We start from the raw sequence: 133,758 nt of genomic DNA on the forward strand, positions 1-133,758 counted from the left end.
GAATTTCTGAAGGTCTAAGTGTCCTGGAGATAACTTTGAAAATCTCCATCCTAATGACTCTAGTGCTGGACAGACAACAGTTCTGTAGCAGATGCTTTCCTGAGACAATAGAAGGCTTGTACCAGGTGAGAAATAAATTGAAGTTTTTTGCTATCATATTAGCTATTTTGCAAAACAATGGCATTTAAGAAAGTAAAGTCCTGAATCAAATTGCAATGAAATATTTCATCTGGATTTTTGCATCTCAGCTTCTGAATATGATGCATTCAATGAGGGAAAAGGAATAGTTGTTTGGTTTTAGCTTCAGCTCAGGACTGAACTCATGTGTGGTGCTATAAGTGGCAAACCTTTCAGTCATTTTATACTTTAGTATCCTGTCAGGAAGATATGGGGTCCTTTTATCTATGAAAAGACTGCTCATGAAAATATATCCTTGACCTCTGTTCCAGGAGATGCCCAGGTCCTGCAAGAATATGATGGCTGTATGTGTCCACACAAGGCAGGAGAGGGCAGATATCTGGAGAAGAAAGTTGCTTCCATTGACAATTGTGGGGAATGAAATAGACTTGGAGATGAAGTGCAACAAGAACAGAATCAAAGAAGGATTATTTGGTCAGACCCTAGGGATAGGATTAGTCTGGACAAATGTTGATGTTTGCAGTGTAGACATCTATAGCTGAGCTGGATATTGTAATTAATCTCCACTGTCACTTGTGTCCAGAGACTGTGAGGAGACTGTAGTGGAGCTGTCTTCAGCGTGGCCATCTGTACTGCAGATGTTGAGCATTACATGAGTTGAATACTGCTGTAATTTAAGCCTCTCTTTGTCAAACTTTGATGCAAGGGCAGAGATATGGCATACAGAATCTCAGAATAACAAAGGACAAAACAACGCACACCATAGTAAGTGAGGCCACCTGGGGAGGTGTAAGAGTGCCATGGACTGAAGTTGATTAAAGATATGCTTTTTAATGAACAGAAAGGAGACCTGCTTGTGTTCCTTGTTTAGCTTAAGGATTTCACTGAGGTGTGTTCATTTTGCTTCTCTTGCTCTTTAAGAGCAGAGCTTTATTAAACTCTCTGACAGGCACGAAAACTGACTAAACAGACCTCAGAAATAATTTCCATCTAGATTCAGCTAGTTTTGGAAAACTCTTATGCTCTTGTACTCTGCTCACAGTAACGTCCTTCTCAGTCTGGGAGGTGACAAAGAGCCAGAATAAAAAATCGAAAGCCATGAACCTGAAAATATTGTGGGCTTTCTATCAGTTGTCCTAAATCAGTATCATCAACAAACTGACTTCCCAGACAATTTTGTTATGTGTCTATTTTGGAAGGGAGAGAAGAGGGTGGGGTGGTGGGGCAAAAAAGGATTCTGTAGAAAGCGTTTTCAGATGCTTGATTTTATGATGCATTTTGAAAATGGAGCATGTGGCAAAACAAACTTCATAATCTCAAAAAAATTGTTTTATAAAGCAGTGTTTTGGGCTTTGGAACAATTATTTTATCTTTTCACATCTCAAAAATTCACATAGTAATTTTTCTTTCCACACACAGCTCTTTTAAATCTTTACGTCATGTCCTTTGAAGTGCATTCTAAATATTTAACCACTTAATTTGAGAAGGAAATGTTTTCTTGGTAGCAAGACATCTGCTTTTCATCATCTTGTAAGCAGCTGATGCTAAAACACAAGGGGAAACATTTCTGTAGAAAGGCTTGCTTGTTCTTATGAAAATACACCCTTTTGATAAATGCATTGGCCACTTGGTTATACGGATTTTGTAGTTATGTTAACCCAAAATTGTTTGAGGTTCAATTCAGCACTGTATCACTCTGTACACAAACTGCAAAACATAAGACTGAAATTTATAGTTAAGTACAAGGGAAAAATGAGTAACACAAAAGGAAAAGAGAATTTGAAAGGATGTTTTTCAGAAGCTAAAGAGAATCACTGAATATTCCTGACAGCCTTTATAGGCTTCTCCACATCAACATGACAAATCCCAATTATAACTTCCTTCCTGAGCAAGAGCTTGTAACTATGCTGTCTTTTTTTTTTTTTCTACAAACAAAAAAAGAGCTTCAGAGAGTGTGGAAACCTGTACAGTCTTAGAAACACACATATTCAGATATGTGGTACTGCTTAAGTCATCTGGCTGTAGGGATTGATGGAATCAGCAAAGTCCCTGATAAAAAATGAAAAGAAAGGAAGTGAAGAAATTCTTCAGAGGTAGGGATAGAACTGATACAGAACCATGAATAAATTTAGTTGTAGAAGGGTTAATCAGCTGTCAAACCACAAGATACTGTTAATACTAGAAATGTATATGTTTAGTTAACGCTGTATTCATATGAGATGCTAACCTCCACTGTGAAATCGCTCCAGAGGAAATTTGCATTACATGGCATTAAAACTAAGTCAGGTCTGCGTGGAGCACTGCATCAGTGCAGTGTAAATGATGAAAGGCACTGGTTCAGCGCTGAAGATGAATGAATAACATCAAATAACAAGGGTTTAAAAACCTTGATGAGAATATTTTCAAAGGAGATATTTACTGTTGTAACTACTTTTCAGAAAACACATTTTATAAGAAGAACATCTCAAAGCAACCTGCTAAAATTTGTTTCTGATTAAGCTCAAAATCAAAGAAGGAAGTTCCCAAATAACAGTGATAGTAATACCACATATATTTTTAAAATACAGTATGTTTGTTTACATCAATAAGTTTTGCAGGAGGAACATGGTTCTTTATTGATAATGTCCATACAGCTGAGGCAATTGTATTTAATTATGAGAAATCACTGGCTCTTTTCCAATAAAACCCTAAAGGAAGATGGAGTTGTTCTGTTTTATGTACGCTAGAAATAGCTTTTCAGACAGAAACTCATGCTGAGTTTGTTGATGTTTTTTTACTTGCTTTAAAAAGGAGAGACTAGGTATGCTCCTTGCACACTCTGCATATATAATGTCCACCTGTATCTGATCACATAGGAGTGGTTTCTGGCTGGATTTAGAATTGGAGATTCTCCTCACGGGAAGAGTGTTTGCCATGGCATGGAAGAAGGAGGTGCTGGTCTGATGGTATGGCTTTTCTTGGGTTTCTTGTTAAAAAATGGTCCCCTCTCTAGGCTGTCACTGAAGACTGGTTTCTAGCAAAGTGCTTGGCATGGCCCTATGCCCGTTGTGAATTGGGAGGTTCACCTCACAGTGTCCATCATTCTTTTGGACCTGTCACAGGCAGTAGGGAAGGAAAGTTCCCACCGGAACAGGAAAGTGAAGAAAGGGATAGCAGATGCAAAAGGCAGAATTAGAAAATCAGGTTTCCCTTCTTAACTCTTCCATTACTTGTGGTAAATAAGCATGAATGAATTTTTCAGTTTTCACGTGTGAAAACAGGATCAATAATACCCTATCATAAGGAAGATGCACTGTAAGGCTTCACCCATTTTTTTTTCTCAGGGCTCAGATTATGCTACTGAGAAGGCAGTCTGAATTCTCAGTTGCTGCTAAGTAGTCACCAAGCAGCTGTACAGGCAGCTCGGAGCCCAGAACTTCCTGAATTTCAGAGGGAACTGTACATTGTGTGCATAGGCACAGGATGGACCTGTTGATAGTCTTAAGTGGCACCAGTGTGGGAAAATACTGTTTTTACCTACATAGACAATGCGGGCAATGTGGCAATGGTCTAAGGAAATAAAGGTTCCCTAGTCTTACAGGATCCCAGTATCCAGGCACAGATGCAGCAGCTTCACAAGGAAAGGCAAAAGTATGATCTGGACAATATCAAATCAGCAACAGTAGCTGCATCAGTGACCTTACCAGCAAAGCTTGGGGATGACTGCTCTGGTGCATAATTCCTCAATAGGTGCGGAAGATCAAGGAAGCTGACAAAAAGCATTTTCTGAAAGACAGTGTGGCTGATTTTCTGGAAGCCAAGCAATTTATGTCAACACAGCTGCAGTGGGCTTATTTTCTGTCACTCCATCCACTTCATATGGATCCAGATGGAAAAGGGCTACAATTGTTGTGTTTAGAAAGTATTGCTGCTTTGGAAGATTGAGCTCACTGATAGTATTTTCACAGAGAAATTACAAAAATCCAGGAATGGTCAGTACAGGTCCCTGACTAACTTTCTTTATTCTTAAATAAAAATATTTGGGTAAGACAAACTGAACACAAATTCGGACAGTGTTAGAAGCATGCCTCACACCTGAGTCACCAGAAAGATTTCCAGCATACCAAAGTTGGACTTCTCAGTTATAAGCAAGGATGAGTTTATTGTCTGAAGAGCACTGAAACTGACACAGAAATAGGTTGGGATGTGTTATGGAAATTGCCAAAATCATGATTGTGGATTATGTTCATCTCTGCCACAAATACTCCAACCCTTCTTCCTGCCAAAATCAGGTGTGCAGCACTTCTGAGATCTTTCATGCCGTACATATCCAAGGATGGTATAATCTAGACCATTTGCTAAATCTATATTTCATAGTTTTTATAGTCAGTGTAGAATACTCTCATCTCCAGGTAAGGGTTTTGAAGATGTAACTGGAGCAAGATCTGATTAAGACCAAAGTCAGGCCAAGTAGTCTGAGCTGATGCCTGGAAGAACTTTTGTTTAATGGGAGAAGCTGGTGGTCCTGCAGGTGGAAGGGAACTGACAGAGTGGAACAACATGAGGTATTCTGAAGTGTTTTCTTCACTGTGAATCTACTTTGTTCTTGTACAGTCCCATCTTTCTCTTTATTTGAAAATCAGAAATTAATTTCACACTTTAATGCTCACTTAGTTCTGTGCTGTAGTGTCTCTCTGTGCAAGGTAGAAGTAATCAAATAAGAAAAAGGCACTTCTTAACTTCCCCTGAGATGGGCCTATTTGTTACCTCCACGCGACTGTGGTCTTCTCAGTGCGTGGAGATAACACTCCAATAGGGTGTTGATATGAGCTGAAGGCAGTGCATACATGTCATGCCTACAAATTAGGTCTGTAATCTAAAAATCAGTATTATTTAAATAATGATAGAAGTCATTTGATCCTGGTCTCGTCCACCATACCACTCCACAATTTTCAGCATAAATTGTGGCTTTTTCTTTGCACTTTAGTGGGATGTATAGGGATACTGAAAATTATAGGACCACATGTTTAATTGTTTGGGGTTTTTTTCCCTTGAGGATATGAATTCTTCTCCGTGATTTGCATTTGAAATGCCAGCGGTCAAAAGATATCTTTTCCTAATGCAGTGGAGGATAAACAACAAAACAGAGCTTGCAAAGGCTGGGCTTTGAAACAAACTGAAAAATTCCTGTTACTCTTGGGACCAGAAGCCCTTACACCAGCCCAGTATGGCGTCAAACCACACTGAAACTCTTTACAGAGAAAGAATGCAGCTGCTGTCAAGCAGAAGAAAGAGAAAATAGGCATATTACATCTGGCATTTTCAAAGTTGGCAAGGACAAGGATGTTTAGTGCTGAATCCAGAAACTACAGTGCACAAACACAACTGTGTTTGGTCAGACCTACATTTTTTTAAGTCCCTATCCCATTTCTAGCAGTGCTGTATGTCAGAATAGGGTCGATATGGCTCACTTCCTGGAATACACTCACCTGAGTGCCAATAAACTTTAAGACTTGCTGAGTTGAAGGTTGTGTCTAGATTGTGATGGTTAACAGACCCCAGATGACCTCGTTGAATAAATGTCTTTCATTGCTCTTGAATGAACCTTTCTTTGATCCCTAGAACATCTTGCAATGCAGTGTTCTACAGAATTATTTTGAGGTATGTGGTAACTTCATTTTTTTGTTTTTATTAAGCTCTATGTTTGGATATTTTATTGAGTGGACCTATTTCTTTTGCTACATAAATTATTGAACAATCATTCCTTAATTCTTCACTTTATTGTTATGGACTTACTAGTGAAGACATTTGCAGTTATCTGTATTTGTAAGTCTCAGATATGACAAGACTAAATTCTACCCTAGGTGGCTCCTGTGCATCTCACTGGACTGCAGAGGATGTGTGCATTACGCAACCCCATAGAGACTGGACTTAGACTTGGAAGCACCTCACATTAGGCATTCAGAGAAGATTTGCATGACTCATATCCTCAGGAACCAACAGCATAGCTATGCTTTTGAATGCCAAATCTTCTGCTTCCCTGAAGTTGTTCTGAGCTGGAGGGGGGAGTTGCTGAGGTAGTAATAGAAAATCACCCTACAGAAGTGTTGAAAAGATGGCCATGTCCCATCATCCCAAGGGCAGAATCAGAACTAGGACACAGATGTCAATTGACACACATGGAAATGGAAATCACATACAAAGAATGGTTTAACACTCACAAGTTATAGGTAGTTCCATCTATATTCACTTCCCACTTACCAATACAGAATAGATTTGCTCCAATTTGCCTCAATTTAAACCTCCCATCTTGTGGTTTAAAGCCAGAAGATACTCCTCAAAAACTTTTCAAACCTGGAAATTTGCAGGAACAAATGTTACTTCCATACATCCAAAGGAGGATGTCACTCCTTTGATCCAGGTAAAAAGTCAGTGACTGGGAGGAATTTGCAACAAAATGAACATTTTCCCCTTCTCCTGCTAAGCAGAAAAAAATATTCTTAACAAGTCCTGTAGGACAGGCTTTCTGGTAGGCACTCTGTGTCCTGCCAATGCCCTTATTTCTAGATGCAGTCTGTGTTGCCTTCTAGTTTCTAGGGAAGACAAACCCTACTGATTTCTAAATTGCTCCTTCCACTTGTGTGCCATGAGAACCACCCTCAAGCCCCTGGTTTTGCTGACAGCCCATTATGTACTTGGCAGCCCTTTTTTCTGCTCTGCTGATCATATGGAGTCATGGAAGTATAAGAATAAGCAGGATAAATTCTACATAGTTTCGCATGCTTGCAGCGAACAGCAATGTATGAACAATCATTTCCACAGCAGCAGCACATTTCCCAGGGGAAACCTGCAAAGTGTGAAAGACTTCCCACTCATCCTGTTATCGATGCCCTTGTATTGATTCCTTCATCAGTGCTGCAGCTCTGAGCTACTTCACATGCAGCACAGAGTTGAATCATACTCTTCAGCTATATTTCTCTGACACAGGGACTGTTTCAGACTGGCAGATTTAAACACTTATGGAAGCTGAAAGAAAGTGAAAAGAAGGAGCTCTGCTCTTTGTTTATCTGGTGTTTATCTCTGTAAAGTAAAGCTATGATCTGAACACTCCCTGTATACAGACTTAGGTCTTGATTTTCTAATGGCATTATTGTGACCTCAGAGCACCCTAGAAAGAGAACAAAAGGCATGTGATTGAGAATGTCTCTTCAGGAACCATGACGTATGTTTAAGTTTGTAACCACTCACTTGTAAACTGTGAAAGCAGCTTGTATATTTGACTCAGGAATTATGGTCTTTTAAATTAGTCAATTCTGTGAGCATATATAATAGCAAGAATGGGGGAGAGCTAACTGTTTCACTGCTGTTGCAGCGGTTCCCTTATGCTTTAAAGCATCAGACTGAATTCTATATAGATCCCCTGCTACTTGTGCTACTGTTTTAATGGCATCTCAAGCATTTTAAGACACAGTACTCATGAATCACAGAGGATTAATTCTTCATAAATTTGGTGAACTGTAGATACACATACCCATTTGTTACAGTTCAAAAACATTAAACTCTCCATTTTCCAAGCCCTGTTTTATTAAGAGAGGACAACACAGAAAGTGAGCACGGGTAAATTTTCAGTAGATCACTTCCCTTCTTAGTACTACTGTTTCCTAGCCAAACCTAGTTTTCCATTTTTGAGTATGTCACTTGTCCTGCTCATGGAGTTTTGAGCCCTATTCTCAGCTTATGCGCCTCTGTACAGCGCCTTTGGCTCAGACCTATCAATTAAGCAGATCCCTGTTGAGGCTGCAGAAACCTCCTAGTGTGATCTTCAGTTCTCAGCAGCAATTCCTGTGCTGGGTGAAAGGGCGGTCAGGTAAAGCTTTCATTTGTTGTAATAACAAACCATGTGTGTGAAAGTCCTGCAGAGGAGCCAGCACTTGGAGTGATTCATAGAGCAGCACTAATTGTACTGGCTACTCACTGATAAGTTGCACCCTTGGTGAGATATTAGCCCATAAATCACTGTGGGGAGGTCATTTATTTGATGTAATCAGTTAGACCTGTCCATTTTGGCAGCCTACCACTTCCTTTCTTTTTTTTTTTTTTTTTGGTCCCTTTTTTAATCTCACCAAAGAGAACAACCACATTATATGTCTTTTCTCATTCCCTTCTCTTTCATGTCTTTTGCCCAGCACCCAGAACTTTCCACTTCACATCTTCTCAAGTTCCGTCTTCCAGTGAGTGAACCTTCCAGTTGTGTCTTTCATCCATGGTCTTCAAAGCCATTTACAAACACACAGAAGTTCAGGCTCTATACCCTTCTGCCTGCCTCATTTTGTAGGTGGAAAAACTAGGATATACATGGCTAAGGAAACAATTTGCCCAAGCTCAGGACACTGGCAGTATTTTATACCACAGTCAGTGATGTGCTGGTAATTTTTACAGACTGGACTACTCTACAGATGCTCTGGATGCCGATTATCGCAGATCTGTAGCAGAGTAAATGTCACAGTTCTTTATGGGTCACCCTGTAGTTATTTGCCTACTCATTGTATTTATTTATATATTGCCCAGAGGCTGGAGAGGAAAAGCTGTTTCATATGTGAGATTTTGCAGTAGCACACAAAGGTAAACACAATTCACTAGATGCAGTTTGAGAGCCAACTCTGAGCCAGGAGGTGCTCTTCCTGGGCTCTTTATACAGGCTGGAAGCAGAGTTTGAGTGTAACCACAGGCATTGCAACCTCTTCTCTGATTTACCTAGTGGCCTAGTTGCCTGTGTTTGAGCCTATCATGACAAGATTTGCTCTGCTCTTCTCCTTCAGATACTATGGGATTATGTCCTGGCCAGTGAAGGCACTGCCTTCCTAGCTCTACTGTCATCATCACAAAGAAACATAAGAGATCATGTTGTGAGTCACTTCCAGCCAGTCATGGAATGGATGCAACAGGAGCAACCTCCCTGAGACCAATGAAGACAAAGTAATAGAGAATTTCTAATACGTAAAAAGCCTGTTGAGAGTCAAGTTGTGGATTATATGACTTCTGATAAGCTACTTCCAAAATGTTTTATATTTTTCTAGTCTTCACTTTCAAACTTTACAGAACATCACTTAAATCTTGCAAAATCATGAGAAAAGGCTCAAAAGGCTCGCATGATTATCACAGGAGCTCAGCAGAGATCCTAAGGAGTTGAAATCCCTAGAGCCGTGGCTACGGAAATTCACTGCGCCACTGATAAATGATTTCCTCTGTGTCAAAACAAGTCTGTCCACCTGACGACCTTGGATTTTCTGTACTTTGAGTAGTACATCTTGTAACCACAATGACCTGATTCAAAACTGGCAAAACTTGAATAACCCCGTAGATGCATCTTGCATTTTCCTATCTGTGATTGTTTCATGCGCTTGGCGTAAGAAATGAACCTAACTCAAGAGAGATTACAAGTCAGAGTTGCAATTTACTGAAAAGATTACAATAAATACAATGATACAGAGAAAAAACAAATTGGTTTTATCCCACAAAAGCAGATGTATAACCCTGCACTCTGGGACAGGAATGGTGTTTGTTAGCCCCTGTGCTGAGCACCACATGGCCTCCCTGGATGCAAAGCAAAAGGAAAAGAAAAATCTGTTGTTCTGGATGATGGGCACAGTTCTGTTGAAGTAATGATTGCAGTCTTATCAGGAGTGGCAGTCGTGGTCCTGATGAAGTTCTAGTCCTCCTCTGGATCCAATGAATGGTACCGGAAGTCCCAAAACCCCAAGATTATATATGCTTAGATTCAGGTGGGAATGCCCAATACCTCCTTCAGGGCGAGGAGTTTCACAATGGGTGATTTAACTCTGTGAGTCATAGGATATTTTTGGAATCTTTGATGCTTTAGGTTGTTGCAGCTGCCTCTTATGCCAGTCCATTGTGGCCCATTAGCAGAGATAACCCCTCAGGCTGGGTGTGAAGGTGCTTTTGTCTCTCTGGAGGGGAGTTATCACAGCTGAGTCATTGGTGTGAAAACAAAAGAACACTCCCCTGCCTCTGCAGGGTTTCTTTAACACCTAGCTTGTAACCTGAGGTGTCAGGTGTGCCCTGGGCAGCTTCTGCAAATCATCCATTTATTAACAGTCCATCAGAAATCACATAGATTGTGTAGAATACACAGTTTTGGTTATACCCACATAGTGATAAACTGGTCCCAGCTGCTGTAACTAGAACATTTCAGATAGGAAAATGAGCAAAATCATAGCAAGAGTGGTTTTTTAGATTATGAGGGCTAAACAAAGATTTTGTTTTGTTAGTTGTTTTTAAATGAAAGCTTCAGTTCTGTGAATAATATAGGACCCCCAAAAGTCAACAGCTGCATGGTCTTCCACTAAATTTCTGCTCAATGAAATTCATGTTTGCCAAGCATCTCAGTTTTTCTAGGCAAAATTATAAGCATTGTCTCCCAACAGAAATTACATGCATTATAATTTTGCATGTAAAATCTTGTCTGTGGAAAAATGGTACTTGTGGATGTAATAATACTTCTGCATATAAAAATGTGTGTGTAGCTAAATATGCACAAAAATTTCATTTAATTAGCTATTTAGTTAGAGTGGTTTCAGTACTAGTTTACTACTGGTAACCGTTTATGTTATTCTGATATTGCACATGAGGACAGTACAACTATTAGTCTATCTATGTTTCTACATAAACAATTATAAATAAGAAATAGAATTTCAATTCTGTTATTAAAAATACCAAGGAAAATAATCTAGTAATTATATTAATTAAAGCTAGTAAGTCACTTTGTTAGCATGGCAAAAAGACTTAGATGAGATAAAAATCAGTCAAACAAATAGAAGATTTATACTTCTAGAGAAACAATTAATGCTTCATAACAAAATGAATAGCAAGGGACCAAACTGAAGGTTTAAACATAAACTGAAAGATAACTAGAAGGAAGATGAATTAAAACCACTATGAATAACCTCAGAGCTGTATCCTCCTTTTTGAAGCACTCTCATGCCACCTTCCCTGCAGTATTGTGGGGTTAGAAACAGCTCCAAGAAAGAGGAAGAGCTCTGGCCGCTGTGAAAGGGTTTTTGAAAATTGTTACAAAACATTGTTTAAAAAAGCAAACAAACAAAAAACCCACCAAACCCCCAAGAAAAGAAGCCAGTTATTGCACGGCCTAATAATGGACAAAGTGAAAAGACACCATGTAACCAGTTTGTCTTGATTACATCAGATCCTGGCCAGACAAATGCTGGCTGTACTGGGAGCCAGGGCCTAAATATCAGGACTTTTCCCCATCAATCTTGATTTGAAACTTCCTCAGTTTATAGCTGGAGTCAGGGAGCTATCTTGAACTATGGTCTTTCAAAATTATTACTCCACTAAATCTGTAAAGGGTACTAATAGGCCTCTATGTGTTGAAAACTTTGGGAGCACATCACTAACTTTGTTTCTAGGGACCTTTTAGCTTTGATTTGCAATGACCAACTGCTTCCAATATATAAGAGTAATCAAAAGCTACTACTGCTGATAATAGTGAGTACCAAGAGCAAGCTGCATAGATGTGCTTTTCTATTACCTGGTCTGATGATAAAAGCTGTGGACAGGAGGTAGTGAAGTTCACATTCACTCTCTGGGACCTTATGTGAATCTAGTTCATGGCATCAACATCACCCCTCAACAAATATTCTTGTTGCACAGACAAAACTTAGTTCTCTCATTGACTCAAGGTGTGGAAAGCTCTACAGGGCGTGATCTTCTCATGATTAGTAAATCTGAGAAAGTCATGCAGAGCAGCAAGCAGATCCTAACACAACCACATTCCATCCACAGCTCGCTCTTCAGGGAACAGTCAAGAAAGTTTATATTCCACTCAATGTTTCTAAGATATCAGGAGAATTTGACCCTAACCTAAGCTTTCAAAAAGTCAAAGAATTCAAAATGAAGGAGAATTCCCTGTTGCTGCGGGAATATGGTTCATCTTGTAACGCATTCTTGTAACATATATCCTCTTCACCATTTAGCACAGAAAGAAAATGTAACATATTGATTAGGCAAATATACTGCAAACAGAAGATCCTGTTCGTGATAGCTTTTTTATTTTTAGAAATGCACAAAGACATCATTTTCTACCCAGATATGCACTGGGAATTCTGTTCACTATTGACATGCCTTTAATAGCTGGCAATAAGCAGAACTACCTTGTAAATTGCCTTCCAATCTTATTGAAATAGCCTGATACAAACTGCACCCTAATTGCTAAATTAGGACTGTGTTCTTCGCTAAGCTAATTTCACTGCTAAATGGGCACGTGGTGTGGCAGTTAAGGGCTTTTTATCAGGTTATTACAATGAGGGATTATATAGTTTCAATGTAATTGAATTTTAATGAGAACAACTCTTAAGCAAATACACCTCCATAAATGATACAGCACTGATGCTATGCTGAGAAGCTGAAGATGACAATTCAGTGGACCCAGCAGGACCTAGGGTCCTCTTTAGCACTTTATTAAAAGCAATGAGTACTCCTTTTATTTAATTTTTTTTTCAAAGATTATTCTTAGCCAGTCTCTGTTCCTGACCCATTTACAGAGTCCAACAGAGATGAAGGAGGTTCCTGCTTTCATTTCCAGTTATCTCAGAACTGCTGAACAGGACTCTCTGCTCTGATAGTCCAACTTGATTGTCGTTCATTCTTTCTTAAATGGACTTAGTAACAAATGCAGCAATTAAGCAATTCACATTCAGCAATCTTGTTGGCCAAAGCAGATAAAGAAAAACATGGAATTGCTTTAGTCTTGTCCATGTGTGATGGGAGTTGGCTGAATTCAGTGCGGGCTAAATTCTAGTGGTGGATTTCTGGTGCTAAAGCTTTCCTGGAGGAGCACTGTAAGACCCCAGCTCCCAAGCGACAAACTCAACTGGGAAAATCATTTTTAAAAAATATACAAGGCTCCAAAAATTTGGCCGCTGAATGTTGGCCATTATGTCACCTCCAGGAGGTTTGACCTGACCTTCCCCCCACAAACACCTGAGCTGGTTCTGACCCAATAATATAATCCAGTACCTCAGAAGCAGTAACTGTTATTTCTGTACATGCCAGTGCAAGAGGTCTGACTTCTCCCAAAGACACAATTTCCTACTGAGGACTGAGGCAGTGGGAAATTACTAAGACAATAGAACTGAAAAATATCAGCCTCAAAGTATGCTCTCATTAAGAATAAACCTCTCTCAGCTCTGACGATTGTTCACTAGGGGTAGGAAAATACACGTGATATTATATAACATCTGTGTTGGGATGTCAAAAAGACACATACAGTTCACTGCCAGAAAAGGAACCCCTAGAAGCCTGGGTTTACAATAGCATTACTTAGCTACTCTGTATTTGTAGTAGATAGGATCAGTGTTGGGCAAGACTAATTTCTGACAAGAAGAAACATTCCTGAAATACTGTGAAACATAATTTGGTAATGCAAATGGACAGACAGATTGGGAAGCTCAAACTTCCCCAAGATGTAAAGTAACTAATGTATTAGGTGAGATGTCAATGTTGGTCAACAGGGATTGCAGCTATTTCCACTTATGAATATGGAAATACACCAAGAAATCCTGCAAAAAAGGAAATTTCTTGATAAGCTCCACAATTATTTTGTTTTAATTGCGGGTAAATGCCACCTCTGATAATGGCATCTGCTGTGTACCTGTGCAATCACAGTACACTGGAATGAGCTAATGACTGCAGAGCAGAAGGCTGGCCTGAAGCCACTGCACGTGTACACCTTAATGAGGGTCTTTTGGGGAAAGAGGGGCATTGAGCAACAGACTTCTGAGACTGTTGAAGCTGTTGGAATGGAGAGGGGATCAGCGTGGGCCCATTTTACCCAAAGGAAGATGCACACACGTTAGGGATGTTTGCTTGGCAACTGCTTGCCTCATGTGCATACAGACATAAAACTGGCTGCAGTGTCATGATATGCTCAGATGCAGAAATATGTCTGATAACAGTTACCATAATGAGCATATTAGACACTGCTCATTACATCCTTGAAAAGCAACCCAGGCCCAGCTCTGTCTGAACCACACTGAATTCAGCATCAAAGTGCTGATATGGAAGAAAATGTGCTGATGGTAGCTTGTTATTGTTTACCTTGGCTGAACGCCAGGTGTCCACCGAGGCTTCACAGATCCCCCTCAAAGGGGAGACAAAAAAAACCCATAAAACCCTGGGGTTTACCAAGAAAGGATGTTTTATATTTACACGGAGAAAAGGGAAAGAACTAATAACACTACAAACACGCAGGCAAAGGAAACTAACAGTAAAATTCTACCTCCCCCAAGAAGTGGTGCCTCAGACAGGCATAGCTGTCTACAGCGCAGCCATTCCGGAAGAAGAAGCACTTTTTGTATTTAAGCTGATGTAACATAGTATGGAATATCTTCCTGTATCTCCCAGGAAAAGGAAATGTTATTTAACTACACAAACCCATTACACAGCTGCTTTTATCTTTACATTTTCTATTACTAGACTACATGCTTGCTGAGAATAAAGGATTAATCCCGTCCTGGCCCATCTGTAACCCTATGGCTCTGGAGGCTCCTCAAAGGATAGCTGTGGAGCACAATGATGAGAGATCCTGAAGAGGAAATAAGAATATTCTTAGGACTGATATAGTGATATGACTACCTCAGGATTACTTCAAACATTAAGACATTTTGAGGCATTTCAAACACGGAGTCATTAAACTAAAGGTGACCCCAAATCACATAGCAGCATCACTTCGTGGTGAGGACACCAGGGAGCCTGAATACTTTCTGTGCTACTGGTGTGTTGTGCACCCTGGAGAAAGTCCTTTCACCTCTCATTGTCCCTCTTCTCTTCCTACTTTACTGTTGAGGCATGTGCTGAAGTTCAAGTTATCTGCTTATGTGACCAAGGTGTGGTGCTATGCTCAGGGTTACAGGGGAATGAGGGCCTTCTGTTCTCCCGGTGTGCTATTTCACATGCCACTTGCTATAAAGTAAAAGTATTTCTAAATCTGCCCAGTCAATCTGTCATTTTACATTCAGATTGTGAAACCTCTGTAGATCCTTAGGAGCCTTCTTAGGCTCCATTTCCACTTCTCCCTTTGCTTTTTATGGTCCTTCATGGTCCACCACCATCCTTGGATCCTTCTCCCAGCTCTGTTAACCTCATCCGCTCTCAATATTTGATACAGTGAGTACTGTATGTGCTAGTGAAGCACTTTCCAGCTTTCTTGGAGGATCAATAACTTTCATTCTTAAATTTCTCGATATAATAGGATGTGTGGCAGCAAGGTAAACATGGTATATCTGATCTGCCTTGAACCTGTTTCTCTTTAGGTTCCCAGTGCCTGATGTCTACTGACTCCTTAAAAATGAACACTGAGTACATGCATAAGCAAGAGGCAAAAACCAACTCAGTAAATGGTGCTGAGCATTTCTCTGGAGCAGAGCTTCCAATCTAGACAATGTTTGCAAGAAGCATCATCATTGCTGTTAGAGAGCTTTTTGGTGGAGTGAATTGCAAATACATTTTCCAGTGTCTAGAAGATATAATCTATAATAAACCTACTATATGGCAGGATTTGAGCCTGAGACCTGTATTCTAAGTCACTACTGCCAAATATTGTTTTAGCATAATATCCTTTCTTTTTGCCAGCTGGACAGTGTAAAGTTTCTACTGATGCAGCGACTAAAAGAGAACACCATGGTGAGATTTACTCTGATTTGCCACAGCCAATTTCATCGGAGAAAGAAATGAATATACAAGGAGACTAAAGTAACTTCTTAACCCCAAGGGTACTCTTTCCAAGAGGAGGAATTAGACATGTTGATTCAAGGCTCTGTGCTAACTTTGTACTTCACTTAGTTTGTTGGTATAACAAGCTGACACTAAAACCAGAGATACAACAAACAGTTAACAATAGCAACACAGCAAAGTCCTGCAGAGCCATTAAGCCTATAAATTCACTTCCCAAAGCATACATACCTCTTGCCTTCTTTCCTGTTCTGCACAAGTGCTACTACATCAAATGTGTTGTCTGTATTATGTTGCTGTAGAAATGAACTTCCTTCTATTTAGATAGTGTATTGGGTTTGTCTGGCCAGGTTTTGGTGGCAGGGGGGGCTACAGGGGTGGCTGCTGTGAGAAGCTGCTGGTAGCTTCCCCCATGTCCAGTGGAGCCAATGCCAGCTGGCTCCAGGATGGACCCACCAAATCTCACCAAGTCTGAGTCAATCAGGAACGATAGTAACACCTTTGTGACAACATATTTAAGAAGGAAAAAAAAGTTGGCAGATGAAAATTGCAACCAGAGAAGAGTGGAGTGAGAACATGTGAACAACTATGCAGACATCAAGGTCGGTAGAGAAGGAGAGAGAGGAGGTGCTCCACGTGCTGGAGCTGAGGTTGCCCTGCAACCTGTGGTGCAGAGCATGGTGAAGCAGGATGTCCTCATTTAGTTCATCAAGGACCATAGTGGTGCAGAGATCCACCTGCAGCTCATGAAGGAGCCCACACTGGAGCAGGTGGATGCTCGAAGGAAGCTGTGACCCCATCGGAGGCCCATGTTGGAGCAGGGTCCTGGCAGAGACCTGCTGACCCATAGAAAGGGGAGCCCACACTAGAGCAGCTTTCCTGGTAGGACTTGTGGCTCTGTATGGAACTGCACACTGGAGCAGCCTATACCTGAAGGACTGTACTTCATTCAAAAGTGACCCATGCTGCAGCAGTTTATGAAGAAACTGTTGCCTGTGGGATGGACTCATGCTGGAGAAGTTTGTACAGGACTGTCTCCCGTGGGAGGGATCCCATGCTGAAGCAGAGGAAGGACTCCTCTCTTGGAGCAGTGGCAGATGAACTAACCATAACCCCCATTCCCTGTCTCCATGCACCACTGGAGGTAGGATGTAGAACCTGGGAAGGAGGGAGAGGTGGGGGGAAGGTGTTTTACTTCTCATTATCCTACTCTGATTCTGTTAATAATAAATTTAATTAATATCCCCACTTTGAGTCTGTTTTGCCCGTAACAGTAATCTCTCCCTGTCTTTATCTCAACTCATGAACCCTTCGTTATATTTTCTCTCCTCTGTCTGGTTGCAGAGGGGAGTGAGAGAGTGGCTTTTGTGGACACCTGGCATCCAGCCAGGATCAACCCACTGCAGACAGTTTGGTTACGCACACGTTTACTCTGGGTGTAAATCTGGATTCTCTCTCCAGCTCAGTTGGAGTTAGAGCTGATTGGTTAAACTGCTGTGCTCATAAGAGGGAGTGGGGAGAGCAGCTGACCCACACAGTGCTGTACAACCTTATTTTTCTCAGTGAACTCAGTCTGTGGGGCTCTACTCCACTCTCATATGTAGACAGGACTGCTAATCAATAGCAGTATCTTTGCTGCACATAACTGCCTATGCTGTTCTTTGACCTTTCCTTGCCTGTGTAAATAAGAATAGACAGATTGACCAGTTGATAGATAATTCATTTAGTGCCAGTTTTTAATCTGTTGTATGTGTCTGGGGACAGATACTACTGAAGAAATAAGGATGGCAAAAACCTTTACTCACTATGTTACCCCCTTGGTAAGTCTCACCCTACAGGTATTTGACATCTTCCAGCTGGTCTAGTGTAGGGTCAATACCACCTATCATTATTTCCCGTCTGTGTGGGCTACATTCAGTTGGTGTGGGTTTATTATTTTTTTTTTATTTTTTTTTCCTTTGACTTGTACTTATTAGAAGATAAACCTAAAACTTCAGTGCTGTCTCCAGCACTGATTTTTAAAGTCCTCTTTGCACAGGGCTACACCATTACTTCTATGAAAGGCAGCAATAGCATGTGAAAGACTGATTTCAGACTAATTGAAAGAAAAAGGAACATGAAATCTTGAAGTTTTAGCCTGAAAGGATGTTTATTTCAAGCATTTCTAAAAGGCTTGGGTTCAAGTCAGTATGAAGGTTCAGCTTAAGGTCAGATATGAAAACCTTTGGTCAGTTCTGAATATTTCACTAAGATAACTTCAGTAGGTCTCTAGTATGTTTAGTATGAATCTGTCTGCATTTTAGCTAGCTAGGTATCTAGATATTTGGGGAATGGGACTAATAGTTGTGAAGATCCCCAGAGGTGGTCCATTTCACTTAAATACATCAGTTTTGGTACCCTGCAGGTCCCTGTCTCAATGAAGAAAAATTGGGCCCTCTGCTAGAGGGTGTCTTCAAGCACCTGTAACATAGCCTGAAGTTAAGTCTCTCTGCAAGGTGGCTGGATACTTCCTCCTTTCGGTACAAAAAGTGAGCCTCAAATGTATTAAAAATCTAACTTTGTGTTGCGAAAAAAACTCAGCCTGTTGATGGTCTTTGAGACATCACTTTCCTGGTCAGGCTACAAATCCTGCTTTATATTAGTACCATTTATCTGGGAACTGAGAGCAAATATGGTCACTGTGGCCAGTAGAGGTGAAGTTACCCTGGGTTTGTTTTAATGTAAGAATGGATGCCTACAGAACTTGGACTTCAAGTGGAATGGGTTTACTTTTGGAGATGGCTCTTTCTCCTCATCAGGAAAGGTGCTCCAAACTGTGAATGTGTTTTGCTTAGTTATCTAAAGTTGGATAGGGTGAACAGTGTTTCTAGCACTTGAATAATTTGAAAAATAGGTGCTGTATAAATGGCTCACACTTTAAGCCTTAATAATTTGAGAGGAAAAGCACAGACCATGTCTTTCTTGAGAACTTTGCCTTCATAAAAGTAAAAATTTGATGATTTGAACCAGTCTTATTTATCATAAAGCATTAGCAAAGTCTTGTGTACTACTGATTATAGGAAGAAAGAAAAGCTATTTCAAACAAGATTCTAAATGACTTCTCATTAAAAAGCAAACAACCTCCTTCTTATTTCTCTTCTCACTTTGTTTTAACATTTTTCACCTGAATCTTCCAAGTATACCCTGCCAAGATAGAAAAAAATCTTCCTAGTAAAGGGAAGAAATAACATGGTGTCTTTCCAGTATTTGGTTCAAGCACCCCAGATGAGCAGCATTAGTAACTAGCCATTAAAACAGACAGCCTGAACTGCTCTCTGGCTGCAACTGAGCAGGGGATGAGCGCTTGAGGTGGAATCATGCAGTGCAAAGAACAGCAATTCTGGCAAAAGCAAAATAAATCTCCAAGTCCCCACTAAATATTGTTTGCATATATAGTAACCATGGTTGACTACCAGGAGGAATAAAACATGTGGAAGACACTGCTCTTAATTGAGGGTACACAGCTTGACTTAGATAATAAAGGAAGATTGTGTAGGGTCTGGAGCAATAAACACCATACTTTAATAAGTAATTTTTTGAAATAACAGAACACAGAGTCATTATAAGGGTCATCTGTTTCTGCTGGCAATCTGTTGTATTCATGACAGTAACCTCGGCCTGTACTTGTTCACATTATGCTAGGAGCTTTTAGAGAGGTTGCTATGGCTTGTGATTACAACACACCTGGAAAGTGGATGCCTGTTAGCAACTCTGCACTTAAAAGGTGTAAAAGGAGTAATTAGGAAGGTAATGTATAGAAGCAGGCAGTTAGATCTGATTTCTCTTGGTCCTCCGTGGGTGACTGATGAGAAGGTGCTTCAGGGGTTCTCTGTAATCTGTTACTTTGTCCAGAGCTGGAAGCTCCTTGTCAACTGAAAAATTCAGAAAGTTCAGTGGAAGTTTGTTGTAATATACTGAGTAGTTCTTGCCTTTTCTTTGACCTAATTTAGGGCTTTTTAATTTTTCATTTTGAGGTTGTCTTGGTGGAATCTAGCTTGAGATCTCTGCTTGTTTCTGAAGTTTCCTATTTTGTCCAGTTAGAATAGAAGGTCTGGTTGCCTTCTTGAGAGGGTGTCCAAGTTCTTTGTAGCTTCTAAGTTTCACAACATGTTGTCAAGTGTACATGTGCTCTCTTTTCATAGCCTTGTCCAGAATTTTTACTATCACCAGTTTGGGGAGAGGGAAGTGAAGGGGTGCTGGCATAATGTGTTGTCTAGGTTCAGAACAGGTCCTGATCTCTTTCACGGAGAAAGGATGACATCTTTTCTCAACGAGGACCCCATTTTTCCTGTTGTCTTTGTGCAAGTTGTCTCTGACATAGGGCTGAGCCTCATGTGTGGAGTGGAAAGAAAGGGAAACTGCTCCTTACCTTAAACTCATACTTGGGGCAAGGTGAATAGCAGATGGCATATGAGCTTAATATCTCCTGCATTTAGATCCTTGCAATTTGAAACACAGAGTGAGTATGTGTGATGAAGGAACAATATTTTGTTCATCCCAGCTTGTCTGGTGAGCAAAATACAAAGTCTGGTCCATTTGCAGAATGGGTACTTTGTTATTTTACACTTTTCTTCTCCAGGCTTACACAAACTGAAACGCCTGAGAGGGAGCATTAAGAGGGGGTGGTAATGGAAAAGCTTTCCCCTATTGTCCTTGACACCTGGGAAGGAGTTTTTGTTTGTTTGGGGGGATTTTTTGTTTGTTTGTTTTTTGTTTTGGTTTTTTTTGAGGCTTAGGAAAGAGAAAAAGTGAGGTGTGGAATTATTTTTTTTTTTTTTTTAAGGGCAATCTAATCCTCTTTTCCTTCCAGCCCTGCTGGTTCTCAATTTGTCCTGAACCTGGAGATGATAATAGAGAGCTTTCACATGCAAATATGTCAATTTACTTTCACAATAGCAAACCACCAGGGTTGAAAGGGAAGCCACTGTTACGCTGACGGTTACATTGTTCCAAAACCACTCTGCTCCTCAAATTCAGGAAAGGAAATCTAAAGGCCATTCAAGTCCCAACTTGAATGATGAAGATTTGCCTCCTCATCTTCTTGATGCTTCTCATCTTTCTCAAATTTTCCTTCGTTGTAAAATCACCTGACATGCTCACCTGGACCATGCTCCATCTGACCATGTTACATCAAACTGGCAGAGCTGAGGATGTTTTTTTTTATGGTTTGAGAAATGCCTTTAACCTTCCCACTCGGTGGTGTCTCTGGAGCAAAGAAATGGAGGACAGGGACATGCATTTATCTGTGTGTCTTCCTTGTGTCATTGACCATAGGGAGATACAGTTCAAGAAGATGGGCAAACTCCAGAACGGAATGCTTACTTTTAGATGTTATTTACAAACTAAATGCAATCCTTTCCCCACACATATGTAAATAGAAGTGGAGGAATGTATTAGAATGCTCTACACAGCCTAAGATAATAAAATCTTGGCATCCTTTCCTGAGAATAATGTTGCTCTCTCATGGGCTTGCAAATATAAGCTAGGAAACAAAAGTACCTATTTTAGACCACTCAGTCTGATACCCTCAGGCAAGCTGAGGTGAAGTGGCACCTTTTTATGATACAATGAAAGCTCACCACAGTACCAAGTCTTGCTTAACTCTAGAAGCAGACTGACAGTATGTATGTGGCAACTAAGCTAGGTACTCCTGCCTGCTAGCATGGAAGTGTTTCTAGCTCTAAGATGTCTTGAACCAAGTCAGCAGGAAGGGTCTGTGTCAGTGATTAACAGGGCTGAAGCAGGCCTGCGCCCATCCTGTCCCCTCCAAGGGTCAAGTGCTCTGGAGGGAGCAAGAATGGAGGAAACAGAAAAAGGAGCTTCTGGGGACTCTACTCTGTCCAGTGTTGCAATGCAAATCCTAAAGCAGACAGTTCTTAATGCTCTTAGAGGGACTTCATATGTTTCAAGCAGATTTATTTATGTGGGGAAACCTCTTGCCCATAGTAAACTTTAGAATTAAGGAAGACACAAGGAAGGATGTTTCCTTTACTGTGACTCTGAAGCCAGTGCTAAAAATAATCTAGACAGTAATAAGCAAAGTACAGTGTCAGTGTTATTTTCCCGAAGTAAGTAATAAGTAATCTCTGATGATCAAGGATTTTACAGAAACACCTGTGGGTATTCATTCTACCTGTACATCAAACATGTCTCTGTGGATGCACCTTGAAGCTGAGGTCAGCAGCCAGCCTTCTTCTGGGAGGTTCGGTTAATATGCCACAAGCACACCAGAGAACCCACGTGGATTTCAGCTGTGGTCTTTTGTTACCGCATCTTGAAAACAACTCTACGCTTTCAAAGTCTTGAGTTAAGCCTTCTGGATTTTTTTTCTCAACAGCTGCAATAGGAGAGCATGTAACCTCTCAGATGAGTGTGTCCCTCTGGGGTCTGCACACTGGAGAATTGTAGAAGGGGGAAAGTAGCTTTTAGCTACCTTTCCTTCCTCTTCCTCATACTTTCTAGTGTCCAAGTAGCTATAGAAAGCAGGAAGTTGTTTTGTTATGTCAAAGCTTGGTGAGCAGGAGTATGACTTGTAATTTTTAAAAAGGCAGCTAGTGAACAGGGGTGGATTACAACAGTGGGAAAAAAATCTGACCTTTATTCACACAGGAATAGACTTATTGTCATCAGTGAATGTCTTGTTTCCTCCTACCTGTAGAGCCTTTTTTTTCCTCCTTTTTGTGAGAGAGAAAATGTTTGAAAGTCAAAGTAGTTTAGAAGGTCATTTCCTGGTGGCCAACTCTGACAGTTTCCAGTCATCTATCAGATAGTTGTGTTTTCCTTTATTACAAATATTTATTTGCAAGTTTCTTTATGCTAAAAATTCTGAGTTGAACGGGCTTTTTTAATGCAGATAACAGTGTATCTCATATCCAGTATGGGAAATGTCCAGTGAAATCTCCAGTATGATAACTGGTTGGTAACTGTTCCTCATATAAGAAAATTCTATTTCTAACAGTTTAAAATACCTTTAAGTCACAAACTTTTTTGAATCCAAACTTTCTGTCCATTTCCCTCTGGCCTGAGAGCCACAAAATGTCTGTAGATTCTTTATTATATTTATAAAGGAACAAGTAGATGTTTGGCCGAGTCTGAATGTAGTATGTGTAAAATTACTGGAGTACTTGATTCTGGAGGATTTCTTCCTTCTTAGTTGGTAGTGATTGTGGAATTTATACAAATTTATTTTTTTTTTAATTTAAAAAGTGTGTTATTAAAAAAAAAAAAGATTAACTGCCAGTAAATTATCAGGAAATGGAGAAGCATGTGCTTCCTGCCACAACTGATTAGTCTACTGGCTGTTTTTTAGCTCACATAGCCTTGTATTCTAATTATATGGACACAGTGTCTGCCATGAAGCATTAGCATCCAGCCCCAAAGTATATATGCAGTGCCATATACTTCATCTGCTGGGTCAGCTGTCAGAAACAAAGATGGCCGAGATCTATGAAATCATCTTGTCCCATTCTCCTGGTTGACATTTCTTTTCTCACCTTTAAGGATTCTGTCCAACCTGCACTTAACAGATTAAGGAAGGGAAAAATGACCTTTCACAGTGTCTGAGGGAACAAGTGCATCTTAATTTGTGGACCATGACCCTGCAGCTATGCAGTTCATAGACAATTTATCAGTGCTGAAAACACTGGAATAATCCTAGAGCAAAGAAAATAGAATATTCCACATAGAATTTGGGAGAGGCAAAGCTTTCCAAATATGAGATGAAATGTGGTGATATTTATTTCAGCCACACATATTGCTGTCATGTTCTACTTTTTTATTCTTTCGAGCTAAATGTAAGAGATTAGGAAAAAAATAATCTATCTTTTTCATTTATACTTGACAAAGGTGATAAATGTGATGGGAAATATTCTAAAAACTCTGCTACTTCCTTTTGGCTGGTAACATTTTCAACTGCACAATTTGTTCCTACTATGCAAAAAAATTAGGAGTCAAGGCAGATCAGACCTGGCCCCTGATCCCCAAGATCTTGACTAGTCAGATGTACCCTGAGTGACCACTGGAGAGAGGAGGCTCACAACTTTCAGCCTTACTTCAAAGCAATATGTGTTTTGCTGTCTATTTATCTTTATACCTCCCTGCTTGGTCTGCAGTTTACACTGAATACCTCTGCGAATCAATATCTGGACGGCCAAAATCAGTAAATTTGACTGTTAAAATTATATAGATTCAAGACCTTCGAGTAACATGTATCAATTTCTGAAGATGAAAATAGAAAAGTTTTACCAATGCCTTTCCCTAAGTGAAAAGTCCATCTGTCATCTTGCATTTCCTTTAGTAGACTGGAAGCTGCAGACAACAGCACTTAACCCTGTGGGTGAGTGAATACTAGAGCTGGGTAAGCAGGCAGCCTGGTGGGGTAGGCAGGGAGTATCAGCGTTGGCAACAGGGATTTGAAGCCTGGGAGATGTATGAGGAAATTTCAAATTTGTGCTGTAGCTTCACCCTGATGGGTAGGACTCGGAGGAAGAATGCGCAGACTGATTTAATCTTTGTGTAATGGGGGTATTCTTCAGTTGCATTTCATTCTACCCCCCTGGCATATCAGTAACAGGTTACCATGAAAGACAGTCTGTTGTGTCCCCAGGTGTGATTGACAGGACATTGGTGTGTGGTGCTGGTGAATTTCTTGACGGATCCAGTTCCCCAAGCTTAGAACAATTCTGCACCTCTCCATTCATGACTTTCATAAGTGAAAGAGATGCTATTTCTTAGAGGGGTTGGGGGGGAGAAACACCAAGGACAACAGCCCATGGCAGTGCTTTACACTTCCAGCATGACCCAGCTGAGCAATATGTCTGAACCATGAAAGTCCTTTTAGCTTCCATTAAAATACTTTAGCTGTGTAATATGCCCGAAACCATCATGAGAGGCTCAAGTGTTGACATTCAACATGTACCTTATGTTTGGAATTAATTACCAGATATAAGCCACACGTTTGCTGAAATGGGATACAAAATAAACTAGGAGCATTAACTCTTATTTCTCAGTGGAAGTGGTCTTCTCTTGAGAGCAGTCTGTAACTCTAGATGCCATGCCCTCCCTTGACATACGTCTTACCAGACTGTAATTTTGATTATCAAAACACATATTTTACCACATAACTACAGTGAGCATCTTTACTTTGAAGGGAACTCAAGTGAAATGTTAGACAAGAGATTTTAATTGTGTCAAACATAGTTCCTAAAAGGGTGCCTAGTCAGGAGGTAAGAACTGGCCACAGATGTAGAAAAACGGGTTTCTGAGAAGGCGTGTTTTCTGCTCCTCCCTTTCATTACATATCAGTTATGGCACCAATCATCAAAGCTCTTAATCCTGTGAAGAATTCTCAGCCAGTTAGTAAAGCAGTGTTCTGAATGTAGGAGTTAGTTTTGATGCTTCCCTCTGTTTCCCAGTTATAAAGTTAGGGTAGTAGAACTTTTTTTCTGTGTCTCTCTGCTCAGTGAATTTACAGGGAGTATGGGTGAACTTAAGGGTATGTGTGTCTCCTGCAGAGGGCCATCAAGCTAACAGTAGTTATAGTTAGTATTTATTCATTAAATGGCAAACTAAGAGAAAGACAACAGACAAGGTTGGGCACCAAAGGGACACCATGTAGTCACATCTCTATTTCTTAAAGATCTGACATCTGGAGGCATGTGATTGTGATTTTCCCACCTTACAGAAACAAATAAACAAACAAAATGCAGTTGCTGTCCAGGCTATAGGAGAGGAAAATTTGAAGTCAAGGCTTGTGTGCTGGCTAAAGGAAGAGAAAGCATAAGTCAAAACGAAATACATTTAGATTTATTTTTAAGTTCTCACTGACTTTAAGTTAGTATTATGATTTCAAAGCAGTTAAGGAGCAGTCATGAATCTTAGGGTCTGGGAGACTGATTATAATAAAAATAAAATGAATTTAAGTTTAAGACCCCCAAAGTTAAATAAACAAACTGAAAGTTTAAAAATAATTACATTTTGCTTCTTGACAGAGGCTGGATTATGCTGGTTTTCTTCAACCTCTCATTTCCCTTTTTAGCTAATCCTGACTACAGGGCTCAGTATCCATCTTCCAAGCTGACACCATTTTGTCAACCAGATAAGACACATAGTGTTTTGGGAGGTAGAGGGGAATTATTCTTGTAAATACACGACCCAATGGTTAAACTATTTTTCCAAAGCAAGCACATTTTGATCCACCTGGTAAACTAGGAAAAAACAGCTACCCAAAACAAATGAAAAAAGCCTACTTTGATTCAAATGCCACTAGTCTCTAGAGCTACTGGCTCTAATGGTAATCTCTCCTGCCTGTAATTTTGGTAACTAGTAAAGCATTAAGGAAAGGAGCTGGAATAAGGTTCAAATAGGTTTTTCACTGCCTTTCAGCTAGAATGAGTGGCTGTGCACTTATTGCAAGCTGGATACTCTTACTCTGGGCATATCAGTTCCGAAGAACAGCTGAAGTTGGTGCAATAAACACAGCAGCCCTTATGGGTCACCTGCTGTGAGTCTTCTCTCTAGGTGTCACAGATCTTTTTCTTTGATATATTCTTACTGATGTCATATTTAACCTCTTGAATGTCTGTAATGACTATTTCTTTGTCATTTATCTGGAGAATATATTCAGCTTCTGTCTTAATTCTGACTGTTAAGAGCCTGATGCCTGGGCTGATCATAGAATCACGGAATGGTTTGGGTCTGAAGGGACCTGTAAAGGTCATACAGTTCCAACACCCTTCCATGGTCAAGGACACCCTTCACTAGACCAGGTTTCTCCAAGTCCTGTCCAGTCTGGCCTTGAGCACTTCCAAGGATAGGGCATCAATTGCTTCACTGGGCAGGCTGTTCTAGAGTCCCATCACCATCATAAATAAGAATTTCTTTCTAATGTCTAATCTAAACCTATCCCTCTTTCAGTTTAAAGCATTGCCCCTTGTCCTATCTCTACATGTCTTTTTAAAAAGTCCCTCCCCAACTCTCTTGTAGCCCCCTTTAGGTACTGGAAGATGCTGTAAAGTCTCCTCAGAGCCTTCTTTTCTCTGGGCTGAACTACCCCAACTCTCTCAACCTGTCTTCACAGGAGAGGTGCTCCAGCTGTCTGAGCATCTTCATGGCTGGTCCCTGGACTCACTCCAGCAAGTCCATGTCTTGTTGTTGGGGGCCCAAGAACTCTACCTTACTTCATTTCTGGCTATTTCTCTTCTATTATCTTCTTCATCCATCACTTAATTTCCTTCCTTGACCTATTAGAGTTTTTATGATATTGGACTCTAATCTTATTCTCTGTTGGCTTATTTTTAATTCTTGGCTTGCAGCTTGTGCTCTGGTTCTTATATAACTTCATGGTTTCCTTTGGTCTTTGTCTCTTTCCATGCTCCACCTTTTTTCTAAATTTAGAAGAGAATATAGAAGCGTTCAATTCTGAAACCTCAGTTGCTTTGCAACTGTATAGATTAGCATTTTCACTTTCCTGCTTTGCTGTGAGTTGTTCTTTTTTTGTGCATCTGAGAATAATCCAGGAGTGTACAGCTTATAGCCCAAATCTTCTGTCAGCTGTGTCAGGAAAACAAAAATGAGGAGGGAATGAAAAATAAAACCCTGGAAGCCTCTGTGGTTGCCTTTATGTTTATTCTGAAGATTTTTAAAGGAAAGAAATAAAGCAGAGATCTCAAGGGTAGATCAGAAAGGCAGTTTTAAATCAGAAAAGGAAATACAGACTTAGTGATACAATCTTCTGCTAAAGGTCTTAGCAGTGTGTCCTAGTTAGGACAGCTGAGATCAGTTCATCATGGTGGGTGTAACCCAAAACTGTATTCTATAGCCTTCCATGTCATTTCCCAGAAACTAGACTATTGTTGTCAATAGACTATTCGCACCCTCTGCCCATAGAGCCTGACTCCTCAGGCTATAAACTAGGTGTTAAGAGGCCTGTGAGATAGGAGGATGTTTCTGTCCTCACACCCTTTGTGGAACTCCCCGCCCTGAGGGGAGCACTGAACATTCCTGCCTGAACTGGAGGATATATAATCTTGGAGTTTTGGAACATTTTTAAACCCACCCACTCGTGGGATCCAGAGGAAGGCTGCATCTCATCGCTCTCAACCAGACTTAGACCACCACTGGACTGCGATCACCAGTTCTGGCCAGACTGCAGCAGCTCTCCCACCAGCAGGTTCTTCCCCTCTCCCTTTACTTTGGACTCAAACGGGGCCCAAGGAACACCACTTTGTTCAGGCCCCAGGGTACTGGGTTATACATTTGGGTTTCTGTGGGTTGAGACCAATTGTTTGTTTGTATTATTGTACTTACTGTATTATTTTAATAAATTGTTATTCTGACTTATAATCTCTCCTTTGAGTTGAGTTCATTCCCCCTGCTGGTTAACTTTTAAACCAGCACACAGTGGCTGGTAGTTTTCTTGGAGAAGGTTGGCTGGATGATAGTCAGATTTGACTAGAGCACTGATTGATCTGTTTCATTCATAATATTTCTGAAGTACTTAAGGGAATTGTATCTAATGTTTAGTCCTTCAGAGATAGTTCAAGTAGCCCTAAAATTAGTCAAATCTACTTAATACCATTGTGAACTATAAATCTAATGAATATTTGTGTGTAATTGCTGTATAATGTGTCTGTTTAAATAATGTGCTTGTCATTTAAGTTTTGACAGTGGGTCTGGGTCTGAATGGTTAGTCAAATCTTCCCACATAAAGGAGTTCGGAATTGGAAGTCTCTAGCTTTTTAGGTTAGTATGAGTGAGTATATTTTTATTTCTAAAAAGCGTCCTGTCAAAAGGTAGTTCACATAGATCTAATTAGACAAGAGCAGGGCCAGAGGTCATTACTTTGAGGACCACACACCAATGGGAGGGAAACATAGTCCTTTGGCATCAAAGCTCTGTATTTTTGTTAACGTATCATTTTGCTTCATAGGAAAAAACTGATATGCAAGTTCCATGTGAGATCTTAAGTGGAGTGTTGGGTATGGATAGTGGTACTTCTTTGGCAAGAGTTGAATTTTTGATATTGGAGGAGCAGAGGTCTAGCACACAGTCAACTTCAGTATGCTGACCCAGCTATTTCTAAGCAGGCAAGTAATTCCAACAGATATATCAATTTAGGAAGCCATCCCTTCCTGAATCTTTCAGGCTTTCTGTTACTGCTTCCCATTTCAGCTAATGAGAGCTCTCCACAACTTATCCACAGCAAGGTCAGTCAGGTTAAGTTACTTCTCGTTTGCCTCAGGAGCAAACTCTGAATAGATGTGTGCACAGTAATAAATTCAATGTGCTAGGGAAAGTTTGCAGGCGCAGAGTTCAGCTGGCAGGGAATGACTTGTAGCCACACTGACATGGGCTCCTGCAGCCTCTGCACATTGCCTGTGCAGGGGCGTATGTTGGGAGTGATCTCTCAGATGCTGAAGGGGCTGATCAAAATTTGGGCTCCATACGTGAAAGAGCTAATTAACATGGGACAACAATGTGCCAGGGACTGTTCCCACAGATCATTAATGAATGATATAACAGTATTCAGCTTGGAAAGGTCAGCTAGATTGTGGAGGGGTTTTTTGCTATAGATGTGCCCCTTAAATGTTATAAACCTTGAGGCTAGCATTCATGGAACAATTTCTATTTATTATGGCATTTAAACAAATGCTTACCCACGTTCACATGCTAAACTCCCACTAAATCCATGGACTTTGAATGAGACTCAGTTACTAATAATTCCCTGAGTGTAACACAAAGTTGATTTACTAAGTATTCTCTCTGCAGCATATGCACATCACAATGGAAATGATTGAAGCAGGACCTTTTGGCACAGTTGTTCTCAGGCCACCATGAATTCCTTTTAAAACTGGTTATTTATCATTAGCATCCTCTTTTCTCACCCTTCCTTACCCCCCTTTACTTTTCCTTTTATTTTGTTTAGTGTTTAGGCTTTGGAACAGGTTGCCAGGGCCAATTAGAAACATGTGGGCAAGTATTTACCTGCCATCCAGAGCTCTTTTATGCCCACTTGGAACAGGCTCACTAGCCAGGAATAGCTGCCACTGCAAGGATACAACGTGAAACAGGTGTTGCTATATGAAGGGGAAAACAATATCTGCTGTAAATAAAACCACATTAAAGATGAATGTTGTTAGACCAGTTATTCTGATCCCCAGGCAGTTTTTACACATCCTTCTGCTGAACTTTACTTTTTGTAGATTTTAGAGATTGAATTAACTTTGTCACCCGGGCTATCCTTAGGGGGAAGATTAAGGTTATTTCCTGCAATATTCTTAAATCCTGTCCACTCTTGTTCTTGGAGAAGTTCAAACTCCCCAAGGGAGCTGAAACACAACCAGATATTTCAATAATAATTGGAGGAATTGCTATGCATGGTTTCATTCACTTACATTGCTGGTGCCTTTGCACAGGGAGCCTGTCATAATGGTAAAATAGATAAAGCTGTCCTGTTTGTGATACAAGTGATGAAGGACTTTGTAATCTGCAGCTCTCCTGATGAGCAGGAGTGCATGAGTCAGCTGATGACCAATTGAGCACTTTTCTACAGAAAGGTTCTTTGCTGCTGGAAACTGTCACGATGTTAGTGGGTTCATTTCAGTGTGATTTCCTGAACAAATGAATGCTTTACTAGAACTGTCACTAAGGAGACATGAAAGATGAAAAATCAAAGGGAACTGGGAATGAGGGAGCAGGGGAAGGAAAAGAAGAAATATCATAGCTGTGTAGAGCTTCTTTCAAATTCTGTACTTTCTCAAACATTAGACCGATTTATGCATGCCGGTTGGACTCAGACCCATATTTAAAATTAATTTTGAAGCTGTTTTGAAAGGCATCTGAAGGTTCTAGTTGCTTGAAATTAGTCAAAATAGAGGCACATTGCTTCTAATTTTACCTTCTAGAGTTTACTGAAGAGGTATTTGTAGACGCAAACACACAGGGATCAGACTGGACCAAAGATCTAGACTTCCTCACTTAAACTGTCCAGGGGACAGTAGTTATCAAAATGCCCATGCTGACTTGAATCATATCATTAGAATATATTCTATTCTAATGGATCAAACAATATTTAAGAAGTAACTTTTATCTCATGTGCACGCACTTGAACTTAGACTGAGTACAGTCTCTGACATGTACTCTTGCTCCTATAGGATCAAATGGGTTCTTTAGAATGAAAGATGAAATTGACAGCACAACATACAGTCCTATTAGCGAAGCAAATAATCTACTGCTTCAAGGTTTCATACTCCATCACCTCAGTGTACGAGAGATTGTGTTTACAGCTGTTTCAGCTGCATTTTGCATCCCTTCATGCAGGTACAACCAGGAATGCAAGTGTTTTGTCACTTGTTGGTGTCACTATTACAGGTCTGTACAAAAAACATCTACCATGCTGCTGCTATATGTGTAGCTATTGTATGTACCTGTACATCATAAGACTAAAATACAGCTCAACATTTGAACTACTGATGCTCCTAAAGCTATGCAGCCTGCCTTGTTGGTCAGATTTACTCTTGGTAGTTTGATGACACAGTTGTAGCTGTCTTTAAGGAAAAAAATAAAGCAAGACATTGGATGTGTGATTTCTCTCTACAAGTGTTATGATTTTTAAGTTTTTCTCCCTTAAAGAACTGCTTTAAATCACATTTTAAAAAACAGTCTCCTGAGTCAGTAGATGGCTCAATAGGATGGTAGTACCACATGGTGGCTTACTGCATAGGGTCAGTAGTTCAAGTGCACCGCAGCTCGTTGTCTAAACACATTAAAGAAAATGCAGTGTGTCTGCTCTGCCAGCCAACTCATAAAATATGCATCCACCTTACCACAGTTGCTAATTGTCTCTCTCCTAGTTGTCAAACTCAGTAGAGAGGCCAAGAGGTGAGGGAGACTATGAAAAATGAATTACTCTCCCTACTTGTAACAATCCCATTAAAGCACATTAGCCAGAAATTAGGTGTGTGTAGAAAAGTGCAATCCGTCACCATTGTTGCCTTTACACCAAGAGCCAATATTGGTCTCTTGATTTGTCAGACTAGTTTGCCTATAGGTGTACTATGTTAAATAAATATAAAGAGACAAGAAGAACTGGGCGTTAATATATCTTCTTTGTATCGCTCCTAATTTATGTATTATGTCCCTCCCGGGCCATTTTTTTCCTAGACTGATAGTCCTTTAGAGAGAAGTTTTGACAGATTTAAGCAAATCTCAGATCCTGTTTGATTTCTGTCTCATGCATTCTTTGCTGCATATTGTCTGTGCTCATCTGCCTCTTTATGACTGCGTCCTGTGAGACTAGGTGAGACTGTTTGAAGCACACGCATCAAATATGAAGCCTTGACTTTTGCTTCACCACTGAGGGTTAAAAACTATTGAATATCTACTAAGCAGCCTTTACTGAATGCTTTCCTCCCAGGGGTAGATGGATTATTCCATTAGTATGCCAGACAGGCTAGGATTTTTTCCTAACCGGACCTCTGCATGCATTTCCGTAATCAAATAGATACAGGCACTGGTTTGGAAGGCAGAGCCTTCAGATCCTGATGTGACTGCTAAGCTAAGCAGAATTGAGCTGACACTGAGATTCCTGAGCTTTCAGTCACAAGCAGGTTTCTGTGGCTTGGCACTGGGGGAAGCAATGAGAAGAATGCAAAAGGTTTGGGGGCACTGGAGGCAGTCAAGTTTCCTGCCTACTGCAGTATGAAACAGCTCAGATGAAGCCGTCTCTGGCAGGAGTTTTGCAGAAAAGAACAGCTTTTTTTCTTCCTGAATGATGAAGAAAAGCAGGAGAATGGGAGTCAAAGTGCTTAATTTCTTTTGTGACTTTTTCCCATTGCCTCGAGTAACTTGAGACAGATCACTTCCCTCCTCTCTATACCTTACTTTCTGAGTCTAGTTGATGCATATTTATAAACATATAGAGCTTTTATGTCAGTTCAGTGATAATCAAGCAGAAAACCACAGATACCAGATCGCTAAGCAAAATGAGATAATTGAATAGTTAGGTATAGAGCACCTATATGTTCAATGTCCTGTCCTGGATATTTCATCTTTTGTCTTAGATGGAAATACAGAATAGATCATGACAGAGACTAGTGAGAAATTTCTGTTTATTCAAAGAATTTTCAAAGAAATGAAAAAGAAGTTATTTATTTCCAAGAAATTAAAACTGCTGCTTATTCCCTCCTCAGATATCAGGACTTCATGCGCTAGGCCCAGATAGAGGGATAAAGATGATTCATTTCAACATAGTTTGTATCCTTATAGTTTGTGAATTTACATTTATGAGAAGAAATAGGAGAAGGAAAGAGGGAGCTGAGACCCATCAGAGCTATGTTTAATCAAAGCAAGAAATGAGTTACAGGAATCAATCTCCTCATGCAAAACATCTGCAACCTATTTTGAATTGACATTTTGACGGGTGACTTTCTGAGTAAAACTATTACAGTGATGCTTCAGGGAAACTGTAGGTGTGGAAAGTAGTTGGGATTCAAGCTCTAAGAATGGAGAGAAAATTGCCCAGAATGTGGGATAGTCTTTAGCACGTCCCATTTCTGTCCTCCCTCACACTGGAGAAAAGGGTCTTCAGGGGACCTATATCCCACCAGTTTAAAAACATCCCAGCTGGAAGTATCTTGGCTTTGCTGTTATTGTGGAAGGATAATCTGGTAAAAAAAAAAAGCTTTTAATTCTCTGCAGTTTATCCTAGGGGAAAGATCAGATGCTGCTTAGCTTTCTGTGTTTATTTAAAGAGTTATGGCAAAATAGTCAGCCTTTTAATTTAACTATGAAATGGCAAATCTATGCTTGCTGAAGGAAGAAAGAAGCTCTGGCATTACTGTTTGCATTCATAATAATGCTTCACCTTATATTTTTTGGCTCTTAACCACTAGAGAGGACCTCCTATGCTGCAGTCTGGTACTGTTCTAGCCAGAAAAGGTGATTTCCTCCACAGATCCTTAGATATAAATTGATGTGTAGAACTTAAAAACTCTGAATAGCATTAGTCTTGGAGAGGCATCTCTGCTTCTTGACAGGCATTGGCAGTGAGGCGGGTGGAAACACCTCTATGTTGTTTTTTTTAATTCAGCCTCCTTTTCCCAATCTAGAAGTGAGCAGTACAGCAAGTGAAACTTAGTGAATCTGCTACACTCTCTGCCAACTGGCAGCAGACTCAGAAGACATGCAATTAGTGAAGTTTCTTCTGAGTCACCTCCTCTGCTCCCACATCCCAACACCTGGTGTCTGTTTTGCAAGTTACTGCAGCCATAAGGCCAGTCTGGGATCATCTGCTGAACTGGGCAGGCTGAGGAGGAGGCAAAGTTTGAAACCAGTAATATTTCGGTATGCCTCCCATCTATACCTGTGCACTCAATCTCCATGATTGTATGGACAGGTGGGTTATCCTGTGCACATGAAAACTTGGCAGCTACATGCCCTGTTGCAGCAACCAAACCGGTAAATCCTTGGACACTTAACACCAGAAAATGCATGTAGCAGAGAAACTCTGTTCAGCCATGCACAATGTGCTGATGACTGTCAACTTGTATTTTCTAAATGTGACAAGTATAGCAGGTTAATAGACTAGAAAGTAAAATAATTTCCTGAAGATATTGCTAAGGAAAATTCTAGTTAATTTTCATCTAATTTCTCCATTAGAATATAGAATTTTTCTGTGATTTGCATGAATTTTTCTGTGATTTGCCTTTTTGGATTCAACAGCAGTCATCAAAAGTTTCCCTTAATTAGCTTTCTAGACCAAATACCTATGCTCTTTGTGTCATTTGCTCGTGTGTTACCTAAGGCTAAGTTACCTTGCCTGAAAAGGATTTGTAAGAGATGGGAAATAAGTAAGAAGAAATGCAAAAAACCCCAAACCTTAAAGTGTTGAATAAGGTAAGGAGAGTAAAATGAAAGGGCACTCAAGAAACTCTTTGCTTATATCTGGCACTGTGTCCATTATCCAGATACTTCACAAATAACACCAAACAAGGAATGGATCAGAAGACGATATTTTCTGTGCTCAGACCAACAAGGACCTGTTTTTACAAGGATGAGTTGTTTGCGGGGAGCTGCCAAATGGCTTGCTGATTCAAATTGGATTAAATGGTTCAAATTCCCATGACTACTGAACCTCCCTTGAAAAACTGAAGGAACCACTTAGAATCCTCTCAAGGGTCGTCCTTGCCCTGAGTCTTTAAATTTGCTTTCAATCCATATCCAGTCTTTTGGTAATATAGGGCAATAAAAAACAATGTGGCTGATGTAAACCATATATGTGGAGAGTTTCAGGTTTTGGAGAAGTGTCTGTGTTTGAATGTGTAAGGTATCTTCTAGTAAGGCCTTGATCCCTTGAAAAAGGGGGTCCACAATTTGAGTTTAGGTGGCATTATGCAGACACTGTGGGGAGTAAGAACCAGAACAGCCCCAGGAGCAGTTCTGCATGGCTATATAAAAAAATTGCTTAGTTAGCAACTGACTGTATCAGGAGAGGGCTGCACACAAACAAAATCAAGTCCATCTTTTGTTTTTTAATATTTTTATCTAGTGTGGTCTCGATTCATACAGAAACAGTTCAGGCACTGATGGTTGTTTTGCTTTTCATTTCCTTGGAGGGTTTTTTTCACTGATTGAGGTTTAATACCACCATATTTCTGCATAAAATGTGCCATAAAAATATTTATATATCAGTACCAACTACATATGCAGTTCAAGTTCATTTTTGATAACTTCTACTGCAAGTAACCTCTAGGCACTGAGCAGTGCCTGCAAGCTATAGCTATCAAACTGGAAGAAATGCACTTGGCTTCACCTCTCATCTCTTATCAAAGCAGTAGGAATTTAAAGGCCATCTTATTACTGTTTTCAAGGTTCAGTAGACATGTAGCAAGAATAAAGATCATTTTTTTTAAAACAATCTAATTCTCCACCTGATTGCTCTTCATGCCTGATTTGTGCACACAGCATAATAACGTTATTAAGGGTAATCAGAACTGCCATTGTTATTCAGGCAAAGAAAGGCTACTGCACTACTGAACAACTCTTCGCATAGGAATCATGTGAAATAATATAGCTCATAGAGCATTCTTATGCTATTACAAATACTGGTGAAAAGCTCGGGTCAAAACTGCTAGGATCTGCTAGAACACAGAATTATTAATTATAAGGTATGGTACATATAGCCATGGGAAACACCTTTATGAGAACTCTGTGCCTTGTGTCAGAATCTAATTTTCCAGTAATTGAAACTGCATGTGCCTGATATATGCCAATATAGGTATTGATTTAATGTGTAAAAGTGAGATGAGATAGCAAAGTAAATCTCTTGGGAATGAAGGACCGTGTGAAAAACTTATAAGTAATGTAATTTACTTGTCATATAGAGCTTTCTCTCTGCATTGATAACACTAGACTGGTATTATCAAAGCAAGGGAGACTAAGAGTAGTATTCAGGCCTCCTTACTACTGGTGTTTTATATGGTAAAGACATTTAAAATTATTTAATTTCGTAGTTCTAAGATTTGTTTTAAGGAAAACTTTTTTTCACACATTCGAATTGTGAAGAGGTTAAAAATCATACCAAATATGTGAGAGGACATATTTTTATGGATGGGCTCAGTCCACCTGTCGTCTGTTGACTTTAAACTTAGAAGTGTTAGACAGGTAACCATAAGAGACTACTCTCCCCATCATTACAATTGTTCAAACCTTTCTGATGGTGAGTTTTGCAGTCTCTGACTGCTACAGCCAAACTCACTCATGCATGCAGTCTTGTTTCCAGATCTTCACAAAGTGAAATAACAGCCCCTAAAACTGCTACCTAGTTTTCAATGCATGGCTTTGCAATGATCCTGCCTCATCCATACTGCATATTCATCAGATCCCAAAGATCTGTCTGGACAAGCAGCTGCCTATCTGAGCATCTGGGGACATTTCATCCCTCCCTGATCTCGCAGCTGAGGTGGGAGTGAGGCAGGGCAAGAAGAGTGCCTTACTGAGATACTGGGTCAAAATGTAGCTGTTTGGCAGCTGACATGCTAAACCCTGCTCTAAGAGTTAACTGCGCACAGCAGAGTATGTTAGCACTGTTAGTCTTACAGAGTTTATATGTGGTAACAGAGGTTGAAATGTAAACCCTGGAAAAACAAATTCATTAACAGTATAATAGTAGATTTGTCATAAATACAATATCTCTTTTAATTGTAAATTCCAAGATCAGAGAAAAGTACATCTCCCCAGTGAGGTACCCACAAGCAATTTGGATCTGTGTGAAAGAGAGTTGGATGAGAGTTATTAGGCTGATTTCATGTTTATTTACTGAAGATAAATGTGGTCACTGTTCATCAGAACAATCTAGAAACTCTCTCTGAAGTGGCAGGGCACAACTGACAGACCACTACATGGTAAGTATGACAGAAATCCTGCCTGATAAGTCTGGACCTTTTTATATGGGCTCCCTGTGTAAGCATTAAAGTCAAGCAAAGAGCAGATAATGCACTGGTCCTGGTACTAGTGCTAGGATGGATTTAAAAAAAAATACTTAAAAGCAAAACAAAAAAATAAGGAACTATTCCTAACAAGCTACACTATCCCTGAAGGAAACAAAAATCAATATGCCCATTAAACAGGCACAAGCTTAGTGGCATTATTAAAGAAAGGAGGAAAAAGAATCCTGAATTTCTTATACTTTGTGATTACTGAATAAGACACCTCATCAGGAAAGTGATGTCTCCACAAGCAGAAAGGCTGCACTGTCATTTCATGGCTGCAGTGCCATGTTTGCTCTCAGCTGGGTCTGATAATTTAGGGCAACACAACTGTCAGATCTCTGTCTTAGTTCAGTTGATGTGTCCTCAGTCATTCCTTCTCTGAGCTCAGGTGAAGTTTTACAAGACTGGGACTGCCACTGGTGGCCCAGGATGTTTCTGCTGGGCTTCTTTTTCTGGCTTTAGGGGCCAAAGTGTCAAGGGCTTGCTGCCATGAAGGGGTTTAAATTTCCTCTTCTCAGGGAATAGGCTAGGGCTCCATGTCAGTTCTCTATGGGCTCTTCAGGTTTCTCTCAAAGCTGAGTGCTTGACACGAGGCCTGGATCATTCAGGTTAAGCCTAAATTTCTCATAAGTCTGCAAGTTTGATTCTCTTAAGTGTTGCAAAAGCTGTACCTTATTGTCAGAGATACAGGCATCGTGCAAGCTCACAGAGTCGTCAGTTGTTTTATGTGTCTGACATATGGCTCTGCTCTTCTGGGGAATGATGTAACCATTCATGTGTTGTATATTTAGAAACATGAAGCACCAACCTAAACAAGGTCTCTACAGTACTATGTGTAGTGTAAACATGGTAAGAAACCTTTTATCCCTGTTTTGGTTACAACATTCGTAGCAAGAGAATAAATGATGGAAGAGGAGGAACAGAAACTAAAAATTACTTGATTTCACACAAAAGGTCTCTTTCCGGCACTACAAATTTTCAAGGTCAGAGACCAATGGGTATTTGCCCTCCACTTCTCATGAGGATGTTGAAGACTAGTTCTCCCCTCAGTCTCCTCCAGGCTGAACAAACAGATTGATTCCACTGAATTTGTTTGTGCATCATTCTGTAAAGATTCACAGCTCTCCTTGGTGTGTTGGAACCAATAGGAAGTTTTCTGGGAGCAGCCTGAGCTCAAATTCCAACTATTTTTTGGGGAAACCATTGTTCAGGCCCATGGTTGTCTTTTCCTATTTTTCCTCTCATCAAGCATAGTATCATTATTCCTCTACTTTCTTCTTCCTGCTCTTCCTTGCCAAAACCTGTCATTAACACCTTAGTCTATCGAAGTGGTAATGCCCAGAGAATTCCTCCCAAGTCCTCAGAAATGGGTTCCAAGCTCTCTCTGCACTGTATTTTTCTTGCTACAGCACAGTTTAGAACCCATTTTTAGTATTTCTGTCCGAAGTAAAGGAGTTGAAGGGTGGAGGTGGATGAATCCATGAAAGTTCAAGAAGAACAAGTTGCAATATGAACCTAATAGGAAACAATAGTTTTGGAGATAATCATGAGGTAGTGTGCTGGGAGTCTAAAGTGATGTGCCCAGTGGGAACAATCTGAGCTTATTTGTTCACGTTCAAACTGTTCTATTTGGACATCAGCTGTCTTCAATGGCAAGCACACCGACTGATTATCTGGTATAAATCTGCATAATTTGCCATCATACATAATGTATTTAATTTACTTCAGGCTAAAACTTTCAATCCATTCACATTAACACATTTTACAAAGAGCACAAGGAGGGCATTCGAACTATATGTGCACATCCCTTCCATACCCCTGAGTTCCTGTGCCTCTGGGTAGCAGCTCTTAGCTGACAGAATGTCCTGGGGATGTGGGGAAGTATTTAGCATACAGCCAAACCATCTGCTGCTGCTGCTTTGCAGTCTGCAGGTAGAATTTTGTTACAGCATTCAATATTTTAACAGCTGGGCTGTATGTGAATGCAGACAGGATTTTAGCAAGAGAATTAGCAGAGCTAGGATGTACCCATCTACAGTCCCATTCAGGATGGGCAAAATACAGAGACTCCCTGAAGTGTGCTAACTAATAGTGCTGTAGAGTAGGATGAAGAAGCCTCCTTGAAAACACACTGGTCACTCTTCATAGCATTCATCATAAGGTATTGATACCTTCTGTAAGCTGACTTTGTCATGAGAAATCGCAGTAACAGTGAAAGCAATGAAAAGTGTGTTTTCTAGGTACAGTATGAGACTCACATCTTTTGTCCAGCTCTGATTTCTGGACTGGTTCTGGTGGTAGATACTGGGAAATATCTCCATTTTAAGATTATCCAGTGTTTGGATCAGTTTTATGGAAGCTGTGGCTTAGATGAATTTTTGCTCTTTTCATGTCTATGATAATTTTGTGTATACTGTTCTGATCATCTCATGTATCTGATATATTTTAGATTTTAGTTTCAAAATGAATCTCTAGACCTACTTACTCATTTATGCTTATTCAGTCTTATGAAAGTATGAGTGAGAAAAAATGCTGTCTTTGGATTAACAGTAGTCATTATATCAGTTAGCAAGAATAGATAATATGTCATAATAGTTATAGATGAAGAATAAAAATCAGTGAGGTCTTCATGACAAGAACAGAGACAAAAAAAATGTGCCTGCCTGCCCACAGAACTTTTTCCCCTTTTAGTAGGAATAAACCAAGACATTTCCAGTAGGACCTTTTGGAGGAGGGAGAAGGAAAAATGGAAATAAAATTTAAAAAAAAGGCAGGAAAAACTCCATGGAGAAAGTATATATATATATATATATATATATACACACACAGAGGCATCTGTGTGTAGTCAATACCAATCAAAGACTAAAGGTGTGCCTGAGCATAAGGAATTCCAAACTCGTATTTGTTTCTCTGCTTGATGCTAGTCTATGGATCTCTTCAATTAGCTGACATGAGTCTATTTTTCAAGCAGGTGGATAGAGGTGTAGGGAGGAAAAACCAAAACCAAAACCTAGAGTTTGTATTTTGACTCTTGTGGGAGGGTGAAAGCACTATTGGAAAAAGTATTCAAACCTACCATAGCTCCAACAGCTCTACTTCAATATGTTTGATATTTCACAATATAAGCCAACTTGGATTTTTATTTGAAATATCTTTCACATACATTTTTTTCACCAATTTCTTATGATCCCCAGTATTTTTCATAGGTGACAGGACATCTGTAAATTCTGATACAGCTATGATGCTGACAATACATAGGATCTAAGAACAGTAAGGTCTGGTCCTATTTTCTGTTGCTGAAAATATGTTGCACTTTGTAATCCACATTCATTAAGTAACTGTTCAAAAAATAAGAGCTAAGAAAAATGTCTAGATCCTCGTTCTAAATCAGTAACTAAAGTTCTGGTATGAGGATTGTCATCAACAAATCCATGTTTAATTCATAGGACCATATAGTACAGAAACCGAGTTCCAAGTTCAATGTCAAGGAAATTGCATTAATTATGGTGAAAATATTGACAGTCACCATGATGGAAGTGTTTTGTAGCCTAATTTTTCAGGTTCAGAAAAGTTAACTTGGCAAATGAATTAGATTTGCCTCAAATGATATACAGATAGGGCAGAAAACTGTAGGAGGAAGAAAAGAATTGAAAGCAGCCTACAGCATAAGCAGGGCCACCAATGTAACATAGCAGACTAGAAAAGGGTAAGAAATTGGAAAGATTGTACCATGATAAACATCTTCTGTAGAGCATGTGTTTTCTTCCCTCTTGAACCATGGTCTGATTTTCAGTTTGGTGTTTTAATTTTTGTTTATTTGGCGTTATTGCTTTGTGTGGACTGTTAGACCATCAAGGATGTGGTAGGACTCGGGAGATATTGGTTGAATTCCTGGTTTTCTTCAAACTTTCAGTGGGAACTTTAGAGTGTGATTCCTGAATGCAATGAAAATGAAATTTCTCTGCTTCATCATGACATTGAGACTAAAATACGTGTAATAGCTTTGGGATGCTCCGGTATGTGGGTGTTGATAACCACATCAGTGACTGTCAGAGAGAACTAGACAAATCTCAGCTACCTCAGTTCACCCCTCCTGAAATTTAACTCAGCTAGCTGATTTTCTGAGTTTTATTACACCATGATGCAATAAGGTAAGAATGGGTCATTTGCCCTCTTTTCCTAATGGATGTTCCTGCCTGATAAATTAATTTACTAGTCATGACTATTATCAGTTTCAACAACTGCTAAAGCAAATGCCTCGTTTCAATCAGTGCAAAATAAAACTGACCTCCCCACCTTTTTACTGGATCTTCTTGGAGATGGAAGGGCAATTTGCATTTTTATATCCTTTTTTTGCAACCCTCTGATTTGAGATCAAGATTATTCATTAGATATAACCTGGCTTGTACTGTCAAATGTCTCTGGTCTAGGATTAAATCCAACAAAGTCATATAAAGAGGAAAAAAACCTGCAAACCCTTAAATAATTTAAACTCATTATTCTACTAATCCCTCCATTCTCCTAGGCTCCCTGGAGGTGTATTAGGAGGTAATTGAAAACACTTTAATACACTCAAAAGACATCTGAGACTAATGTAGGCAGCCCTTGGTAACTCTCTACTTCTTTGGCTGTTTAGTAATGAGGAAGAGCAGCTCAGTAATGGGCAAAAAACCTTCAACAAATTAAAACAAATCAAAACCACCTAGAGATAACAATGTGTGTTTACTGTCAATAAACAGTAAAAAAACTTCACAGTGTCTTCATTATACTGGAGAGTTTGCTAAGCATTAAGAATACATGTAAGATGCAAGAGTGTGGTATCTGATGCCTGATGCAGGGCACTGATACAGGGATGCCCCAGGAGTCCAGTTTCCAGCTCTGTTGCCCTGTGAACAACCCTGTGTGATACCTCTGGGAGTCTGTATGATTTACCTTGTGTGGAAAGCACTGTCACTACCTCTTTACCTAACGTAGCTTTAATTAATTATTGCTTTTAAATTACTCTGAAATCCTTGGAAAATTTGCCATAGAAGTTGAAAGTATTGTTATTGTTCAAAAATTCTACAGTAGGAAAGGTGTTTAATTGTCCATTCTGATAGGTAGTGTATTGGTACAGGATTGAACTATGCCTGTAAAGCACTTGTTTGTATTAAGGATAGCATAAAGCTTAACTTCCCCAAGGAGCATTTAGGGAGGAATTATTTTAGTTTTTACTTCCACTTAATAATGTATTTAACACTTGGTAGCTGTGTTTGGGGATGGGTGTTCTTTAAAGCATCATTGGACACTGTACTGTGTGAAAAGTGTGATTTTCTGGTTGCAGTCAATTTATGATTCAAAGAGATAGCTTCATCCTACCTATAAATTTATTCCCATGGTTGTGCTGCTTCTGCCAATTCACTAATGAAGTCTAATCCAAGATAGTTGAGCTGCTTCTTGTTTTGAAAACAATACTTGAGTAAATAAAGCTTTCCTATTTTTTGTAAAATTCTCAGCCAAGGCACTGAGCAGAACAAGGAGTTGGTGGTGGATTAGAGAGGTTTTGGCTTCTAGATCATGTGTTTTTTACACCTTGCCTTGTCGAGTAGCATTCAAAATACTTGTTCTGATGGAAAGACTAGCTAGTGGCTTACTCAAAAGGAGTGCACTGGTTTTGCCTCAGTCCTGGAACATTAGCGTGGTCAGGATCTGTGGGCTGTCCTGGGAAACCTGCAAGGACTACAAGATTTTTCATGTGCAGGTCTCACTTTTCATCCAAAGGTGGCCAGTTGGTACAGCAGGCCATCTAAGAGCACGGGGTAATTTATCTCCTTATACATCCTTTTATCTTCATCACTAATTAACCATGACAGTTTTGAAACTGTGCCACTTAGTGTTGCATAAGGCAAATAAGCTGAATTATATGCAGTGACAGGCTTAGAAATTTATTTACATTGGGTCTCTCTTGTGTCACTTGTTATTTATAGGTGTTAATACATTAAAATATTACTACATATTAAAGTAGGATTATTATGAGCATTCAAATGACTGAACATCTCTGTGAAATTAAGTGATGCTCCCAATTCATGACTTGGATTGTGGAAAACTGGATTCCCTTATACATGGGAAAGAGAAGTCTATGGAGCTGTTAACCCACTCTGGCCATCACTACTTTCCTGCTTCCATCCAGCTCCATGCCCATTGATTCTCAGTCAGTTTACTTCTGCTTTACCTACATTGTGCCCTGTAGCAAGGGAGCGAAAATGCAAACCTGATAGGAGAGAACTAGTATCCACCTTTGTCAACTATGTGGGCACAAATATCTATAAGGGAAAGATACATAAGATTTAGATGTAGTCTGTGACAAGAAAACAGGGCCCAATAGGTGATTTCCATTGATTTTCCTTAATGATTAATTTCCTTTTATACTCAGTCATAAGACTGCTTACCTGAAACCCTTTGGTGCATTTAGAGCTTCATTCATTCAACTCTTCACTGTAAGGAAGAGTGTATAGCACAGTGTAGGTCCCCTGCACGTGGCAGCTGCAGCCAGCTCTGTGTAACATCTCCAAGGCAATCACAGCAACCTCTTCTGAAAACAATTTAAATAATATTTATTTTGAAATGTTATTTAATAGCTCTTAGATAAGTAAGATATTAGTCTTTGCAATTCACTTACTCTCTGTAAGCTCCCCATCTCCTAATAAAATTACCCGCTATGACAATTAAGGAGCTTTCATGTTGTAAGTGCAGGCTCTCACATAATATAATAGTTTTATTCCTGTTTTGATTTCAATAGCATTAACAAGTTTTATGCCACAGGAGGACCTACCCTCTGCATTGTAATGCCAATGCAGGCAGATCATATTTCTCTACTGCAATTTCAACAACTGTAAAAAAAGAAAGTAATAATAATTATATTGACTTGTGTACCTTGGAGGGATTTTGAGGGGATTAGTAGTGTTTATAATGTGCTCTGAAATTGATGCTCTAAGGGCTATTCGGAAGCTGCCTTCTGACAGCTTGACATATTTTCAGAGAGTAGCAGAGCAACTGTGCTAAGGAATTGAGCAAGCAATCCCATATAAAACATGTAAATAATTGAATTTACGAAAAAAACCTCATCAAAAGCCCCTCTCCTTTTTGTGATGCATTGAGATCCATTTTATGTGTCTAAATACATCCTTCATAGGTCTGGACTTCCATCTGGAATGTACTGGTGAAGAGCTGAGCTATTAGCCTCCCTGATATGCCAGTGCTGGGTACTGTACTGTTGCTATGCACAGTAATGGTAGTGGTGAGACCCTGGCAGGTACTCCTCTGCAGAAAATGGGGGGCCTAATCCAGCTTTTCCTTGCTCTGTGTTAATCTTTGGTAGCATTATGAAGGTGAAGAAAGAGAGTGTCCTTTGCATCAATGTGGCTGAGATATGACCCAGATTCCTAAATTAGCTTTGCAGAGACTAGATAATAATGTAAGTGTCCGTGTTCATGGCTAGTGAGGAACTGCCTTGTCATGACAGGAAGAATGGCAGGGAGGTGAAAATTCATGAATTCTAAACAGTGTACCAGAAGACTGAGTTTACAGTTACCAACAATGAGCTATTCTATGCCATTGTACAGCAGACCACAAAATTCCTCTGTCCCTGTAGTCATGACAGTGTTTAATTTCAAAATTTGCATATAGTTCCCATCAAAGAAATAAAAAGGCTGAAGTTCTACTTTAATTATCTTAAGTTTAGCTGATAACTTGAAGACTGCAGACAGTCATTTGAGACTGAGTTTAAAAAGTCATTTCACTTTCACTACTTTTAAATTTTTTATAATTCTAAAATACAGTCAAAATTGTGGATGCAATATTACTCTGAATTTAAATTTGCAGTAGAAAATAAAAATTAAAAATCAGAGTTTTTTACATTTTGCTTCTAGCTACTCTTGAGTTGAAGCAGCAATTAATATAATACAAATTTATGAAACAGTTCATTGTTGAAATATATAGAATTTAGGCATTGTCACCCCCTCTTTGGCTAAAAATCAATTACTTCAGATCTTTTGTAGGAATTCTATAACCTCAGCTACTCTAACTTCTACTTGGACTAGGCAGACCAGGAACAGAGAGACGTAGTTGGCTGGTGTCAGTCCTTGATTGTGTTGTTTCTTCCTCACACTAAGTTGGCATCTGATGCTGGGGAAAGAAAAATCCTATGTATAAATATATATGTATATGTATGTATGTATGTATGTATAACCTTTTGCTGTAAATATTTGATTTTTTAACTACTTCATTGATTTTTTTAGAGGTACTCCAGAGAAGACTGTCAGACTCTTAAAGTGATAAGTTTCTATTGTGGAGAACTGTGCTGCTCATAGCATTTCTTCTGCAGAAAGAAGCTGGCTAGAAGCCATTGTTTCACAGGCCTTGTGTAGATGTGAGCTGTACTGTAGGGGGTACAGAACAGTGTAGGTGGTCTCTGATAATGGACATTTTGGCAAGATGTGTGAGGTGCTTTATTTATTCAATTAGGGATTATTGCTTTAATAATGTATTCTTATTCCATAACGCCCAAGCTGCAGGATGCCCACAAAGCTACCATGCAAAAGTATTAGCTAGTGCATGGAATAGCTGTAACCTTCTGCTTAGTTTCACGTCCCATGGGGAACACATTATAAGTCAATTCCATATACTGTGTTACTTGCCAAGCAGTTTCTGAATGTGCTTCTGAGACCTGACTAGTATATATGGGAAGCTGAGACCTGGCTGCCTTGGAAGTGGCTTTTTTTATCCCCATCTCCACCAGGATAGTCATGCAGGATGTTCTTTTTGGCTTGTTCAGGAGCTGAAATTTGATGTACCTTGGAACAACAGGTTTTTTTGTCAATACATGACGCTACTTTGGATTTTCACTTGAGCAAAGTCTTGTCTCTTGCCTCCGGGCTGGTCTCTCAGAGACGGTGGTGTTTGGCTGTCCAGGCATATTGCAAAACTCTGTAAGGATTTTACTGAGATTCATGATAAGGTCAGAAAATGCTGTTTTTGTCTTTTGAAGTATATATATAAAAGGCAGATTCTAGTTTTGTGGAAGAATGCCTCAAAATATATGACCAAGTAGGTAAATGAAGATAGAGCTGGGTAAAAGGTATGTACAAACAAATTTATCGGGGAAACTTGAGTGTATTCAACGTTTCTTGAACTTTATAGAAGTTGCCAATGTGTTTTTGTTATTTTTAGTAACTGCTTGTAAATATATGATTCTAATATGATGGCAATAGTAATTAAAAACATAATGGAGACCTTTATTTGTGGACTAAAAGGAACTCTTAAGCTATGATTATTGTTCTGCTATATACAGCTTTTCTGAAAACTGATTGCTCTCTCCAAAATATCAGCGCATTTTAATCTTTTTCTGTCAATGGGACGATTGTATGTGCTACTTAAAATTTATTTGTGTTGTTTGAAATGCAAAAAATTTTCACCATTTTTGTAGTACCATTGTATGGATTTCAAGTCTAAAGGTAAAAGGCACACACCAGTATTATCATTGCATTTTTTGAGAATCAGATCATGCAACTTCTCTCATCCAAAGGGGGCTAAATTAGGAGTAATTAAGAGCATAAATGATGAAAAGCAAAAATTAGATTAATTAATACTGTTTAAAAAACTGAGTCAAGGATTTTATCAATATTTTAAATGAAAGTATTATGGGCATAAAATCCTATGATGCTGAAGTATGTGGTTATGTACTTCAGGAAACAATTGTGCTTTGGCAACAGGAATGGGCCAGATGAGCTTTATTAATAGGTTTTATACAGTAATGATTTAAATATAGAGCATCCCAATTAATTTCTCCTGTTTAGAGTCAAAATAAAAAAAAAAACCAACCTTGCTCACCCCAGTTTTCTACTGTTTATTTATCTTTTAGTTTCAAGTTTATAGCTAGGAAATCATAGTCTTTGATATAAAGCACGAGTTAACAGTGATAGATAGTAGAATTTTTCATTTAACACACAGAAAATCTGGAATCATTATGTGCAACAGCTAGGGTTGGCTGCAAATTAAGAACAAATTTTTGCCTCCATATATGTCCATTCCCTTGCGTTTTCTCATACAGCTGTATAGATGAACATGATGGCAGTGTATTCTCCAAGAATATCTGCCTTTCTTGGGATGTTGTGCCAGATACTATTGGGTACTATGAGTGAAATATCACAGTGAATACACTGACAGATCTAGTTTTTGCTTCAGTGGCATTCATCTCTCAGTAGGGATCACTGGTTCCTGTTTCTGTTGTCTTATTTTGATATTTTTGGATAAATGCCTGGACATTAATACTTAATGCTGGTAGTAATACTATTTGCAAGTGTGTACTGAGATGTTTTACGTTATACAAGGGACTCCTGATGGACAGTACCCAATCTCAGAGCTGTGAATGAATTATCAGTGCAAATGCTATCATAATAATAATATCACTCATGTCCCCTAACTTTGTATAGTATGTGTTAGTTCTGACTTTCCATTGCAAAAGAGTATGTGTATGGGGACTTAGTTTAGGTAGTTGTTTATATGCTTCTCTTCAAAGTGGCATGCACAGACAGATGAATATTAAGATAACTTTCTTAGTTTCGTTAACATTCTCTCCCTGTACTTAATGTGCTGAAAAATCCCAGTGACCCATTGAGAAATCTGGTGCAACAGTACCAGTTCAGTGGACTGAGAGAGCTGCTGCTGATGATCTTGCATTTATATAATGTAAAGTTTAAGGGGTGCAGGTCAGACTAAAATTCACACTAATATTCACACTACATCAAGGGTTTGGAGCTGTTTTTATTCGCTGTCTGTGTCCGTATCAGATTTGAAGTACATCTGGTATAGGTCTGGATCTGACCTTCTGGTTCAGTTTCTTCCAAATGAATCTCATTTGTTTTACCAAACAAGCTCTGTGTACGTGAGCTGTGCATAGCGAATGGGTACACTGAGAAGAGTCATCAAAATGCCCCGAACCCTAATGCTAATATTAATGTAGGTACAGCCTATGATTCCTTTGCTCTCCTACAAGGAGTCTAAACTGACGATAACTGCACACCAGTTTGAGTCTTTTAATTAATTCTCTGTAGATGCTAAAAGGCCAGAGGGATACTTCTGATAATAACCATTCATAACAGCTAAGGTGGTTCTGATCTCTACTGATAATGCAGAGGGAAATAGCTATATTAGATTTTACTACTTCAGTGAGCCATTCAGCCCTCTGTTCAGCCAAGTTCCCAATAAAATAATAATTAAGAAATAAAGGTAAGTTGTTACTACAGTTTTAATTAAAGTTCTGAGCAAATTTCAATGTGCAACTTTGGCTCTCATAACAACAGATCTAGAGTCTAATTACTGTCATACCAGGTGGCCTGATTTACATCTAATTGCTTCCCTTGAGCCTGACAAATGCCTGACTTGGAAAGTCAACTCTGTTTCCAGTAGAATATGATTTTATTTTAGATAAGAAAAGAAGAACAGAAATAAAGGCTGCTTCCCTTGCAGGTACATGCTTACCTAGCTCTCATGCCTTGATTGTGCTCTGAAGCTCTCTACTGGAATTTTGAAGGAAATTGTTAAATATATTCATATATTGGTATCTTTTCAAACTCATTCATTCCAAACTTGTACACAAGTTTTATGGGAAGAGGACCTGGGAAGTTAGTTCAGAAAGAGAATGATATATAGTGCTTAAATTAAGACAGTAGGAAGAGGGAGGATTGCTGATGTTAAATTTAGTACTCGTTCAAAAATATATGTTCATATTTGCTCTCTGGGACAAAACTCAAATATTCTTGATTGAAAGCATAAAAGGAAGGCTTTCAGCAATACATAAATTAGGTACAGTATCTTCTGGGCAACTTTCTTCTGTTAAACAAGCAGTATGGAGCTGTCTTCTGCTTGAACATGTGGAAAGCTTTAATTCACACATTCATATGGGGTTGCAGGGTTATTTTGCAAAAGGGTTTGGACCTGTAGGAAAGGGTGTTAAATCAGAGAAGAAAGCTTTGGCACTGATCAACAGTACATGGAAGCACAAGGATTTGTAAGTGCTGAAGGCAACCACTTATTTTCCCATTTTCTAGAATGTTGAGCTTGTATAAAGAACATTAATTTAGTTTTTGAGAGTGTCAGGAATGATGCATTGTGGGGCTGGACATAAAACACAGTTACATCAAAAGACACAATTACATCAAAAGAAACAAATGCAATGCTTTAAAAAGCTTTGGATCAAGTCCAAGCTCACTGAGTCAGTGGACTTGTACCATAAGATTTTTTGATAATTGATGAATTATTAGACCTCAAATAGGTATATTGTGTGAATGAAAAAAAAAAATCTTACTACTTCACTGACATCTGTTAATATTTTTACTGTGAGGAAAATCAATCTCTTATTTTTTTGGTAGTGCTATTAGTTGGACTTCATAACCTGCTTGGTGTTCTGCTCAAGGAAATGCAATTGTGAACCATTTTTGGTTTGGAATATAGTGAATTTAAGCAGCAAGCTTGATATTAATTTTCAGTGATGGTGTATTTTGAAAGAGGGATTGAATAAAAGAGTAAAAGAGGTCAACTGTAATCTTACAGCTGCCACTAAAATGTGAATATTTAATATTTTTTTACGTTATGGCTAACTAGTAAACAATTATTCCTTAAGATGCAGAGTCTGAGGGCAGAACATGCTTATACCACTTGAAAATCAATGACAATACACTGAGTTCCTGTTAGGCTATGTGAGCACAAATGTCTTTGTAATAAACTTTTCTTCTTCCCAACCACATCTTTTCAGATCAAACACGTGCTTTAAAACTGTTTCTTTTTTAGCTTGGAGGAAGAAAACAGCACATATGCTAAAAATGCAGTGGGAAAAGTAGCTGAATAATTACACAAAGAAAAGGTCTTCTTGGCACTTTCCAAAATTCATTATTCAGGGCATTGTACAGACAAAAGAAAAAAAATAAACACATAACATTGCATTGGAACATATATGTGCATAGACTATGCTCATATGGCCGTGGAAAAGCTTGGATTCACTGGAAAAAAACAATTTGAATCATGTTGTCTCAGAGGACCACCTGGTGAGAGCATTGGGACTGGGAACCAGGACTATTTTGACACCCCAGCCTGGGGGCAGTCCCACACGTCAAGCACCTTCCTGGGACCAGGCTGAGGCTGGACTGGGACTTCAGCCCATGGCTGGGTGTCAGGGTGTGGATCAATGAAGCTGTGTCTGGGCAGGGAAAGCCCTGTCCTAGGAGAAGGGACAGTCCCCACTGAGCACCTCCAGAGGCGCTGCCTTGAGTAGCTCTCCGCAGCAGCATCAGCCCAGTGTGGGCCATAAGCCAAGCAGAGAAACCTCCAGGGAGTGGGGCAAAATTGTTCAAGGCTCTGACACAAAACGATAGAATCACTAAGACTGGAAAAGACTTCCAAGATCCAACCTGTGACCAAACATCACCATGTCAACTAAACCATAGCACTAAGTACCATGTCCAGTGGTTTCTCGAACACTTTCAGGGGCGGTGATTCTACCATCTTCTTGGGTAGTCTGTTCCAATGCTTGACAACCCTTTCCACAAAAAAATTCTTCCTGATGTCCAGTCTGAATCTCTCTTGGTGCTGCTTAAGACTGTGTCCTCTAATTCTCTCACTAGTTGCCTGGGAGAAAAGGCTGACCCCCACCTGGCTACAAACTCCTTTCAGCTAACTGTAGAGTGATAAAGTCTTCCCTGAGCCTCCTTTTTCTCCAGACTAAACAACCCCAGTTCCCTCAGCTGCTCTTCATCAGACTTGTGCTCCAGACTCTTCACCAGCTCCATCGACCTTCTCTGGACTTGTTCCAGCACCTCAGTGTCTTTCTTGTAGAGAGGGGCCCAGAACCGAACACAGGACTCAAGATGCAGCCTCATGTGTACAGGAGGACAGTCACTGCCCTAGTTCTGCTGGCCACACTATTTTTGATACAGACCAGGATGCCATGGGCCTGCTTGATCACCTAGGCACACTGCTGGCTAATGTTCAGCTGGCTATTAACCAGCAGCCCCAGGTCCTTTTCTAATACATTCTCTATTTGTGCTAAAGAGATTTCTAAGTGGACTGTTTGATTCCAGGGCATAGGTAATTTTTTTTTATTTTCCTCTGGTTTTGTAGAAGAGAAAGATAAGCAACCTGTAAAACGAATTAAAAAGAGAGTAAATTAAAATGAATTTTAAACAGAGGATCTTAAGGGCAAAATAAGTGCGGAGGATGACCAAACATTTTATCCCAGTGTTTAGTACAAAGAGGACACAGTGGCAAATTTAGAAAATTCGCTTTGGTCTCTGTGCTGTCATGGTGAACCTCCGGCTTTTGGGTCAGGTTGCATGCTAAAATAGAGATTCTTCAGCACTGAAGTCAGCTGCATCAAAAAAACCTCTTTTTTGTCCTAGAGATGAAACCACCTCTTCCTGTTAGCCTCTTGTCTTGGAGTTAGTTTTGAAAAGTACACACTTCATAGTGTTGCAAAAGTGGAGGGAAAAAACCCACCAAACCCTAGATAGCTGAACTAGCCTCACCACATATGGACTGCCTGAAATATGACCGTTGCTGATGTCAGTGGATGAAAGTGCAGGGCTGGCTGTTCAGGCAGGGAATTAAGTACAGGGTGCTGGATAGGGTACAAGAAATGTGTTCCCATTCTAGCTCTGGATTTTCTGGGAGATGTTCAGCAGGTCACTTGTCTGCCTTCTGGTTTGTATTTTTCAATTGCTAGTGTTGGCTGTTTGACTGGTTAATGCTCATACTCTTGTTTGAATAAGTAATGTATTACTTTATTATCATTGTCTATTGTTATGAATGATTCACTGAATCATATTCATGATAGCTTTTTCCTTTGATTCGTCTCATTTTCATTCCTTTATCTGATTAGAAACTAATTAATATAAACAGATACCTCTTATCTATGCAATAACCCTGAATTCATAAATACTATTGCATCAGTAATGATCCTCCTTAGCAATGAAGTAGATGACTGGGTTTGAAATGCTGAAAGAAATCATAATGCAAACAGAAATGTAGGTTAATATGCTCATTAGCAGGCAATGATTAGAAATACTACTTGCTTGAAAGGAAGACAGGTCCCTGCTTAGGAGTAAATCTGGACACTTCCTTTCAGATGGGAAATTTCAGCTTAGCAGTGGTATAATAACTAGCTAAAAACACCCTTGGCTAATACAAAAATAAGAATGATTGCTTTTTAAGGTTTTATTTTTATGTGTTTTTTTTGTCCCGATGGTAAAATCAGCCCCTAGAGCATCTGCAGTAACTACAGAAGGTTAGAGAGGATCCTTTACCAGGTTTTGAATTGTCTGCACAGACATTTTGATGTTTTTCTTCAGCATTACATGAGAAATCACTTGTCTACATCAGGAACCATATTCTGAGGGCTGAGTAAAAAAGAAGGAAGATTAGGATTAGAAATAATTCCTTGTGGAAATTGAACAGTAAAAATGACCAAAAAAGCCCAAACGAGGAACTAGTGTTCTTTCCTGGGAGAAACTTCTTGAAGGCAGCCATGGCAGTCAATTGCTGACATGAGGACAGTATTTCCAGGCTATCTTACTGTTAGAGATTTTCCAGGACCTTCTAGCTGTCATCAGGCACTAGTAGAAAGCTGACAATTCTCTTAACCTAGAGTATATATATTTTTAGCAGAAAGCAGCTATTGTTATATTACTAGACCTGTCTTGCTGTAAAATACATCACAGACTAACCAGAAATAAAATATTTTCAGGTAAATGCAATATGAAGGAAAAATGGCCTGTGAAGCCCAACACTGTGCTACTGGTGTAGTGTAAAGTGGCTTAGAATGGCAATGTTTCTGTTACTATACGAGATATAAATTTCTAAATGTACTGGTGGCATTTGAGGGCTTTACCTCACACACAGAAAAAGAAATGTTATAACTTTTCAGGCTTATAATTCACCAACAGGAAAATTGTGTTTATTTTTTCTTGGAAGATTATTCCAGGAGATTTCTTCTAAATTTATTGTGTTTGACATTTGGATCAGTATTCATTCTGATTTTTTTTTCTGAGTGTGCATTGCAAGAACATTCCATCCTCTACATTTTTTCATATATTTCTTGTAGGTCATGCTCGTATTGTCATCAGCAGTGCTCTAGACTGGGACTAGAAAAGGTTTTGCTGAGAGGACATTAGAGTTTGTGTCACAGACTTGTGTGCATATGCAAAGACCTTTGAGGTATAGGGGAGTACTGATGTCTTTAGACTTATTGCAAAAGTTTCTATTGTTCAGTTAATTTTTTTTTCTGCTAAGAATATTTTTGTATTATGCCATACCTCAGATCAAGGACCATACCTGCATAAGTGCTTGCATGTATCTATTTGTTCATTATGAATTTAAGAAAACAGTTCTTGTAAGTGAAGGTATCATTTAGATCTAATTTTGTTAAAGGAGATTTATCTATGATGCACACAGATTAATGCTTTCTATAACTTAGAACTTTAGCAGGTATATATGAAGATACCTTCTTACAATCAATGTACTTATCCTGATTTAAACTAGTCTGGGGCTATTCATCTCTTCTAATATCAGCAAGCAATTTTTGGAGACTGTTTATTTTAGCAATGCATTTTCAAGGGTGTGAAGATCTTAATACACACATTTAGTACAGCTTGCTTTTGAATTTATGAGCAAATAAATGAACATGTCATTTAAGGAGACAGTTTACTTTTTCTGAAGAAATGCAGACAGCATAAATAGGAAGTTTTACAGGAGAAGGCTATCAGCAGAATATAGGCCCTGATTCTGATTGGACCAGAAAGAAACTATTCCTAAGATTTCTTCAAGAGATGTCATGAAGAACTGCAGTGAAATTGAAAATGAAAGTCAGCAAGGATGCCCATGGCATTCTCACTGATGACATGGATTTCTTTGAATATCACACTTAACCTCCACATCTAGGCTCTTGTTGAATTCTGTCACGCAAGGTGGCTTAGCAAGGTAACAAATCTGCTATCACTGCTGGACACCATAAACTTAACATGAAAAGAATAAAAGAATTTTCCTGCTGAAGATTACATGCAAATGCTTAATGAGCATTTGACAGTACCTGCTGGGTTAATAAGTAGTGCATGCTGTGTAATTGCAATAACTGTGAATTGTCTAAAGCAAGGCAGAAAAAAAGATTGTCCCTGCCTCCTCATTACTAAATCTAAGATGTGTATAATCCTGGCATATTTTGTATTACTTTAAAAGCATGGGAAATGATAATGGAATTGTTATCACGTTGTTCCCAGGGGCATATATTTTGCACACTAGTTGAACAAAAAAACCAGAGTGTGTAGGCTGCAGAAATCTTGATTTCTGAATAAGATCTACAGGTAGCTAAAGGAAAGGTAGTAAGAATGTGGAGCTCTAGCTTCTAGCTCTGCCACTGATACTTGTATCACTTTGTAAGAGTAATTTCACCAATCTTAACTCTGTTATAGGACCTAGAAATGACCAAGAAAATGCACTAGAATTTTTCTAAGGCCATATGTTTCACTTTCTTTGCTTCAATTTCCCATCAGTGAAATAGAGAGAATTACATACAAAACAAAGCATAGTTCAGAGGTTCTGTTAAATGAAAAATTCAACAGCTGTGTTAATATGGACTGTGTTATTACCTGAGTTCTCATAATATGCTTCAAATTTTACATTCTGATGTAGTGTAATTGGCATGGTCACTGAATTAGAGTAGCATGGTGTCTGAGACAGTGTAAATTATGTTACCAAGAAAAATAAATTTACAGTGGGGAAAACTGGAGAGGAATTGTACTTTACATCAGGGTCTTGCTTTTTCTCTGTCTGTACTTTATGATGTAACTAGCTTTAATTGTCCTTCACAATCTGCTGGGAATACTGGTACATATCTCAGTCAATACTGAAGTTAAACTGATGGCTATTTGTCGCTTCTCATTAAAGCTGCAGAGTTACCACTGCCATCAAAACCACATGTGAGACAGATGTTTGGGGTTTTTTTCATAAAATATCTAGTGTTTTATAGTCCTGGTCAGCCATTAAGTGAATTGCCAGTCTCTGAAGATGTTAGACTTGATTCATACCTCTATATAAATTATTTTCCGCGATTCTGGTTGGTGTGGTGGGAGCTAAATTTAAGCAAAAGTTGCAGTTTTGCCTTTTAATATATTTTTTTTGTGCTCTTCACTATTTATCTTTCATTTTGGGCACTCTGACTTTTCCTGGAAGTTCAGAGGAGAGCAGAGCAAGATGGTCATGGGACACATAAGCTGTCCTAAGCTACTCAGGGAACTCTTACATGACTACTAATATCCTGTACCATGGAGGATCTATGGTTATGGCAGATCTCTTTGGTGATTAACTGATTTGCCATAATTTTTACATCAGTAGAAACTGTTTCCAAACATTGGCTGGTATTCATCTTTATTTACTTCTTGTCTGTACATATTCTCTCCTGATGCAAATAAAAGTGTGCAGAACATCTCCCAGTGCAGCTGAAAATAGATAAAGGCAGTGTGAATGTTTCTTGCTAATTTCTCCAATATATTTAATTCTGGAAGATGTTGAACACATACACACAAGTGGAAAAAATCCTCCCTCCATGTAAAATTAAAAGGACATGAATGATTGCTTTCCAAGATGGTCCACTCTAGACCTTCAGGAATATCTGTCAAATACGGGGATGTTGTTCAGTCTCTCTCATCTGTTGGCACCTTACTCCATCTGTTTATGTTACATATTGTGGCAACTAGAGAATAGCATTTATGTGATATTGACAGCACCTGCGTTTTCCATGAGATTTTCCTTGTGCTGATAGACTGATAAGAAATATTATCTTTTCAATAGATATTTTCCAACTTGATGGTGACTTTGGGGTGGTTCCAGGTGGCAAAAAGCATCTTGTCTGCTGTCCAGAACCACTGCTGTACGACAGTGTAGTAGCCACATAAGGTATCGATTCAGGATGTCAGGAACAGCCTCTGAAGAGCTTTAATGATGCCAAATGCGAGGGTAATTCCTCTTATCAGTAAGATGACAGCTTTCACATGACACCAACCAAACATCAGTGAATCAGCAGGAGAACAGACTTCTGAATGATTGCTCCTAAATGTGTTTTCCTTGGACTTTTCCTTGGGGATTTCCTACCCAGAGACCAACTTCAGCTTGGTTTAGCCTTAAGAGGGATGTGACTATTGTGTGAAATGATAGCAGTGCAGTTTGGAGTATATCTTCTCTCTGGTTTTCAAAGCCACGTTTTAAACAGCTTTTAAGGGAATTGTCATTCCTTTTCACTGGATTTTTATCAGCAGTATTTAACAAAACAAGTATATGCTAGTAGCTTCTAATGGGTCCCAGAGGAAGCTTTAAAGGGGGAACTTTAACCTAGAAAAAAGGTAAAATCCAGGGCAATGTTGAGTCATCACATGTGCTGGGGTTGTTTGACTATTCTGCTTAGTCCAGAAGACATATATGGGAGCCTTTTACTATGTTCCTATGTATTCTATGTAGATATGAGCTTTATTTTTATGTAGATGTATATGAATTATCTCTTATGTCCTGTTCTGCATTGCTCACCAAGTCTCCTTCATTTTTCTTATGTTATGACTCCACCCTTCCCTGTCTCTGTTTCTCTCCCTCCTAGAGCTATTCTCCTTTCTTTGCACAGATTTATTCCTGACAAGTCTGGTTGCATGTGAGACTGGAAAATGTTTTTCAACCTCTTCCTAATACAAGTGGTTGGGCAGTATCTGTTGAAAATGAAATCACATGTAGATGTTAGTTACAACCTATTAGACTCTACATATGATACTACCTGCGATACACCAGAGTCTTGGATAACTCACCTGATATAATAATCTTTAAAAGGAATAAGAATGAATGATTACACAAATAATTTATTGCGTTCCATAATATTGCTTTAATGTGAGATGGAAATTTTCATGCTTAGTGATTGTATAAGTATCACTCTTCCAATACGGGCAGAGACTGAGGTAGAGAATGACGAAAATTTAATAGGAAAAAAATTGACTGTCACCCACATCCTCCCTTTTTAGAACAAGAAATCTAGAAAAAAAAGAAGTTGATTAGTTTTCAGTTTACCTTTTCTTTAACATAACAAACTTCCATTTGAGGTTTAATGGGGACTGTTGTAGCATGCAACAAAAAGTTAGTGGAAGATAAAAGGGCATAGCAAGAAAAAATATTCAAAGTGAATAATTTAAGATCACATCCATAATTGATGGCATTTGGAAAGCTTCCTCTAGTGCTCTAATCATATCTCAAAATGTGCTAATTAGAGCAGTTTGGTACAAAACAGTGTGTGCAGGTGTTGAACAACCTTTTCTGTTCTTTTTTAAGAAATGTAGTGGTAACTGGTTCTCCTGTCATTAGCACTCACATTTAATAAATGTTTCACTATCTAACATATATTTGACAGTTGTAGAGTGTGCACATAACTATTATCTTGTTAGAATAGGTTTGATCAAGAATACAAAACAAAATCAGATATTTTTAGTACAGCAACTTAAGCTCGTAGTAAACAGTGTAGCATCCTATAATGTCCTATGGGGACAAGAAGTTGAAACCAAAAGAAAAAGAAGCACCTTGAAAAGGACAAAGCATCTACATTCATCTACTTGAAATTAATGTTATCTAAAAGTAGTTCTGATACTTCAAAAAAGCTAATCATTTGCTTACTGCTTAGGCTGTATTTAAGTGTTGTCATCTTTTGGCTGAGAAGGATTTTGCTGCTGAGTTCTTCATTTATCTTGGAAATCAATGACAACTGACATCACAGGTCCTTCTCTCTAACCCCTCAGCAAAACTAATCAATATGATGCAGAAAGAAATGAGCTATGCATTCAGGTCTCTGTGTGTATACATTTGGGCATACATTACTGCTCTGCTACATTGAAACAGCAAAATCTGAGAAGATGCTTAGTGCCCAATTTAGTTGGAACGAACGTGACAGCTCTGCATTACTGAAACAGGAGCTGGTTCTTTGGGGCTGCAGTGTTCAACAAGCAGGTGTGAGAACACTGCAAATAGATAAGTCTGAAGAGCATAGGTCGTATTTGAAATTAATGTATAATGACTCTACAGTATTTGTTTTATACAATTATTCTAACACGATGTTTTATTTTATTGAGGTTCTACAAAATTTCACAGAATGAAACAAATAGTTCCATAACCATGTATTATTAATAACTTATTTCTTTTAAAGTTGAGAGCAGAGCTATTCTACTAGATGTTGCAGATTCATTTCAAGATACTTTATTGGAGAGCCTGTGGTCTGAAATATTAATCTTACAAAATCAAAAACATGGGCTTAAACCTAAGATACATCCAATTTTTCAAGAGGTTCAGCAGTACCTACTTCCATTTTTCCCAAGCAGTCACTAGACTTACTGCCATCTATGAATTAGCGTTATTTCTATGCTATGTTCCTGTTCTTACCCATTAGCATTCAACTCTCTTCTGTCTTCTGCAGCTAGATGAATTATTCCCTGAGAACAATTCATTTGACAGTGGAATTTGCCCTTTTTGCATTTGTTATTTCTCCATGAACACATCACAATTTGCATTAATTAGTTTATTATTTGAAATTGTTTGATGAATAGTTTGTTCCAACCCATTTCACTCATGTAGCTAATATTAATTCAAGTGTTTCATCCCAGTGATTTATCATTCAAACTGAGTCCTATTATATCACGTGATGATTGTTCCTGCTCCTGCTCTGGATGACACAACCCGAGTCAATCAAAAAGAGAAATATGGTTCATGAAAAGTTTGCAAAGAAAAGTTTAGTTTTATTCTCTTGCTATTTTCAACAGTTATTTTTATCCCTGAATAAACCATCTACATATTTACTTTCTCAGTTTCAAAACTGAAAAAAGGGGATTTTTGTATTCCCTGTTCAAGGAGATAGAGTAAACGGAATTGGACTTTTATTTTCCCCTATAATAAAACATTTTTTCAGTTGAGGGCAGTTTTTCATGAGAACGTGCTCTTTACAATAAAAATATTTTTGACTGGTCCAAGTTATACATTGTATAAATGATTTCTGCTTTTCCACAAGGTATGATTGACCAATAAAATAATAATTTGCTGTATTAAGTAAAATTCTAATGGTAGTCAACTGTTCTTCTACTGTCTCTATTTTTCTGAGGAAAAAAAATTATACCATCAGGAAAACTGGATATATGTACACAAGAAAGTAAAATAATGTTTCAACATCCACAAGAACGGCCATGAACCCTTTCTTACTGCTCAGTGTGGAATTCTGGTCCCTTGCTCTAAAATTCTAGTGAACTTTGGAGTAGAATCGCCTTATTTCTGCTAAAATAGGCATCATACCTCTGCATAGATCCAATCTGAAAAACATCATCTTAGGGCGCACAAAAAACTATAGTGTTCCATCATGTACTACAGATACATACTACTGCAAAAAAAGCAGAATACTCTAGTAATATTTTGGAAATTAGAATAATGGTGAAATCCTCCATATTGTAATGTTATTCATAAAGGGTGTTGAAAACCAGCAGCTGAGTACTTTTCTTTAAATAAAAGGAAAAGAATGTGTAAAGAACTCCCTTAGATGTGGATTTTTTTTTTTTTTAAACAAATATTGGAAAAAATGGGAATGTTCTAGTGGCTTAGATTAGATATTAGAAAAAGATTTTTCATCCAGAGGGTGAAGCTGGGTGCTGGAACAGGCTCCCCAGGGAAGTGGTCACAGCATCAAGCCTGCCAGAGTTCCTGAAGTGTTTGGATGGCACTCTCAGGCACATGATGTGACTCTTGGAGATGATCCTGTGCAGGACTAAGGGTTGGACTCAATGATTCTTGTGGGTCCCTTTCAACTCAGCATATTCTGTGATTCTGTGAATTCTGTGAATGTATTCTAATTCTAATCACTTAAAGGATTCAGTAAATTTTCATAGGAAGCCATGAAGCATCTACTCATGGAACAATCAAGGAAAGGCAGTGATGGGACATAAATGGAAAAGCAGAAGGCAATGGCAGTATAATTAATGCCATGAGAATGCTTTTAAAGAAGATAGATTCTGTCAAGCATAGTGCCATTTTTGAGATCTCAGATGTGTTCAATGAAAGTATCTCTATGATATAATAAATCCAAGGCATTTTTAGGACAGGTAATATACTGACACAGTGTTCTGATAAGAAAATTACCACTAAACAAAATCAAGAGAGCCCACAGAAGTAGAGTAGGGACTGAGAGTAAATTTATAGTTCAAGTCATAGGACTAATAATTTGCTTCTGAGCAGATGATGCCACTGTTTATTCTTGACATGGTCTAACCTAGGAGGACTGCATTTTTAAATACTATATTTGTATTTCTAGTGACACAGAATTAGTAAATCAATAACAATGGTATATTGCATATGGGAAATAGAAGATGTTTTGGATATTTAGAGAAGTAAAGTGCATGTACTTTGACACAAATGTGTTTGTGTCTTCGTCTTACACAGTTTTATTTCCAGATATGCAGAAAGTGTGTCTTAGAAAACTGGAGCTTCACCCTTGAAATCAATACCTAAAGAGCACTAGAGCAATGAAACAACTGAACATGAGTGGGCAGTCTGATGTAGCTAAGGTTTAATACAACTTCTCTAGAACTGATTGGGAAATATCGTATATGAACAAAGGAGTACTACTTTGTCAGTTGTCATGGCATGAAGAAGGACTAGCATGTTTCTTTCTAGCTGTTTCAATTGTTTAAGTGAGAGTTATAACTGCTGTCATGAGTCACGAATCTCTGGCACTAATGATATGCTTTTTGTTTTGAGTTCTAATAGTCATCCTTCAAAAAAAAATATAAAGGATTAAAAGGGATTGAGAAAAGAATAATAGAAAAATACATTTTTCTAGAGAGAAGCCAAGAAGATTTTATCTGTTTAGTGTATCAGAGAGAAAATTAAGAGATGATTGTGGGAAGAGATAGCTTCTTGTAGGTGGTATTTCTGTCAGAAAGATGAATCCATGAGATTCAGGAGCTGGAAGCTAGACTAAGGTAACAGTGAAACAACTTTCCTCAAGTTATGATGGGTTCTCTGTCACTGACAGCTTCTAAATCAAGTCTCAATGTCTTTATAAAAGATATCTTAATGCTCAAAATAAGATAAAACTCTCTAGAAGTCATTTGCATGAGATTTTTGGCCTACTGTGTAAAGCAGAAGAGGAAAAATATCTCTGTTCTTAAAATATGTCCATGAAACTTTCATTTGTAGTTTACATGTGCTCTTGATATTGAAGTCCTTCAAATATTTTGAGATATGTGTACAAAATGCACTGCTGTTTGTATTACTAGAGGGAATTTGAAGTGAATCTCAGAAAATGATAGATGTGATCATGCCCCTAAGTGCTTTGCCAACAGAGCTCCATGTTCAGCAATTAAGCATCGAGTCTTTCTGGAGCATCAACAAGTCAAAGAACCTGAGTGATGACAGCCGTAATCTAAACAGTTTTATCAGTATATGCAATACTGTCTGAGAACTGTGGACCTCATCGAAGTCTTTTCTTGTTGGCAGTGAGGCGGGAAGCATTGCCTTGCTAATGTAAGTGTGTCTTTATGGTGGATATTTCTGTGCTGAAATGCCACAGTGGGATTTTTTTTTGTATGGATAGGAAAATACAGCTACTTCTGATAGAAGTAATGGCTCAACACTGCATGCTTTATCATAAACCCCTTCAGTTAATACATTTTTATCCTGGTCTGGAGTTTAGCATTTGAGCATCTTTCTGTAATTGCATGTTGCTTTAGTTGAAAATGTGGGTAGAAATCAAGAAGTCCAGAGTCCAAGCAACAGTGTACTTAGGGATGACTTGAAAATACTCAGGAGAAATCTGTTCATGTTCAGAAAAAAGAGAATGGGTGAACCTAGCTGTGACAGCAGGCAGTAGAACTGCTTGCTTCATCTCCTTTTCTCAGCCCTGTCAGAACCAGAAAAAAAAAGGAGGCTAAGGGTGTTACCAGTTAACATTATTTTCTGGAATATTGTTGTACATGTGATATCTCAGCAATGCACCCTGAGGGGTAGTATGAAGTCTAGTTAGGAAATCACCTTGAGTTTGGCTGTTAATCTATGGCATTGGCTTAGCTTTTGTGAAAAAAATGAGCTGGAAAGAAGCAGCAGAATAAGTGGGGTAAAGTGATAAAGTGCAAATACTTCTCATGGCAGAAAAAGACAAAACCTCTACTTTTACTCAGTTTCTGCCTTGACTGTGGTGTCTACAGTTGTGATGTTCTTTTCTTTTCATTGTTCCTTTAATTAAAGGAAACCTCCCTGCCTCTCTGGGGCACATCCCTGAGGAGAGGTTGGTTTTGGATGAGAAGCATATTCTGCTCTTTCATCCTTTTCAAAACCCAGAGTTTATTTTCTTTCTGTTTATCAATCAGCATGAAAAAGTTTTTTTAGCTCTTAGTGCACCAGAAACAAATATGAAAAAAATTACAGAAAGCTTCAGGCAATTTTAGTGTGGGGGAATGCAATGCTGATGTAAAGCTGCAGCAGATGTACAGCTTAATTAGATGTTAATGAATAGAAGATGCATATAACTGAGCAGCTCTGAGGGTGTGGAAGGAAGCAGAAATATGGGGCAGTAAACACTTTGATGTTGCCTGGGTAAAGGTACATTTCAACATTTCTCTGCTTGCTGCTGTTTCTTGTATCCAGACTGTATTTTCCTATCACTGTGTGGCAGCAAATCATTTTGTTTCTTGTTGACACAGTGAGGGAAACTGAAACACAAGCTTTCCTTCCTGCAGCCATGCTTTGAATCGCTTCAGTTCCCCAACTTTAGGGAAGAATTTGCAAACCTGAAGTGGCAGAGATCATGTAGAAAAATTTTTGGCAAATCTTTGGTATCAGAAATGTGAAGAAAATTAAAGGGTTAGCTGGAGAAAATAGAAGGTGCTCCAGACTTGGAAGGAACATGTAAAAAGTACAATCAGAGATGAGAAGGGCACAAAACAAGATGAAGAGACAGGAAGAACAAGAAATTATTTCGGTCAGTGAGATCACAAATCACCTTTGACCATACAGGAAAAGAAAACCAAATACTATCAGCATTGAAACAGCAGAGAGACAAATAATATGGTAATAAAAGGGATGATAACTTTAAACTCTTGCTATGCTGCTTGTTGAGAGGAATAGTTATATTATTCAGTGCATATAAATCTCCTTGGATATATTTTTTGGGGGTAGTTTAATATCTGAAATGAGGCCATTTTCATTGTCTCTCCTCAGTGAGGCATTACAAATCTTATTTATAGATTAAAAGGAGCTATAGGCTCTGCAGTATTCCTAACTAAAGGCCTTTTCTCTCCTGGAGTTTATGCAGCTGATGAAGACCACAGGTCTGATGTATGGTATATCTCTAAACCCCTGTAGAAACCATGTAACCTCCCAAGACCAAGGCAGTGGGAGTAGTCTCCGAGGAGAGGGAGATGGTGAGGACACTAAGCTTTTCTTCATAGAGAACTGAAGTCTGTTTTGGGAGGGTGTGTTCCCTTTTCTCAGATGTGCAATAGGAAGCATTCTGTGCACCCTTCACAGTTTGCGCCACTGGACCTTACTGTTGATGCAGGGATCCAGAGACTAAAGTCCAGTCTTGGATGAGGATTGCAGGCAGAGATGGCTCCTGATCCTTTACTTCTAGGGATGCATGCTGATCATGTAAGAGTATTCTCTGTACATTGATTTCTTTGGAAATATATTCTGATCGAGTTCTGAGTATTTGGACTGATAGAGAGGCAGCTCAGCCTGCCTTTCTGTGTGTCTGCCTGCCTGCCTGCCTCTCCATCTGCCTTTTGATCTATCTACACTTTTTTTAGTCTCCCAATACACAGACAGCCTGTCTCCTCTGCTATACTGGGACTCCCCTTCTTAACAGCCCATTTTTTTGAAGCCAGCATAACTTCAGTATGAAAAAGGAGTTTTATTCCTGATAATAAAATAACATGTTTTGTACTGTACAATGCTTGAATGTCTCTTTGACCCTTTTAAAACCCATTATCTCCAATTCACCTTTCCCTGCCCCTTCCACTGAATTAGCACCTGCCTATGATACTAGTTAATTTTGAAGCAGAGAGTACCTCTACATATTCTGAGGCCAACTTAAAGTCTTTCATGGGGCAGAGGAAAATCCTGGGTCTTTTGTCTGTGTTTGGTGCAAGATATTTATACCTGGTATTGGGCTCAAATAAGCCAGGAGACCTAGGGAGAATCAAGAACTGCCTGGTAAATCAGGGCTGTGTGACACTGCCTGACACTGCAGCACTGACACACACATGTCTTCCTCACTCCTGAGTGCCCATGGTACAGATGCTCATATCCTGCATCTCACAAATACTGACTTGCTGCAAGGCTGGCTCAATGTGGAAGCTGAAGAGCAGTGTCAGATGGTGGAGGGCTGAGGACAAGAGGAAGATGCTGACTTGCAGGCATGAACTGGAGCTACAGAGGATTTTGAGGCACACTGTTTTTTTACTGAAGTAAAAATATCAGTAGGATGCTGTGGTTTTGGACATGACAAATATGTCACAGTAAATACGTTGCAGACAAGAAGAATATAGCTAGTATACTTAGCAAAAATATTCACACAGTGTTCATGTGGTATATGTTATCATGCCTAAACTTGTTCATGTAGAACACCTCAAGAACTATTAATGAGTCAAAAAAAGGTTACTAAAGCCAACATTTCTGTATTACTATCTTCTTCTCTGTAAATGCTACTTCTTTTTTTAAAAAAGTCTCTTATTTGTGCCTGCAAATTGGTATGTTTATTACTAGTTTATTACACATATCAAACACTGCCAGTTCATAGAAATGATCTAGAAAAAATAAGTCCTATGAGGGGCGGGAGAGGGAGCTGGAGTTGTTTAGCCTGGAGAAGAGGAAGCTCGGAGTGACCTAATCACTCTCTATGACTACTTGAAAGGAGATTGCAAGTGGGCATCGGCCTCTTCTCCCAGACAACTAGTGATAGTACACAGAAGGTTTGGGTTGGACATTTGGAGGAATTTTTTCACAGAAAGGGTGATTAGACATTGGAATGGACTGCCCAGGAAGCTGGGGTCACTGTCCCTGAAGGTGTTTTAGAAAAGACTGGACGTGGCACTTAGTGCCATGGTCTAATTGACATGATGGTAATCAGTCAGAGGTTGGGCTCGATGATCTCAGGGGTCTTTTCCAGACTAATTAATTCTGTGACTCTGTGATTCTGTGAAAAGGGCAGGAATTCCAATATATCAGTTACTACCAAACAAGCTGTGTCATTAATGTTTATTAATTCTGCTGATTCTGTTATTATCACTCATTTTTCAAGAGAGTATGGAAAAAAATAATCTGATCTTCTATTTATAGAAGGTAATATGAAACAAAATCACACTATTTAAAATAAAATTTCCCATCTCTTTCATCCCTAGATATTTTATCAGATGTGTAGGCAAGAAACCGAGAGATAAGCATTAAGTTAATTTATTGCTGTATCATTTTTCCTCCTCCTTTCTCTCCAGAATTTACACAGCTGATTCATGCCTAATGGTAAGGTACCTGCATTATTGTCTTATGGGAGAAGCAGAGTGAGAATCGTAGAAGTAATGCATTTTGTCTGTAGGGGCAATAAAATCTATAACAATTTAAAGAATCTGCCAGAGGAAAAGGAATAATCTGGGATCCTTTTAGGAACCTCATATTCAGCCAGGAGCATTTGTGTTCTATTTAAAAATGCAGAAGGAGCATTGATGTCTCGTGTTTGTTCCAGTATTTTGCTAGAGATTTAATGGTCCACAATTCAATTTGAAGTGAAAGTATCCCCCCAAATGACTCTTTATAAAGTCTTTTGGAGACCAAAGTCAATATCTATGGGCCTTTGGAGATACAGCAATTGATTACCTGTCCAAGTCAATGAGCATTAAAACCCAAAGAGATTCAGAAGTGCATTTCACTGTTGCAAAACCTCACCTCTGATACCAGTTATGCACAATAACTGGTCTACACCGAAGTTCAGTATGTAAGTAAAGCAGCTTATTCTGAGACCTAATTGAAGTTTTATAACATCCAGAAAACTAGAAGTTAACACCTTTTGCTTTAGTGCAGGTATGCCTGGATTTATAGCTTGAGTATATGTCTTGGTGCATGATGGACATGAAGTATATCAGATTTTGGAGCTGCTTACTCCTTTGTCTGCTAACACTGTCATCCTTTGTCCCCTTGGCTTGTAGAATAACATGAGCCTGTCTTCTCAAAGCTCTTTTCAACCTTAAGACCTCTGCCAGCAGTATACAATAATCTCTTCATCCCCTCTAAAATGAAGTGAATAGAGCAATTACTTTGTGATTCTCAGAAAGTCAGGAGCTGTTTAAGAGAGCCAACAGTTTGTGACTGAAAAGGAGGGAGAACTGAGTGTCCAGCTGCAGCTGCATATGACAAATAAACTGCGAGTGACAGAAACTGAGACTCAGTAGGGGAAATAGTTGATTCAACCTTTTGGAAAATAAAAGCACTTCTCTGGGGAAATTGCTAACTTCATGAATTTAAGATCTAGGTTTTACAACTTATCCGAAACACATCATTTATCAGCACTGAGTTGGGGGATTGTTGAGATAACTGAAATGGAAGTGGGTAAAATTTTTGTAAATCCAGTGTCATGACTTTAATTTAATTTCATTTTCTGCTGAATTTCATGTCTGAGTTCTGATGATTAAGAAATATTTCACTGGAGGGTAACTCAATAGATCTTTTAATTCTGAACTTTAATTCAGTGTCTACTGTACCTTACCTGAACGTACTCAGCACTCCTGAGAGGCATTTTGACTGACTTTTGCCTATTAAAATCCCTTAAAAGATGGAGATTTCACAGTTGTGGATGACGATATGATAGACATCCCAACCAGATGTTCCTATCATGTTCCCTTCTGTAATTTCATATCTGCAATGTGTATGAACTGTGTGGCACATGCCAATGAATGTCATGCCTACAGAATGTCTTGACCATAAAGTGTGTGAGCTGCACTGTTTCTCAAAATCACACTTGAAAAGTCCTGTGTTTCAGAGAAGTATCAGGCTTCCTGCACAGTCCTGGTACATACTCAACTGCTTCTTATTTCCACTTAGCTCTTAGCAATAATATGCATATACCAGAAACCTCTCTTGTTTCTTGAGAGATTTGGCTAAGTTTTCTTTGTTTCCATAAAGAGGAATGTTGATACAAAGAAATAAGTATTGTAATGGCTATTTTCAATATAAAAACTTAAAATATTCTTGTTTAGTGAGAAAAAAAAACAAAACAACAGGTAACTTTGTAATGCACCAATGTGTGAGTTTGGAAATCTAAAGTGGGTAGTTGAGATCCTGCCCGTCTTTTAATAAAGGTAACAAGGACAGTCTGGGCTATAGGCCAGTCAGCTGGCCTTCAGCCTCCAAAAGGCTGTAGACTATGTCCTAACAGAAGCTGTTTCTAGGCACTTAAAGTTCTAGAAACTAATTTGAAGAAACCAGCATGGATTTACCAGGCTCAAATTTGTGCCTTCTATGATGGAATGACTGATGTTGCAGATGAAGGGAGAGGAGTTTGTTGTTTGCAGAAGGTGTCATTTAGCACAGCTTTCTACACACTGTTCCATAGTATCCTGCTAGCCAAATTGAAGATACATGGACTAAGAGGTGTTCTACAAGGCAGTTGATGAGAAATTATTTAGAAATGCACATGGAATTGTGCATGAAATGCACACGAAAATATTAAACGTGACGTACTGTCTTTCTCACAAGTAGTTACTAATATCTGTCGTTTGCTTTCTGTATACTTATGTGAGAGAAATGTGAATTTAGATGAATAGGGGCTTTGCTTTATTAGAAGAATGCCTTGATTCATAATATAAAAGAGAGTTGAAGAATATATGTTGATTTTATTCTTGAAATACATGATACTCCTATGGGGCTTGTTACATTTCTTGTGTTTACAGAGCTGTTTATTGCTTTTCTGTTTAGTTACTTTTTGATGAGGTAATCAACAAAAGTGTCGTAAGTAGACTTATACTATATCTTGAGATATTAAATACAGCAGCAGTCCAGCTTCAGAAATCACTTTTATGAAGAGAAAATCAAGACAAAGAAGACTTTTTCTTTAATTAAATAAATGAACTTTAAAAATACTGAAAAACAAGCGAGAGGAAAAGAAAATGCAGTGCTTCAGAAACATATTTTGAGTTGTGTTTTTTTTTTCTTCTTGGGTTGCTGTTCCCTATCTTTCCCAAACAGTTAGTACATGAACTCTGTTGTATTCCAGGGTGAATTCTACCTGAAGGTTTTAAGAGCTGAGTCAGCTATTTCATGCTAATTTCTCCAATTTTTTAAAACCAATAAAACTACAATAATCCAGATCCATTTTTGCATCTGTCCTGATTTGGTGAGTAGTTAACTAGTTCTATTAAGTACATATTGAACTTTAAATATATTCATAATCCAACTGATTCATTTTGATTTTTCATATACGTAAAAGAGAGCTAACAGGATTAAATATACTTCTAAATCAGGTGTATCCCATGTTGCAAAGTTTTAAGCTGCTGTTTCAGTTGGGAGAACTTTGGGGATCCCAATGTCCCAGAAATACTTAAAATTGCTGTAGACACATAGATCTGAGTCAGCCTGCTGGAATTTTACTGATTTGACAACAATTGAAGATTTCTACTAGGCAAAGGAAGGATGTCAACCATCTCCAAACTCGTTCATTGTTCATAACTTCTTACAGCTCAATGAGAAATGTATGTTTTATTTTAGTTTTGGTAGTTAATCTATCATAGAGTAAATTTTTTTTTTTTTAGATTAGAAATAATTTCACAAATATTTTTTCTTATTTAGTATTCTGATGTGGAACAGGGAAAGCTCATTATCAAATTGGGCCCTCAGTCTTAAAATCTGACAACATTTATCTTCTCTAGACACGCTCAGAAGTTTTAATATGGAACTATTTTTTTATGCGGGGGGAGATAGCAGGTGGCAGTGAAAATGAAATGAGGTTTACTTAGGAAAACATTTCAAGCACAGAAGAGGAACTTCTGTTGAGAAATAAGAACTTTAACTAATTTTCTAACTACCAAAAGCTAGATGTTTTCCTCTGTTCTGTTCTATTTTGTTTGTTGAGGAAAAGGAATGTTAACTAGTTACCATTGCATTTATGGTTAATCAGCCAAACCTTTGTCTTTGGAAAGCACCTACAGAAAGCAAGATTAACCGATTTCTAAGAGCAAAATAAAAGTATAGATATGAGGCATGATATATCATTGAAATTTCCTGGAGATGTGGGTAGCTGATCAGAGAATTTCACATAACCCTGTTTCCTGAAACTAAATCAAGAAAGTCAATAAAGTTGAATGTAGTAGATGATTTTTGATTTCTGGGGGTAGAAAGGACTCATGAAATAGTTGTCTTTTCCACACGCACATTATTGGTCCTCAACCCAGGAAATAAAAAGATTAACTAAAGAGAAACAACAGAGCCAAGTGTGCTTGCTATGTGACAGCTATGTAAGTGAATGCTTCCACCCAAATACTTTTTCTTTGCTTTGGAAAAAAAAAGTGAGGATTTTGGCTATTTGGGATTTTGGGAAGCCTCATGTCGAAGAAGCATAGCAGCTCTGGCAGAAAGGTGGATTTCTGCAATGGTGAAGGGCTGCACATGTGGCCCTTAGGTATTCTCTAACTTTTTGGTCTTAGGGGCATTTTTGCTTCTGCAGAGACAGTAGGTCTAGTGAGAAGTTGAGTAGACAGCTTAATTTCTATTTTTTCCGTGTAACCTTTTTGGGTTGCACAAGCAACAGAAATGACTGTTGCTCCTGCCATGTTTAAAAGCTCTGAATCTTCATATACGCATCAATCATGAACTGATGAGAAAGAGCCCAAAGGATGAAAGGGGGGTGTTTAGTGTATTTAGTCAATTATATCTTTGTTATTGCTGTCAGCAGACGAGGAAAAGCTGGAAATGCTCAGAAGTGACTTCTTTTTTTTAAAAAAACAATTTAACTTCTTTGAGAGAAATGTATCCTAGCTATTCCTGTGCACCTCAGAAACTTCAGATTTTTTGTCACCACCCATGCCAGTAGAAAGGAACTCTTATTTATCCTTGTTTTACTGATTGAGACACACAAAGTCTAAATGATTTGACTAGTGATGCACAAGAAAATTTGGGATAGAATGTACAGTTAAATCCGGCATCCATATCTCAGACGATCCTGCTTACCTGTAAACAGTTGTTCCTTAGTGAATGGATTAAGAGGTAGAGTTCTGTTTAGAAGCCATAAAGCTGTCAGTTTAAACAAGTTAGTTACATGGACAGAGCTCCATCTGTTTTTGTTTTGTTTTTTTTTAATCCCAGACATTCCAAACTCTAGGAAATAGAATACACATGTATCTCTGCAATTGCATCCACTGATAATGAGGGATACTTTTGCAAAAACATCCAATTCGCTCTATCGTGAGCAGGGATTGTATCTTCTGGTCACAGGACTTGCTCTTCACTACAAACCCTATTTGCTACTGTCATAAATGTGTGACACACAAGAACAGGGTGAGAATGAGCTGAATTTCCTCTCCCTGACCTCCTAACTTAGTCAATGGGATGAAGGTTAATTAAAAGCACTGTCACTTAGACTGAGGTCAATATGTAACAGCTTCTCTAGCTAATGTCAAAGCCACCTGATAAAAACCCCCCATAGACTGGAGAGTCAGTAATCCATGTGTGCTGGGGGTATATTTTACTTCTGGGAGAAGAAAGGGTAGGACCAAAAGGCAATAAGAGAGCTTCTGTGAAACGCAAGTCTGTGACAATGACTGGAAAATGTCTTGTATCTCCCAGCTGAACTGTGGAGTGACTAGTGGGGAGCTGAGATAAGGTTTGATTATGCAGAATCCCAGTTCTCTGAGCACTGGGGTCTTGCTCAAAGAAGCACACAAACATCCCAGTCCTTATTAAAAGCAAGTGTTCAGTAAAGGAAGGTGGCACTTTATAACAAAATGCCAAAGCTAGAAAAAGATGGGGATACTACAACTAATGCAAACTGAAAACCAAACTCTGATAGCTGTTTGCTACAGGGAGAGAACTTCTCATTCGAATCACTGTGGATAATTTTACCTCAACTTGGACCTGTTACTAGTTAAGTAGAACACACTGCCTTCAGTAGAAGGTTAAGTATAAGATTACATCCTGATATGAAGATTATTGCAATGTTATCAGGGTCAGTTTCTACATTAACTCATGCTGTTGGACCATGTTTCCTCAATAGTCAGGCTTCTCCCTCATTGGCTTCACAGCTTTTAACCTCTCCTATTCTTAGCCTTCTTCACAATTCCTACTTAAATATATAACATGTAATTCTGGAAAGCATTTTGAAATATAAAATTAAGCCTAAGTTATGCAAATCAATTAAAATTCAAGACCCCTGTCATTTTGCAAAGCTAGTAATTAAGTAACTAAGGCTTTTTTTTTTTCCTCCCCCCATCTTTGAAACTCTGTGCAAAAGTTTGAATCGATGGGGATCCAGGGGCTTTCAGGCAAATAAAAATTCTTAGGAAGGAGCATTTAATGGAGTTTCCTTCTCTGTCCTCCTCTCACATCCCAGAAGAGACAGAGCCATTCAGAACTGCATTGATCAGCTCTGGAATGAAACAATTTGTGGTAGTTAACTATTCTAGAGCCATAGGGGAGGAATAGTACTCTTTTTCTTGCTGCAGGATGGACTACCTTTCATTCACCTGAGAGAATGAAACCCTGGGAGTTTTATGAAAGCCAAAAATATTTTGCCATGATGACAACTTCTGAAAGAAGAGAAAGTTAAATGTTCTCACAAGCATGTCAAAAAGAGTTTGCATGTCTCCAAGCAGAGTTAAGGAATGATTTTATTGACTTTTTTGTTCTGTGTATGCTTGTTTTCTCATGCTTTTTCTCTGAAGAGATCAATACAGACTTTTAACAAGGTGAACTTTGAACTAGAAATCACAAAATTATTTTCCACAGTATCTCAGAAAGGGAAAAAAAAAAGAAACTCTTACATGTGTAGGGAAATGACAAGCCACAGTTGTCTAAAGCCTTAGGGGTTTGAAGGCTCAGTCTAATTTGCATTTGAAAAATTTTCACAAACATATGGTTAGAGAACTACAAATTATTTAAGATGGCAGGAATGTCAACAGTTATCCACATGACAAGGAAATGGATGCATATCCAGTTGGGACTATAGTCAAGTTGTAAATTCTTCTTAATAAAATCAAGAATTTAACTAAGTTACTGATTCAAGATGGGGCCTAACTTACAGATTTAGTAGCTTTTTCCTTCTCTGTTTCCACAATTTGTTGCTTATTTGAAAATCTGTCTATATTCATATGATGTTCTTTTCATTGTGAAGTCTGAGTGTTTCACAGTAGTGTGTTAGTCTCAGTTCATTCTTCTTGATCTCTGCTCACATCTGCTGAAGCAATCTGCAGTTACATTTTTTCCTTCTATCCTTTGACATTCCCCTAAACATTTTTTTCTCCCTCTGTCAACTCCTCTGTTTAGGATTTTTCTGATCTCACAGTACCTCAGTCCCAGATTCTTTACAGCCATGCACAGGGGTTTTTGCTCATAATATATTGTTAGTCTTTCTGGTCTCTCCTTCATGAGGACAGATATGGGTGTTGACATATTCACTGTAAATTACATCTATTAAAGCTGGGTGTTGGTGGTCTGTCAAATCAACAATTATGTCATGGAAAGAAACTACTGCATTTGAAGGTTTTGGGAGGGCTGTGGCTTTCTGCAATACATATTATAAGCCACCTTTTTATTTTTTTCCTAGCTCTCTTTTTTACCTCTACTTTCTAGGTGTTCATTTACATGGAAATTAAATCAGATTCTGCCTCCTCTCTGTTGGCTGCCTCACAAAAGCAACACTGTCAAATTCATTTGGTAAGCCAATCTGTCCCCTATGTGGTCATGATCAGAACTATTCAGACTTGTTTTTAAGACTGGGAAATGAAAATATGGAATATATTTATTATTTAAAAAAAAATAAATCTTGAAGCTGGTATCTAGTCTTAAACCTCATCTAACTCACATAGATAGAAAACATGTTCCACTGAAAACTTTTTGCACTTTTTATACTGTGTAGTATATACTGTACCAGGTTTAAATGGGAAATATCCATTACTTGATCAATCCATAGGAGGTCTTAATAATATCCAGATCACCTGGGTTCACCTTTGACTTGGCAACAGATTTTCTTTTGTGGCCTTATGTGACTCCCTTACTCTGTCAACTTCTACCCCTCCGCAAGAGGCAGTTTTATTGCCAAAGGTTAACTACTTTCCCAGGACATTAGAAATTAAAAGCACCACTGAAAATGAGGCTTAGAGATATTTCTGTGAGCAGTGACTATCTAATTAGGCAGATAGGTGAAGTTAATAATAATTTGTAGACACACACAATGGCATACTGATACTTTTAGCAATCTCAGTGCCTGTAATCTATCATTGCTCATAAAAAGAGATTAAAGTCCCACAGTGAGGCATGGATAGCCCATGCTTCTTTATCCTGCTTATTTCCAAGAGTCATCCTCATCACTGCTTGATTTAAAAGAAAAATTGACACATATGATGATTGGTTCAGATAAAGGTCTGCTAATCACTGACTGATTTCAGTTCATAAAGGCTTTTGCGTTGTTAGCAATTTTATCCCTAGTATGTAGCTCTGGAAACCAAGATGATTTAATTGCAGATGGGACATAAAAACTCTAACAAAAGAAAAAAAAGTCTTGGGGAACGAAGGACAAAATTACAGTGGGGTTTTTTTTTGCTTTTAGTCAGCGGAAGATGAGGTCATAGTTAGGAGCAAGATGGCTCTCAGAGATAGCTACCCACAGTAATAGACTGGGGGCTTATCAGGCTGCCAAGCTGCAGCATTGGGGATTTTGAAGTGAGTGTGTGGTTGAGATGCTTGTCCAAATGCTGAGTGAGAAAGTAACCCCTTGATGAATAAAACCAGTACAATTTTAAGTGAAATAAATGTAGCTCTGGTTAGAAGCTGGAATTTCTGGGTTTGCCTGTGAAAACTGGTTTCCTGTCCTATTCTTTTGATGAGGACTAGGGCAAGAGCATCTAAATATAGTAGAGAAAGATGGAAGAAAAAGGCCAAAGAAACTCTTCAAGGATGGAACTTCTAACATCTTGAGTTTCTGCCTTTTTAAAACAGGAATGCTTTTTTGCACTGTTTTAAGCACATTGTCAATACAAATGAAAGGCGGTTATTTTCATGATTAATCCTATAAAGATCCATTAAGAGGAAGGGTAAAGTGACAAATCTTTCTCAGTCTCCTATATAACAATTGTATGCAGATGCTACTCTGTATATATATATCTGCATATAAATATTAACATTCTTGGGCTGCTTTGCAGTTTATTGCATGGAAGAAGCTAACACACAAATATTATTTACATATATTAAACCCTCTTCACAGAGATAAAAAAGTTCTTGTCTCACTCTTGACTCAATCAGCATCACTGGTTTTATGCTGAAATTCCACAGGTCAGTTGTATTCACAGCAGATAGCAGCCTGACCTGCTTCATTGCATCCCCTGTTACTGAGTTTCTGAAAAATACAAAAATATGCTCCCGGAGATTATTGTGATTTATGTGGATGCACTTTCTAATCCCTGTTTAATTCCAGATGAGAAGTTGCTCTTTCCAAGGAATGTCCCTTACATCTCAGTGCACCTGGTAGCTGTTCTGCTGTTGGTGGTAGGGATGCCCAGCTGACACCCCTAAATTCCCACTTTAAAAAGGCAGCATTACCCAGTGGTAGCACCTCAGTTTTCTTCCCTGTTTCTCACACCTGCTGTGACCTTCTCCATTTTACATCCACATGCCCTTCTGTTTAGCTGCTTTTAAATGGTCATAAAGGTACTGACTTTGCTTGTAAAACACATTCAGTGCTACAGATGAAAAATGTTTTGTTGCTTTCTAAGTGGTTATTTTGCAATTGGTTGCTTTTTGTGGTCTCTAATAGATGAATATGATTTCTGATATTATCTTTTTTATTTGTTATTCTTTTTATTGTGGAGGACTTTTCTAACTCAATAAATAATTTCCTACTTTTCAAGAGACAGGAACAATGAGGGTGTTACTGCATCTGAGACTAAGTGCACATTTGGGTGTGCATGCATCTGGAAAAAAGCTGTGCGTGCTTACCATACTAGCAGACTTAAAGCAATAAACTTTAAACCTGTTCCACAAACTAAACCAACTTCAAGGAAGAGAAGGAGGAAGGGTGATATCTTATTTTGAGATGACAAAGCTTAACGTTCTGCAAGTGTGCACCTGCAAACACATCTGCACATGGAACTGCTCAGAAGCCAACTCTGTAACTGTATAAGCTGTTCTTACATTGCAGCCAGAAAGAGAGGAAATCTTTAGTGCCATTTCAACACTTGAAGTTTAATTTAAAATATGATCATCTCTTTGAGTCAGTATCAGTATTGAGGCCTTAATTTTAAGGCAATTTAGAACACTTTTCTACAATGTTGTGATTGGTTGCATTTACACAGTCTACACAACCTCTACATTGCAGGGAAAAAAAAAGACAAAGACTATCCAAAAAGACAGTCTGCTAAATCAGTTACTTCAACAATTAGGATATTATAAATTTTCAGTTTCCTTTATAATCTTAATAGCTATCCCTCGAGCTATCTCTCTGAATAGGCTAAAGTCTACACCTCTGAAGAGAATCAGCATATAGTTGGATTTTTTTTATTAATACTATTTTAAAATGCAAAATCTTGTTTGGAATATATTTTTTATAGTTAATCAGAAAATATATTTCCCTATTCAAGAAAATGTTTATTTTTCCATTATATTGGGGAAATATTTTGGTTTTGCACATCATTATAATTATAAAGATAAACTGGGCAAGATAAAATTGCAGGTGTTAGACTATATGATTCAGGTGAAACAATCCAGTACTTTCCATCAAATATGGATTCAAAAATATTCCTATTTATCTAGAAACCCTTTTCAATGTACAAAAATTTCAATGAAATTTTATTTCTTGGATCTGTTAGCTACATCTATTCCTTCACATAAATATATTTCTTTGGCTTCGCATGGAACGAAATGGATTTGGATGGAATGGAATTCCACATGAGTGGATTTGGATGGAATTCTAAAGCAACTGTCAGGTGGGAGGATTCTTTAACAAACATCTGAGCCAATTACTTTTTTTTTAGCCTTTCCAAACTTGGAAGCCTGGGCAACAAGTTCAGTGGGGTTGTGTATTAAAAAATTGTTATCATTATGGATGTCATCTTTCCCAGTGCTGCTGCTTCTTTGAAGAGAGATTATGCCTAATATGGAATCTTCTGCAGAAGTCAAACAACAAATCAGGCTGCAATGTATGTGGGGAAAGTAAGAAAGTTCAAATAAGCAAAGAGAAGGAGAAACAGGAATGAAGCCAGGCAATAAAGAGTATGGAAATACCATGAAACCTGTGTATTCCAATGGCCGAAGTTTACTTAACAAACTAGTTGGAATATACTATCAGTGGGCTATTTATTTTGTTAGAAATGTTGGAGTTATTTTACCTTTTTGCCCCTTTAGATTGATGAAGTGATAATTACATTTCTGGTTCTGATGCTGGTGATTGTGAATAGAAAAAAATATGTCATAAATGAGGACATGAAGAAAGGAAACAAAGATAAAGACTCATTATGAACATTGAGAAAAAGCAGTCAGTAATTCTAGAGACATTAAAATACATATATGTGTATATATATTTGAGGTATTTCTTTTAATACAGTTTTTGTTATGTTGATGTGTTCCCCCTCCCTCTCCTTTTTTTTTTTTTTTTTAAAGTAACATATTTAACATGATAAATACATCTTAGACATGTTTATAAAAACTCTTCTGTTATGGGGTTTTATTTGTCCTTGAAAAATTGTAGGAGATTTTGGACTCTGAAGAAGAGTTAGTCACAGAATCACAGAACATGCTGAGCTGTAAGGGACCCACAAGAATCATCAAGTGTTCAGTAATGGAATTATCTGAATTGTCCTTATCAGAGGTCCAGGAAAAATTGTGACTTACCTCATCAGGCCACTGAGGTGGGGGCCAGTCTCCTACTGTGCCTGCAGTGAGAGGACTAGAGGAAATGGCCTTAAGCTGAGACAGGGGAGATTCAAATTAGATCTTAGAAAATTTTTTTTCACTGTTAGGGTGGTCAGCCATTGGAATAGGTTACCCAGGGAGGTGTTTTAGAGGCTTCCAGATCTGGTGGTGGGTGATACAGTTTACTGGCTTAGGGGCTACACTGGTAGTGCTGGGTTGATGGTTGGACTTGATGATCTTAAAACTCTCTTCCAGCCTTGATGATTCTATGATCTGTAGCTCACGGGAATCTTCCCAGTGCCTAAATTTCCCCCTTCAGCCCTTGTAACAATCAAAAAATTATGTACAGAAGGACCAGGGACACTTCTCATTAGATCAGGTTGCTCAAAGCCTTATCCAGCCTGGGCTTGCTGGTACTGGGACAGCCACAACCTACATAGGTAACCTATTTCAGCGTCTCACCACCCTCAGTCACCTCTCACCCTTATGTGAGAACTTATCATTACTCTGCTGGGTCTATGATGATAGATCTAATACTGATATCCCAAACCAACACAATATCTCACCATCACCTATTTCCTTTTAATCTCTGGATGATAATGCAATAGTTTTGGTTTCCAAGATCTGTGCTATTTTATTTACTCCTTTCCATTTTTTGATGCATACTTAGCCAAAGTATGCATCTATGTATCTGTGATCTGGAGACGACTGAATATTTGACATTTGTTTGTCTGCAGAATTGTCTCTCTACTGCTTAATATATTCAGCGGCACATTTTGTGTATGGCATTATTTCTTCTACAGATATAGTGGTTTATGTATGTGCCTGGGAATTGTGTTTCCCTTTGATTTATTAACTCAGCACAAAGGTTTTGTCCTGTTATTGCTATCTTTATTCACACAAGCCTTGGCACGTTTCAGCAATTCCAGCTACAGCTCATTTAGGTCTGTTTTCTTTTAAGCCCTGTTTGTTTCACGTAATTACTTTTGTAATAACTATTTTTAGGTTTTCAACATTCATTTGTACAGAGGTAGTTTATTCTCTGGTTTTTTTATATCCCTGGTCGGTCTCCTAAGTGCAGCTCCTCAGCTGTGTGCATTTAGTTTGTTCTTGAGTAATTACAGGAGAACTCCCTGATAGGAAATAAAATATAAACATATGGGTGGTATGTGAGTGGCATCTGAGTTATGTGAGTGAGTAGAATATATGTAAAATGGGAAGTCCAATTGAACATCTGTATATGGATAATAAGTAAGTAAGTCCTTTCAGATCTTACTCCTGCATCATACCAAGAAGTTGGACTGGAGGCTGCCTTGAGTTTCATTGTAAGCCTACTTTTTCTTACTGTTAATGATCTGCCAAAATGGAAGAGAAACACATTTTTTGATTCCTATCTCAAAAAGATGGTTTCACATCTTGCTTTCCTATTGGGCACATAAAATGTATTCTTCTATTGGCTCTTAGATCCATCACTATTAATCTTCAGTTCTCCAGACTTCCCACTTTTGTTTCTTGTGAAGAGAATAAAGCAACCAAAGAACCAATTAATGATATTCACAGCCAGCCAAAGCCCAGAACTGTTTTCTCACAGCTCCCTTGAAGTGCCAATGATGACACTACACTAAGATTGTGTAGGTTTCTGTTTGTTAATGTCAATAAAGCACTTCAAGATTCCTGTGCAATGAATGACAGATGTGATATCTGAAGGCAGACATAAAACATTTTGTGCCTTAGCAACATAATTGGGATCTGTATTCTGAGCCTAGCTCACTCCAATAAAGTTCAGGGTTTTCATAGCCAGGCATAGATTCAGGCTTGTCGTCCTCATCAAGAGAATACCAGGGAAATATTATTTACTATGTGTGGGCCTTGTTTCTCCTGCAAACCCACAGTCACTTCAAACTGGTAGCTGTGGAAAGTTAGTGAATCAAAACATTATTGAACCCTTAGGCAGTGCTTTTGCGTGTTTATATATTTTGTATGTAGTCATAGAGAGCAACAGCATACTGGCCTGAGAGAATGATATTTCAGATAACTAAGTATGGAACTCTTGTCATCTCAACTGTTGGTTGGAATCTGCATCCCACTAAATGCTATTCATATATTAACTGTTCCTTTACATGGGCTTATTTCTTGTGTATTTGTCTGCAGCTCCCTCTATCTCTTAGACATTTTTCAAATGTGGAACATGTTCCCCTAAAAACTGTCCAATATAAAGGATGAACTTGTCAATAAGTAGAGCTTGGTGGCTGCTAGTATTCCTGAGAGGCAGAATGATTTGGGTGCTGCAATGGACAGATGCAGAGCAGCTAACTTCCTCTGTGGAAATAGCACTGTTTGGCTGTCTGCTTATCAACTTCCTGAAAAGTAGAAATCAAATGCTTTTATCACTCAAGTGTGCCTGTGAAGTTGGTAACATTTGCAAACAATAAAAAATACTTTGAGCAATTTTCAAGTGGTAGATCACAATGCCAGTTATGCCTCTTAGACAATGTGCCAGGCAAAGAGAAAACCAGAATGGTCAGAGAAACAAGCTGCTAGAGAAGTATTTCTACAGGTGATTAACCTAATGAGCACCAGGATTTTCATATAACCTGTGAACTTATTCTGGTGTTAGCACTTGTAGCTCATAAGTCTGGTTCTTGTAGTTCTGCTCCTGGCTTTCATGTGTGTGCTTGTATTTTTTTAATGTTAGGCATCATTTTTACTTTTTTTTTGGTTTTGTTTTGGTTTTGGCTTGGCTGACTTTTCAAAATGATGGTAGTATTTACTTACTTACAGAGTTACTGTAAACCTTAACTAAGTCTCGCCTGAGCAGCTTGGAGAGGGCTGGACAAAAACTGCTATAAAGGTAACAGCAATTTTCTGAGACCAAGCAGGGTTGAGCGACATGGGGCATTTTGTATCCCAGCTCTTACCTGCTGCTGTGTCAGACAAAGAGATGAGATATTAGCTTGGTAGATTAAGCCTCAAGAGAGGAGCCCTGAAGAGAAGATACAAGGACTCCCTGAAACAACATCTCAGCCTTGGCCATATTGATCAACATAACTGGTCTAATCTGGCCTCCAATCGGGAGGTCTGGAGACACACCATCTGTAACGCTGCTGATGCTTTTGAGAAAGCAGGCAGGATCACCCTTGAGGAGAAAAGACAACACAGAAAGAATCATGCCTTGCAGAATATACCACCTAAGGAGTCTTTCTGCTGTGCCTTTTGCAACTTGACATGTCTATGTTGTATTGGCCTCTTTAGCCACCAGCGCACTTGTAACAAACATGGGTAGTGCCCTCCCCAAATCTTCGTTCGCAAAGCCTAGACATGAGATGAGTGAGATGAGATGAGTAAAACTAGACACATTTTCAGATTTTTTTTTTCTTATAAATAGTAACTTGACAAAATTAATTTGGAGAGGTTGAAACTATGCATGCATTTGACTCTAGCTGGAAGATTCAAGCTTCATTAAAAGAAGATTTAAAGAGAAAGAATGGATTGAAAAACTAACAAGAGCATTTCCCTTAGTCCCTTTAACAATTGAACTATTTTCTTTTGTAAATGTCAGCCTATTTCATTTCAACAATCTAAACAACATGCTTTCACTCTTCAGTTTGAACAAACATTTTTCATTTTAGCATTAACACTGTATGCCATGAATTTAAGTTGAAACTATCAGTTGTATGTCTGTATGGACTCCAAACAAATGTCATATCCTCGTGAATTCAGAGCTTGAGAGAAGTTTCATTTTAACATTTATACATCCTTCCCAGCAGGTGGAAATAAAAATAACCTCACAAGGGGCTGTTTTAGTACCCTAGATGAACCTGAGATAAACAGCAGTGGAGGGAAGCTAAAGCAGTGGTTATATGGCCATGTAAATGTTCAGCAGCTCTAAATACAGTAGACTTGGCTTCATCACAATCCCCATTGCTGATGCTGGATGTAATTGTCACCTTTTCTCTTGTGCCTCAATTAGCAATGTTCAGCCTCATGGGGATCAGAGCGGGGAAGAGCTCCATTGACCTCTGTTTTTGATTTGCAGATTACGATTTCACTTGAATCCATTGCTTTGTGTGATTTTCCATCTGGCTGGACGAAGGGAGGAGGTTGGATCAGGTGGGCAATAGTCATGTCCTCCTTTTCAGCAAATGTCTGGACCAGTGGTGGTCTAAAAGGTCAGTATAACAATCCTGTAAAATGCTTCCCAATTAAGTTTCACAACAAGACATTCAGGAACAAAGCATGGAATGTCATATGAGTTGGAAAGCTCACAGTACATTTGGAATGTATTTTGGGTGTGGTAATTCGTAAATAACATGCTCTGCCCCTGCAATCTCTGCAAGATAATTCAGGATTTGGTAAGGTGAGTTTCTGCATAGAAGGTGCTCTTCCCTAATGCTTGGCATTGGCCGGGCATAAAACTCTGGAACAAGTCCAAAGGAGGGCCACAAATATGATGAGAGGCAGGGAGAGAGCTGGGGTTGTTCAACCTGGAAAAGACCAAGCTCCAGGGTGACCTCACTGTGTCCTTCCAGTACCTTAAGGGGGCTTATGAAAGGAGGGAGAGGGACTTTTTATATGAGCAGATAGTACCAGGATTTGGGGCAATGGTTTTAAGCTGAAAGAGGGTCAGTTTAGATTACATGTTACGAACAAATTCTTTATTCAGAGGGTAGTGAAGCACTGGATCAGGTTGCCCAGAGCAATTGTGGATGCCTCATCCCTGGAAGTGTTCAAGGCCAGGTTGGATGGGGCTCTGAGCAGTCTGATCTAGCGGAAGGTGTCCCTGCCCATGACAGGGGTTTGGAACTAAAGTATCTTTCATGTCCCTTCCAACCCAAACCACTCTATAATTCTATGAGAACAGTTGAAAAAGTACATGGATGCTGAGGATCTCCAACAAATGTATAACACACACATTAAAAATAACATCATTAAAATATTATTGATTAATGCTTTATATGATAACTTTATAATGTTATGCATTTCAATACTTAATTTTCTTTTAAAAACAAATAAATAAAAAGTTATTTTTTTTGTGGTCTCCTCATCCTTCAAGGTGTTCAAGGCCAGATTGGATAAGGATATGGGTAACCTGGTCTAGTGGAAGGTATCCCTGTCCATGGTAAGATGGTTGGAACTAAATGAACTTTATGGTCTTTTTCAAATATAACCATTCTATGATTCTATGATTCTATTTTCAAGTTGACTGGAGAATCAAGAATGGTGCAGTTTAGCTGAGTGTAGTGTTTCAGTTTTAAATCAAAATTAAATATTGCAGAAATAAGCAGTGCTATGTCAGTCCTTCCAGCTCAGTTGCCAAAAGTATATGACATTGAGGAAAACAAGCAAAATTATGAGGATCCTGAATCGTCCTCCAAGGTTTTTTTCCTGAGTTATGCTCTGCTCAGAGCAGACCACCAATCTTCTCACAGTCCTGTAAAGTCACATTGTTACTTAAGAAAATAATAAAAATCCCCATCTTCTAAGAAAATTTTAACTGTCAGGATTTAGTGTTATTTGGGATCAGTAGCCAAGAAAGGCAACAAAATGACTGAATGTTTTGCTTGAAAACAGAAATTTAAATTTATATGTCCTTTATCTCAAGCCTTGTAAAACTTATTGAGTCACTTAGATTCAAACTCTTTTTTTGTTGTTTTGTTAGTTGCAGGTCTTTTGGTTCTGCTGTGACAGAAGAGTTTTTCCTGGGGTGAGAGGTAGATGTAGAAAGAGGAAAGACAAAATGGAAGCAATATGTCATTAAGTGAATGATTCCATAGAATTTAATGAAGGTGTGAGGGTTAACCAAAAGACAGAAAATATGGAGAAAATTACAGTCATTGTCTATCTAGGTAATGAAAGCATTCCTTACTAAAGTAAAACACCTTCACTTTTCCAAAGAAGAGAAATTGGGTTCCAAATACTGAGAAGCACCAAACGGTCCTCTAATCAATGTAGAGGCCAACAAATAAGAAGAATAATTGTAATGTAAGAAGCCAGTTGGAGCTGTGGAAATTACATTATTAGAAATTAGTTTAAAACTAGATTTTCAAAGGACCTCAAACTTAAATAAGCCTTCAGTTGATAACACTTTTGATAGGAGTGTTTTGAAGAAAGGACACATCAGGTGTCTTTAGTAACTGTGAGGTGCTCTTTGCATGTGGTCTGTCATCCATGGTAAGGGGTTGTGCAGAGAACCACTTCCAATAGGTATGCTGGAAGGCTCTGTGTCTGTGTCTTGTACATCAAAGTGTTCTTTGTTCACTGTGGGTGAAACAGGCAGTGTTATCGTCATTTGGAGGATGTAGAATATTTTCTTCTCTCTCTTCATTTAGGCAAATGCCCTGTGTGTGGAGTAAACCAAACTCTCCAATCTGCTTATCATCCCTTCACTTACCTAGCTCCTGAGATGGTGTTTGCCACACCATCCTACAACTTTCCCAAATACCAGGCAACAGTTCCAATCATCTTTATGGATCCACAGTGTCCTAAAGACAAAAAAAAAAAAAAAAAGTAAAGCAGGAAAGTGTTCAACATGATGTCTGGATGCCCTGCTCATCCCTTCTTATTGTCTGAGAGGCACACTGTAGCATCAGTAACTCAGGTAATTCTTTTTATGAGACTTGAGCATATGAATAAGATTACATTCCTCATGTAATAATACTGAAGTCAGTGAGGCTATCACAGAAAACAGGTTTATTGAGATGCATCAGTCTTGCAAGACTAGCTCCAGAAAGCAAAAATATGGATAGATACAGATATTCTCAACTGGAAGGAACCAGAAACTCTGGAGTAATATAAATGAAAATAACTTCTGCATTAGCAGTCAGCTAGCCAGGTGTCACTATTAGCACAGAATGGAGAACTCCCAAAACCAAATTATATCTAACAGAAAGAAACTCTGAAATAAAACTGCTGCAGAGTCTTTGCAAAGAAAGGGTTTTCTGACAGTGCTCTCCGGCTTCATCGGGAAGTGTATAATTGATGTGATACGAATAATCTATTTGTTTGCATCTTAGGTTTAATGAGGGTCACTGGGTTAATAAAGACAAGAAAAGCAAGCCACCAAACCCCAAACTCCTGCAGATGATGCCTCCAGTACAGCTCTTGATGGATCTGCAGCCTGGTGGGAGCAGTGGGGAAAGAAGATTCTATTAGTGAGTGTGAGGTCAGGCTTTACTTGACGATATTTCTCTCTTTTCATCCAATTATAGTCAGTGAAATCATGAGGGCTATGGATATTTGAAGACAGAGCTGGTAGTTTGACTTATTCAAGGAGAAAATTATTCTTGACTTACACTTCCATTCCTGTCAGATCATCTGAAATATTCTGCGCTGGCAGTGATATGAGCGGAACAGAACTCACAGTCTATGAGTCACATTTTTGCAATATTCCTCCTGTATTAACTTCTGAACAGCTTCATGTTCGTGAGCAGCCTTACTACAGCTTGCTCCAGTAGTACAGGCAACAAGCACAAATTGTCCTCTTTGCTAGCATAGTACATTTTGGTTGAGGTTCTCAGAGATTTCTGCAAAACTTAGGAAGTTTCACAACTATAAGTATTACCCTTCTTAATGCCTGAGAAAGCTGGGAGGAAAAAATGGAAGCCAATGTACTCAGAGATATCTACTAGTTGTTTGCTTTTTGGGTTTCTTTCCATACCAAAGAGAGCTGAGGCATGGTTACTCTTTCCTGTTGCAGGATCACCAGGAGGCCTCAGCACACGCTCAGTTCTGCAAGCTCTGATCCTGTGTGCTCAGCCTGTGGTGCAAGCTGGTTGGCCTGAGATGCTGAGTTCTTAATCATCTCAATGGGATTTAAGAGCAGCTCAAGCTGCTACACAAACAGATGAACAAGAAGTTTGTAACCACTTTAACGTATACCCTGGAGTGCTCTTGCATTTGTGGTTGAGATTCCTTGAAGGAAAAGGTTGAGAGCTTATTGAGCCAACAGAACAAGCTGGAAACACATAGGTTTAACCTGAGTACTGGCTACACATGAAGTCATACAGAGCCTGCAAGATTTGTTCTAATCAAACTGCTGAAAAACCAAGAGTGAGACAGAAACTGATATGAAGCCCATTGCATGGGAACTTCTGGGGATGGTGTGGGTCACTATGATGTCTTCTTAAATGTAAAATGTTTCCAGGGCTGCAGCAATATCTGGGCTTGGTTCAGCAGAGCTATCCATTCCTCCAGTCTACTTGGCCTCTACCCTGGCTCCCTATTCCTGATCCTGACTGAAAAATTACTTATTGGCCGGCTACTCTTGTGAATAGGAATTTATTTTAGTGATGTATTTCCATTTTCATATCCCCATGACTGAGTTTTGATTATCTTTTATGGGTAATTAACATTACCCTCTATCTTCCATATAGTGGTAGTTTTCATTGATCTGCCACCTTTGGGCATTGTAATAATCATTTTACTGTCCTGATCACCATGCCAGGCTTAAAAAAGAATAAAAAATCCCTTGGTCTTTTTTATTCAAGGAGATGTTCTCACTGCAGGACTAATTTTAACAGACTGAGATAGGAATTACATTTTGTTTAAGGAGTCAATGAGAAATTGCTATCCACAGCTCATGCTTTTCTAATACCTCATTGTGCCCATGGATATCACATGTCCTGTTCCCACAGATCCTGCTAAGTAGTAGAGTTTGAGTACATGTGCTTGAATCACTATGTCAGTGTGGACATAGTTTGGGGTTTCTTTATTAATTATTTATTTATTTTCTCCTTTGCCTCATCCATAAATGGTCATTATATTCTGTTATTATTTTTTATTATAAAATGTGAAAACATATTTGAATTTTTAGATAGGAGAAATGTTATATGTGTATTTGCTTTCAATAAATGGTGGCAAGCCACTGCTATTAGGAAGAAGTTAACTGGAAGTCAGACCAACCACTGGAAAATGACCCTGCAATATTGCTATAGCTGGAATAAATTGGCATCTTCATATGGTCACAATGCCCACTGAGACCATTTGCAAGGAGCTCATTGAAAATTTCTTGTTCTGCCTTCAGACTGTGCTGGCATTGCCAGAACTGTTTATATTCGCTTGCCATCTAGCTGAATTTATGAAGTTTGGGTAAAAATATAAGCAGTCATTTTTGTTGTGTGACAGCCACACATTATTTGATTTTTCCAAGACTCTGCTGCCTAAGGCAGGACACCAAATCATCTGTGTATTATGTTGATAGAGAGGATTCATAAGATTTGATGATTTTATGCTAACTTGGTTCTCTCTCCTTCTTTGCACATTTGACACATACTGGGTTACTTATTGGGGGTATGTGTCTTATCTCAGGTGGTAGGTAGTATCAATTAGCTTTCTCTTGGCTGAGATCATTGCCCTTGGAAATGGAGCAGTGCAATTCACTGAGCAGGGGAAAAATGAGTTTGCTGACAACCAGTTTTGGTTGTGATAACCACAGATGAGACGCAGATGCACCAATGCAATTACAAGGAAATTTGCTTCAGGCCTTATAGCTTGCTGGGCTTTTAAAATGTCAAAGAAAAGTGAGGAAAAAAGCTGCCTTAGTCCTAAAAGCATGAAGTTAATGGGATTGTTAGTGTTGCTACTGCTGTGTGCTGTTAGTTAGGTAGATACAGACACACTTATACCATGCCCTCTGATCAATCTGCATCTCTTACAGCATTCTGCTCTTAGGAATTTCTGTATGATCGTGGAAGATCAGGCCACCTCTTTTTTGATAAATGATAGTCTGAAGATACTATCAGTGTCAGGGGATACTGCTGGTGCAATGCCAAGACTAACTACTCGTGCATGAACAGATCTTCTCCCTGTAACAAATCCGTGGGACTCCTTGCCAATGGATGTTGCAGGTACAAGGAGTTTCCTGCAATGGGTTCAATGGAAGATGGGAGAGGAGCTTGGTGGAGATATTTATTGGTGGTTGCTACATAAACAAACAAAATGCACAAGAAATCCATGGATAAGTGTTAGAATAGAAAGTATCATACTTTCTTATCCTGGTCTCACTTTTCCTAGGTTTCCACAAGTGACCACTGTTGAAGACAAAAGTCTGGGCTAAGTGTGCTCTGAAGCCAGGATATAGTCTTATGTTTCTTCTAGCTCCCACCTGCCCCATCTTGTCCTGTTCAATACTCCAGTCTTGCTCCATCCAGTCTGTATTTTAGAGTTCTGCAACTTTTCTAGCATAGAAATTTCCTAAGCTTTTCTCGTAATTTGTGATGTTTAATTCCAGCTGTTCCAAGCACTATACAAGGAGAGAGCCTTGAATGTCCACTGGGGCTCTCATTATCAATTTTATATTGCACTTTGTTTAATGATGGGACCTTTCTTTTCCTTTCTCGTCCTGATTCAACTGTTCTTATCAATATACTACTGTTTTGTGTTTTATCCATCCATGTAGTGTCTTCTCTTTAGTCATTTTTTTGTCCCTTATTTTGGGAATTCTCTAATAACTTGCTGTTGTTACTTCACAAATTGAACATCAAACACTATTATTGTCCCCATAGTTATGAATTCCAAATTTTGTCTTGAATCTATTGTTAACTCATATATTTTTTTGATGATTTTGAGAAAAAAAATAGTTATATGGTAAATTACTTTGTCATCAAAATACATTTGATGAGTTTGGGCACTTGCAAGTCACTTATCTGCCTTCGAATTACAAGCACACTGCTGGAGCTGCAATGGCTAGAAATTAATATTCTAGACAGACTTTGTACAGGAGTGTGTGTTGTAGACAGACTTTGTACAGGAGTGTGGGATTACATATGTTATGTGTTCAGATTGAGGCATGTGAGAAGGTTACAAGAATATGGTTGGTATCACAGAGTCATTTAGCCTGGAAAAGACCTCTGAGATTGAGTCCAACCTTGACTGATCACAACCTTATTAATCAGCCCATGGCACTAAGTGCCATGATCAGTCATTTGTTGAATGCATCCAGGGATGGTGACTCCACCACCTCCCTGGGTAGTCCATTCCAGTCTTTAACAGCCCTTTCGGTGAAGAAAATCCTCCTGATGTCCAACCGGAATCTCCCCTGGTACAGCTTGAGGATCTGTCCTCTTGTCCTATCACTTGTTACCTGGATGAAGAGGCTGACCCCCACCTGGCTACACCCTCCTTTCAGGAAGTTGTAAACAGCATAAGGTCACCCCTGAGCCTCCTTTTCTCCAGGCTAAACAAGCCCAGCTCTCTCAGCTGCTCCTCAAAGGACTTGTGCTCCAGACCCTTCACCAGCTTTGTTGCCCTTCTCTGGACATGCTCCAGCACCTCAATGTCTTTCTTGGAGTGAGGGGCCCAGAACTGAACACATGACTTGAGGTGTGGCCTCACCAGTGCCAAGTAAAGTGGGACAATCACTTCTCTGGTCCTGCTGGTCACACTATTTTTGATATAAGCCAGGATGCCCTTGGCCTTCTTGGCCACCTGGGTACACTGCTGATTCATATTTAGCTGGCTGTCACCATCACCCCCACATTCTTTTCTGCTGGGCCACTTTCCAAACATACTTCCTCCCAGACTGTAGCATGGGCTGTTTTTTGCTGAGGTGCAGGACCCAGCACTTGGCCTTGTTGAATCTCATGCCAGGGGTCTTGGCCCACCTATCCAGATCACTCTGCAGAGCTTTCCTATACTCTAGGAGAACAACACTCAAAAACACTCAACAACATCCAACTTGGTGTCATTCACAATTTGATGAGGAGTCACTCAATCCCCTCACCCAGGTCATCGATAATAAATAGGACTGAGCCCAATGATCAATAGTCTTAAGATCAGGTGCTGAGTCAACCCATAGAAGTGACTAGGTCTGTTTGATGCTATAGGGATATAGAGTCTGATTATTTTATTTATCAGGATAAACATTTTTACGGAGTGTGACTGTTTTATATCAAGGTAATTCTGAGCATAGGTAACAGGGCAGGATGATGTTTCTCTCCTGGCCTGGAGTGTGCAGCCCTAACATTGGTGAATATTTGGACCATGGAAGTAATCACATTGATGCCAGTAGCTCTTCAAAATGAATAAGGTTGTACTGATCAGATCTTTGACTCAGAACAGCCTCCCAGTGTGCCGCTCACATCCTCTGTACTTAAAAAAATCACCTTTGCCTGTGGCCTGCTGGGTCCATCAAAGTAGGGAGTTGAAACAAATACACCTGAGGCCAAAGGTCTAGAAGAGAGAAGACTGAGAAGAAAAGCATTTGAAGACAAGGGAGGAGGTTAGTTCTACCTCCTGAAGAGTTCATCCTAACTTGATGAATCTAACTTCTATTAAAGGGTTCAAGGTCTAAAGTCCCATTTGCAGCACACTGTTGAGCATGTTCTGAGGAATCAGACTGTGGCTGTAAAGCATCTCTCCTGTCATCTCCAAAGTGGGTCTTCACACTCATCTTATACACATATTCATATCTACCACATGTCCACAACAGTTTTGCTACCTACACAGACCTTTATTTATAAAGACTTATAGCTGAGCCATGTGTTTGGGTGCAGAGGCTCCTTAAAAATATCCCAGGTGAAGTTGCATGTTCCAGCACTTAGTGGCAGGATAGAGAAAATGGGAGAAGTGAAGCTGGGCTGTTGGGGAAGAAGGATTTGTGGTAGCTTGAGTTGTTAACTATAAATGTGCATGCACCATTTTTATTTATTATATCTGTATTTTATACGTGGATAATGCATTTGGTTTTCCACTTATGCTGAGAAAAAATGAAAGGACAAAAATATATATCTGAGATGGCATAAGAGAGAGGAAGAAAAAATTAAAATAATAAATTACATGTGGTTGGGCTTTGTAAAACACTTTGTTTTTTGGTCGCTGTTGGGGGACAGAAATCATTGCCCAGAGCCAATAAATAGCAGGTAACAAGGATCACATCTGTTTTGCATTCTAATTAAAATTTCAAACAGGCAGCTGAGATTCATGCTCTCTAACCAACTGGCTGTGGTGTTTTGAGAGCTCTCTGATGAGATGAAAACTGTAAGGATCAAAGGGAGGTCATCTGAGTTATACCATCACCAGCCTGTCCTATCTGTCATTGGTATTGTCAATTATTTGTGTGGAGGTATCACATTAAACCCATAATTTTAATAGGAGCTCTGTAGGCATTCCTGACTTCATGAGATAACCTTTGTCCCAGAGAGTTTACAATGTGAATACACAATCAGAAGAAGAGAGAGAAAATGAGCACAAGGAGTTACAATTATCTGAGATAATGATATTTTCGGTGCTAGTCAGAGAGATATGAATGGAATCTTAGTCATAGGTATTAAGAGAACACATTGTGTTGGTACACAGTGCATGCTCATGATACCGTTACTTTTGTGAAAGTGTTTTCACAAGCAGTGATAATTTGAAAGACAACAGAGAAAGCCTAAGTATGCTCCCTGGATGACCCTGGGAAGCTTCAGAATTACATCTGCTGTGCACATGTATAAACCGTTTTTCTCAGTGCCGTGTTTTGTTCTTGCCTAGTAAGGTCTAGATGGAGGCAGAGAGATTTACCTGGTTTACGCAATAATGAAGATAAGCAATAAGGCTCATTCTCTGCAAGAAAAAACAGTATTAAACAGCCTATGTTGAAAATAAACATTTTAAAATCAACAGGCTAAGATAATTTCTGCAAGAGCAGTAAATAAGCTATGAAGTTTTATAAACAGCTTATGTGAATATCTAATATCTCTTGAAAAAAAGAAAAAATCTAGATTGCAATCTATATTGCTGGAGGGCTGCCATTTATATAATTAATATATGTTAAAAGAGAAAAAGGAAATAGACCAGTAAACACTAGACCACTCAGGATGATTCAGTGGTGGATAAATTAATGGAACAATTAATCTGGGACTTTATTAATCAAAGATTGGAAAGTAAAAATATAAATAATATCAGGCAACTTACTTATGTGGAAAGTAGGCCTTGTCAAACAAACTTTTAATCTTTTTTTGGCAAGGTTACGACTCAGGTTAATATAAACAACTTTGTTGGTAAAATGAATTTTCTAGATTTCTCATGGGAGTTTGATTTAATACCACATGGCATCTTGAAATAAAAAAAAATAGATGGGATGGACATGGCACACTTTAGGTGGGTTAAAACTCAGCAGCAGAGATGAAAAGGGAATAGTAAATATAGATCATCAGCAAGCAAAATCTTTACTTTTAAGATAACTTATGGGTGGAACTCTACTCCTGGTTGGTTGTTCTGGTGTATCTTCCTTGTAAAATTCACCAGTGGTATAGGGCTTTCATAATGACAAAATTCTGAGGATGCTCTTAAATTTCATAACTCTTCTGAATTACTCTAACATGACACAGAAGCTGAGATTCATTTATTAAAAAAAAGTATTTATATGTAAACAGGCACCATTTTAAGTATCCTAAGGAACTGGATTCATCTACCTGGGAGATATGAGACAGAGAAACCCAAACATTTCAGAAGAGCAGCTGGAGCCATATGGGATATTTCCTAGCAATCTGACCAGGACTACACCCTCATGTTTAGGCAGATCCTACCACAACTAACATCTGTCAGCTGGAGGTTTCTCTCCAGCAACCATGGCTCTTACTTACAGCTTCTGATATGGCACTTGCAATCTAACAGGTGTACATCACTAGCACTTGGGAATGCCTGAGACAGACTCTTGAAATTTTCAATGTGCCCTCTGTTAATTTTACTACTTGCTAGGAAGAGATTACCCAGTGTTTGCCAGCCCCTTTGAAACAACTAAAAAAAAGTAGGACTGGAAAACTTCCCATGTGAACTTCAAGAATTAATCTATTCAGTTTATCAAAAAAAAAGATTGAAGGATTACCTGATTATTTTATTGAAGTCCTTAGGCATGGAAAGCTATGATAATGAGAAGATTTGCAGCCTTGCAGACAGAGATATAGTAAAATCCAATTTGTTGGAAATCAGAAAAATTCAAGCTTCAAATAAACCATAGTTTTGAACACTAAGGTTAATTAAAGAATGGAAGAATTTCCATGGAGGAGGTGATAGATTTGCCATTGCCAAGAGTCTTTCAGGCAAAACTTTAGTTTTGGACACCCTTTAGTCCAGTCTCTAGGAAAAAAAAAACCACCATAGTCTCTGTGTGGAAATTTTCAAACTAGATGATCACAATGGTGCTTCCTGACTACAGAGCGCACAAATTTATAAACAGGTGGAAATCTTCTAAGACAGCCTATACCATTGAAAAATTTGTCCCATCTGAGAAATGAGAAGTATTGGAACCACTCCAACAAAATCCTTTCTTGGAGGAATGTATGACTATTCTCTCAGAAGATATTTTTTGAGATTGCCTCCATAGGTGTCAGCATACTGCTCCTCCTCTTGAAAAGCATAAGCTTGAAGAGACAAGGTCATTTGAATAACAATCTTGGGCAATGAAATAAAACACTTTTTATCTCTGTATTTAATTGCATGCTCAATTATCAGCTTTTACTGACTGTTGATTTCTTCCTTTGTACGTTCTTATCACTGTCAACAATGTTGTTTAGAAAATGCATTTTCCCCTCTTGGAAAATTATCATAATTCCCAGGCATTCCTGCTGTCTCGAAAAATACAAAAAAAATTAGCTGAGCATTTCAGTGATCCTTCATTCTTGAACAGCTGTCAGGGGAAATCTGCTTTGTCCCAGCAATCATGCTGATGTGAAGAATATCTCATCTGTAAGGGTATGGGTCTGAGGCAGAGGCATCAGTTGTAAAGAAGAGGACTCAGGAGGAGATTCTGGATGGATGCCTGTGAGAAGCATTAGGTAAACTTAGTGTGAAAAGTACAGAAGGAGATGATGGGCATACTAAATACATGAAGACACGAGAGAAAAGAATTTCTCTGTTTGAAGCACAATCCTTGTTTGTCTTATTATCCTTATCAGGTGATTCGTTCTTGCTCCTTGGCCAGTAAGAAGACAAGAGAGGTGCAAGGTACACACCTGCATCTAGATTTGGATTTCAGATCAGGATTTGTATTTCAAGTTCTTTCCTGAGTTATGGGCATTCATCTGTAATGGTTCACTGTGTTGTGTCATGGGGATAACTTAAGAGTGAAAATTATATTTAAATTTGGATCTCCTACTTCTGCAGAAAATATAAAGCACATCTGATTTTTGTGTTTTAAATATGTCTCCTATCACCACATGCATTTGATAGAAAACTAAATTTTATGAATGTATGTATAGAACTTCTTTAAATGTGCTAAAGGAAATTGATAGTGAAGGGCTAGAGAACTTGCTAGGTAGACAATGGATAGTACAATAGAAATTGATAAAGTATAGTTCTGGGAATTATATTGGTTGTTTAGTTTTGATCTAGGAACAGATTGATTCAATTTAAGGGAAATGATTCTTCATTACATTCACAGAAGTGTGCTTCTGGAGCAGCATCAAGATTTTAGCTGTTTTTAGGTTCAGATACTACATCTGTGAGCATTCACTGCACTGTTTTAGGTCCTTTATCAGGATTTGTTAGCCCTATACTGATCCTGTGATGCTCATGCTCTAAAAGACTGCTTCACCAAAAAAGGCTCCTTTCCCACAACTTTTCTATGTTTAATGTTAGCCAGCTGCCCATCATCAGTACTACTCTTTCCAACAGTGATTGTCCTTGAATGCTAGCTAACTGTCTTCAAGCAGAAATCTGTACACTGCTTAGCTGTGTGTCCTAAGTCTTAGTTTCCATCCTTTTTGCCATCAACAACTCTCTACTAGCCCTATGCCACCTCACTTAGCAGATTAATACTAGGAAAACTTTTAACATCACTGAGGTTTCCCTTTGGAAACAGAGAGGAGAGATGAGCTGGAAACTGATTGTCACATTGCACAGAATCGGGGATTGTATTATCAGTTGTTGTATTATATGACATTTTAGCCCACAGACTTCAGTCAAACTGCCCTCTTATTCACAGCTTTCTGTGGCAGTGAATATAAGAGAGGAAACTTTCAGCATTGCAAGGCACTTTGGTTTCTTATGATGAATGCTTCTTTACATGAATAAATGGGGGAACATACGAGATGTGTATGGTATGAATGGATGGATATCTAAAAAGATTATATGAATCAATGGACGAATAGATGGATGTATACTGCTGCACATACTGAGAAAAAGTGATGGCTACAAAGCTATGTCAGAAAAAACAAGGAAGATTCTCATGCAGTGATCTGAGGTTCTGTCGTTTGTACCAGCTTAACAAAAACAAAATACGTAAAGGAGATATCTCAGTCAAAGGCTGCAGCAGGAAGTACATGTGCTGATTTCAACAAAAGTACCTGAAATACCTTCCTATGTGGAGGAGGGTTTTGGCATGAATCCTTCTAGCTCTGGATAGCAATTTCCAGCAAACTTTGCATCTGCGCAGAAAGATAAAATAAAGCATAATTTAAGCACTTAAAAAATACATTACTCTTCCTGTTTTTCATGCTTAATAAGAGTGCTGATAGGTATGGAGCATCACAGAGAAAAGTCATAATCAGTGCTATGTGGTTGAGCTTTTTATTTGCATTTCCTTCATTCTGTTCTTTCTTTTCCTTGCAAAAGACTAAATTGATTACCAACTTTGTGTCAATGACTTCCATCTTTCCTTAAAAAAACAAGATAGTAGTTCATGTCATGACTTTAAATAAATTTTTTCTGCAAGTGTGGATTATCACTCTTCTTTGGTAAAGCTTTCAATTTTTACTTTAATGACATATGTCGTGTTATTTCAGAGGTGAAGAAAAATCAGTCCTAATTATATCCAGACATGATGGGCCCACAGATGAAAAATAGGAGCTTTGACCAGACTTGTGAATTCCACTGAAAACTTGCAAACTTATATATTCTCTGTCACATTCAAATTTTAGAGTAAAATTTCAGTCTTCTGCACTGAGTTGTCTTTCTTAAACATTATTATTTCTACTATATGTCTAGAAACCTAATTCATTTTGAGTGTAAAAAGGTAATTTCTAGTGTTTTCAGGTAATTCAATCCTGGTAAAAATTTCATAGAATCACAGAGTGGCTGAGGATGGAAAGGACCTGTGGAGGTTATCTTGTTCAACTCCCCTGATAAAGCAGGGCCACCTAGTGCAGGTTGTCTTGGACTGTGTCCAGATGGTTTTTGAATATCTCTAAAGACTGAGACTCCATCACTACCCCTGGGCAACCCATGCTAGTGCTTTGTCACCCTCACAGTGAGAATGTGTTTCCTGATGTTCAGAAGGAGCCTCCTAAGTTTCAGTTTGTGCCCATTGCCTCACACCTTGCCCATCTTCCTTGCACCCTCCCTTCAGGTATTTATATACATTGACAAGAGTCCCCCCTGATCATTCTGTTCTTCAGGTTGAGCAGTCCCAGCTCTCTCAGTCTCTCTCATAGGAGAGGTGCTGCAACCCCTTAATCACATTTGTGATCCTTTGCTGGACAACTGTTTGGGCCCCTCCACTCTGTACTTGGTTCTTTCTGCTGTATATGTTCTTTCAGTGTTACCTCTTTAGGACTTCCATGCCCAAGTTCTCATGCTCCTCTTATGCCATGTTCCATCTCACATGTGCCTGACATCATGGTATAAAAGACCCAAACATTTGTGTGCAATGATGCTTCAGGCACTTTGGATTGATAAATCACATATGTAGATAGTCATTATCCCAAGGGTGCCTACCAAGTCCCCATGAGTATATGGAACTTACAGTAGGTGGTAAAAACAAGCTTAAGTTTCTCCAGAAACTGGCACTATGGTGCAATCTGGATACAAACCACTCTATAGTACTATGCTTGGCTGCTCATGATAGTTCCCTGAGAGAGATGCGAGCAAAGCTTGAATGGGAAAAGCAATCCTCAGGGACTTTAGATTGGAGCATGACCTTTCAGCAGATGGCACATTTTTTATCGCTGAGCTCTGGGTCACAAAGGAGTAGGAAAACTCAGCTATTCCTTGTGCTGGGAACTGCTGAAGCTACAATGTAAAAGAGCCCCTCCATGGTAGCATAAGTGAAGATCAGATTTCTGTATTCTGTCAGCTCTGGAAAAAGGTTATAGTTGTCATAGTTATCATAATTACATACCTGTGCTACTGAATTTTCCATGGTACAACAACAATGTTTGGAATTCCTACATAAGCCAGGCCATAGAAAGCTGAAATAAACTTGCAGAAGCTGAAATGTATATTAAAATGTAAATAGCAAGAGAGAACAGTTTGTGTAAGATTAGGGTGAGAAATATATATGTGATGATTATAAAACCTGATGCAATGGAACATGACAGGGTGGGGCCCTAGGGCTGAAATAAACTAGATTCCACTCTTAAAACTACATTATGCAAGAGTGAAGATATATAAATTGGGAAAAATAATGCAGTAATAAATATGTTTTGGAAAGTGAGACAGGGTGAACCAACACAGTTGTTATCCCCACATGAATCTCCTGCCAATATCTTTGAATATGAGTTTTAGCTTGGCCTTGTTTATTTCAATAGTATTTAAATTTTGAAAGGATTTGTGGTTTATTTTTTTCTTTTAACCATATGTAAATAACCTCAACAAAGAAGAAATTGTCATTAGCTAAAGCAGAGCTGGAGAATTTGTACTACAATGTGGTTTGAGTGCTTGCGTTCTCCTCAAGTCCCTTTGCAATCCATCCATGGATAAGTGTGCACCCTCATGCACAGTCATACAGACATCTTTCTTAGATGTTTCATGGACAGATGCAGCAGCAATCTGATAGCAAGGAAAGAAATACAGAGATGTGCCCTCACATTGGACAAGGAGGTGTGTGCTACTACTGACAGGGCTTACCTCCACCACTTACTGCAGTCCCTCTACCTCATCACTCCTTTCTGCTTCACTCGATGAACTTATGCTTTTGTGATCACAGATGTGTTGTATCTATGATGGATCTGCTTATAGGCATGGTTATGTTTATCATACAGCCAAAATTTGCTGCCTTGGAAGGGACTTAAAAGCTGCTCTGGCCTACAGCCTGGTAATGAGCTGCATCAATGAGTTTCAATAACACTCTGGAATTGAATACATGGATCTCAGCCTGCATGGCCAGCACTGGAGTGTTTACATACCCATGAAAGAGGTACAGTCCTTTCCATTTTGTTGACTGGGAAACTAAGTCAAAAGGCATCAGCAGCCTCGTTCTGTTGCCATGGAAGTTGATAGCAAAAATCCCTTTTGCAGTCACAGAAAATGAAAGTTTGACTGAGAATTGGTACATCTCAATTGAAATACCAAATCTGTTGGCTTCTAGTATTTTACAATTAAGCCCATCTTTTGTTTTGTTCTGTGTTAGACACCAGGGGTCTATGATGATCAGTACTTTCTCTCTGTTGCACATCTGGGATGCTTGTGGAGAAAGTGACTCTTTTATCTGTAATGAACTGATATAGATTTCCAAACCCATATACTGGAAGAAAGGAGATATAAGTGGTCTTTTTTAGTCATCAGAGTTTACCCCAGAGGGAGAATTTGTGCTTCCTCAGTATATGCATGCATTGTTTGATATGTATTATTGGTGGCAATGGTAGAGGTATTAAACTTTGAAAATCCCACATGGTGTATTGGATATATCTTCAGTTACTAATATTTAGCACAAGAGGTCAGACATCTCTCTGTGGAAAAAATGTGCCTTCCTTGAACTAGAGTACTGTTCTTTAATATCTTAAAATCACACATTATTCATAAATAATGGGTAAAATCAAGGGAGTGAAATATCATCACTGCAATATTTCTTTTTGTCAACAAGTTGCCTTCTGAACATAAAAGGATGCTGCCATGTCAGAGCAGATTAAATCTTTTGCTCTTTTTCCTCTTTGTTCTGAGTACAACATCGGTACTGTGCATCCAGCTGTTTGAACAGAGAAGATTAACCTTCTCCTGGGGCCAATTATACAGCCCAGCTGTCTGCTGTCATCGCAGAGCTGCCCAGGAGCCCAGTCAGGGACACACATGGGAGGGTCCTGCTGTAATGAGAGTCCATGTTTCAGAGGAGGGCTCCTGGCGCTTCCCAAGATATGTATTCTGGTATCTCAGAGACCTGGCTATTCTGCTCTCATGGTGATTTCTGGCTGCAGAGACTTGGTCACTCTGTAGTGGCAGCCTGTATGAATGAGCCACAGATCCAGATATGGTGAGGTCAGCTTGTATTTCACTGGGTTGTGTGCATTAACCTAATTATGGGTCAAGAGATGTGCACATGAACTCTGCTAATTGGGATTCTACCAAAATCCTGGGCATTGCTGGGGCCCTGGATCTTCAGTCTCAGCACCTAACTTGGGGATCTTGAAGACTGGTACTCTAAAGGGCTCCAAAACCAGTGGTCTAAGCCTCAGCTTGCACATGATAAATATCCACATCCCACCTCCTATGTCAGTAGTAGAAACATGGTAACAGTAAAGAAAGAAAAATTACAGACACTACTGTAATCTCTATATGTCTGATCCAAATCATAGAATTACAGAATCATAGAATCAGCTGGGTTGGAAGGGACCTCTGAGATCATCAAGTCCAACCCTTGATCCACTACCACCGCAGTTACTAGATCATGGCACTAAGTGCCACATCCAGTCTCATCTTAAAAACCTCCAGGGACGGAGAATCCAGTACGTCCCTGCACAGTCCATTCCAATGCCTGATTACACTCTCTGTAAAGAAATTCTTCCTATTTCTGCAGGGCACTAAAATAGATTAATATAGAAAATGTGAAAGAATGTTTACTAGACTAGCCACACTTAAAACAGCAAGCAAGAAATTTTGAGCTGTTTGGGGAGCCATCCCTACCTAACAAATACCTGGACAGGAAGTGGACAGGTTTGTTGTCTGCAGGGAATCTCCCAAGTCTATATAGAGTGGTTGAAAAAACAGTGAGAGGCAGTGAACAATGTTATCCTATCCCTCCAGCTGAGCACACCAGGACCATGAGTGATAAGTTTTCACAAAAATCGAAGTAGTTTTCTTTCTATTGGCTGCAGGTGGACATTTTTTTTAATCAAACATCTATTCTTTCATTTTTTACTTTTGAGTGCTGAGGGAGGGTGGAGAGTGAGAGAAGAGCAAAGGAAACAATGCACTGAAAAATGTCTATTTCATTGTGGGAAGAAGTCCTTGAAAATTAAGAGGCAATTTTGAAAGTGGTTGATTTTAGGAAAATGATCTTTTAACCTTGGAAATATTTTCCAGCTGAATTTCATATGGTGAAGTGTGACTACAATAGAAGTTTGCGAATAATACCTTGAATAGCAGCCACAGCTGTAACAGTGTATGCTAACACCTTTTGAAAAGGACATTAAACTTTAAGCCTATTTGTTACCATTAGAGAGCAATCTGAGACAGAAGACTGTCTCCAAATCTGTTTGCAGCGAACTGCTTCTACAGCTTCCACTGACTCCTCTGTTAGGAGGAAGATTTACATCGAATTTAGTTCTTCTCATGTTCTTAATTATGGCAATGATGGGAAAAATCACTTTAAGATATTAGGAGTGATATATGTTTACACTCAAAGCCCAAAGGACAGTTTTTCCACAGGAATAAGCCTTGCTGACCCAGATTTCCATCTTTCAATGCTTTCCTCATGCATAATAATAACAGGATACTCATGTTTGTTTCTGGCATGTTTGAAAACTCGGAGACTCTGGTTCGCAGTGATCTAAACATAATGGAGCTGTCAACTGGGTTTTTGCAGCCATTTCTCTTAACACTGTGAGATAGAGTATGAAATGCCCCACTGAGAATATGGAGATTGTATGTATCAGTGCCCATAAATTATGATGATTACTTTCCCAGTAAGGAAGAGAAGTAAGGAAGAGAACTGCATGAGAGGATTTTAAATGCATCCTGCTTCAGTTTCCTTACAATCATAAATTAAGAGTATGGATACCACAAAAGGTTAAATCAATCTGTTGACCAAAGGTAGTTGATAATTAGGTTGGGGGTAACGTTTATTTCTTCAGAGATGAAAGCTGTTATGCATCTAGTGATGAAAGCATGGTTATGTGAAAAGAAAAGGCAAACAGAAAAAGAAAAAGAAATGAAGGGAAACCAAAACACATATGACCAATCTTCTGAAACTGATGGGAATATTGCCTTTCCAACACTTGAATTATGCATTATGAATACTTCATCTGATGCGTTTAGCCCACACTCCCATTTTTAATTTGTGAATCAGTGGCAAAAGAGTGTCAGATTTCATATTATTCACTGATAACCTAAAAACATAGTACTGAAGTTGTTCTAGAAGCTCCTAAACTTCTGGATCTTTTTGCTGTTGGTAACTCCATTATCAGCATACACATCCAGAATAAAGAAGAGGATCTTTCCTTCTTATGCCAGGTATCCAAGCAATTAAATTCACTAAGGATTATCTCACACACAGCCACTGGCCTGTGGAACATGACTGAGAAAGTACTTTCACATAAAACCCTTGTCTGTAGTTCCGTTAGACTGCCTGTAAACTGTGATAATTAGACAACCACACAACTTTCTATAGCCTATTTCCTCAACTGTTTCATTACCTATATAAAGTGATAATAACAGAAGAATACTCGCAGCTGTTACAAAAGTGTTCTTCTCCATGGCATGAAAATGGACTATGTTTCATGAAAACTAGGCACATCCCTCTGACAAGCTCTGGTCCAGAAGAAGTGATGAATCATGCCAGTGACACAGATGGGGCTGGACAAATTGAGGACGTGAATGGATGTTGCTTTGTAACTTAGAATTGTTTAGTGCCAGTATCACATGAGTAGGCACACAGATCAGAATAGAATTATCACATCCCACATTTGTGAGGTCTGACTCCACACTTTCCTAAACCTATCATAAAATAATGCTGATTAAAATTTTTATGTGGAGTTCCCAAATACTTGCCTGGAATATGACTGTCACATTACTGTTTCACTTTCCTCTTCTTAAGGTTCTTCGCTGTACATTGGATGAGTACCGGGTAGATAAGGCTTCTCTGGCAATGTCACATTTGAAGAAAAAAAAATGATTAAATGTTCAACATGACAAGATTTTTTCTGCATTTTCTGAGTGAACCAAATATCACGGTAGAATCCTTCTTATAGCAGTTGTGCTTCTTCTGGCTTACAGTAGAAACCAGAAAGTCCAACAGCTGCAGGTGGGGAATAGGATGTTTCCATACCTCATTGTTGTTGCCTTTGCTAACAGTGCTGCCTTAGTCTATCAGGACCTGAGTAGGCAAAGGACCCAGAGATATCCATTAAGTACCAAAGAAGGTAACAGAATATAAATGCATGCCTGCAGTTTTGTGTGGATTTATCGGCTCTGCTAAGCTTACTTTTGCTGTACAAATGGAGTCTCTATACCTCTTTTGCTTTTGTTGTACTCAGTAGGATTCCAGAGAATTGATTATGTTTTAAAATCACGATGATATTATGAAAAAAAAATAATAAGATGGAGTAATAATCATAATGTAAATCTAATTTTTCCTTGAGCTTGCTCAATTTAAATTCCTTGGAGCTATACTGATCTCAGTTGGGTCTAATATTTCCTATGAAGTTTTGTGGCAGATCTAGGATTTAATGCAAATACTTAAAAACTTAAGAGAACACAATTACCGCATGACAGTTCTGTGTTCTGGAGGCAGTTGGGCCAATTATTCTGATTTGAGTTCGTAACTAAGCACAACAAAAGCAAAAAAACTGCATTGAAGGCCTAGCAGTTAATTTATTTTGTAGAATTAAAAAGCAGCCCTCAAATTTACTACAAACCAAAAATGACATGAACTGTGGTGGAATGAATTGAAAGTGCAGGAAGTCTATCGGGTATGCAAGGACTTGCAGACGACATGTGGTCTCTTCTCCCAGGTAACAAAAGACATGATGAGAGGAAGTGGCCTCAAGTTGCACTGGGGGAGGTTTAGATTGGGCATTAGGAAAAATTTCTTCCCTGAAAGGGTGATGAAGCATTGGAACAGGCTACCCAGGGAAGTGGTAGAATCACCATCCCTGGAAGTGTTCAAAAGGCATGTGGATGCTAGGTGATGTAGTTTAGTGGTGAACATGGTGGTGCCGGGTAACATTTTGACTCAATGATCTTAGAGGTCATTTCCAAACTTTTCTACCCTATTTGAGGGGATATGCTAGCATAAATCCCCTCTGTACACATACATTTTTTGTATATTATGCATGTATATATTTACAATGCATGTATATACATTACCTATATACATACATGCAAATATTTATAGATGTATATTTTGAGTTTTTGTCTTCAAGCATTTTATACTTTGTTGACTTACTCCAATGAGTTCACAAAAAGAGCAGAAGTGGGGCAGGAAGAAGCAGATTTATTTTAATGCTCTCTGATTTCTGTGCAGTTTCTTGTGTCTGAATCAGAACTAAAGTCTGCCTGAATTCATGACACACATTGCTCCCTGTACCTACAGGTGATCAGGAGAGATGTTAAAAGGTTTTTATATCGAATGTCTTCATTTAATTAAAACAAGGGTAGAGAGGAAAAGGTCTAACTAGTAAAGTAGCTGCATCACCTGTGCTTCCATCAAGCCCAGCTGCTCACGCAGACAAGCATAAATTCCAAACGAATTTTTCATTAATGAAATTTTCCATTCCAGCTTCACTGATGTAGAGATTTCCACTTTCAGGCCCCTTGCTGTGTTGCAGAGCTTATTATTAGTTATTATTCATCTGTCCTCAATTCAGTGATCAGATCTGTCTGTTGCTGCTTTAGGAGGCAGAGATTCTAGCCAAACTTGCTGAGGGAAAAATATAAATAAGGCAAACATAACCATGGCATGAAATGCTTTTCCTGTGGTCTGCCAATGTCATTCTGACACCATGTATATTGGGAATAATTTTCAATCAACAAAGGCAAGGCCATTGTAGATGAAGCCTGAGACAAACAGAACAAAAAATCATGCTGTCCTCATTCTCAGCAGAGCTGATCCTGAACATTTCTCAGAGGTAACGATGCAGCAGCGTGGGCTGGGGGCTGACATGCTGGAAAGCAGCTCTCTGGAGAAGGACTTGAGGGTTCTACTGAACAACAAGCCACCCATGAGCCAGCAGTGTGTCCTTGTGGCTAAGAAGTCAAATAGTGTCCTAGGGTGCCTTAGGATTGGCAGCGGGTCAAGGGAGTTGATCCTGCCCCTCTACTCAGCCCTGATGAGGGTGCATTTGGATTTCTGTGTCCAGTTCTGGGCTCCTCAGTGCAAGAGAGACATGAAGCTCCTGGAGCAGGTCCAGTGGAGAGCAACAAAGATGACTAAGGGACTGGCGCATCGCTCTTATGAGGAAAGGCTGAGGGAACTGGGCCTGTTCAGGCTCAAAAAGACACAACTGAGAGGAGACTTCATCTGAAGGGATGGTGTCAGGAGGATGGAGCCAGGCTTTTCTCAGTGGTGCCAAGTCAGTAGGACAAGAGGCAATGGGGAGAAACTGATGCACAGGAAGTTCCACCGGAATATAAGGAAGATCTTTACCGTGCAGGTGACTGCATGCTGGAACAGGCTGTCCAGAGAGATTGTGGAGTCTCCCTCACTGGAGACATTCAAGAACCATCTGGATGTAAGCCTGTGCAATGTGCTCTAGGATGACCCTGCTTGAGCAGGGAGATTGGATCAGGTCCACTGTGGTCCCTTCCAACCTGACCCATTTTGTAACAGGTAATTCAAAGTAGGTAATGGACATAATTAGGTTGCATTTTTTTTGCTTGCCAAGAGCTATCCAGACCAGAAAAAGACATCCTTTTGAGCACATTAATAAGTTGTGGTGTGTCAGACACAGATTGGTGATCACAGCCATGATCTGTGCTGGCTCACATATCACTAGCAAAGCCAGGATAAGTTGAAAGAAGGACAACAGGAAGGACTGAAGGGATGGTATGGCTGCACTAATGAAAAGTACAAACAACTGAGTCTGGAAATAGTGAGTAAAAACCTCCAGAGCAATCCCTCATATTTATGACAACATGTACCCATGTCTCAGTTCTACTGAAAGCCTTAGTGCTTGGCTCAGCATCCCTCATTTTAAATGTATAAAGAAACTTCCAACGAAGTTCAAATGCATGGCCTGAAATGCCTTGTCATGAGGAACTGAGCAGAAAAACCCAGGCAAAAGCTCCTGTACGTGGGAGGTAGATATGAAAGTAAAACTCTGCTGTTTTCAGCCAAGGGAGAGCTGGGTACCTGCCACTTTGCAAACCCACAGATTTCTGAGATTATCCTCTGATAAGCAGACGTTTTCTTTAAATAGCATGCTGCAAATTAACAGTTCTCAGAAAACTCCTTTGACAAAGTCCCTGACAAAGTTTCTTCTTTAACACTTAAGCTGCTGACTTGGATCAATCAATGGAGTGATATAAAAGGGAGGTCCTGATACAATGATTGCCATTAGGGTAATTACCTCACGTGGCAGTGTAAGAGTGGGAGATGGTGTGCTTGCGATATGGGAGAGAGTGGATAGATTTTTGAGCTCACAAGCATCTGGTTATAGCTATTTTCTCTGTTTCAAGGCAATTTTCAAGAGGTTTTTTATTTTTTGCTGTCCTGAATGATGATAAATACAACATATGTCTGTGAAATGAAAATCAGGACAAACTCTTGTTTTTCCTCCTCCTTCTCACAATGAATTCATTTAAATGTTAAAACAAAAAGGAATATTCAGTTACATAACTCACAGAATCTCACATAATTTGACAAGTTTGTTTTCACTACCTGTTTTAAAATTCAGAATGGACCTTTTCTAGCAAACAAGAATTAGTATTTCCATATGAAATATGTTTCATTGAAAAGTGACTGATATGGTACAGTGGAATAGAGGCTAAAATTGCATTTTTTTTTTAATGGAAGCATTTTGTATTCTTGCAAACCAAAGCACAGTAGCATCTTCTACAGTAAGAGGCAGGACCTTGACAGGTAAATCAGTGTAATTCCATTTATTTCAATGAAACAGTGTGAATAATGTTGGCAGCAAATCTTGTCCCTTGTGTCTAAAGCAGAATTTCCTGTCAAATAGGTTGGAGCCTGGCTCTGTTAATATATCTTCTGTGTCTCCTTACACTTTTTTTTCATCAACCACTGTTATACATCTTTGTCTTGAACAGTAATAATCATAGATTTCATCACATTGGTGCTGCTGATTCTTCTCAATGTGTCATAATACTTATCACTTTCTTTAATGAAACTTCCATTTAACTTTAAAAAAATCCATAGACACTTTGTCTGAAGGAGATCACTGCACCATCTTTTGAAGTGTTGTCACAATGCTTTTCATTTACAAATAAATACAAACTAAGTTAAGCTTTGTTCTTTTATTCCTTTTACTTCCTCCCATTTATTTTGCTTGCCTTTATAAGTATGGGCAAGACTGATTTTCTTTTTTATTTTTTTTTCTCTGTGATCATCTCATGGACCACTTTCCAATGTCCATTCTCACAGACTGCCACCAGTCCATAACCCGTAAGACAATAGTTACTGTTGTGTAATGCTGCAGTGCTGTTATTCTTATACCCATGGGAACGTATTTTCTCTATTCTCTCTTTCATCAGGTTCATCTTCATAACGGTAAATCATTTACATCCAAGGAGTTTTGCCAGTGCTGTTCCACTGAGTTTTGAAGGATTTTACTGGCACAAATGGAAGTGAAACACTCTCTTTAATTGAAAGAGAGATGCAAGTCTACCTGTTCTCATAGAAAGGCAAATAGATGAAAAGCTGCTATCAAATAGTGTGTACTGTCCAAAGTCTGAGGTGTGGCAATAAAACCTGTTCTTCCACAGTTGTTTCCTTGATTTTTATCTCAAATGTTCAAACACTACAGTAGCAGTAGAAAAATAATGCAAAAATAGCAATTATTATGAGAAGAAAATACTTTTACAAAGGAATACCTTCTTGTAACATAAAGAACAGGAGGACCAGACTTTCTAAATGGGCTCTGCAGATGTCTTTGGCCGCTGGATTGTCATAAGCTTTGAGGGCCTCTTGGGTCTGCAGGCTCCAAGATGTCCTTGAGAACTGTGCAGGTGGAGTAATTCAGGGCTGTAGCCTGTGGAGGTGGAAGGGAGCAGAGGTGAGAGCAGTCATTTACCCAGGTACATTTCAGTCCAGGTGTCAAAGGTTATGCTAACTATGCTACTCTACCCCTTGTAAAAATACTCCCTAAACATAAAAATAGAAACTGAGGACTTCTGAGAACCTTGGAAATCTTTTTTTTAGTACTTACTAGGATGCTGGTGGAACCCTGAGCCTTCATTTGTCTGGTTAAGTGATGAACATAGATATGGATCTGGCTCCATTCCTTGCAATACTCTTGCATCTCAGCTCAGCTCCCAATCTCTTTTGTGCTAGCTTTTGTCTTCTTTCATATCTCCTGCTGTGAGAATCACTATCTGTTGGTATTTTTCCACTGCATTCCCTAGCAGGAAGCTTTCTTCATGTTATTTTCTGTGCCTTTTAAATGTAACAGCTGAGATGAGGAAATTAACTCTGCAACAGGTGTACATTGGGGAGTTCTGGGGCAATCATAGTTAGCATCTCAAATAAAAAGAATCTGATGAAGAAAACCAGGAAAAAAATGGAAAAAAATGTATACTCACTGTATTTAACATCAGTTGTACTGCAGCTGCAATTATCCCCAAGAATACATTAGAAATCTTGTGATATTGAATTACAAGTATATAATTCAGGCCCATTCTTGTAAGTGGGCCTCACTGTAATATTTGCATATTAATACTCCCAAGTCTCATCATAGCTCCAGTTTATTGAAAATAGTTTGCTCTCTAGAAGCAAAATTAGATGATATTTCTATGTAAATATTTATTCCAAGATGTATATCCTTTATATAGAGACAATCAGACAAAGCAGCATTTACTGAATTCAGTAACAACAAAACAAGTAGAAGCAAAGGATTTGTCTTTTCCACTGAAATCAGAGCCCTGGGAGCAGGACCTTTACTTGGTACACCTGTCCAATGTTCAATGTCAATGGTTGTTAGCAGCAAAGTGTACCTTGCTGCCACTCTCTTCTTACTCAAAAAGAATCACTGATTCAGCACAATATCTTGAAAATACACTGCAGTTAAATGGTGCTGAGGTACACCTTAGGCAAAAGCTTTTAAAAATACGCATCATCAGGGCTGTAAAGACCCACTTCACAGAACTTTCCTACAGTACCTGAAGTAAAACACAGACCCTTTGCTTCCATCTCCGTGGGAATGCAGGGTAGTGATGTTCTTGAAGGAAATGACACAGTGGTGGTCAATTTGTCATTAAGCCCAGGCTTCAGCTGCCCCTTTATATTGGTGAGGTCAGAGTCAATAAGACTCAATCAGTTCCACCATTAGCTTACACCAGTCTTCTTGTACATTATCTTTCAAAGTAACACAGAGAAATATGATCATCTAACATTATGTACCTTTGTTTGAACAAAGAGAACTTCAGAAAATTAATTTACCTTGGTACTGAAGATAGAAGAGAGAAACTTTAGGTAGTGAGAAGTTTTCTAATTTTAATTTATAACACAAATTCAACTCGGTAACATGAAACAGTGCCTGAGCTAATTTTTTTTGCCTGTTGATCTTCATCAAGCTCCCAAATGAGCCAGGTTTATAGGAACAGAAACAGTCTAAATATTTTTTATATAAAGTCATAATTTTATTTATTGCTTTAATAACTAAAGGTCACGTTGAATGGGGTCCTGAGCAACTTGGTCTAGTGGAAGGTGTCCCTGCCCATGGCAAGGGATTGAAACTAGATGTTAAGAAGAACTTGGGAGATTTTGTTGTGAAGATCTTATTCTTCGGATGGCAGTCATGACAGACAAATGCAAAACTCGTTTACTTTTCTGTCATGTGTAACCTCTCACTTTTTTCTTAAGCTTTTACCTATGCAACACAATAGACCCTTATTTTGAAGGCTGATTTTTTTAATACAAAGAACTGTACAAACTGAACAATAAATTGTCTAAAGCATTGTGCATGCAATTGCCAAACACCAGTGCCAGCTACTCTAGTAGTAAGCTGAAAATGTCAAAGGTATTAAAGATTTCATTCAAGTTCGCTTGAAATCTGTATCCTTTATCTGCAGTGGTTTCAGCTCTTTAGCTCTAATTATGCAACTTTTTACTTTTAAAATGCTTCATTTTTTTATTTGTATATACCACTTTTTGTTGTATTAAACAGAAGAAAGCCAAGTTACACAGCAAATCTAGAGTGATTAGATTTATACTTGAGACACGTACACATTCACAAACAAACAACTGTTATTACAGCTGTAATAACACAAAAAACCACCGCATGCATTTAATTCTTTCATTTCCATGGGCAACTCCCTTGGTAACCTGAAATTCATGCCCCATTACTCCTGTTTAATATGATATTACAGTGGTTTTGACACATATTTTTCTCAGGTTGACTGCATAAAACCAATAAGGCAAATGAGTCTTTACATGCTTAAGAGCATTCCAGCTGAATCAACCACAGAGCAGTCTCCATAGGTGAGATACATCTCTGTGCTACATTAAAGTTTACAAACGGGCATCTCTGTGGGGAAAAAACTAAAAAAGGGAGACGAGAGACAGTCAAACAAAGGAAAAGAGAGAAATGTTTCCATAGAATCTTAACTCATCAAAGTTTGCAGGAAAAAGTCACCTTGCTTTAGCCTCTCTAGCTTTCTTTTCCCCTTTCTTGCTCTAAAATTAGACACATTCATTTCAAAGGAGCCATCTGGGCAATCCTAAGGAAAGCAAGAGAGACCAGACCTGACATTCTTTGAAGCTCAGTTAACCTTAGGAAAAAAAGTATTTTCTTTCTCTTTCCCTTTCTGATTTGAAGAATAAAGCAAAGTGAGTCAAGAGAAACTCCCATTGTGAAGCATAATAGAGAGTGTCATTTCAGCTTTTTCTCAGATGATTCAAGGAACTTGTTCTACCAGCATGCATCTGCATTTGCTTTATAACAGAGAGTGCTAGCCAATAGGTTAAATGCTTAATATAAGCCTGTGATTCAGCAAGAAACCTCCATTCAGAAAAAATACTGAATCTTAAACTCTGCTATGCTTTTGCTTTCTCTGTTAGGTGTACTCTCACCTCAAGTACTGTGTGCCACACCTCTAGTCCTGTGTGCACTTTTGGGCATGGCAATATACAAAAGATATAAAGCTATTAGAGAGTATCCAAAGGAGGGCCAAGAAGATGTGGAAGGGTCTCTAAAGGGGAAGCCATATAAGGAGCAGTTGAGGTCACTTGGCTTGTTCAGCCTGGACAAGAGGAGACTGAGGGGAGACCTCATAATGGTCTGCAGCTTCCTCACAAGGGAAAGTGGAGAGGCAGGCACTGGTCTCTTCTCTCTGGTGACCAGTGGTAGAACCCAAGGAAATGGCCTGAAGTTGTGTCAGGTGAGGTTTAGTTTACTTTATTAGAAAAAGGTTCTTCACCCAGAGGGTGGTTGGGCACTGACACAGGTTCCCTAGGGAAGTGGTCATAGCATCAAGCCTGACAGAGTTCAAGAAGCATTTGGATGGTGTGACTCTTGGATCTGTCCCATGCAGGGCTAAGAGTTGGACTCAATGATCCTTGTGGGTCCCTTGCAACTCAGGATAGTTATGATTCTATGTTTCTGGTGTATATGCTCTCCTGAACTGGAGTCCTGGAGCGCCATACTGACTTTATACATCTCACACATGAGCACAGGAATGACTTAACCATAGGTATCCTAGGGACAAAGGAACAGGTGAGGCAAATTATCCTAGTTGTTTCTGATGTTGACAGATTTTAGCATATTTTTGCACTGGGGCAACTTTTTGCCCTCTTAGATCAAAAAGCCATGATAATTTTTCCTATTCACTCTTTCCTTTCCTATTTTTGTTAAAGAATACCTTTCCATGATGAGTGCCTTTAATTTCAGTGAGCAAACTGTGGAATAAAGTAACACTCCAATTGAATTAAAGAAAGAGAACCAAACCTTCTAGAAAGAGGTAACTAAAGACTTGAATGGAGGATGACAGGATCCTGTGGAAAGCAGTACACAGGCTGGATATCAGAGACAATTTGTAGCTGAGAGACATGTCAGACTTTCACAGGCACAGACAGGATAAGCAGGGAAGGGTTTTTGCTAGAATTTTCTATAGCCAATTGGTCAAACTACTTGAGAACAGAGCTTACAATGCTTGAGATAGGAAATATAACCAGAACGCACAGAAAGTATCCTAGTTGCTTTTTGCCCATCAAATACTGGTGCTCATCAAATTGGTTGGTTTAGCTGGAATTTTAAAATGGAGTATTTATACCTAACTACAAATGGTTAACAGCTTGTCTGGTCCTTCTTTTAAAACAAATCACATTCGTTGCCTTAACTTCAGCAGCATTTCCACAGTTCTTCCCTGCACTGAGAGCTCTGAGCTTGCTTATGTTCATATTTCTCCTTTTTTTGGCCTCTCAAATGTTCATATAAACAAAACAGTATTTTTCATTGAATCATTCAAATTTTTAAATATTTCCTATAAATCTTTCTATAAATATTTCAAAAAGCTCCCTTCCAGCATAAATAATCTTCATTGCATATTAATCCAACCAGGTCTCTAATTCTGCACCCTCTTCTCCCACCTTTAAGTATCTGTTCCACATTTCTTAAAGATGAACAAGCAGTTTTGATGAAATGCTTGAGTAGGCTGTGTATTACATCACAAAAAACATATAAAATAATATGTTCTTCGTTATTGTCTCTTCCTGTTTTAAGACATCAAACACCCTGTTTGCATTCAGGCTCGCAGGAGACATCTGCCTCATGCTATCTCTAACCCAAGTAATTTTAGCTGTGCTCATCATCTAGCTCTGATCTGCTTGTGCTGGCTCCTCCATTTTTTCCTGCACTAGGGTAGCAGAGTGCTGGGCTTAGAGACTGTCAGTGACTTCGATTTTTGTATTGTGTCAATGTACAATATTTCCTGCTTATCCAAGATTAATTTAATCCGCCACCATGATGCCCACAGTTTCAATGACTTTAAGTACATCTGGGGAATTTCACAATCCTCTGCAGGCTATTATTAGCTGAAATAACTTAACCTTTTATCAGTTTTCAATAACTTGCTGTCTACCTCCTTTATGGACTTAGTAATGCATTAAAAAACACTGTTCCCAATATTGACCTCTATGACACTCCTGTATTGACCATCTTTCAAGCTCGCAAACATCAATTTTGTGGATTCTTAGACTTTAACATTCTACAAAGTTTCCAATATTATATATCCTTCTGAGACCATTGGTATTATCTTTTTTTAAAATCTATAAGATTTTTTTTTTGTGGATGATCATACTAAGTGTCTGAAAGGTCCTGAGCCAGTTCTATTTGTATGTAATTTTAATTAGCTAAAGCAAAAACACAAACAATAAAACTCATGACATTGAAAAAAACCACTATCATTATTAGTAGGATTATCCTTTTTTTAATTTTTTTTCTGCTCTTTAGCATTTTGAATTATAAGATCACGAAATATTTTAAGAAAAAAAGAAAAGAACAGTTCACTGATGTGAAAATTGGTACATGGTTTACCTAAAACTGCACAGTTAGTGCTAGAGCCCAGGGCTTCCAAATTCTAGTTGTCTCCCTGCTGAGGTGTGCTGTCTCTCATGCTGGCAAGTCACCATTCTCCCTCTTACAGAACTTAACCTGTTGTGAGGTATAATTTCTCACGAATGCCTATGATCACTTTGTAGTAGTGAGTGCTGAAAGGCGATGTAAAGGCACGGTGTGATGCACACAGAGAAGAGGTAACTATTTGTTGACTTGGAAAGCACTTAGCTTTTTTTATGCTGAGGCTGAGCAGGAAAGAGACACCAGAGCTGAAATAAGTGGTTTGCTTTTTTTCTTTTTTCTTTTTTTTTTTTTATATTAGGGGGAAAAAATTAAAATAATTTTTTTTTAACTCTGGGTTATAGTTTGATTTGGTATGAAAGTGGGAAAGAAGGTGAAATTATCTGGACTGTTAGAATGGATTTGTAAATGAATGAATAACCTCTGGAAGTAAAATTGTGATTCACACAAAATGAACATTTCCATTTTCTTTCATTTCAAAATATTTCTCATGATAGAATGTTGTGCAGAGAACAATTGTATTCAAGAAAATCTGTATATCTTAAAAAAAAGGTGTGTAGAAAATGGGTAAAAGAAAAGAAAAAGAAGAGTTCATAGCAATGAAACATATTTATCTGCATAAAGAGCAACATACATAAGATCCTGTTTCAGTTTTTAGACACATCACATAACTCACCAGGGCCGCTTAATATCCCACACACAGACTTTTATCAGTGTGGCTAGAGGAGGAGTGGTTGGTCCTAACTATAGGCAATGTGACATACATTTAAGCAGTTCTGATTACAGGAGAGGCATATGATTTCTATTCTGTGATCAATGTTTTTTTCCCCAATGATGTATGAGCATATCCTTCATTTGATTTTCAGGTGCAAATTTTGTTCCAAACTCCTAATTAATTCTGTAAGTTGTTTTTGGTTTCTTTTTGTTATTCCCACCCCCTCCCACCAGCTGAGATTTCATGTTCAGAACCATGATAGTTTTCCAGAGATCAGGCTGATACTCATTATTTTGTGAACTGGCCAGGATCCATGATGGCTAATAGAGAAACAGGATCATTCTAATGGCTTTTAAAGCCTAATTGTGGAGACAGGAATCACAAGATTTCCTGTTTATCTTGCTTTTTGTATTTTCATGCAAAATGAGTCACTGTCAGCTCTACCGGCTAAAACAAGAGTGCTAGATGCCCTCTGAGCCTGTTGAAGAAAAAGATGCTTGTTTTCCCCTGCAAAAACCATGGGGGATATATCAGACCAGTGAAAAGATGTTAGTATAAACTTGCTATCATATCTGCACTGTTGTGGTCTAGCAAATACGGACAGTAAAATCTGCAAATTATATAGCAATATGGGCTTCAAGGTGTGTCAGTAGCAGCATATGAATGCTTTGGGGAATTATGGTTAAACTCTGAGTTATATGTTGGGCTGACTTCTATTTGCAACTATAAGACAGTAAATATTTTTATACAGGTATGTTATTTTGTGCTATTCTCACTGTACTCTGGAGCAAACACGCTGTGCTGGATCTCTCTGTATTTAGACATCAATAGATAGATGTGCACTAGTTACTCTGAATGTATGGTTTATCCAACCCATTTTTGCCAAATATTTTACCAAATAGTTCAGATGGGGTACGGCAAGGGTACGAGGCTTCTTCTTGCAAGAGAATACCTGGCTAGGTCATGCATAAACACCTGTGTGGAAAACATCTGCATTTACTCATGGTTCTCACGTAAGCTCTCTCTTTAAAGATATGTAGAGATATATTTTGTATAAAAATGAACAGTAATGTTTTTATATGAACATTTATTTTAATACTGATTTCTAAGTTTACCTGAATTTTCAACATAAACAGATCCAGACAAAGGCAGTAGGGGAAACTTGGGCCAGAAGCAGTGCTCTCAGCATTTATTTTCTGTAGGATTAATTGACAATAGTGCTGTCACCACCTTAAATATTAAACCTAATCTAGGCTGAATCTCCACATTGTCTACTGAGTCTTTGAAAAAAGGATGTCATGAAAATTTGAAAAGGAATTTCCCTTTTATCTGTTCCTGCAGTAACTAGAAGATTTTTCTACTCTTCTACCCCTTTTCTTTCACAGAGACACACAAAACCCCATTAGTTAGTTATTGTTCCTAGAGCAGAGTGTTTCATTTAGGTGTGTCTGTGCTGAATGTTGACTTGAAAATCTTTACTGGTGTTCATATGCTTGTGAACACTACTCCAGACACATTTAATTACTGCATATCTGTACTTGGTGCTTACTGGTGTTCCCTGCAGCCACTTGCAATTAAAGATCAGACATGAAGGATCGAGATTTCACAGACACGGGAAGACTGCCTGGGCTCTGCAAGGCTCTTCATGAGAATAAATTTGCCTCAGAGATGAAAGTGGCTAAGGTGGGCAGGATGCTTTAATGAACTAAGAAAATTATTAAGGCCTCATGGTGGTAATAAGACACCACCTGTAACTGGGTTAAGCATGGTGTGCACTAGTGCAATCCAGTAGGTATGCAGCTCTGATGGGGTAGCACGAGAATCTGGGTGCACAGAAAACCATGCCTTCTGAGTTGCTAAAAGAATAAAACTGTTTGTGTGTAAGGTACCCCAGTCACTGACTTCTTGTTGCTCCTGAATTCTTTTACTCTTGGTTTTTAAATTTACAGATGTGTGTGTCAAATTGTGTAACTATGAGCCATTTTTCATAGCACAGATATCTGAGCAGTTTTGTAAGTTACAGGATTCTGCACTGGACCTAGGAAACCTTATTAATGGTGTGTTTGAGGAAAAATGTAGTCCTGGAAAGAACTGTAGACCTTGTCTCTTGGCACTTAAGACCAAAAGGGAGTAATTAGCAAAACTTTCCCTTTTAATTATGCTATCTTTGCTTAGTCCTCTATGCTAGTCCCATTCTTCTCAAACTATTTTTCAAACCTTTTCTACAGACAAAGATAACAATAATTCATAGATTAGGAGGAAAGGTCATTCATATTCTAGGACTTTTCTGTTGTCACATTATCCATCACAACTTTTGAATCAAGGCTCTGATCTGATTTGCTCTGACCTGCTCTGATCGTTGCTGGTGTAAAATATGCATCTTTCCCAGGTGAACTTTCACATATCCATTATTCCTTCTGTGCAGCATGAAGATCAGTTCCTGGATGGACAGTGAAAACCTGAAAAACTCTGGTGTGGATATGAGAGGAATGGACAAAAAGACAGTCACTGTCAAGAGATCTTGCTTGTATCCTCTGCTTTCAGGAAAGGAAGTCATTGCCAAATTATGTGAGCTGCAACGTTAAAAATTATGGCTGTTGCACTTAATATCTCTCCTGTGAAATTGGGAAGAAGTGAAAGAACTCAAAATGACACAATGGTTCATGACCAAATTATTGCATTTACACATAGTTTCTTTAGAGATCAGTGAGAAAAACATGGAGGTAGGAGGCTATTTGGGATGTCTAAAGCCCACTTGTTTTGCCACTCATTGGATTGTGTGACTGTGTAAGAAAGTGAAGTTTAGCCCATTTCTAAAGCAATGAGATGTTAAGACTGGGCTGAGGCTGCCTGTTAGAGTAGATTTGCATAGTAATAACGGGATGGCAGCAGTGTCTGGTTTGGAGTGCAGGATCAGAAGTGTGGTTAATTTGACATCGCCTAGGAGACCTGTTCCACTGAAGCAGAGAGATACACATTAGTGTGAAGCTGTAAGGTGAATCAGTGTTAAAGATGTGCCTAAAACTCTTACCTGTTCCTGGTCTGACTTTGAACAGTTTCCTGTATTTTCATTTTCCTATATTTTCATTTTTCCTCCTAGCTGAAAGAAAGTGGTAAGGGAGGGAAGGCAGCTGAAGATTGCTAAAAGGTAATTGCATGAAACCCCATTATCAGTATGGGATTCCATTCTAGGCAGAGGCACAGCTCAATTTATTCCTGAACTTCCCAGCAGATACTTTCTCTTATACCTGCAAACCACCTGAGTTTCTTGCTCTCAATCTAAATAATGTGTGCATTCACCAAGAGAATGATAGCTGGAGAAAGACATTGCAGAGCTGCCCACATTATTAAGAAAAATGTCACAACAAACCACCTAACTCATTCCTTGAATTACAAATACTAGATGTACACACCATCTAAAATGAATGAACCATTTCCTGTGTAAATGCTAGGAAATCCAAAAGAGATTAGCCTGAGTAATGGAGTTAAAATCAAGATAACTTGTTTGTGAGGTTGTTGGCAAGTCAAAAATCTCCTTCACAGTTTTGTTAGGCAGAGGGGTAGAGAAAGTCTGTGTTTTAAGCTCAGAGGCAATCAGTGTAAATTTGTGTTTTACTAATAAACCTGGTTCTGCTGAGTGAAATTAGTTATATTCCCAGCAGTGTGGCTGAATCTGAGTCAGTGCAACCAAAGGTCTGTAACAAAAAGATTTATATCTGTTGAAGTAAAAGATGTAAGAGAGTAAGGAGAGCTGTGAACAGCTCTGGAGCTGAATGAGGATACACTAAATATAGAGGGAAGAGCAGGATCCACAGTGACTCTTTACTTTGTCTGATGTGTGCCTGGCAAGCTAGGAAATTATGATCAGAACTGTGAGAAAATACTTATCCTCATTTTGGATTTTTTAATTTAAGCAAAATATTAATGTCTCTACATATCCTTTTCTTGAGCTACCCTTTCTGTGTTCTTTCTTACAAACTTCCTTTCCTTTCAGACCCAATTGCCCCTTCCTCTTTTCAACCACTCTTTAAAACGTCTATTTCTTCATGCTCTTTCCACCCACTGCATGTTTCCCATGACCAGTCCCATCTGTCCCCATCTCTTCACTCTTCTATCCTAGCTGTCTTGTTCCTCCCCTTTCCTTCCTGACAGCTGAGAGTGGAGCGCAAAATCATTGAATTCTTCATTCCACAGAACCTCATTGTAGCTTTTCTATTGACTTCAATGGTTGTAAGCAGAAATAATTGGACGAGACACAGGACCGAGAAAACCTATGATTTTTCATCTTTCTTACCTCCTAAATGTCCCTTAATAGATCTTCAGCTTCACACATAGCTAATAGGGTTTCCCACTTTAAATTTTTAATTGGCTTGGAAGTTTGTTCTTCAAATGAAAATTCTGAAGCAACATACAGCCTTCCTTTTATTTCAAGTGAAAATATATTATTAGTTATGGTTTTCACTGTTAAAAAGATGAAAAGTAAGGATATATAATGGAGAATTAGACAACTGGGAAAGGACTCATCTGACCAGTAGTAGGTATCTCTATTAGATCTCCATTTGAGATAGTCTGTAGTTTCATACCATAGGCAGTGGAGAGAGACAGTAATTTTAAGACCATTACTGCTCTTAAAGTAGATATTTAAAATAGGCCAGATGAATCACACCTTTAATGTACCTATTTCTCTCCATTGACTATAAAGAAAACCTAGAGTGACTAGCTCTGAGGTTGACGCCTACACTATGGTTGTCTAAAGTTAGGCAAAGTGAATCCCACCCTAACTGTCATCTTAAACACTCATCGTAACATGTAATTTCTTTTCCTTTCTTAAAAAATAAATTTCCAAAGCAGAACAACATTTTGAGGTAAAATGAAAAATATTTCAGCTTGACACTTCCAAAAAAAAAAAATCAATTTTTGTGTTGAATTTTATATTTCCCTTAAAAAAGTTCAGTCATGACAAAAGAACCTTTTATGAAGAAAGTTTTTTAGTTGAAAAATGTGACCTGCTTCTCCCTGGCACATAAAAAGCACAGTATTCCACCCCACTTTTCCTTGGGCGCTGGTGTTAACGGAGCTTCGTTGTGGCCAATTTGTGTCAGACATGGTGGTAATTTCATGATCAAGTTCCAAGATGCTGACCACGAACTGCTAAGCAATTTCATATGGATTCAGTTCTGTTGTCAGGTGGCAATAACTTCTGGTTGCTATTGAACTGAACTTTGTTTGTACCAGTGGCCTAGCAGAGAAAATAGAATTTATTACCAGTTCTTTAATCCATCCAGTTCAGCAAAATAGCCTTGTATCAAAATGTATCATTTATTTCTTTATACCAGCCTGGCAGGAGGGTAACTATAACAAACCACCTTCAACAGCAGTAGGATGTAGTAATACTGAGCAATTTAACCATAATGGAGCTCGGAGCTTTGCAGTATTGTGAGACAATAGGTTTTGGAAAGCAAGATATAAAGTGAGGAACAATTGCATGTCTTATTCCCAGGCAGCAGGTACTGTACATAAACATCCATGTTTGCTGCGTTGGGAGGGGATTTTCAAAGCATTTTGAAATCTGTATTAAAACTGTCTTAGACTTCAAAAAGGCCTAAGGTAATTTTCTTCTGCCTGCTATGACTTTCTTTTCCAAGTCCTAAAACTGCATGACTGATAGTTGGGTAATTTCTGAATTTCAACCTACAGCCTTCATCTTGGCCAGTAGTAAACCAGAAAAGCTTACCCTGGTGTGGGGAGGAACTGTAGCTCTATACAATAGCCTATGCGCTCCTTTTACACAGGTGTCCGTTCAACACCTTTCCCAAGTCAGACTGAATGAGCTGAGAGAAATCAATGTCTCTTTGTAAGTGCTGAATATTTTTTCCCAGTAAACTACTTCTCTAAAAAGTGGTTATGTTGAACAGCAGGGAAGTCGTCACTAATGTCAATAGCAAATTCTCCATTTGATCAGTCATTCACTTTCTGTCACTTCACATAGTACCAGCCCGGGTGGTTTTTTTCATTCGTCTCTTTCATCTGTTTTTTCTCAACAGTTTGTCTCTGACTGAAATTTTGCTTGCAATCCTGTATAGCTAAATGATAATTCCAAAACAAGTTTAGTTTTAGAAAATTCTGTATTTTTGTTTGTAGATTTTTGTAGAAGGGTTCAATTTCTCCAGTGAGTAACCAAAACATGAATCTTAAACTCTTCCTGCCCAGAGACAACAAAAATGAGCTCGGCTCCTGTGGAACACCTAAATGTATGACACATGGCAAAAAGTACAACACATTCATCAGGTTGTTTAGTCCTGGGGAAGCCAATTCAATGGTAAATTTTGCACAAGGTACTTATGACTGCCTAACAAGCGTACTTTACTTTCAGAGACTTCTGAGTCACTTAATTTTTTTATACATTTCTATTCCTCCAGAAAAATTGACACCAACACATCAGGATTTTCTTTGATGGCTTTATTTTATCTGGATAATTAAAAGAAAATCTGGATATTTCTTCATACCTTTTGGATCCCCAACTGTAGTTGACTCAGTCAGATTCTCTGATGCCTTAAGTTCAGAAATGTTTTCCAGAACTGAAGGCCCATACTTGAGGAGTGAAGTGTTGTGTTTAGTTTTATTATTTTGGACATTCAAGATGCAGCTTAATATGGTCAGAAGCGTGCAGCATGGAAAGCTTCAGAGGGTGAGTTTTTCTGTGAGGAGGCAGCTCACAATCCCACTCACTGACACGCAGAAGACTAGCAATGTACTTAGCAATATATAGAATTGTGGACTACTTTTAGACCCTTTGAAAAATAAGTTCACTACCCTATGCCATTGTCTCTCTCACAGGGAGGGCTCACAAAGAACCAGAATGTATTTTGAGTCTGTCTCATAGAAGCACAGTATCCAGATCAGAGCAGCTATCTGTTAATTTTTATGAGAAATAGCTTGTTTGTAGATACTGGGTGACTGGGCATGGCTGTAGGAACTAATTTCAGGAAGCTCTGCATGATATCAGTGTTTTCAACAGTACCTCATCCCCTATATGTAAAAAGCTCAGGAACCCACCCTCTAAAAGCAGCAGGAGCTGCTAGCCCATATATTCTTTGCATAAAAGAATCACATTTCAGTTACTCTTTCCACAGGTGCTGATGGTAACAGACATTTTAATTGCTCCCTCCCTGGCTTATTTCCTGTTGTCAACGTTTTTCAACCCTTGAACTCAACTAGGTGGGCTGATCTTCAGAGCTGAAGACAATATTGCAGAAATATAGCTGATAGTGCTGACAGTCACATTGGATTTTTCCCTCTTTTTTTTTTTTATTTGAAAGATTAGTTGTTCTACTTAGTTCCTTTATTTTATTTATTTCCTTAGTTTATTTACTTACTTTGGCTCTGAGCTGTTCTCGAAATTGAACTCATAACAACATAATGTGCAGACTGTCTGCTGACTGTGTCAGATCAAGCTTTATAATATTTTATGAGTATTGAAAGAGCTTACACATTGCCAGTGTAAGTATGCACTGCCCTTGGGCCCAGCTCCTGCTATGTATTACAAATCTTAGAAATGTGAGATTACGTTGTCTTAGGTGCAAAATTACTTTTATTGAATTATATTTAAGGTACCCTGTAGTTTGCAGTTGTTTTTTTAAAGAGTTTTTCCATGTTCTTTCACGTCCTTTTTCTCCTATATTTGTGGAAATGTAATAATGCCATTTGATTCCCACCATGCTCTGTAGTTGAATTTTCAGTGAAGTTTCACAATCTGTTAAACACTACACAACCTGTGCAAATGAAGAATTATACTTGCCCAACTATGTTATATGATTTTTACCAATGTTTGGTTAATATCTGATTCATGAACTTATGTATACATATTTCTATTGTGTTTGCAATTTGCATATTTTCATTATTTAATGTGAATGAACTATTTGTAGCCCATAGGTGGTTGGTGGTACATTTCTTATGAAGATTTTTTGAATCACATGTTATATGATTGACCGCATAACATATTGCTGTAGTATTGTTTATACTCCATTAGTGGCTGTTCCTTTGGACTCAAAGTTTGCTTACAATATGGGAGAAATACAATATTAAAAGTGTGTCTGGTGAAATTCTCTTGTATGTAGAAGATAAGCCCAAACCTGTTTCTCATGCACTGAGATTTAAGTGATATCAAAAGTCTGTACATACAGCTTAAGTATGAATTTCATTGAGAAAAAGAAGCATTGAAGCAAACCTTCACTGAAAACGAACTCACTTCAGCTTGGTAAAACCCTATTTTGAGAATTTTCTGGCATTCTGTTTTGGATATGGCGTCTTATTTGAGCAATTATTCTAGATTATTGCTGTGTCCACTGTATGGCTGGTTTTAATTGTATCTTTGAAAAGATTAATTCTCATAATAAAGCTGAGTTGGAATACTGAGATAGCACTCAGTAATTTTTAAACCTCAACAATTTCTTTCTAAATTTGACCCAAAAGTGTTATAGTTTAATTATGATACAAAAAATACATCTTTCAACAGGCAAACTACTTTTTTTATCTTCTCATTTGACAAAGAAAACAAAATAAATTAAAAAATCCTATTCTTAAAATAGAAAAGGTGAAATTTCAAGTCACAATGGAAAGAGTTAGAAGAGCTTTTCAGAGGACATGTCACCTGTGCCCTGGCTCTGGTGAAATCGACTGAAATTATCTGAGGTAAGTTTGTCCTTCCTGTTCTTAAACACATCTCACAATGGATATTCCATACTCACTTTGGTGATTTGTGAGCTCTACCACTAGAAGGGTTGGTTTAGTGTCTTACCTGTATCTCCCATATTGATTTTAAATCCCTTTATTTCTTTCCTTACTCTCGTGAACAAGGAATTTTAAAACTGATATTAATGTATGTGTTTCTTAATGACTGGAGCATAAGGGAGCTGATACCAACAATATATCAAAGATCATAATTTTTCAGATTACCTTGATAGTAAATAAATATTTTCTGTGTCTCTGGCACTATTGAATTCATGGATCGTCAAAGAATTTCCTGGATTATAAATTTATTGACTGTAGCAAAATCCAAATAAACCAGAAGAGAGAGTTTTTCACTGAGTTAATGCACAGGACTTTGATTATGATATAATTTATATCAGGTTTAGACTTGTATGGCACTAGTAACATCATGAGAGTTTTTCAGTGGTATGAGAAGAACCTGAACCTCTGTTAATTTTAGGAACGTCTCACCTGTGTTCTCACAGAACCCAGCAGTAAAAGATGATGGTGTCAGTCAGTATAACAGAGAGCCTGTATTTTAGCCACTGAGTGGGCTAGTGATGGATTAGCAGCAGAAATTTGTCCTTTTTATGAAAGAAAAAGAAATCAAGAAAACTATTTATACTGGAAATCATAAAAGTTCCTTCCATTCCCTGCTGCATTTGAAATCTTCATCTCTAGTTCTCTGCTGGTGCATCTTGTGTTTTTTCCTCCTTATCACCTTGACAGTGGTTCTTGAAGAGGTGAGGGTCATAGCTTAAAAACGAAAAGAACAAGAACTCTGTTTTAGGCCCTCTTGCCATTATAATCTGTATATAGTCCTTTTAATGAGGCATACACAGTATCTCTGATTGTAATGGAGGGCTGCTGTACTTTGACCTCTTTTTTAAATGTATACCCATGTGACTATGAATTTCTATTTGTTTGCAATTTTGCTCCACTTCCCCAGTGTTTATGGGTTCTTGCTAGCTATTAAAAGCAAGAAGGGAGTATGAAAGTCAGCCAGTTAAATGCCTAGTGCTTTAGCTGAACAGCTTTGTATTGTATTCAGTAGAATGGATTTTTTTGAGTGCTACAGGCACAATGTAGGACCCACTTGCCCGTGTTACAACACAAAATTAATTGTCTTTTCCTCCTGCAGTTGAAGTGGCTGAGACGTCCTGGGAGCATTGTTAGTGGGATGTGGCGGAAGAGCTCGCCAAGCCGCTCTCCATCATCTACCAACAGTCCTGGCTCACAGGGGAGGTCCCAAATGACTGGAAGATGGCAAATGTCGCACCAATCCAAAAAAAGGGCTGGAAGGAGGACCCGGGAAGCTACAGGCCTGTCAGCCTGACCTCAGTGCCTGGCAAGGTTATGGAGCAGATCATCCTAAGTGCAATCACACAACAGCTGCAGGATGGACAAGGGATCAGACCCAGCCAGCACAGGTTTAGGAAGGGCAGATCCTGTCTGACCAACCTGATCCCCTTTTATGATCAGGTGACCCGCCTGGTGGATGAGGGGATGGCTGTGGATGTGTCTACCTGGACTTCAGCAAAGCCTTTGACACCATCTCCCACAGCATTCTCCTGAAAAAGCTGGCAGCCCACGGCTTGGACAGGGGCACTCTGTGCTGGGTCAGGAACTGGCTGGAAGGCTGAGCCCGGACAGTGGTGGTGAACGGTGCTGCATCCAGTTGGCGACCGGTCACTAGTGGTGTCCCCCAGGGATCAGTGTTGGGCCCAGTTCTGTTTAATATCTTTATTGATGATATAGATGAGGAGATTGAGTCCACCATCAGCAAATTTGCTGATGACACTAAGTTGAGGGGGAGTGTTGATCAGCTGGAAGACAGGAGGGCTCTGCAGAGGGACCTGGACAGCCTGAAGAGTTGGGCTGATTCCAACAGGATGAGGTTCAACAAGGCCAACTGCCGGGTCCTGCACTTTGGCCACAACAACCCCAAGCAGCGCTACAGGCTGGGGCCAGAGTGGCTGGAGAGCAGCCAGGCAGAAAGGGACCTGGGAGTTTGAATTGACAGGAAGCTGAACATGAGCCAGCAGTGTGCCCAGGTGGCCAAGAAGGCCAATGGCATCCTGGCCTGGATCAGGAACAGTGTGGTCAACAGGTCCAAGGAAGTGATTCTTCCCCTGGACTCAGTGCTGGTGAGGCCACACCTGGAGTTACGTGTCCAGTTCTGGGCCCCTCAGTTCAGGAAGGATATTGAGGTGCTGGAGCAGGTCCAGAGAAGACAGTAGGTCCTTCATGAGGCTGGTGAAGGGACTCGAGCACAAGTCCTGTGAGGAGAGGATGAGGGAACTGAGGTTGTTCAGCCTGGAGAAGAGAAGACTCGGGGAGACCTCATCACTCCCTACAACTCCCTGAAAGGAGGTTGTAGCCAGGTGGGGGTTGGTCTCTTCTCCCAGGCAGCTATCAGTAAGACAAGAGGGCATGGTCTTAAGCTGTGCAAGGGGAGGTTTAGGTTAGATATTAGGAAAAAATTCTTTACAGAGAGGGTAATCAGGCATTGGAATGGGCTGCCCAGGGAATTCTCCATCCCTGGAGGTTTTAAAGATGAGACTGGATGTGGCACTTAGTGCCATGGTCTACTAACCACGGCGGTAGTGGATCAAGGATTGGACTTGATGATCTCAGAGGTCCCTTCCAACCCAGCTGATCCTATGATTCTATGACTGTATGTGGACATCTAGCGAATAAATAGTGTACCGAACACGGTTCATATGGCACATCCCTTTTTGTCCTTCTGCTCACCCAGAGGAGACTCTCTTGGCCACCTCTGCTCTCTTCTGCACTGTTTTTCCCACAGCCTGCTTCTGTTTCAGGCTTCCTCTTGTAAATAAAACAAACTAGCATTGATAGAATCCATTTGGTTCATGTTCCAGATTGCTGATATGGACTTGTCCCTAAAGCACATGGTGAGGAAAAAAATGAAGTCATGCTTTGTCATGACCTTGTACATTAGGCACTGTAGTTCATTAGAAATGCACAAGAAGTGTTTCTTCACTCTAACATATGACTGCTTTTGAGGGCAGATTGCTTGGACTTAGGTATGTTCTCCTGGACCAGCTATGGTGTCAGTAAGGTACAGAGCCAGGCCTGCCATCTGTCTTTTCTTTGCCTCTGGCAGTATGATGTAATATGGCAAAGAACTATGGCTTCAATTCCACAGAATTATGACAAATTCTAACATGAAATTGAGTGCATTTCTCCAGGAAACAAGAAGTGCTGTATGGTTCCCTGTGAGGGTAATTTACTCCTCACCAGTTATGGAGTAAGTGGAGATCTAGCAATCCAAGTGGAGGTGACACAAGCCCCTACAACAGTGGTTACTTAACAAATGAACTTTTATTTTCCTTTCTGATCCACTAACTGCCTGTGGGCACACCTGATTAAAAAAAAAGCCATTTTAAATGTTCTCATTTGCTGCATTTCAAAGAAACTTTTATCAGCTTCCCCCAGTGAGTGCCAACACTGATCTGGGTAGAGTAGTTATTGTCATGTGAAGCACACTGGACATCAGGATCAGAGCCAGGAGTTTACTTCAAACAGCTTTACTTCTTGTCTAGATGATAATCTCTGTACTGTACTCTGTGTCTCTCAAAGCCATAAAATGCTATGTGCACAATATCTCACACTTACGCACTCCTTTTCCTCCTCCTGTTTTCACACATTTTTCTGAATAATAGATAAGTCCCTTTCTGTCACCCCACAGCACCTCTCAGTTGGAGACAACATTACTTAATAGTGAAAAAAAAAAACGAAAACAGTAATAAATCCTGTTCTACAACATTTGTCTGGAAGGGAGGGCTTCTCAGTTCTCCACAGCTCCTTTAAGCATATGCAGTGGAGTTAAAATGTTCATACTTTTAAGAAACTTGCTCATTAGCAATTATTTGCTAATGCCTCTCTCCTCTTAGGCTCATGTTTAATTTGCTGCTGTTTATTACCCACATTAGAGGTGACTCAAGGCTCCTGTATTAAAACACTTAGGCATAACTCGCACATATATCAGCTTTGCATATCATGTGAGGAGGAATTGTGTGCCTTTATTTTTATTTTTTTACCACTTTTATTTAGTGCAATCTCTATATATTACATAGATCTTATGTATATGATTTTCTAGGTTTCTATTATGGCTTTGCATTCTTACCTGTGGCATATAAAAAGGAGGACTTGGAGTAGAAAAAGGATGAGGCAGGTAAGCCATGAGTGAGTGGGTGGGAATAAAAGGATTACAGAATGGAAAAATGATATTTGCTTCCAAGAATTAGACCTATGTTTTTACACCTTAGAGTCACTCTGTCTCCAAGACCATGTGAGTCAAAAAGTGTTTTCTCTCACTTTGTTTGAGGGAAATAGAAAAATAAGAAGCTGGTTTCACATTTATATGAAATAAAGCTGAGTACTTGGCTAATGTGTTGGCACTTAGACAGTGTTATGATTATGATGAACCACATAGGGAACAACATGTAGCTGATAGTTTGACTCAAATTCTCAAAAGTCCTAGTCCAAGTGTCCCATTCTTTTCCCCAGAAATAATAGGAAAATTCATCCAGAGCTGGACTGTTAATCACTGTGCAGCACCTCCACATTTCTTTTCTTAGTAAAATGTTCTTGAAATGGGCGTGAACATCATTTAAGCCGATTTTTTTGTCTATAGTTGCTCTTAAAGCAGTACTCAGGGGAATTTGTATTTACAGTTCATTACATTTAGACCTACTGACATAAATGAGAGAGAGTCTGAGGTTACTTTCCACAAAACTGGTTTTTTTCCTACCTCTGTAAAATTTGTGGAAAGGATTTCACACCCCTCCCCATCCCACCAGACCAAGTTTGTTATTATTTTTCTGTTATTCTGCCTCTTTTTTCCTGCTAAAAGACAAGGCTTAGCATACTTTAATAAATTATAGGAGAGGGACCACCCTTTGGGCAAGAAAGACCTACCTCAACTGAAATAGGCTCAGAAATATCATTCTGAAACAGTTAGGAAGCTGACTGCATTACCTAATATCTCTTTGTCCCTTCCCTATTTTGCATGAAAAGAAAGAGAATAACCAATCTTTAGGGTTTTTTTCTCTCTCCCCCTCCTTTTTTTTTTTAATAATGTTAAAAGACAGTTTATCTGGAACGTTGAATCCAATTTCATTTGTGGTTCTTTTATCTTCTCCAGATGGATTCATTAACACATACTGACAGCCTATAATTTTATGCAGCCAGTGATGGGTATTAAGCTTTAGGTGTTTCTTACATTAAATAGGATCTTTGTTAGAATTTAATGGTCCTGGCTGCAGGCAACAACCATGTGAAGGACAGGACAGTCATCTCTGAAACAATGTGTTTGATAAAATAAAGTGAAGCTTCAATAGGATGGAAGACAACCACCACAGTTTCTCTGATTTGTCACAAATTTAGTGTTCTGTGTACAGTCCAGGTGAGCACTACAGAATATGGCTTTGAGAATGAGAAGCACAAATTTCTATCCATCAACATACAAGTGTTCAGTGCTTTGGACCACTCTTCCACCTTCCATTGCCATTTTCCCAGGTAGCACTTGGATATGTAACAAAGTAGTAATCACAACTGAAAGGAAATGCTAGGAAGCTGAGCTAAAATCCAGAATTTATGATTGGTGAGAAGTTGCAAACAAACTAACATTTTTGAATTTTGTATTTAACTCATGCTTTACCACAATGGTAACCAGTACATAACTACCACAAGTGTAAGAAGTTCAGTGTCTTAGAAATATTATTAATTGCCTGCAAGTTATCTTGGCTTTCCGCCAAGGTCTCAGAGCAATTTGTTATGGATACTTTTATCTTTTCTTTCTTTTTCTTTTTTTTTTCATGGTGCTACTTCTAGCTAACATCTGGGTGGCAGAGATACATCATTCAGTACTTCCCCCTTTAGTATTGTACCACTGGGTTCTTTTCATTAGCAAACATTTTATCTGTTCTCTTTGTTTGCACTCACCTTTCATAAAAGTTGTTCATGTCACTGCAGCCTATGCACTGAGACCTTGATAAAGCTGGGAAAGATTTACAAATGATTTCATGAGCATCTTGTCGTTCTTGAGGAGAATTATAGCAGATAATCCATAGCCCAAGTTAGGAACACGAGGGTTGATCCCAAAACTGACAGGTGACTTTGGAGTACTTACCATGGGACTAGGGGATGGTATAGCCCTACAGTGAGAGTAAAATAAAGTCTTGAAGAGATTCTTCCATTCTCCTTATGTTGAATACTTTATAATGGCAGTCTACATCAGCTTGATCATATCAGCTACTCAGTGGGTAGCTGTATTTTCATGAATTTCAGTGATTTGGATTAGAAATAGTGTGGAAAAATGAGATCATAACTGGTTAACATGTAAGTTCTCCACTCCAAGTAGCTTTATTGCTGACAGCTCATCATCTGTCACTGACATCAGGGGTATATCATTAGTCAGTGGCATCATCTGACAGTGAGACTAATCATAACATTTAAGTAATTGTTATAAACTTACATTTCATGAAGGAGCCTGTTCAGTAGATTGGTCCAAATTCCATCTTTCCTTTAGATCTTGGAAATATAAGGAGGTGTGGCAAAGTAGTCATTACAGAAGAAAGCACAAAGGATTATGTTAATGGTAAAAAGCACCAGCAGTGTTATGATTTCTAAAACTTGTAGGTGGGCAAGGGGAGAGAACAGAGGGAGAGAGGTAGTTTGGAGGAGGAGAAGTTAATTTGTTCTCTGGCCCCAAAGTAGATTTTGGTTCCTGAGATGCAATGCCATTCACTGGCTAAAAAAGGAAACCTTGGCAGATAATACTTCCTATGATGTGTGGTAGGTACATATGCTGCTTCGCACTTGGACAGCATCAGATACCTGTTCTTGTGCTGCTTGTTCTATGGTAATTTTAGGCAGGGATAAGTATACTCACATAGACAAACACATACTCATATGTGCAGACTATGTATATATCTTTCTAAGAAATTGATAAAATAGCTCAGGCTACGTTGTGGGGACTATATTTCTCTACCAGTTGTTGGTGGACTAGTTCAGTCTAGTTGAGGTAGTTCTGGATGATTCTTTGTTGAAGTATGTCAAAACACACAGATGCATATTTGAAGCTGTTTAATTACCTTGCTAAATGGGAACTCTGATGCTTAAAGAAGTTGGGGAGACCTGAACAAATTACTGACTGTACTACCCCATGGTTCTGACCATATTATTCTAAATTGCATTTATGGTCTGCATCCAAACTCAAATCATAATTCAGTGATTGATTAGAAGAAAAATTCTATCACACACTTCTTGCCATGGCTGAGCATGGATGCTCTTTCAAAAAGCAAGCAAAATGAATATCCATTTGAGATAATCATCAACTATGTTTGAATATTTTAAAAGGGATATTAAGGTTTGGATGCCTGAAGTTTTTGATGTGTGGTTTGAAAAGTAATAAAGGGAACGTATTTTCCATAAGAATCATAGAATCATTTAAATTGGAAAAGACCTCCAAGACCATAGAGCCCAATCTTTGACCAAACATCACCTTGTCAACTAAACCATAGCAGTAGTACCACGTCCAGTAGTTTCTTGAACACTTCCAGGAATGGTGACTCCACAACTTCCCTGGGCAGTCTGTTCCAATACTTGACAAGCTTTTCAGTGAAGAAATTTTTCCTATGTCCAATCTGAACCTCCCCTGGTGTAGCTTCAGACCATTTCCTCTTGTCCTGTTCCTTGTTACTTGAGAGAAGTGGCCAACCCCCACCTGGCTACAACCTCCTTTCAGGAAGTTGTAGAGAGTGATGAGGTCTCCCCTGAGCCTCCTCTTTTCCAGACTAAACAACCCCAGCTCCCTCAGCTACCCCTTGTATGACTTACTCTCTAGGCCCTTCTTCAACTCTGTTGCCTTTGTCTGGACACACTCCAGCACCTCAATGTCTTTCTTGTGTTGAGGGGCCCAGAACTGGACACAGGACTTGAGGTGTGTCCTCACCAGTGCTGAGTACAGGGGGATGGTCACTGCCATAGTCTTGCTGGCCACACTATTTCTGAAACAGGCCAGGATGCCATTGGCCTTCCTGGCCACCTGGGCACACTGCTGGCTCATGTTCAGCCAGCTGTCATACAGCACCTCTGGTTCCCTTTCTCTTGGACAGCCTTTCAGCTGCTCTTCCCTCAGACAGTAACACTGCCTGGGATGGTTGTGAACAGAGTGCAGCACCCAGCAGTTCACCTTATTGAGCCTCAAAGTTTCTGAGCCTTCCTTTTGAAAGTGGTTCACCTGGCTCTTTGCAAGAAGCTTCTTAACACAAATCCCCAGCTTGTTACCCCAAATCTGTAAGTAGAGAAATGATAAGCTGTCTCAGGTGATCGACAGAGGCTCCAAATTAAAATAAAAACTGATGACAGATATCACAGATGTAGACACTGACATCTACATCACATCATCTTTACTGGTGACTGTCACAGCTAGACTTACACAAACACATTTGCAAACCTAGCTACAACCTGTCTTTTGCCACATGGTTTCATGTGTTAGACAGATTTGCTAAGTTAGTGGCAGAAGTGGCAGTGCTACTTAATAGGCACAAATGGTCTAAAATGTTCACCGTCTGACACACCTTTCAGCTGCTATCTTGTACCGGGGTTCATTGCCCTCCCTGTAGCATCTGTGATAAGCAAGCAAAGCTTACCTCACGAGCTGTAAATAAACAGTTTTGGAAAGACTAGAAGAAAACATTGATATAATTGTGTAGGGAAATATTCGTGGAACGTTGGTATCTAGGTATTGTGCTGTGACGTGATAGGAGTCTCTGCTTGCCATTTGTAGTAAAAAAGAAATGAACAGTGGTGTGTCAAAATGTCTTGCAGATACATTTTCTTTTTCTAAAACAAGGCCAAAGCTAGTAAGCAGCTTTACTCAGGTTTGCAATGCCTTGGATTGCATACCTCCATTCTTTCTGTGCTAGAGGAGTTGTGGAGATAATGATTTACAAGTTAAAATATGCTCTTACTAATAGATTTTCAACAAGTGAACACAGAGGACCAATAGAACCACACAGGTTCTTACTCAGTCCATGAGGAACAATACACTTCATAATTAGTTTCATTTACATGTGTTCAGTGGCCACTGCAAAAGTAATTTTTTTATAGCTATTTACAGAATTCAGTCTTGAATAACTATCTGTAGATATGCAACACTGATGAAAATAAAATGATATGCAGCCAAGAACCTAATAAGTTATTCCATCAAATAAGGAAATTGCAGAGACTGATAGGTTGCTGTGAATATTTTCTTCTTTGTATTAAATGTCCAGCCTACTCAGAGATTCAAGGAAATAAAGTGTTTTATAAAACAGTGTTTTAATCCTCAGCAACTAAAGCCGTTTCCTAAATCGTTCCAATGCTGTCAATAGAAGGGTATGTGTTGCTGAAACTGGAGACTTTTGTGCTCCATGTGGTGCTCAGAGCTTAGTGGACCTACCACTAGTTTGATCAGGTTACCCATGAGTAGATACAGAACACTAAAATGAGAGTTAAAAAAACCCTGTAGATAAATGAAACTCACTACAGTATTGAAAAAAAGCTACAGAAAGTTTATCTTTTTCTCTCACACACAAGCATATTCTTGACTGTGCTGGTTTAAAGGTAAACCGTCAGGAGAAATGAACCCAACTGAAAAGAGATTTTAACTCAGAGTTACAATTTAATAAAAATAATACAATAAATACAATTATACAGACAAACAATTGGTTTTAGCCCACAAAACCCAGATGTATAACCCGGGACCCTGGGGCATGAACAGAATGGTGTTCATTAGCCCCAGTGCCAAACCCCACATGGTCCCCCTGAGTCCAAAGTAAGAGGAAAGAAAACCTTTTAGTGTGAGTGCTGGTCGCAGTCTGGTTGAGAGTGGTGGTTGCAGTCCAGTCAAGGTTCTAGTCCTCCTCTGGATCCAATGAGTGGTACCAGAAGTCCCAAGACCACAAGATTATATACACTCAGGTTCCAGTGGGAACGCCCAGTACCTCCCCCAGGGCAGGGAGTTTCACAGTGGGTGATTGTGAATTGTGAGATATTTTTGGAATCCTTGATGGCCCATTAGCAGACATGACCCCTCAGGCTGGGTGTGGAGGTGCTAATAAGGGGAGTTATCACACCTGAGTCATTGGTGTAAGGATAGGAACGTCCTCCTATCTCACAGGCTTCTTAACATCCAGCTTATAGCCTGAGGGGTCAGATGTGCTCTGGGCAGCTGCTGCAAATGGTCTATTGTAAATAGTTCCTAGGAAATGACATAGAGGGAGTAGAATACACAGTTTGGGTTCCACCCACACAGTGATGAACTGGTCCTGCCTGCTCTAACTAGGACATTGACTTTTCTCTCTTCTACAACCTTCCTTCTTCAGAAAGCCCCTGTATGGAAAAGTGCTTGACTGGCCCATGGGTCCTTGGCTATGTTTGTCATTTGGACACCAGAAAGCATGGAGGAATTTTCATGTCCTACTGAAGTCACTGATCGTATCCTAACATAGCCCAGGATTAGCCTTTTGAGGACAGACACTGTCATCCCATGTATGCTTTACAGTCTGAAACACAAAATGATCCATTTCTCAGCTGGCATTTAAGCATTACTGGAGTAAATGGAAAAAGCCACAACAATAAAATATTTTAATAAACCACAATCAGTTACTTTTATTCATTTATTTTCTTACTGTGGCGATGAATCAAAACTTCCATTATTTGCATATCACAAGAAGTTTTTTTTGGAAGCCGGAAAAAACTGCCATTAACATTGATTTGCTGCATTATTTTTTGCTGGAGCATAAACCTTTTGAATTACTACTCCCAGGACTGAGTTTGAGTGACAAGAGACATGTTCTGTTCTTGTAAAGACAGAATCCAGGAAAATCCAGACAGAGAGGAACATTTCAAAAGGCAACCTTCCCCAAAGATACTTTAAGTAGGATTTATGCCTTTTTAAAATATTGTTCCATAGTCTGTGCAGTCTAGAAAAAAAAAAAAAAAACAGCTTGCTCAAAAATTGCCATTAGAGTGTAAATGGAGAAAATTAGTCAAATAGGAAAAAGGATGGCTGAAAGCTCAAGAGTCTCCCAATTTGTATATGAAATGGCAAAGGGAATAGGACACTGGCTAAAAAATTTTAAGTATGACCAATGAAGACAAAGAGGAGATAGTAAACGGGAATGAGAAACGAAAACCAAAATATTGAAAAGTCTCAAGTGAAGGTGAGTTGATCATATTCAGCCCAGAACTCTGAAATAACTGGCAACTGAAATCTTCATTCATGAAGGAAATGTTTAAAATCTATACTTGAAGTTTGCAATGGCACAAAACTGGAAAGAGAAAATGCAATGCCTTTATGTAGAAAGAGAAGAGAAGAGAAGTGTACTGGAAAGCAAGAAATCCAGGGGTCAACCACTGGAAGTATTTTAAAAATTGATAAAAAATAATTATTGAAGAGATGGAGGAATAAGATATTACAAAGTCTTATTAAATGTACATATTGTCAGGATAATATGATTTCTTTCTGCTTTTCTTTTTGTTTGGTTGTTTGTATTTTTTGTTTGTTTGATTTTTTTTTTCCTATTCAAAGGAAGAACATCTGATCTTTTTTAGCCAGAATTGCATAATTTCAGTTATGAAGCCATGTGAGGAATTAAGGATTACTAGTTCTGTGCAGGAAGGTGTAAAAAAAAAGATGCCAAAAGCATGAGACAGTTAAGAAAAGTAAGACCAAATAAAAAAAGGTACTGTTAGAACAAGAATTTTGGGGATTTAAAACAATAATTGGTGGATTTTCTCAAAAATTAATCTTAGGAGCAATACGGTATGTTGTTATTGTGAATGGTCCTGATCCTGTAACAGAAAAAGAGAAACCAACAACACAAACGCAAGAGATAGCAGCTACAGAAATCAGCTTTGAAATCTTACATATGAAGAATTAAATGTCAGAAGATTCAGGGTAAAAGGAAAAGGGCAAAATGAGCTACTGTTTAACATCATGCACTAGGGATAAATGAATATAATTTCTGCGGTGCCCTGGGATCTTACTGGCCAGAGTAGAAATAGAAGAAAATTATTTGAATGCACTGTGAGGCATTGATACAATGTCATCATTAAAAAGCGAAATGTTCTCTTTGGGAATGTTAATAGCATA

The 133,758-nt window shown here is 38.8% G+C and overlaps 1 long non-coding RNA gene across 1 annotated transcript; it reads left to right on the top strand.

Annotated features, from left to right (window-relative positions):
• The first annotated feature begins 81,725 nt into the window (after positions 1-81,725).
• Positions 81,726-121,377, top strand: LOC127469070 (uncharacterized). Its single transcript, XR_007903825.1, has 3 exons — positions 81,726-81,754; positions 82,639-82,704; positions 121,354-121,377. It is a non-coding gene; the product is annotated as an uncharacterized LOC127469070 (long non-coding RNA).
• Positions 121,378-133,758: the final 12,381 nt, after the last annotated feature.

The sequence above is a fragment of the Manacus candei genome, unplaced genomic scaffold (assembly GCF_025592945.1).
Source record: "Manacus candei isolate 608988 ecotype Guabito, Panama unplaced genomic scaffold, ASM2559294v1 h1tg000017l, whole genome shotgun sequence".
NCBI classification, from domain to species: Eukaryota; Metazoa; Chordata; class Aves; order Passeriformes; family Pipridae; genus Manacus; species Manacus candei.